This window comes from Piliocolobus tephrosceles, chromosome 6 (assembly GCF_002776525.5).
Source record: "Piliocolobus tephrosceles isolate RC106 chromosome 6, ASM277652v3, whole genome shotgun sequence".
Lineage (NCBI taxonomy): Eukaryota > Metazoa > Chordata > Mammalia > Primates > Cercopithecidae > Piliocolobus > Piliocolobus tephrosceles.
In genome coordinates this window covers 86,375,876-86,520,054 of record NC_045439.1, presented here as the reverse complement: position 1 = coordinate 86,520,054, position 144,179 = coordinate 86,375,876, and the positions used below count along the sequence as shown (strand labels likewise).

The 144,179-nt window shown below is 42.6% G+C and overlaps 2 protein-coding genes and 2 pseudogenes across 2 annotated transcripts; 3 read left to right on the top strand and 1 right to left on the bottom strand.

Annotated features, from left to right (window-relative positions):
- Positions 1 to 5,239: 5,239 nt before the first annotated feature.
- ISL2 (ISL LIM homeobox 2) lies at positions 5,240 to 10,973 on the bottom strand. The gene is made up of 6 exons (XM_023197637.1): positions 10,756 to 10,973; positions 9,740 to 9,929; positions 9,203 to 9,465; positions 7,147 to 7,430; positions 6,410 to 6,577; positions 5,240 to 5,989 (listed from the first exon to the last, which is right to left on the bottom strand). The coding sequence occupies exons 1-6, from the start codon at positions 10,811 to 10,813 to the stop codon at positions 5,873 to 5,875; spliced, it is 1,080 nt and encodes a 359-aa protein (XP_023053405.1). The 5' UTR covers positions 10,814 to 10,973; the 3' UTR covers positions 5,240 to 5,872.
- Positions 10,974 to 35,441: 24,468 nt separating this feature from the next.
- On the top strand, positions 35,442 to 138,328 carry ETFA (electron transfer flavoprotein subunit alpha). The gene is made up of 12 exons (XM_023197634.2): positions 35,442 to 35,586; positions 52,047 to 52,193; positions 55,453 to 55,534; positions 55,639 to 55,721; positions 60,247 to 60,346; positions 61,709 to 61,819; positions 62,445 to 62,546; positions 64,227 to 64,295; positions 73,461 to 73,543; positions 123,765 to 123,830; positions 128,340 to 128,420; positions 138,019 to 138,328. Exons 1-12 carry the CDS (start codon positions 35,548 to 35,550, stop codon positions 138,055 to 138,057), a joined length of 1,002 nt encoding a protein of 333 aa, XP_023053402.1. The 5' UTR covers positions 35,442 to 35,547; the 3' UTR covers positions 138,058 to 138,328.
- LOC116418400 lies at positions 92,904 to 94,075 on the top strand (annotated as a pseudogene).
- Positions 93,995 to 96,339, top strand: LOC111530426 (annotated as a pseudogene).
- Positions 138,329 to 144,179: the final 5,851 nt, after the last annotated feature.

Here is a 144,179-nt window from a genome sequence, read left to right as displayed (position 1 = left end):
GACATCAGTAGTAATTTCTGTCAGATAATGATCAAACATTACCAAGGAAAAAGATCCGGTTGGGAAAAAAAAGATGTGAAAATGTATTCGACTCGGAGACTACGGAGGGGGGAGGGACTAGAAAATACAGAAGTTTTTATGTTTTTCACAATCAAACTTACCCACCTAGTGTTCTGGACCCTTCTTATTTGGAGCCTCACAGAGCTGCCGGGTTACATATTTGCTATATTTTACTTCTTTGAAAACAGAAAATTAAAAGGTCTGTTTTTAAAAAAAAAAAAAAAAAAAAAGCGAGCTCCTCCCTATGCGATCGGCACCCCAGCCGCCCCGGGACTCTGGCGTCTCCGGGGCTCAGCCCAGCCAAGCCCCCACCCCGCGGGTCTCCAGCGCCGCGCTCCGGCTCGAGGGCGGGGACAGGCAGCTCCAAGCCAGAGGGACGGGCTCTAGGGCCACCCCTCCCGCCTCGCGTGGCGACTTCGCCGCCGGGCACCGGGGAGCGGGACCCAGGACTCCAGCCGCCGGCCGCGGGTGCTCAGCAACTCCCGGAGCCGCAGGGCCGGGCTGAGCTCAGCGCCTGCGAGGCCGAGGGGTGGCCCCTGGCGCCCCCAATGCTCCTCCCCGGCGGGGGCTGCCGCGGGCCCAGCGAGCGACCCCGGGGGAAGGAGGCAGGTGTCGGCCGCAGGCTCCTTCCACACCTGGAACAGGAGTTCCCCAAGCTCGCTGGCCCCGCGCTCTCGAGGCGTGGACGCAGCATCCTTGCAGCTGAAAGGAATCATCAAGTATTTATAAGATTTCCTGCAAGATGCTTCACAATAGAATATACTTATCTGGTCGGAAATTTGCCAGAAGCCATAAATAATTGAGACAGCTCTGACTAACCTCCCAGAAAGCATACCAGAATTCGCAATTAAACATTTAATTGAACGATCTCATTGCCCCCTCGTCCCGGAGAGGAGGAGGAGTGAGAAGCAAACCCAGGCCCCACCCAGCCGGGAGCCTGCGCGGCTCCGGCCTGGGAGCGCCCCGGTGCCTCCCGGCGCACGCGGTTCCTGGGAGTCTCGAGTTCGCTGCTTTCGGGCACCCTGGCCCGGCCTGGACAATTTAAGCTCCAGCTCCCTGGGCTTTTCCGGCTTCTAAACTCTCCGGGGGCTCGAGGGAGCGCAACGCCCAGGTGAGCGCGGCCGCGTCTCGTTGCAGCTTGCGGGGACGCAGTGCCGCCACAGGTTGCTTTCTCCTGGGGCGAGGGCCGCCCCGCGGTTCTTCCGAGGCTGAGGGGCCGCAGCGGAGACCGCTGGGCGGAGGCGAAAGGCCTCTGCTGGGTCCAGCCTGTGAAGTTGACGGTGCGACTGGGCGTGTTCGGTGTGAAAGCGACAACTTCGCCCGGGCTTTAAGCCCAGAATTTGAGTCAGGTAGGAGAGGCTGCCCGAGGCCCGGGGGCAGCGACGTTCGAACGCTCAGCGGCGTTGCCCAAGCCAATTCCCCGCAGCGGCAGCGGCTCCCTTCCCCCGGAGCTCTACGGTACACGCCGCCCCAGACGCGCAACTGGACGTCAGAGCCGCAGCTTTGGGCCCGGCCACTCTCCCGCCCTCCAGACTCCAGCAGTCGCGGGGCTGGCACCTCGAACCCTGAACCTGGCCCTGGGAAGCCTCAGTCCGAACCGCGGCCTTCCTGGGTTATTTCTTCCAGGGCTCTTTGCCACTCTCTGGGAAGTCTTGAGTCTCGGTAATCTGGGAAGAAACTACTCCTCACAATCCCCTATTCTTCCACTTCCTCGTCCCCGCTCCCTCCCCCCACGCCCGAACCCGGGGGTCTCCAGTTAGCTACTCTCAAACCACGCCTTAAACACGCTCTTTCCCAACGGGGAACCGGCCTTCCTGAGCTCCTGCCGGCCCCGGCCCCTGGGCTCACGCCTTGACCCACTCCCCCATTGGCTCTGACCTTCTGGACCAGGAGGCACCGAGGCGGAGGGCTGTATTCACCTCGCACTCCCGCCTCTCTGGCAGGATTGTTGCTGGGGCCCCGAATGTGCTTTATACATTGAGCCGCTCCCCACCCAACTCCACATCTGGATCCCAATGGAGTATTTCCTGGTTGTGCCCTTTCTTGCTCTCATTACTACTCTCAATCTAGCTCTATTCATCTGCATCTTTCATGCACAGTCTCCATCAACAAGGTGCCAGTCTGTACTTGGCCACTCAATCCTCATAACTGCACTGAATCCCAGTATTTTCAAGAAAGTTTACTTTTACATCCATCAGACCCCGATTTAAAAGCCTCTAATCTTTCCCGCATCAGCTTCATAAACTCTGAATTTCCTGCTTTTATCACCACTCCACTGGGAGCTTCTCTGCAGATTGTTTCTCTCTCTAGCATGCTGCTATTTGGCTAATTCTCTTGCTCTCTTGGGTGAACACCCATGAGAAAGCACAGCCATCTAGGTCCTCCCCTAGGCAGAAGAGGTAGAACTTCAAGTTTTCTAGAGAACGATCTTAGACAATATTCATTTAAACGCTGTATTTGCAGCTGACAAAATTGAGCTTTGTTATTCCATATTCAAAACATAAAGCCTGATTTCTGTTCCACAATCCATTAAATATTAAAGTTTGTTGGAAATACTGCCACAGGGACTGAATTTCCCAGAATTATGCAGTCTTTCAATATGTATTAAATTTTGTGTAAAAACTTACAGCCATAAATTTTCCATGTCTGGGAATCCCTTTCCTGCCTCAATTGCATAGAGCTATCCAAATTAATAGTTAAGTCTTCTGAGAAAATCATATTCTAAAGTGAATCTAGCTAAATAACTCCCACTTTCCACCTATGGCCTCTTTTATTGAATTGAGTTTTTAACTACACAACTGGGTATCTCATGTTAAAAGTTCAGTAAGCATAAAATACAACACTTGTAATTGTTACAGGTAATTTAATTTATGGGGAAATCCCTACTGTATTACAGAAAATGTTTAAAGATGACCTGGAAACCAGTAAAACTGGTATTTATTAATGTAACTAACCAAGCATAGATGTGACACCTCACTAGGGACCATTGTAATAAGGCTTCAGAGTTGAACCCTTTCCCTGGAAACCCAGAGAGAAAACGATGCACCCCTTTAGGTGGGTAGCAACTATGGGAGAGAAAAGCTTGTAATGTTTTATACAGTGATACAAAGAGATGCAGGAATCTTAACACACAATAACCACTTTTATCTAAGTAACTTCCCAGTATTCAAAAAAAGACCCAATCATATAAATATCAAAAAGAGAAATTTGATTTTTGATTCATGGATGATGAAATAACGAATTAGATGTTAAGAGATAACTAGTGTTAGATGGTTCCATTCACAGCGTTAAAACACTGCAATCTGTCAAAAGCAAAAATTCAGAGCTAACCATTAATGAAATTCTTTATTCAATAACCTGTTATTTCCTTTTTAATAAAAAATAAGAAAACCCAAATATTCTGGATAAATCAGAAGTTTTTGAAAGTGAGATTTATTGGAAGTTTTAGCCCCCTGTCTAATGGCCAGCCAGAAGGTAAAAGAAATCTGTATTTCTGTTTGGGAAGGAATGGTCTACGTTAAAGGAAGGAAGCCTCAAAGAACCCAGACCTGATTATTAAAGCCATTTCTGGGCACTTGAGAGGTAAAGCTGGTCCTCATTAACTCTGCGTATCTCTTGCCTTATCTCTAAGTTTGCAGCACCATTTCCCATATCCCAGAGAAGGGGAATGTTCCCTTTAATATTTGTGCTAGCGTCACCTTGACATTCAGGAAGTAAAATATAAATGCAGCTCCATTTTCCCACCTCCTCCCATTTTCTTTCAGTAATCGCCAGCAAGCCTTCTATCATCTGGAAGTGGGGTGGCGGGAGTGTGAAGGAATTCTGCCAAAAGCGCTGCTGAAAAACCCACAGTGGCCTCTGGCCATCCAAGTAGCCATGGTTAACAGAAGGCACCTACTTCTCTAAAGACTACATTGGCCCCCCAGACACGTTTTCCTTGCCAGCCTCTACCTAAGCTAAGATGGCAACCATCCCCTACCCAGTGAGGGCGTTGCCCACTTTCAAAACAACCTTGGACAAAGGACACGCTTGTGGGTCCCTTAACTCGGGGGCCAGGAAACGGCAACTCAACGCCAGAGGTTCTTACAACAGCGGTGAAGGCTGGTCTTGGAAAAGAACTGTCCCAAGCTGCCAAAGGGTTAAATATCTGTGAAGAGTAAAACCTGAGCCTCCATGGGTTTTTTTTTTCTTCTTCTCTCTTTCTTTCTTTTTGGGTTTTTTGCTTTTGTGTGTGCGCGCTTGCCCGGGGGCCTACTGGAGATTCAGTATCTCTCGGTTATTTCCTGCGATCACTAAAGCCGGTTTTCAAGAAAACAAGTCACAGGGGTTTGAAATGTCACACCAAGTGACCTGGGCACGGCATATCCAGCGGCCATTCCCAGCCCCCCCCCCCCCCCGGGCCACCCCCGACCCCCTCCACTTCGGTCTGGAAAGAAAATAAACCAAGGACACGCCAGACTGGTTCTGGGTGGACTTATTTTCCCGGCAGCCGCCCTCCTAGCGGGGGCTCGTTGCGGCCCCTTGGTGTATCGCTTGCAGGTGATGCCAAACGCAGATAAGCAGCCGCCGCCCGGCCCCGCCTCTGTCTAGACTGGGGAATTAATAAATGCCCCGGATTGATCACGTCGTGCATCCACTCCGGGAACAGCGCGGAGCACGGCCCGTCACGGCCGCCCGGTCTGGCCGAGGTCGGCCTTGCTGCTGGGCCACAGGGCTAGAGGCAGCGCGCGGGGCTTCGAGCCTCACTCAGGGCCGCGGACCGCGGGGGAAGGAAGCGCCGGGAGGGCCGGCAGCGCCGAACGAGAGTGGGGCTAGGAGCTCGGCAGGCGCCAGGCCAAGGCCGGTTCCGGGAGCGGGGCACGCCCTCGCCGGCAGGACCCTAGGCCGGAGTCCGCCGCTCAGCTGCAACGAGCGTTGCAGGTTTCCCGCCTAAATGAGTCCCGCCTCCCGCACGCGGGTCTCCGCCACCAGTTGCCCAGGGGTCTCCAGTGGGGCACGCCTGCTTCTACGAGGGCCTCAGCGCGCATGCGCCCAGCCCACCCCTCGGCCGCGCCCAATCCCCACCTGGCCCGCCCCGCCCGCAGCACGCGGAGCCCCGACAGCCGAAGGCAGCCAGACCGGTGGACATGCCTCCTCCGGCACTCCCGCCGCGCAAAAAGCACACGGGAGCGGCGTCGCACCGGGTTATTATATTTTATTAAGATCAAAATACGAGTCCCACTGTGAACTGGCTGTTCTCACAATAAATAACAATAACTTACGTTTGTTTGTTCGGCAAAGGCTCACACACTCTGTCCTCCGTGGAATAACTTAAAACACTTTCAAGGCAAGTCTGGTTTCTACTGTTTCCCAGCAATCATGCGCTTTGGGAGTTTGAGTGTCTGTTCCTCTGACTTATCCCCTTCCTCTTCTCCGCTAGAGCCCGGGCAAAGACGCCAGGGAGCGTGGAGCGGGGGCAGGGCGGGGGTCCACGTGGGCGAGCTCGGGGCCGGCCGAGGTGGGGATACAGGTGGGGCGTGGAGGGACAGAGCGGCGGCTACGCGGAGAGGAGAGGGCAGAGCTAACTCTGGTAAATCCCAAATTCTGGTTTTGAAAAAGTAGAGTCCTCGGAGCAGAGGTCTGCCGTCTGGTGAAAGCAGGTTGCATCCTGGTGCCTGGGGCTGTCCAGACCGTTTCTCTCGGTCCTCTCTCATAAATAACAATAGAATAATCACGAAGGCGAGAGAGCTTTCGGAACTGGAATGGCCTGAGCATGGGTGAGTCTCATGCAGGGAGCATGCGAGGTCCACAGGCTGGCAGGGAGGGATCCCCCTCACGTCTCCACGGGACTCGGCACCATACTGTTGGGGGTGTCCGGGAGCTGCGAGGACAGGGAGGTCACGTCGCTGCCGGAGGAGTTGCCTAGGGAGCCGGACTCGGAGAAGGAGACCTGGGGCAGCGGAAACACCGGGAAGAGGCAGGTGAAGGGGCACCCGAGCTGGTGCTCCAGGGCCGCGTGCTCCGAGTCGGGGAATGTCCCTTGGGGACCGGTCACTGGCTGAGAGCAAGCCCGGCGGAGGAGGAGGCCAGGTCCCCAGGCGCACGCAGGGGGGGATTAGGGCGGGGGGGAGCGGGTTGGTTAATCCTGCGACCTCTCTTGTGCGCACTTTAATCCAGGGAGACCTGGTTTAGGGTGCGTAATGGGCCGAGGTGAGGTTTCAGAGCCCGCCACTGTTCCCCCTCCCCCACCGCCTAGGGCTGTCCCCAGCCCCTCAGCCCAAGGCTACCCCCTCCCCTCTCTGCCAGGCTAAGTGGCTAAATCCCCAACCCGCAGAGTACCGAGGTCGGGGCGGGTAGGGCAGGGCCTCACCAGCTGCTGGAAGGCGGGTTGGTCCAGGTCGCTCTGGAGGGCAAATTCGCTGAGTGCCTTCCAAGGCGGCTGGTACGTCTGCACCTCCACTGCGCTGCCCTGCACAGCGTTCTCATGGCGGATGGGGCTGCCCGCCACCAGGGGCGTCCCGGTCAGTCCCTGAAGGCTCTGTGGGGCAAGCAGAAGGCCTTGGGTGCTCGAGTTAGGTCTGGCCTTTTGTGCCACCTTTGAGACTGGAGCTCCAGGCCCTCAGTGATTTAGGGTCTGCATTACTTTGCGGGGAGGTGCACACTCGACCGCATCGGAAGAGCCCTCTTTCTCCACTGGGGATCTGCGGGGGCTGCAAACTTACCACGGTAGGTCAGCCTCGGTGCTGGGAGCCAACCACCCGGTGAGGAAAGGCAAGGCCTGCACTCCCACCCTTCTGCAGCTGCCGACAGAGGGACACAACCTACCAGCCCGACTGGCGGGTGCTGCACACAGCCATGCCGCCGCGGGCTCCGCGCAGCGCCCGGGACCCGCAACGCGGGGCTGCAGCTGGGGCAAGGAGAAACCCCGATCCCAGACAAAATAGGAAGCCCCAAATCCAAGGAAAGCCTAGCTCTGAAGGTACAGACCATCTGGAGCGCCCAGTTCTCCCTGGATCTCCCAGGGCTGGCCCAGAAAAGGGCACACAGATACCGCGGTGGAAGCGCAGGCCCCACCCAACTCGAGCCTTCGGCCCCGCGGCCGCTCACCGTCTTGTCGCTGTGCTGCTGCTGCTGCAGCTGCTTCATGAGAATGGATTTCTTCTTGTCCTTGCAGCGCTTGTTCTGGAACCAGACGCGGATGACCCGCGGGCTCAGGCCGGTCATCTCCACCAGCTGCTCCTTCATGAGAGCGTCGGGCCGCGGGTTGGCGGCGTAGCAGGTCCGCAGAGTGTGCAGCTGCTTCTCGTTCAGCACAGTCCGCACGCGAGTCGTCTTCTCCGTCTGCTTGTGCACGTGCGGGCGCAACGCGGGCTGCCTGCCCGACCCAGCGTCTGCCAGGACAGGGTGGGGCCAGAAGTTAGCGAGGGGCCGCCACCCACCCGCCCGGAGCCCAACCTCCGGGCGGCCGGGCCCCCCGGGGCCCGATTTCGTTTCTGTTTTATTTTGTTTATTTCGTTTAATTGTTCGTCTTCCTCTCCATCTGTTCGCCTTACGCGGAGAGAGCTGTGCATTTTCGTTCTTTCTCTCGCTCCCGGGCCGGACTGCCCCGCAGCGATCTCTCGCGAGCTCAAGCAGGGCGAGGGAGCTAGGCGACAGGCCGCTGCGGGGAGGGAGTGGCCGCTCAGGGATGTGCCTCTTCCAGTCACAGGACCCTCGGAATGAGCGAAGCCCTCCGGAAGAAGTCGGAGTTTCAGAGGAAGAGGAAAGAGGCTCGCCCAGAACTCTGGAGAGGGAAAGGGAACGACGTGGACCCGTGGCGAGGTGCTGCTCAGTGGACTGGGTGGGAGGTGCGCATATCCCGGGGTCCTACGAGGGCCCTTCCCTCCTTCAGAGCCCATTTGGACAGGGCACATGTGTAGAAGGGTACATGTGTAGAAGACTTATCCAGGGTTATGGACGGGCCTCCAGGGCCTGCAGCAGTTCTTTCCTGCCCGCCCTTGGGCTTCCGCCCCGGTCTCCTTCCTCAAGGCTCCAGGTTCCCCAGCCCAGAGGCCTCCCACCCACCACGCTGGTGAACAGCCGCTGGCACTCTCCTCGCTTGGCCCCAGGTTCTCTCCATCCCAGGGAAACAGTGACTGATTCCAGAGCCTGCAGCCTGAAGCCCGAAACAAACAAAGGGGAGCCTCTCCGAGATCCCAGATGGGGGTGCACTGAATACCCGCTTCCTCCCATTTCACATCTCCATTCTACATTCCTGACCTACACACCTTGGATCTACACTGCACCATTTAGGTTTATGTTCCCCTCTACGCATTTCTAGGTCTGGACAAATATTTATAAATAGCCCATCCAGCCCAATTTCCTCTTTCTATAGGGAGGAAGTGGAAATCCAGAGAGGGGAGGAGTGGGGCAAGGCCACACAGCACCGAGAGGCCTAGCCTGGTCTGCGGATCTGTGCTGCAGGCCTATGGCTACCTGGGGGAAACTGCCCTGCTTGGGGCGGAGGCACGGCTGTTTCTGTTCAGCCCTACCTGCCCATTATACACTCAGACCCCATCTCTGGGCAACTACTGATTAGGACCCAGAATATTCCAGTGAGAGTCCAATATGCATTGATAACACTCCCCCTTCCCCAGAAGAACCTGGCTAAATTGTTCATCAAACTGGGCCTCAAAACAAGACGGCAAAAACCCCTCTTTGTTGGGTTCTTGGCTCGTGGCCGACCAAGCCCCTGCCCAGCTCCCAGTTGGGAGCTGCATTACTTACACAAATACCCCTGAGCAAACCTTCCCCTCTGACAATAACACATATTCCTCCCAGAAATTCCTAATACAAGCCCCAAGATGGACACCACTCAATATTCCCTGTTGTCATCCACTATTCTGCTCCTAGCACTGTGCCCTGCATGTTCCTGGTCATGGAGAACACGATTCTGCACAATTCCCCGTGCTCATTCATACGCACGCAGTTTCTCCCGGGCACACGAGAACACACACAGCCTTTTTCCCAGCACACAGTTCCGCACTAATACAGAAAAACATCCCGGCAGACCCAACCACACACAACTGACAACTTCTCGTTAGGGACACAAGCACGCAAGCACGCCCCTACACACAGGCACGCACACACACCCCGCTCACCCCGGCACAGGCCCCGCGCTTACCTGGCAGATGCAGGCCGCGGGAGCCGGGGAGCGGGCCGGGGCTGCGCGGGCTGCCAGCAGCGGCGCGCTCGAGCAGGAGGCCGTGGTCTGCGCGGCAGAGCAGCTCGTGCTCCCGCAGCGAGAACTCGTCCCCAGGCAGCAGCTGGCGGCTGCACACGGAGCAGCGGAAGCACTCGATGTGGTACACGCTGTCCCGCGCCCTCATCACCAGGTCGCTGCTGCTGAAGCCCACCTGGCACTTGGCGCACTTGATGCCGAACAGCCTGCGGGCCCAAGGCACAGCGGTGTCAGCGCTGGGCCTGCGGCCGCCCTCATCTCCCCGGCTGTTACCGGCCCCGGCACGCGCCCAGGACAGTTTGTGGCCCACCAGGGGACTGCGGTGACCCGCCTGCGGGCATTCCCGGGCCCGGGGGCACGCTGCGGCACCTATGCGGGATGCGGATGGCCTTCTCACCCGGCAGGGCCGCGGCGCGCGGGCAGGCCGCCATCCCCAGCCCCGGCGCGCGGTGGCCCAGCCCGCGTTCCCGCCGGCCTCACCTGACATAATCCCTCTTGCAATAGGTCTTCCCGTCTCTCACGAAGCACGTGCACGTCTCGTCCAGGTACTGGCTGCACTCGGCGCACTTGAGGCAGGCAGCGTGCCACTCGAGGTCGGGCGACACCCGCAGGATAAACTGGTCGTGGATCTGACTCCCGCAGCCCACGCACATGGCCGTCCCGGGCTTCTCTGCCGGGGAAGGGCGCGGGGCCGCGTCAGGCCTGACTGCCGGGACCCTGGCCGGCCTCTGCCACTCCAGCCCCAACCCAACCCGCTTGCTCTCTCGCTTTCTTTCAAGACTTGCGACCATAAGGAAAGGTGATGAGCTCTCTAAAGGTCCAAAGCATTGGAAACGAAAAACCAGTATCTTCTGGATTGCTGAAGGTTTCTTCTGTCCCCCACCCCCAAATATTTCGCTAGTACATTCATTAATCACAGTCGTTTTGTCGACGTGTCTTGAAACTAAACGCTAACACGAAACTAAGAAGAGAGTAAATACACAGGCACTGCGGTAGCCTGGACATCAACACCTAACGGTGCTGTCCCGGCATTTCCGCTCACACACTCCCACTCACAGCGGCTGACTCCTATCCCAACACAGACACATCGTCTTTCGGCAGTCCCCGCTCATCCTACATTTCTTAGTTTAAATATCCCAGAGCAAGCGAGAGAAAGCTTCCTAGCTTTGAACACCGAAAGGCAAACAAACAACAACCAAAAAAAAAGCCCACATCCCTAAATCAAACCTAATTGCCTTTGCGCAAAACAGAAGCAGATTTCGCAGCCCGAAGTCATCCCAGCCGGCTTGAGAAACAGTGTTTACTTATAAAATAAAACAACAGGATTCCCAAAGATAAGCAGTCCTGCAGAAGATATGCATTCGTTTTTCCTCTCTTAAACTATCCTGACAAACAGAAGCCACTTGTAGAATCCACTAAACATTTTTCTGCATTAGAAATTTTGCATATTAAGCACACACACACACCCCACCCCACACACACACAGAAAGACTTACTCTTGGAATGATCACCCATAGCACCCAGAAAAGGATAATGAAAAATAATATCCACCATGCAGAAAAAGAGATGCGCGCAAAGTGTGCGGCCAGGGGCAGAAGGACGAGGGTCGCGCGTCCGGCCTCGGCTCTTTGCTAACTAACTCCTACTGCCCCGCGGAGTTGAGGGAGCGATTCCGCACCGGCCCGCACGCAGCATGACGTCAACACGCACTAGCCCCGGGCTGGAGCTGGGGGCGGGACCTGTGGCGTCACGAAGCTTCCCCAGAACTGCTGGGGATGCGGGGGAGGTGATGGGGACCGGGGGCTGATGGGCGGGGTGGGTTGGGTGGGAGGCTGGGGGTGAAGGGAGATTGGCTGGGAGGAAGTGGGCCAACCCTGATTGGCCCGGAATGAACAATGGAGTGCAGCCCGCCCCCGCTCCGAAACCTACAAGGATCCTCACTCCCGCCCCGGGTCTGGCAATCTGGACTGGACCTTGCGTCACCGCCTAGCTGTCTCCGCGGCCGTTACAACTCTGAGCTTCCTCTTGGACTTTCGGGGCGGTTTTCCCAGGCGCGCTGGAGCTGAGTGACGGATACCTGAAGGTGGAGGTGGCTCTCCTTTAAGAGCTCCTTCTTATATAAATTAAAAAAAAAAAAAATTAAACCCACTCTCAGGACAAGAGAGCCGAAGACAAGAGGGTCCAATTGGACGTGACCGTCATCGTCCAGCTGGTCACCTTTCTCCTCTCATGTGCCTTTGTTCTTTGGGTCCAAGCTAGAGAGAGAGGGTAGAGAATGACCACCTGGGTTCTGATAAACTCTATTTAAACTTTCCTGTCCGCACAACCTGTAGAAAACTTCCGATTGGGGCATTAAGTGGGTTGAGCCAGAACCCAGATCCAAATGCGCTCACCCGGGACTGGGACGGGTACTGACTCCATCCTTGCTGCTGCTGCCGCTACTGCTGCCCCTCCTCTCTCTCCTCCACCACCACCTCCTCCTCCTCCACCTCCACCTCCTTTTTTTGTTGTTGTTTTGTTTTGCTTTTAATTGTTGTTTTAAATGTAACATGTACTCCCCCGCCCCCTCATTTTTCCCCCACCCAAATGGCATAGCTCCTTCTAGGAACACTGCTGGGGTCGATTGCGTGTCCTATTTCCAAAATAAAAGATTTTTCTAAACTCTTGTGCTTCATTTCGCAAACCCACTGCAATGCAAATAATCAGAAACGAACGTGAGACGCTGGGTAATTTACAATGCTATCTGCGAGGCGGCGGCTCGTTGGTCCTGAGAAAATCTGAGAGTTCTGAGCAGAGTCTAGGCATTCTTTTTTCAAAGAAATCGCTGTGGGTTTTGTTTGAAAGGGTTCAAAGACCGGCCCATTAATTATAAATAACATTTATCCAACCATGGTGTCTGTTCTTGTTTTCCCAGTAAAAGGAGTACCAAGAACTTGGTGTGCGCCTGGGTGGGGCGCGAGGTGAAACGCCTGCGGATAAAGTGTCTCCACCGCCATTCCAGACCCTGGCCCAGATCTTCGGGCTTGTGGGCATGAGGGCGCAGTCGCTACTGCCGTTCTACTAAGAGCATGAGGTTGGTTGGCCTCGAAACGGGTGTAGCCAGATCGCAGGCCCAGGCTTTGCCGAGGGCCAGGGCGAGGCCCCTAGTGCACGCTAACATTATTTGATCATGGTCCACGGTGAACGTTCCTCACCGGCCCTGCGCTGGGCCGAGCGCTTTAAGCCCAGTACAGTAGTGTCAGGCTTTTGACCTCCGCCTCTACTTTTAGAAGGTCTAGTCTTCTCACCGGTCCGGCTCTTTTTTTTTTTTTTTTTTTCTTGTTGCGACAGTGTCTCGCTCTGTCGCCCAGACTGGAGTGTAATGGTGCTATTTCAGCTCACTGCAACCTCCGCCTGCTGGGTTCAAGGGATTCTCCTTCCTCAGCCTCCTGAATAGCTGAGATTACAGGCGAGCACCACCACGCCCAGCTAATTTTTGTATTTTTAGGAGAAACCGGGTTTCACCATGTTGGTCAGACTGGTCTCGAACTCCTGACCTCCTGATCCGCCCGCCTCGGCTTCCCAAAGTGCTGGGATTTACAGGCGTGAGCCACCGCGCCCGGCCACCGGTCCGGCTCTTGTTACAGCTTACCACCCCTTGGCCAATAGGCCATTTCTTGCTTCTTTAGTCAACAGTCCCCCAAAGAGCACTCACCCTGAGTGTGTGCGGGCGGGTCAGGGGTTGGGGGATGCTGCGTTTGAAGGAATGTGTTTATGTAAATGGGGGACAAGAGCGAGGGGGTGGGTATCTCTGCTTGAGGCTGTGCCAGGCCACCAGTGTGACCTCCAGCATCTTATTTTAATTCTCCTTCCCTCAGTTTCCTCATCTGTAAAATGGAGGTATAATAATTGTAGCTATCTCTATTTTGTAATAATTAAATAAACTGTTCTCTGGAAAGGGCTTAGAGGAACACCTAGCACAGAGTAAGTACTCTATGTGTTAATTATGACAATTATGATTGTGGCTGTATCCTTATGTTGGGAGCCTCTGCCCATCCTGCCTGCATGTGTCTGGGTGGGGAGGGGAGTTCTAAGTATGTCTCAGGGTGTGTCATCTGATGATTTCTTTGTGTATTTCGATGTGTGCTTGCTCTGTGTGTGTCTGCTGTGTAGATGGGGTTTGGAGATGTGTAGTCTGTGCATAGACTTTGTGTACAGGTAATATCTGTGAATGTGGGTGTGCAGTCAGAACTGGGAGGGGACTCTTGGTGTTTGTGTGTCTGCATGTAGAGCGAGGAGGCGCATCTGGCCCAGTGGCCCTACCCTCAGGTGACCCTGGAGTAGGCCTGGCTCCCAGTACCTACTAGGTCCTGCTCACCAGGCCAGGAGCAAACAAATCTATAATTCAGAGGTTCAGACAGCTGGCGGGGAGGGGGCAACTCCAGGCAGGAATCGTAGGCCCAGCTTTTAACCCTCTACTGCCCAGAGAAACTCTTCCTTCCCGTTCAGAAAACCCTGTCCTTTGAGACTCCACTAGGGAGGTGGGGTTTGGAGAGGGTTGCCTCTTCTGGGATGCTGGGAAGCCAGGTCAAAACAAATATTTGTTCAGGGCCACCATGTGCAAAGCCCTTGTTGTTAGCCTGTTAGGTCTTAAAAGTAATGTCATGTTGTGGGTAGTACTGGGCCCCTCCAATCCTCAAGGAAACTGAGGCTCAGAGAGGGGAAGTTACTGCCTCAGGTCACAGATTAAATCAGATCTGGCATTGAACCCAGGCTGTCTGGCTCCATCTAGCTTGCTTTTTTCACTGTGCCATTGAAGAGCCACATGAGTGTAGCTCCACCATTCACCCATTTCACATCTCTGGAGCTGTAAAACCAGAGATCCATTTCAAAATCACTCCATGTGTGACTTCTGGTCACAGCCACCCCTGGGAGACCAGCACTGAGATGGGAGAAGAAAATACCTGCACCTGCTAGGCACGGCCATGGGCAACATGGATGTGGCTCTGCCCTGGTTCTCTGCCTCCTGGCTGCTCCCTTCCACATCCCAGGCTGGCACGCAGGAGACCTGGGTGCCTCCTATCCTGGGTCTTAGAGCACTTTCTCCTTATCAGGAATAGCAGCTTGAGCTCCATAGCTTTGCTTTATCCCATAAAACTAGCCTGTACTGGGGAGAGTTCAGAAGCACAGAGAAGTCTCCCTGATTTTTTCTCTCCAAAACCTCTACCACATCACTCACAAAGGCACAGGCCCATGCACAATGTCCAGCCAACACAGAGGAAGCTGTTGCTAGTGTGGGAGCATCAGTCCTCACTGTCAGTCCTCACTTAGAAAGGAAACTGAGGCCTGGTGACCTGTTACCCAGCATGTGATGGAGATGGAGCCAGAAGCCAGGTCCCCTGACCCAGGCCAGACCTCTTCCTGCTGGAGTCCCTGTGGATGAACTTCTGCTGTCCAGGGCTGAGACCTTGCTGCCCAGCTTAAGTCACTGTACCAGGCTTCTCCCCCTGCTCTAGTCTCCACCCCCCTCCATTCTCCTTCTGCCCCACTCCCAAAGGCTTTTACTTTTCTCCAAAGGTAGTTGGAGACGTTGAATACAGCAGGCAAGAGACAGCCTCAGCATCCACATCTTCACCCACCACAGGCGTCTGAGAACTTGCTTTTGGGATGGGGATGGAGCACCATGTTTCAAAGAAGCAACTAAGGCCTGGGGGCAGGGAGGAAACTTGGCAAATCAAGGTCAGGCTTCAGGCTTCCTGACATCTAAGACCCGTGCTTTCTCCCCAGCCTTGCCTGCCTCCCCAGCCCCAGATTCCCTTTGAGCAAACAGGTACCCATAGGCACTGCTGGGCCCCTCTCCCTCCTTCCTGAGCCCCCTTCTCTCTTCCCAAAGTTACTGAGCACGTGCTGGGGCTCTGGGCTAAGCAGCAGTATGAGGTCTCATTAAAGTGCCCACCAATCTCCTGAGCAGGAATGGCCACGTAATTTGCAGATCCCATTGCAAAATAAAAATTCACAACCCTTTGTTAAAAAAATTATTAAGAATTTCAATGGCTAGGGTGGTGGCTCACGCCTGTAATCCCAGCACTTTGGGAGGCCGAGGCAGGTGGATCACTTGAGGTCAGGAGTTTGAGACCAGCTTGGCCAACATGGCAAAACCCTGTCTCCACTAAAAATACAAAATTTAGCCAGGTATGGTGGCACATGCCTGTAGTGCCAGCTACTCGGGAAGCTAAGGCATGAATAACTTGAACCCGGAAGGCAGAAGTTGCAGTGACCCAAGATAGCACCACTGAACTACAGCCTCGGACAGAGACAGACTCTGTCTCAAAAAAATAAAAATAAAAATTCAAGACAGCAATGGCAGAGCATCAAACCAAGTGTGTCCTGCCCCTCCATACACAGGGTTTCTGTGAAGTTGGCCCTGCCTCATGAGGCAGGTCCTAATATCATCTTTCAGCTGCTGAGAAATAAATAAACCAATAACCTTCACAAGTTAACACAACTAGGAAACAGATAGGACTGCGACTGAGACTGAATCCCACACCCTACAGCCATCCATGAGACTCAATCCCACACCCCACAGCTGTCCATGAGACTGGTTATGAACCTGTGGCACTTGAGTGTGTCCAGATGGGAATAGTTTTGTTTGTCACCTGGGTTATCATGGACGTATGCCAAGGTGATTCTGTATTAAAACAAATCAACCCATAATCTATAGTACTCTTGTCCTGAGGGGTTTAATAGGGAGTAGCCACTGGGGAGGAGATAAAAAGACCACATGGGGTCATTACACAAGGAGGAGAAAAATTAACCCTTTTATATATATATATATGGAGCTGGGTGCAGTGGCTCACTCCTGTAATCCCAGCACTTTGGGAGGCCAAGGTGGGTGGATTGCCTGAGCTCAGGAGTTCGAGACCAGCCTGGGCGACATGGTGAAACCCCATCTCTACTAAAATACAAACAATTAGCCAGGTGTGGTGATGCACACCTGTAATCCTAGCTACTTGGGAGGCTCAGGCAGGAGAATTGCTTAAACTCAGGAGGTAGAGGTTGCAGTGAGCCAAGTAGCACCATTTCACTACAGCCTGGGTGACAGACAGAATATATATATGGAGGCTGTCATTTCTTTCTTTCCAAATCACATTCTGAGGGTAGCCCAGGGATACCCTCCCAAGCCCAGATCTTAGGAGGGGATGAGGCCATGGGAAGGAGCTGTGCCCAGTGACTTTGGGGGAAAGCTGCATTTTCCTCATCTTTCCAGAAGGGGGGAACCCAGGCTGGCTAGTGTGACCTGGGAGTGGTTCTGAGCAGTTTGGCCAAAGGCATTGACATTCCCAGCCATGGGGCTTACCTTCTAGTGTTCTGCTTTCTTCTAGAAGTACTTTTCCTCTTGCTGAGATCCAGGTCCTGGGCAAAATGAGAAAGAAAGGGAAGGAAAGAGGGACGGAATGAGCTCCAAAGGGAATGGATTCCCTGAAGCAGGACTGGGCACATTTTTGCAGAGAGGCCAGCCTCTTGCCAAATGGGACAGGTTTGCAGCTGAGGCCCTGGATGGACGAGTGCCCTTCACTGAGACTGGCAGTAGTAGAGACGGGAAAGAGGAGGCAGGAAGGTGCAGGTCAGCACTGAGAAGAGGCTGCAGTAGAGCCATGACCTGGAGCTACCACAGGACACAAAGGGTAGGCGGTGCACAGAGCAAGGTGAGGAGCCTCTGGTGCCTCTTCCAAGCCATTGAGGATGAGCTGGATTCTTCCAGACATGAAAGGAGCAGGAAGGTCTCCTAGGAAGAGGGAATGGTCTGGCAGACAGAAGGGGGCAGTGTATAAGTCAAATGCTTTTGGGGGGAAATGTGGGCAGCTAGGAGAGGCTGGAGCCAGGGGTGACTACGGGCAGTGGCACAAGCAGAGTCATGGAGACTGGGAGAACCCATAGCCACCCAAGGCAGGCCCACATGGCCGGATGGTCAGGGAGGAAGCAGCAGGCGCAAAAGACAGAAAAAGATGTTTGGGTGAGCATGGGAAGCTCAAGTGCCACGCTGAGGAGCTTGGAGGTGATTCTCTTGGAAAAGGGGAAACCTCCCATTGCCTAGCTGAAGAGATTTAAGTGGGGAAATGGTACAAACACAGCTATGCCATGGAAAGAGGAACACTTAGATGTGACAAGAAAGACAAGCAACAAGGACATGCGTTAGGAGGGCCAGGAGGAGACGGGACCCAGGAGGATAGTGTGCATGTTGACTTGATGAGTGGCTCTCCTCTCCTCCCCAGACAGGGGCAGGACAGGGCGAAGGCTGGTTTAGGGGAGGGTGTGAATGGGTGATAAATTAATCTCAACTATTGACATGGGGTGAAGGGAAGAATTTCTGTTTGTAATCCAGAGGATGGTAGAAAAGAATACCCCTCACTTGTAACTTATAGATGTTGTTAAATATATTGAAAAATACATCTGGGTTGAGATCCAGTTAGAAAGATTCCAGGGAACAATCCTGCTTTGTGAATTGTATCATCCCAGAGTGGGAGTTACTTCAGGTTTTCGTTGTGCTTCAATGCTCCAGCACCCGCGAGTCAGTAACTATGAGCATGGCATCAGAACTGTCATGACCCATGTGCACCTTACATTTCTCTTTAGCAGTATTTCTAGATACAAATTTTCCCAGTAGGAAAACTGAAGATTGTAATAAGCTCCTCTGTCCTACACAGATGTGTGTGGATTTAGGTTTTGCAGACTTTGCGGGCTGGTTACATCCCCTTTATCAATCAGAGATGCTTGCCTTTATGATATTAAAACAAATGAAAAACGCCTTATTCTCAAACATGAGATTATCTCTTCATAAAGTTATTGTCCTTCTAAAGGCTTTTAAGGATGCCATTTATTCTCTCCAACATGTACTCTTAAGCTAAATGTATGTGTGTTTTTTTTTTCTTATAACAAGGACCAATCATTCTTGTTCTAGTTTGTCTATTCATCACCTTGCAACAGCTCTAACCAAAGTCCATCAAGCAACCATTTCTCAAAAGAATCTCCAGCAGATCCTCTTTCACTGGGAAACATCTCCTGGAGGTTAGAGTTACCAGTAAATTCCAAAAATAGATAATAAATGAGATAATAGAATCTGGGTTGTCACCTCTTGTCCAATGGGATTATCCGATGTCTAATCATGGACAGATTGTGATTTATGTGATTGTAGACGGGGCATTAATCCGATTCAAGAGGGAATCCAGTCAGATTTTCATCTGCTCCGAATGTGTAATTGGTTTGGAGGCAGGAGAAAAGCAGCTTGTACCAGATTTTGCCACATCACTGTGATGAGGTCTATTTTGATCAGCTTGACTTATGGACAATATAAATTATTTATAGCAGCTTTAGACATGCCTTATACTTGTAAAGACCTTCAGAACAAAGTAATAATGCTCCTCTTGCCGTTGGAGGAATGAATCTTATTCAGCTAAATGCCGGCACCCACAGCTTATAAAAATCAAGAGGGAGAAAAGATTAATGGCCTATAGGTCCATCACCAAATACTGACCAAACATTACAAGAGTCAAGAGGTTGAGCGAGGCCCAGGAGAGGAGGCCAACTGCTGTGTGAAGAATGGTCCTGGCCCTCAAGGAGTTTCACTCTGACTGAGAAGACCCAGATTCAGGAAAGCACAGGCAACCACATAAGGCAGTAAGCGGGGAGAATTCCGCAGGAACTAGACAAGCTTCCTGAAGGACTTGGAGTTGGAATTGGGTCTTAAAAGGTGAGAAGGCTTCAAACGTGGCCTGTGTAGGAAGAGGGAGAGTGCTGGGAGAAAAGGCAGGAATGCAGGCATGCTGTGGACACAGGGAGGTCCCCAGGTTAGAGTGGAGGGTAAGGGAAGGTGCTGTCATTTACTAAGCAACCGCTATGTGCTGGGTGCTGGCTGGGACTGCATTTATCTCATTGGGTCCTCACATACCAGCAGAGTGCTTTTGGCTAAAAGAAAGCCCTGCTAAAAGTGGCATTAGGCTGGAGCAGTGACTCACACCTGTAATCCCAGAACTTTGGGTGGCCAAGACAGGTGGATCACTTAAGGCCAGGAGTGTGAGACCAGCCTGGCCAACATGCAAAACCCTGCCTTTACTTAAAAAAACAAAAAAAAATTAGCAGGGCATGGTGGTACATGCCTGTGGTCCCAACCACTCAGGAGGCAGAGTCAGGAGAATTGCTTGAACCTGGGAGGCAGAGGTTGCAGTGAGCTGAGCTGGCGCCACTGCACTCCAGCCTGGATGACAGAGTGAGACTCTGCCTCCAAAAAAAGAAAAAGAAAAAAGAAAAAAAAAAGTGGCATTAACCAGGAATGAGTTGGCTCAAATAACAAGCAGAGAGGTAGGGCAGACCCCAGAGATGAATGACTCAGTGACTCAGTGATGTCAACAGGTCCTTTTTATTTTTCTGCCCTACTGTCCACAGATGCAGTCTCATTTTAAGGATGGTTCTTGTGGTCATAAAATGGCTGCCAAAATACCCAGGACCATATGCTCCCGTGGAGAAGCTGGCTTCTTTTCAGAATCCCCCAGGAAACCTCTTTTCTGTTCCATTAGCCCAAATTGGCTTAGATGTGCCATTTCTGAACCATCACTGGCAAAGAATTGGGATTATCTTATTGGCTTAGACCAGTCAGCACAGGTACATGTACTCTACCAGTAGGTGCTAATAAATGTTCAAGAACTGGTTCTCTGCGGCCGGGTGCAGTGGCTCATGCCTCTAATCCCAGCCCTTTGGGAGGCTGAGGCAGGTGGATCACTTGAGGTCAGGAGTTTGAGACCAGCCTGACCAACATGGTGAAACCCTGTCTCTACTAAAAATACAAAAATTAGCTGGGCGTTGTGGTGCACGCCTTTAATCACAGCTACTCTGGAGGCTGAAACAGGAGAATTACTTGAACCCTGGAGGCGGAGTTTGCAGTAAGCTGAGATCATGCCACTGCACTTGGCCTGGGCGACAGAGCAAGATTCCGTCTCAGAAAAAAAAAAAAAGAAAAAAAATGCAATGGCTGGTCAGGCATGGTGGCTCACACCTGTAATCCCGGCACTTTACAAGGCCGAGACGGGTGGATCACTTGAGTCCAGGGGTTCAAGACCAGCCTGGGCAACACGGAAAAACCCCATCTCTTAAAAAAATACAAAAATTAGCCACCACAAAAATTAGCCTGGCATGGTGGCACACACCTGTAGTCCCAGCTACTTGGGAAGCTGAGGCAGGAGGTTAGCCTGAGCCCGGGAGGCAGAGGTACAATGAGCTGAGATCACACCACTAAACTCCAGCCTGGGTGACAGAGACTCCGTCTCAAAAACAACAACAACAAAAATGCAATGGCTGTTTATTATTTATGACAAAGGAGTTGATACCCTTACAAGCCTTAATGTGTTAAGAACTCAAATATCAATAGGAAAGTGATAAATGCTAATACTAATGGAAAAATGGGCTAGAAAGAAAAAATATGATCAATTACACATAAAAATCTGTAGTTTCGTTAGTTATATTAATTATCTATGCTGCATAACAATTACCACAAACTCAGCGACTTAAAATAACACCCATTCATTATCTCACAGTTCTATAAATCAGAAGGCTGGGTGGCTTCACCACTTTCTCTGCTCAGGGTGTCACAGGGTAGAAATTGATGTGTTAGCTGGGCTGCATCCTCAGATGGAGGCTTGGCTAGGAAAGGATCTGCCTCCAAGCTCTTTCAGACTGGTGGCAGAATTCATTTTCTTGCAGCTTCATTTCATGACAGCTTGCTTCTTTAAGGTCACAGTGAGTTTCTGCTGCCTTGAGTTCCTAATGCAAGGAGGCCATTGAAAGGACTCGCCTGATTAGGTAAGGCCCACCCAGAATAATATGTTTTTATTAACTCCAAGTCAATTCATTAGGAACTTTTATTACATCTACAAAATCTTTTCACTTTTGGAATATTCTATTCTTGTTTCTAAACAAGTCATAGACATTCCAGTGGGGGTATTACCCAAAGATGTGACATTAGGGGTCACTTCGGGGTGTGTTCACCACATAATAATCAAAGGAAAGCAAATTAAAGCATCATGAACTGCCATTTCCAGTCTCTCACGGTGGCAAGGATTTTTTTTTTAAACCCCAAACCTGAAAATTCCCAATGTTGGTAGACGGTGGGAAAATTGCCCCTTTCATAGCTTGTTACAAGGAGTGTCAAATGACACAACATTCTGAAAAACAGTATGGAAAAATTTGCCAAAGCCTTAAAACTCTAATCTCTTTGACCCAGCAAACCTTCAGCTAAAAATTATCCTATGGAAGTACTTATGAATAATATACACAAACATTTAACCACGGGATTCTACACTGAAACTTTCTTTTTTTTTTTTTTTTTGAGACAGGGTCTCACTTGATCGCCCAGGCTGGAGTGCAGTAGCGTGATATTAGCTCACTGCAACCTCCACCTCCCAGGTGCAAGGAATTCTTATGCACCAGTCTCTGGAGTAGCTGGGACTGCAGGTGCATGCCACTACACATGGTTAATTTTTGTATTTTTCTTTTTTTGAGACAGAGTCTCGCTTTGTCACCCAGGCTGGAGTGCAGTGGTGTGATGTCGACTCACTGCAAGCTCCACCTCCCGGGTTCACATCATTCTCCTGCCTCAGCTTCCCAAGTAGCTGGGATTACAGGCGCTCACCACCATGCCCGGGTAATTTTTTGTATTTTCGGTAGAGACAAGGTTTCACCATGTTAGCCAGGATGGTCTCGATCTCCTGACCTCGTGATCCACCCGCCTCGGCCTCCCAAAGTGCTGGGATTACAGGCGTGAGCCACCGTGCCCGGCCAATTTTTGTATTTTTACAAAATACAAACAACGGGTTTTCGCCATGTTGGCCAGGCTGGTCTTGAACTCTTGGCCTCAAGTGATCCACCTGCCTTGGCCTCCCAAGTGCTGGGATTACAGGTGTGAGCCACTGTGCCCACCGTGAAATCTCTTTTCTAAGCACTGAGAACATAGCCTCGAACAAGAGACATAAATCCCTGCCCTGCCTCATGGAAGAGGAGGGTCTGGGACAATCTGTGAGACCAGGGATGGTATCAATCTCCCCGCCTATCTCTCCACAGAACTAGCAGAGGAGAGCAAGTTCGACCCTGAGCTACTGAACCATAAAGTCTTCAGGTGCCCTGGGAAAAAAGCCATCCAAGGGCATTAGAGGGAAAGACAGACATCCACTGAGACTTCACTTAGTGTCTCTTGGGCACCTGCAGATGCCTCAGCATCAGAGAAAGTTCTGGTGTCCATTTCTATCCCTGGGTATATTGGAAAGATATGCATGTTTTATTAAGCTCAGAATAATACTTCAATATTTGTGTATAAATCCAAAGCTTCACTTCAGCATTATGAAGGCTAGCGAGATGCAAGACTAATTTGATAATGTAGGCAAATTCCTTTGCCATTAATCCCATGAATCATACATGTCTCCTCTAAGAGCCTGAAATATGAATATTTTAGTACAAGTGAAATATCAATAAAGTAAAGTCTCACTAATTGGGACAAACCAGGAGAAGTCAGACTACATTAGAAAATATTTTAAACTCGAGGTCACTCTTTTTATAGTACATACATGTCTATATGTAGATTATATTAAACATCCATAAAATTAACAAAGTGTATGAGTCATTGTCAAATAGCTGCTTTCACACAGGGATAAAGAGCCTGGGAATTTAAAAGCTTATTTGTTAGTACACCTATGGATGCAGCTAATGTCTGAAAGAACAGTTTTGGAATAAAACCACCCATGCAAATTGTGGATACCTTCAATTTACTTAGTATATCCTTTTCTCACAGACGATTATAATGGCTGTCTTCATTCCAGTTGGGATGCTTAATGTAAGTTTTCAGCTTTTAAACTGTGAACTGTAGAGTCCACCAATTTGCAATTGTCACATTTTGCAGGGCAGGGGAATCTCCTACTTTCCCAAGTGTGAATTATTTGGATTATGTCAGTACCTTAAATTAGCAAGCACTCCTTTTGTTATTCAACTTTTGTTTTAGATTTGGGGTAGGTACATGTGCAGTTTTGTTACATGGGTATATTGCTTGATGTTGAGGTTTGGGGTACAACTGATCCCATCACCCAGGTAGTGAGCACAGCACCCAACAGTTGTTCAACCCTTCCGTCCCGCCCTCCCTGCCCCACAGCAGTCCGCACTGTGTATTATTGCCATCTTTATGAAGGACTCCTTTTTAAATTTAATTTTTTTTTTTTGAGACACAATCTCACTCTGTTGCCCAGGCTGGAGTGCAGTAGTGCGATCATAGTTCACTGCAGCCTCGACCTCTCAGGCTCAAGTGGTCCTTCCATCTCTCAGGCTCCCAAGTAGCTGAAACCACAGGTGCACATCACCACACCCGGAGGATTTTTGTATTTTCTGTAGAGACGGGGTTTTGCCCTGTTGCCCAGGCCAGTCTCGAACTCCTGGGTTCAAGTGATCCACCCCCCCTCAGCCTCCTGAGTAGCTGGGACCACAGGTGCTTGCCTCACTGTGTTGCCCAAGCTGGTAACTACTGAGTGAGGTTATGAAAGACTGCAGCTTTGGCCAGCCACAGCGGCTCACGCCTGTAATCCCAGCACTTTGGGAGGCCGAGGTGGGCGGATCACGAGGTCAGGAGATCGAGACCATCTTGGCTAACACGGTGAAACCCCGTCTCTACTAAAAATACAAAAATTAGCTGGGCGTGGTGGCAGGCGCCTGTGGTCGCAGCTGCTCGGGAGGCTGAGGCAGGAGAATGGTGTAAACCTGGGAGGCGGAGCTTGTAGCGGGCCCAGATCAGGCCACTGCACTCCAGCCTGGGCGACTGTAGCCTGGGTGATATAGCAAGACTCCGTGTCAAGAAAGAAAAGAAAGAAAAGAAAAGAAAAGAAAGAAAGAAAGAGAGAGAGAGAGAGAGAGGGAGGGAGGGAGGGAGGGAGGGAGAGAAAAGAAAGTCTGCAGCTTTATCCTGGTCTCCTCACTCCCCATCCCCTCTCTGTCTTTACTCTGAAAGAAGCCGGCCGTATGGAGAGGTCCATGTGGTAAAGAATTAAAGCCTCCTGCCACAGCCACATGAGTGAGCTTGGAATGAGACCTCCTGTCTCACTCGAGTCCTCAGAGACCACAGCCCTGGCCGATGTTTTAAATGCAACCTCATGAGAGCCAGAACTACCCAGCTAAGCCACTCCGTGAATCCTGACCCTCACAAACTGTGTATGATAATAAATGTTTCAAGCTGCTAAATTTGAGGGTAATTTGTTACACAGCAATAGATAACTAATAAAACATACAACCCCACACGTTTCTCACCTAAACCCTGTGAGAGGCCAGGCGCAGTGGCTCTCGCCTATAATCCCAACATTTTGGGAGGCCAAGGCGGGCAGATTGCTTGAGACCAGGAGTTCGAGACCAGCCTTCGCCAATGTGGCGAAACCCTGTCTCTACCAAAAATACAAAAATTAGCTGGGCGTGGTAATATACACCTGTACTCCTAGCTACTTGGGAGGCTGAGCATGAGAATTGCTTGAACCCAGGATACAGAGGTTGCAGTGAATCAAGATCACACCACTGCACCCCAGCCTGGGTGACACAGCAAGACTAGGTCTAAAAAAATAACCAAAAAAACAAAACCCTGTAAAGAAGGTATTAGCCTCACTCTTTCTTTTTTTCTTGTCTTTTTTCTTTTTTTGTTTTTGAGACAGGGTCTGGCTCTGCCACCCAGGCTGGAGAACAGTAGCACAATCATAGCTCAGGGTAGCCTCGACTTCCTGGGCTCAAGTGATTCTCCCACCTCAGGCTCCAGAGTAGCTGAGACTACAGGCACACGCCACCAAGCCCGGTTAATTTTTGTAATTTTTGTAGAGACAGGGTTTCGCCATGTTGCCCAGGCTAGTCTCGAACTCCTGAGCTCAGGCAATCCACCCACCTCTACTTCCCACAGTGCTGCTATTTTAGACATGAGCCACCACACCCAGGCTAGCCTCACTTTTTTCTCAGTGAAGACACAGAAAATCAGTGAGATTAAGGAACTGTTATAAAACTTCTCAGCTTAACACAGAAAAAACTGGATACAAATCCAGGTCAGGCACCTGCTATCTCTGAAAAAACAAAATAATCACACTTCTCTTGCTCAAATAATCTTACCATTAAAGTCTGTCACTCTGTTATCATTTGGGATTTCAACATCTGGTAATAATAAGAGTAGTAATTATTAAAAATATACCATGGGAAGCTGTTTGTGTAACCCATAAATGTTCGAGGTTTCACGGTCATGATTTGCAAATAGAGAAATGACAACATGTGGGAAGGGAAGAGATAACTTGAAAGGAGAATCGAAAATGGGCACAGTCAAAATCATCTATGGTTATTTTTAGCACAAAGAAAGAACTGTTGGCAGACATTGCTGAAAAGGTAGGTCCATTTTCATCTGTGGTGTTTAGAAAGGCACAATATCATTGCAAAATAATTGCTTATTGAGAACACAAACAGGCCTTGAAAATATGAAGCAGGTTTTAGAAATACAGACCCATTTCTACGTGGCCCGTACAGAAATGGCAGAAGGGGTCACCCAGAAGCAGCGCCCTGGGGTCCGATCTCTATCAGCTTCCAAATGGTTAGTAGCAACAGCGGGTCTGCTGTGCACATGCAGCTTCCAAACACATCCCTGCACCTCCCGCCTATTCAGAAGTTCTGGAGCCGCTATAGAAAGCAGTGTAATTCGAGCCATGCAGATGGATAATAGAGAGAACTGCAGGGTGCACGTCAAATTAGGTGTAAAGCAGCAGTTTTCATTCATGGAATCCTGAAACTAGGGTGGGTCAAGGTTGGTGTGTGAGACACATTACAAGGCCTTTGTAATTAATAACAGCTAAGGCACTGCCTTTTCAAATGATTCACCTTTTGTTTTTAAAGACAATGTAAAAGAGAGAATTTATCATAACATCCCTCACCCTCACAGGATACGTGTATCTTGTGTATCTGTTTTATTGAGATAAAATAAATAAATAACATACATCCTATGCAATGTACCCATTTAAAGTGTATAATTCAACGGCTTTTAGCATATTTACAGAGTTGCATCACCATCACCACAATCAATTTTGGGATGTTTTCATCATGTCCAAAAGAAAGCCCGTGCCCATTAGCAGTCACTCCCCATCCCTCCATCCATCCTCCCAGCCCGAAGCACCACTCATCTACTTTCTGTGTCTATAGATTTGCCTATTCCGGATATTTCACAAAAATGGAATACAATATGTTGTCTTTCGTGACTGGATTCTTTCACTTAAATTGTTTTCGGGGTTCATCTATGTGGTAGCATGCATCAGTACTTCATTCCTTCTTATTACTGAATTAAAATATTCTGTTGTATGAATATAACACATTTTGCTTATCTATTCATCAGTTGCTAGACATTTGGGTTATTTTAACTCTTTGGCTATTATGGATAATGTTGCTGTGGATATTTGGGATTTTCATTGTTGTTGTTGTAGTTGTTTTTGAGATGGAGTCGCTCTGTCGCCCAAGCTGGAGTGCGGTGGCGTGATCTTGGCTCACTGGAACCTCCGCCTCCCAAGTTCAAGTGATTCTCCTGCCTCAGCCTCCTGAGTAGCTGGGATTATAGGCATGCACCACCACACCTGGCTAATTTTTGTATTTTTAGTAGAGATGGGGTTCTGCTATGTTGTCCAGGCTGGTCTCGAACTTACGGGTTCAAGTGATCCGCCCACCTTGACCTCCCAAAGTGCTGGGATTACATGCATGAGCCACCACGCCCGGCCTGCTATGGACATTTGTGTGCAAGTTTTAATGGGACATATATTTTCAGTTTTCTTAGATGTATACCTAGGAGTAGAATTGCTGAGTCATATGGTAACTCTATGTTTAACATTTTAAAGAACTGCCAGACTGTTTACCAAACCAGCCGCACCATTTATGTGGGTTCCCCAGCAATGTATCAGGGTACCAATTTCTCTATATCCTTGACAATACTTTGCTGGGAGACATGGGGTGATAGGGGTGTGATGGCTAAAGGGTCAGAGGTTTCTTTCTGAGGTGATGAAAATATTCTCAGACATTGTGATGATGGTCATACAACTCTTCGAATATACTAAAAATCATTGATTTATATACATTAAATGGGTAGCTTGTATGGCTTGTGAATTCTATCTTAATAAAGATTACTTAAAACAATCAATCAAACAAAAGCAGCAAATGCCAGAGGGGTGAGGAATGGGGAGAGAGAAGTGCAGGCCAATCTGAGGTTTTATAAGTGCATCTGCTCATCTGGTCATCCACTCATTCATTTGTTCATTCATGAAGTATGCATTGAGTACCTGCAGGTACCAGACCTTGTTCTAGGTGCCAGGGATACAACAGTGAATAGAAAAAGTCCTGGCTCTGAAAAATTAAACATAGTAAGGGAATGGAAGAAATATGAAAGGTGGTCAGGAAAAGCCTATTCCAGGGGGTATAGTAGTATTGAAGCTAAGACCTGAATGAAGAGTGGCAGCAAATCACGTAGAAGATCTGGAGCAAAAGCATTCTAAACAGAAAGAACAAGTACAAAGGCCCTCAAAGTAAGACCATGCTTTTTTTTTTTTTTTTTTTTTAAAGGCAGGGTCTTACTCTGTTGCCCAAGCTGGAGTACAGTGGCACAATCCTAGCTCACTGTAACCCTGAACTCCTGGGCTCCAGCGATCCTCCCACTTCACCTTCCCAAGTAGCTAGGCCCACAGGTGCACACTACCATGCCCGGCTAACTTTTTGTAGAGATGGGGTTTCGCCATGTTGGCCAGGCTGGTCTCTAACTCCTGGCTTCAAGTGATCCTCCCATCTCAACCTCCCAAAGTGCTGGGATTATAGGCCTGAACCATCACACCTGGCCTAATATTATTTTATTTTTTTGAGCCATAGTCTCGCTATGTCGCTCAGGCTGGAGTGCAGTGGCATGATCTTCGCTTACTACAACCTCTGCCTCCCAGGTTCAAGTGATTTACCTGCCTCAGGCTCCCTAGTAGCTGAGATTACAGGCAAGCAAGCGCCACCACGCCTGGCTAATTTTTGTATTTTTAGCAGAGATGGGATTTTGCCATGTGACCTCAAGTGATCCACCCACCTTGGCCTCCCTAAATGTTGGGATTATAGGCATGAGCCACCATGCCCAGCCTGATATTCTAAATACATCACATAAGAATATATGTTGCTTTTTGGCTGGGGGCGGTCGCTCATGCCTGTAATACTAGCAATTTGGGAGGCTGAGGTGGGTGGATCACTTGAGGTCACATGGCGAAACCCTATCTCTACTAAAAATACAAAAAATTAGCTGGGTGTGTTGGCATGCACCTGTAATCCCAGCTACTCAGGGGACTGAGGCATGAGAATCGCTTGAACCTGGGAGGCAGTGGTTGCAGTGAGCCGAGATTGTGCCACTGCACTCCAGCCTGGGTGAGACAGCGAGACTCTGTCTTAAAAAAAAACAAAAAGAATATATATTCCATTTTAAATTTTCTAATTTTTTGGATGGTTGTTTTCCTATGAGTTGGAAATACTGTGGTGAGTGCTTAGTCTGTCAACAAATACCATATTCTTTTAGCACAGCTATACTGTGATTGCATTAAAAAACACAATTAAAAACAGAATAATTCACATTCCACTGGATTATTGTTCAGGCATGCATATCAGCCCAGCTACTGCTTCTACCCATGCTGCTATCTCATCCCTCACACAAGTGTGGCTCCTAAGGGCACCCCTAACTATCATAACGTATTCTGAACTTGTTTCAATCTTGCATCCAAGAGAAAGCAGGAGTGTGGGAGTGGTTGAGAAAACAGGTTGTAAGATGGGGGTTTGGAGCTGTATTACTCTTTACCAGACTGGCACTGAGGACCCCAACCCTGCTGGTAGCTGGAACAAGCCTTTGGCATAAGCTGGTATCCGATTGTTAAGACTTGCACTAGTGGCGAATTGGGATGGGATGCTTGTGGAAGGGAATATGGGGGAACTAATAAAGACAATGACATCGGGTGGCAATTGCTAAGCTCCATGCCCTTGACAAAAATTTATAAAGGAGTAGGAATGATTAACAGGCAATTGAGAACCATGTATAAAAGCTAGAGGACCCTCTTGACAGCACACAATGAGGCAAACTTCAAGGTTGTAACCTTCAAGGATCATTTTCCTCTTTATCTCACTAGTATTGTCCCTCCAGGAACCAGACAGAACCTGGAAGATGACAGCAGACTATCACAAACCCACAGAAGTAGTAGCCCTGTTGCTGCCACCACACCAGTTTTGGTATCTTTGCTAGAGCAGATTAACACAGCCCCGGGTACATTTTATGTGGACATTGATTTGGTGAATTGGTTCTTTTCTAGCCCTAGGAGAAAAGTGGATCAGAAACAGTATGCATTCACATGGAACGAACAACAGTCTACATTCACAGATTTGCCCCAGGGCTATGTTAACTTTCAGCATCTATCAATCACAATATAGCCTGAAGAGGTCTGGACCATCTGGACATACTGTAGAACACTGCATTGATCTTTTACATCAATGACATTATATTGATTCAGCTGGGTGGAAAAAAGTGGATAGCACATTAGAGGCCTTGGATGACACATGTATTCTACAGGGTAGGAGATTAAAAACTGCAAAGATTCAGGGGCCTCCCACATAAGATGTTTAGGGGTCCAGAGTTCGGGCATGCCAGGATATATCATCCAAAGAAACAGATAAATTATTGCATCTTGCACCTCCCACCATGTAGAAAGAAGCGTTAAAGCCTGATAGGCCTCTTTGGGTTCTGGACACAGTATATTCCACATCTGGAAATACTGCTCCAACCCATGCCATCAATGCAGGTGACATAAAAGGCTCCCAGCATTAACTGGAGCTCAGAGCATAAAAAGGTTATACAGCAAGGTCCAGGCAGTCTGCTACTTGGTCATTTGTGCTTCCATAGATGGTATTAGTGTTAGTGGTAGGAAAAGATGCTGTGTGGAGTTGATGACAAGCTCTACTGGGAGAATGACAACACAAGCCCCTGCAGTATTGGAGCAAGGCCACGCCATCTGCAGTGGAGACTTTACGTGCCTTTTGAGAAAAACTCCTGGTGTGCTACTGGCCTGATCACAGACACCAAGTGACCATATGCCAGGAATTACTCATCATGAGCTGGGTTCTGTCAAACCCACTGAGTCACAACACCAGGCAGTCAGTACCAATGCATCCTAGGGTGGAACTGGTACATCTGGGACTTAACACAAGTAAGAACAGAAGGTACAAGCAAGTTCCATGAGCTGGCAGCCTAGACCCCCATGAACACCACTACTACATTGGCACCCCTCCCCTGGTGCACCCTTCTGGTTGTATGTAGGATCCTTTATGACCAGCTGACAAGAGGAGGAAAAATCCTGTACTTGGTCAATGGAGGGTCTGCTCAGTATGTGAGTTCAAGCTGAAAATAGATGGCAGTTGCATTATAGCCCCACTTAGGGACAGCCTTGAAAGGCAACAGTGGAGGAAAATCCCCATGGGCAGAGCTTCAGGAGGTGCACTTGGCCATCCATTCTTCCTGCACAGAGAGGCATCTCAAGCATAGAATATCTATGTACTCAGTGGCAGTGAGGAATGGCCTATCTGGCTAGCCAGGGCCCTGGAAGAAGAAAGGTTGTAATGGAAGATGGGGATCAGGGAGGTCTGGGGTAGGGACATGAGGATAGATGTCTGGAGTGGGCACCAAGTATGAAGATCTTTGTATTACATGTTAACACCCACCAGAAACCACCCACCATTGAAAAGCCACCATGTAACTAAGAAGACAAAAATATCTTGGCCAGTTGACCTTAGCTGGCCTCTGTCATCAGCCACCTAGTGCTGGTACTAAGGGCACATGCATGAAATGACTACAGTGGCAGAGACAGAGGCAGTAGCAGCCTAATAGCATGGGCTCCCACTTACAAAGGCTGATTGAGCTACTGCTGCTGCTGAATGAGCCCCCAGTATGACACCATTCCTCCAGGAGACTAGCTGGCTCCATGCTGCAAGTTGACCACATGGAACCCTTTCTATCTGGGAAAAGGCAAGATTCATCCTAACCACATGGAACCCCTTTCCTCTGAAAAAAGTCGAGATTCACCATGTCAAGAAAACACATATATTCTGGGTACTATTTACCTTTCCTGTCCTCAGGACCTTAGTCAGCACCACTATTTGAGGGCTTATCGAGTATCTGATTCACTGTCACAGGATCCCACATAACATCCCATCAGGCCAGGGACCCAATTTACTGCAATGGAGGTGCAGAAATGAGTCCGTGATCAGAGGATTCCCTAAGCAATTCACAGGCTGGATCATCCAGATACTGCCAGCTTGACAGGATATCCGAATGGCTGCTGAAGGCCCACTGGAAGCAGCAGCTTGGAGGTAGCACTTGGTAAGGGTGGGTTCATCTTCAAGGATGCTCCTTGAACCAAAGACCTTTATATAATGCTGGGACCTGCAAGGTTAGAGGTCTTTGTCCCCAATGGGGGAATCTTTCACCAGAGGATACAGCAAGAGTCCCACTGAGCTATAAGCTACAGTTGCCACCTGGGCACCTTGTATGCCGGGACCAGAAGACCAGAAGGGGAGTCATCTTGGCTAAGAGTAATCCACTTGGGTGCCTCTGAGTCCTCCATTGCCCAATTATGACAATAAATAGGCTTGGAAAGGGCATGCTGGTCAGGGGTTGAGATTCTCAGTCCACGAGGTAGGACAGAGGCATTAGCCACTCAGACCAGGGAGGTGCTAGCTGGGGGAGGGGGAGATTTAGAATGGGTACTGAGGAAGGAGATGATGAGTACCAGTTGTGACCCCCAGAGACCTGCAGCAGCTGGGGCTATAGTTTGTCCCAGGGACCTTTCTCTTCTAAGTTTTCAGCAGGAATCCTGGAGGAGCCGCTCCTGAAATTGGCCTGTGGAGAAGAAATAGGTGTTGCTCCAAATATGCTGGAATCATCTTCAAGGGTTGACTGTGGCAGTCCTTGAATCCTTCCTCCACCCTCTCTTTTCTGCCTTTTCTTCTTTGGACAAATATTTACTTTCTTTTTTTCTTTTTTTGAGATGGAGTCTTGCTCTGTCATCCAGGCTGGAGTGCAGTGGTGTAATTTTCGCTCACTGCAACCTCTGCCTCCCAGGTTCAAGTGATTCTCATGCCTCAGCCACTCGAGTAGGTAGTATTACAGGAACACACTACCACACTTGGCTAATTTTTGTATTTTTAGTAGTACCAGGGGGTTATCTCGCCATGTTGGCCAGGCTGGTCTTGAACCCCTGACCTTAAGTGATCCGCCCACCTCGGCCTCCCAAAGTGCTAGGATATAGGTGTAAGTCATTGCGCCTAGCCCATTGGACACATATTTCTATAAATGTTCGCTGAACGTCTAAAAATAAGAACCAGATAAATAGGCTGGACACAGTGGCTCACGCCTGTAATTCCAGCACTTTGGGAGGCCACGGCAGGCAGATCACCTGAGGTCAGGGTTTCGAGACCAACCTGACCAACATGGTGAAACGCCATCTCTACTAAAAATACAAAAATTAGCTGGGCGTGGTGGTGGGCACCTGTAATTACAGCTACTTGGGAAGCTAAGGCAGGAGAATCGATTGAACCCAGGACATGGAGGTTGCAGTGAGCTGAGATCGCGACACTTCACTCCAGCCTAGGCGACAGAGCGAGAATCCGTCTCAAAAATAAATAAAATTAAAATAAGTAAATAAAAGGAAATCATAGGTCCTGCCACCAAAGCAGCTCATAACGGAGTGGGAAAGTTCTATACCTCTAGGGAAAATCCTCTAATAGAAATGTCTTAGCACACACATTTCTCTGGTACATAACATGGTTGTGATTGTAGAACTCTGATATCCCTTCATCCCAAAGACTCAGGGGGCATTTCATGTGTGATCAGAACAAGTCCGGTCAGGTGTCACAGACTTTGCCCATTTTCAGCCTCTCCCTCAGCTCTGATCTGCTCTACCAGGAACTCCCAGGGGCAACAAGCCTCTGCCATGCACAGCTGCTGCTGATTTGCCCAAGCCTGGGAGCTGCTGAATCTGCCCAGTGGGGGCGGGGCGGGGCAGATGCTCTCCCCTTGTGTTTTGCTTTGTCATGGGCGGGGAGGCAGGGAAGGAGGTTAGTTTGTAGCCCAGTCTTTTACATGGTTTTTAGTAAAATATCCTTTCCCGTTTTTACCAAAAGTACCCTTCCCTCTTCCTTCCACTCCCATAGGTCTCAGATTCTAGTCCAGTGCGGGACTGGGTTAGGAGGCAAATACAGTGAGACATGGAAAATTAAATTGCACCTCCCACAGGCAGATTGATTAGGGGGCAGGGGTCCACAGCTCTGTCTGTAACATGAGTTCAGATATGTTCCAAGTGGGTGCGACTTAAGTTTAAGATGGGTCCTCACCTCCTTGTTCATAGAGCTAGAAGAGTGAAGAAGAGGAAAGGATTAATTCGTCCTGGAAAACTGAGAAAGAGCTTACAAAAGAAATGTCACTTGGGCCAGGCGTGGTGGCTCATGTCTGTAATCCCAGTACTTTGAGAGGCCAAGGTGGGAGGATCACTTGAGGCCAGGAGTTCGAGACCAGCCCTGGGTAACAGAGTGAGACCCTGCCCCTAAAAAAAAATAGCTGTGCATGGTGGCACATGACTGTAGTCCCAGCTACTTGGGAGGCTGAGGCAGGAAGATTGCTTGATCCCAGGAGTTCGAGACTGCAGTGAGCTGTGATGGCACCACTGCACGCCAGCCTGGGAAACAGAGACCTTGTCTTAAACAAAACAAAACAAAATAATTGTCACTTGATCTGGGTTTTAAAAAGGCCTGTCAGATGGGGAAGGGAATTTCAGACAGAGGGAAGAGCTAAAGCACAGGGCCCTTAGAGAGAGTGTTGGTTCAGACAAAGCTCTTGCTCCAGGGAATTTACACTCCAATGCGGGGAGATCTGCAATAAACAAACAGTCCATCCTGTTAGGCGGTGATAAATGCCAAGAAGAAAAATCAAACACCGTGATAGGGCATTTGGGAGTGGCATGGGTGCTATTTTAGGTAGACAGGCCAAGGTCGGCCTTTCTGCAAGTGTGTTTTTTGAGCAGAGACCTGAATGAAGTGAGGAAGTAATCATGTGGGTAACAAGAGAAGGGCATTCCAGGCAGAGGGAACAGCCAGAGTGCAAAGCTCTGAGAGGAGCAGGCTTGTGTGCTCAAGAAGGCCCGTGTGTCTGGGGCACAGTGAGAGAAGAGGGCAGTGGGAGGAGAGGGAGCCACCCTAGGGCTTTGAGCAGAGGTCATGATCAGTCCATCAGTTTGGAGAAGAGGCTTCTGGAAACATGGGTAGAAACATAAAGACCAGCTAGGAGGCTTTGCAATGATCCAGGCGAGAGATGACAGGGTCCTGAGTGAAGGTGGTACTGGCGGAGGAGCAAAGGGGTGTTGGCGGATATTGCTGGATTCTGGTTATCTTTTGAAGGTAGAGTTAACGGGATTTGTTGATAGACTAGATAACATTGGAAAGGTAGGTTGTTGCTGAATTGGGAATTAAGACAATTTCTGAACATACCACTTCCTTTCTTAAAAATTTCGTGATAAAGTCTAGACTCATTAGCAGTCATTTATTCATTTGCTGATTCATTCAACACATACTGATTGAATGCCTAGTATGGGCCAGGAATTGTGCTAGGTGTTGCAGGTAGACACAAAATTTAAAAGTAGGGCGTACTTTCTGTCCGTACAGATCTTTAGTCAGATGGGTGACACAGACAAGTACTTAGGTCATTACAACCCATGTGACAATTGCTACCATGGGGAAATACAGGGGGAAATAGTGGCATATGGGAAAAGTATCTAATTGGAGTTAGCAAGGCTCCACTCGTACCTTACCCCGAGATCAGCTCAGTTTTTCAGTTCACTCTAGTAATGCTGCCCATTGCGGGGCTGTGAGACAGTACAGTCTGAGCTCGATCATAAGCGGGTGGCCAGTTTTGTCTCTGCAGCTCCGCGGCCCGGGCTTACTCGAAGGTCCCCTGGGAATAGCCTCACCTTTGCCCCACTTCCCAGTCTAGCCCCTAACTTCCCGCCGTCTATTGGCTGCGCAGCCGCCCAATGGGCAGGCGGGAACCGCGGGCTCGCGCTCCCGGCCTAGGGCGTCTGATCTCGTTCGCGCGTCTCGCGAGCATTGGGTGACTGGCTGAGGCGACGCCAGTTGGCCGGGCACTGGGTTGCTGTGAGGCTGAGGTTGCGGCGGAAGCAGAGAACATGTTCCGAGCTGCGGCTCCGGGGCAGCTCCGACGGGCGGTGAGTCCAGACTGGGAAGGCGAACCCAGGGACGGTCCCCCGTCAACCCGCCGTCCCTATAGGGTCTTGCAAACGTCACTGGCCCCTCAGACCAGACCAGCCCACGCGCCCACAGGCCGCTCCCCGCCTGGGACTTGGGTCCAAAGTTCTGGGGCCTGTCCTGGACTCCTTCGGAGCCGCCAGTTCGGGGCAGAAGTCAGAGGTTGGGGGTCAGGGTGACTCCGAATGGTGTGAATTTGAACGTCTGCTGTCCCTTCTCCTGGCCCACTCTCTGCCCTGACGCTTCCCACATTTGTCGTTCACTCTGGACACTTTCGGGCCGCCAGGCCCTCCACACTTGCTCCACACCCGAGGGAGCAAAATGTCGCCGGGGAATGCCCTATTGGGGACAGTTTCAAACCTGGATTCCTCCCGGAGGCCGGCATTTCTGGAAGAATTAAACACTTTGGGCGCCTTGTGGCTGCTCCGACCCACTCACTGTCAAGGGCGGGGGTGGGGGGTGGGGTGGGAGGCGGCGTGGCCAATTATGGAAGCTGGCTCTGCTTTCTGGTTTATGGAGCAGGGCTGAGTTTAGGCGATTGTATTTGTAAAACCTGTGATCCGATTTGACAGCTTTAGCCAGTTTTGAAAGGCAGACGTCTTTTTATATGCTGCAGGCTGACCTGCTTTTAACCAGCAGATTGTAGGTTAAATAGCTTAACTGGTGACACTGATACATTTTCAGTGTTTCATTAGTGACAAACCACGTTTTTCTCTTCTGTTGTGAGAAGGACTGATAGGAAACATATTTTTGTTCTCATGATGTAGGAGAGTAGTATTTGGAAACTGACCAGGCACAAGTCAAGTAACAATAATTTATATTGTGGATTCTGTAGTTTTCCTAGTTTACATTTAGGTGAAATGAGAAACAAGATTGGTAAACCTGGGTCAGAAACTTACCTGATGGTTTGTACCTTTTCTCCTTTTTTTTTTCTTTTTTTTCTGTGCATGAATATTTTCCCATCCACTCCTGGGATTTTTCTCTGAGGCATAGCTGGAGCTTTTTCTAGATGTCTGTAGACAGTAGACTTTTTTTTTTTTTAAAGAGACAAGGTCTGACTCTGTTGCCCATGCTAGAGTGGAGTGCAGTGGCACGATATGGGCTCACTGCAACCTTCGCCTCCCAGGTTCAAGCGATTCTCCCACCTCAGCTTCCCGAGAAGCTGGGACCGCAGGTGTGCGTCATCACTCCTGGCTAAGTTTTTTTTTTTTTTGGTAGAGACGGGGTTTTGCCATATCGCCCAGGCTGGTCTTGAACTCTTGGCCTTAAGTGATCCACTTGCCTAGGCCTCCCAAAGTCCTGGAATGACAGGCCTGAGCTACCGCGCCTGGCTGTAGACATCTTTTTTCTTGTGCGTATTCCTTGTTTGATAAAAAGTCCTGACCCTGCCTTCCCCTAAAGAGTTCAAACCCGGCCGAGTGCGGTGGCTCAAGCCTGTAATCCCAGCACTTTGGGAGGCCGAGACGGGCGGATCATGAGGTCAGGAGATCGAGACCATCCTGGCTAACACGGTGAAACCCCGTCTCTACTAAAACATACAAAAAACTAGCCGGGCGAGGTGGCGGGCGCCTGTAGCCCCAGCTACTCGGGAGGCTGAGGCAGGAGAATGGCATGAACCTGGGAGGCGGAGCTTGCAGTGAGCTGAGATCCAGTCACTGCACTCCAGCCTGGGCAACAGAGCAAGACTCCGTCTCAAAAAAAAAAAAAAAAAAAGTTCAAACCCATGTCTTTCATGTTAGTGTCCTGTCTTCCCCTCAAGACATATTTTCTCCCGTTGGGGGATCTAGACATAAACAAGTGAAAGTCATGAATTTGGGGAAATTCTGGGAACCTGAGCCAGAAGAATGCTGCTCTATGCAGCAGTTGGAAAACAGTTTTGTGGACAGATTACAAGTCTGGCCTAAGTGAAATTATAATTGTGGTGGGGGATGGAATTTAGAACTCAGTAATTTTGTAGCGCTAACAGAAAAAAATGGAATGATTAAGTAATTCTTACTATCCCCATCATTGGCTAATGTGTTAGACATTACTTCCAGATATTCATTATGGTTTGCCAAAGACTTTGACCTTGACTTATTTTTAAAATTTGAAGTCAAGCTAAGTAGAATAGCTGTTTTAAAGTCATTAAGAATGTTGGAGAGATTTGAAATTCTAGCAAAAAAGAAATGGTGGCAACACTTCTAAAGTGGACCTATAAATTAATAGGGACATATACCCGTATTTAACTTTTTAAATTTTGAAATATTTGCACTTACAGAAAAGTTGCAAGAATAGTACAGAGAAATCTCAAAACCCTTCCCCTGGTTTTCCCATCGTGTTAGCAGTTTGACACATGTGCTTTATCTTTCCGCATACATACATAATACTATCTGTCTGAACCATTTGAAAGTATGTTGCAAATGTACCCTTTACTCCTAAATAATTCAGTGATATTTTAAAAGAACAAAGAGGTTCACTTTCTAACTACACTGTAATTGGCAATATCTGGAAGTTTCACCATAAAATACTGTTTTCTAATCTCTGGATGTTCAATTTTGCCAGTTGTCCCATTAGTACAGTTTATAGCAATTTTCCTTATTCTGGTCTAAGATACTCTAGATGTCAAGTGGTTTTCATGTCTCTTTTACTCTGTTAGAAAGGTTCCTCAGCCTTCCTTTGGGTTTGATGACATTGGTGTATTTGAAGAGTACAGGCCTTCTGTTTTCCAGACTGTCACTCAATTTGGGTTTGTCTGGTGTTTCCTCATGATTGGATTCACGTCATATATTCTTGGTGAGAATATCACAAAAGTGGTATTGTGTTCCCCGTGCATCATATTAGGAGGTACTTAATGTTGGTTTATCCCATTAGTGGTAATGCTAACTTTAGTTACTTAGCCAATGTGTTGTTTGCCAGGTTTCTCCACTGTCAAGTTAATACTCCTCCTTTTGTAATTTTTAACTAATTTATGAGGAGATATATTGAGACTATGTGACTCTCCTATTTCTCATCAGACTTTTACCCAGTCTTAGCATCTGTTGATGATTTTTACCTGAGAAATGATTACTGTGATGCAAAATGGTGATTTTCTATTTCCATGATACCTTCTACATTTTTTAGTTATTCTACTATAAGGAAGAACATTATCTTCTTGCATATTTATGGATTTATGGATACATGGATCCTTATTTAGGATAATACATTTCTACCTTATGCTCACGTTCTCTCATATTTGTAAAGTGGGGCCCATTCAATCTGACTCTTGTTTGTTTACATATATATGTTTATGATATCACAAAGTCAAAATAGCTTATCTTAAATCCCTACTCTTGAAATAAAAAAAAATTGTTCTGTAGCTAACCATTAATACATTTAGGAAGAGGATACATTTCCAAAACCATATTAAAAAAAATAAAGTTAGGAATTATAGTTAAAGGTTACCATAAACTGTTAACAATGTGAATATAGTTAACACTGCTAAACCATACACTTAGAAATGGTTAAGATGGGGCCAGCCGTGGTGGCTGACACCTGTAATCCCAGCTCTTTGGGAGGCTGAGGCAGATGGATCACCTGAGCTCAGGAGTTCGAGACCAGCCTAGGCAACATGGCGAAACCCCATCTCTATCAAAAAAAAAAATTAGCCAGGCGCCATGGTGCACACCTGTAGTCCCAGCTGCTTGGAAGGCTGAGGCACGAGAATTGCTTGAACCTGGGCGTTTGAGGCTGCATTGAGCCCAGATAGCACCACTGCCCTCCAGCCTGCGCAACAGAGTGAGACGCTGTCTCAAAAACAAAAAAAGTTGGTAAGTTTTATGTAGTTTTTTAAATCACTTTGTTAAACTGTTAGAATATAAGTTCAATGACTTGCATTTGGTATCTAAGTTCCATTTTTAGTTCTGACTGATTTGTGCCATTGAGTAAAGTCTTTCATCCTTGTGTGTGTGGCAATGGTCCTTAAAGTCATCTGTTAACAAAGATAGTTTTTGTATCTATAATAAAGAGCTAGAGAACACAGTGAGAGGAAAATAGGTAGGCATTTGCAATTAGTTAATATTCTTGCAATGATATTAATCCTAATTATTGTTGTTTTTTTATTGATTTGCTCTTGAAATTGATTTATTAAAGAATAAGAAGATGCAAAAAAATTTATGTGGTGAGTGAAACAACAGTTTCAAGGTCATTTGAGTACTCTTGTTACTGTGTTTATTGTCAGGTGGGAAGGAATATCAGGATTGAAAAGCTATGAAATTGGTGTGAAGCAACATGACACTTTTCTGTCTAGTATTGATGAATAAGATTGAAGTCTAATTTGCATGCAAATTTTAATTTCTACTGAAAGAAGAGAGCCAATTTTGGTGTGATTCTAAAAGAAAATTTATTGCATAAGATGAATTCAGTAAAATTATGATGCCTGCCAATGTGTCTACTAAGAGTCTTGTCTGTTCTTTTTGTTTTGTTTTTTTTTGAAACGGAGCCTCTCTCTGTTGCCCAGGCTGGAGTGCTGTGGTGCGATCTCGGCTCACTGCAAGCTCCGCCTCTCAGGTTCATGCAATTCTCCTGCCTCAGCCTCCCGAGTAGCTGGGACTACAGGTGCCCGCCACCGCGCCCAGCTAATTTTTTGTATTTTTAGTAGAGACGGGGTTTCACTGTGTTAGCCAGGATGGTCTCCATCTCCTGATCTCATGATCTGCTTGCCTTGGCCTTCCGAAGTGCTGGGATTACAGGCGTGAGCCACCGCGCCCAGCCTGTCTGTTTTTAAAGTGAAGTAAATTGACTGTGTTTTCAGTATTACAGTCAATGTTATATAACATTTATGGTTATGATTAAAAACTGCTTTATTTTATTACTAAAAAGATTAAAGGAAGTATTTAAAGTACAGAAATACAATATACATTTTAAAAATTACAAAATGTATGTTAAAATCGGGCTAGGTGACTTTATACATTATTTATCCTTTTGGGTATGACTTGGAAAGATTTTATAGCTTATTCTTGCTGTTTTTCTTTTTTTAATTAAGAAGCAAAAAAACCGGCTGGGAGTGGTGGCTCACGGCTGTAATCCCAGCACTTTGGGAGGCCAAGGTGGGCAAATCACGAGGTCAGGAGTTTGAAACTAGCCTGACCAACACGGTAAAATCCCATCTCTACTAAAAATACAAAAAATAGCTGGGTGTGGTGGTGTGTGCCTGTAATCCCAGCTGCTTAGGAGGCTGAGGCAGGAGAATCGCTTGAACCTGGGAGGTGGAGGTTGGAGTGAGCTGAGATTGCGCCACTGCACTCCATCCTGAGCGACAGAGCAAGACTCTGTCTCAAAAAAAAAAAAAAAAAAAAAAGAAGCAAAAAACCCTCCCCTGCCCTCTATACCCTCATTACACCTAGTTTCCAAAGATGGTTGGGGCGGAGGTATAGGTTAAAATCATTCTTACTACTCTAGGTTATGAGTGGGTTTGTAAGGGTAGAGAGTTAGATTCCAGCTTTTTTTCTTCTTCTGGCATCTGTGGTAGTTTATATGAATATACAGTTCAAGTTACAGGAAGAACTCTAAAAAACTGAAAAGCAAAAACATTGTCAAAAATGAGGCTGACCCTGGGCACAGTGTCATGTGCCTGTAGTCACAGCTACTCAGGTGGCTGAGACAGGATGATCACTTGAGTCCGGGAGACCAGCCTGAGCAGCATGGCAAGCAAGACCCAATCTCTAACACCCACCCCCACAAGGAAAAAAAAAACTATTGAGGTTCAACAAGAGAAGGACCAAACTGTGTTCATTGGACTTAGCCATAAGGAAGTTTTTGGTGATTTTGGAAAGATTGGATTCAGTGTTGTGGAAGTAAAGCCAGTTTGGGTAATTGAAAAAATGGAAGGTGAGGTAATAGAGTAGGTGTCTGTGGAAATTATTTTCACGAAGTTTGGCTTTGAAAGGGTGCAGAGAGGGTGATAATCTCTTTAAATCCTGCCCACAAGAAGTATACTATCTCATAAAGGCCAGTCAACTTTATATGGGTATGTGGCTGGCATGAGAAAGAAAACTTCATATTTTACTATTTGCAACCAAGTCTAAACAGTATAGAGAACTTCTCTAAAAGCATGATGGGGTGTCTGTTTTAGTGATGTAACAGTTTATATACTGTTTAGTTACCCTTATACATGTTTAGATGATTACATTATCAGTGAGGAAACAGTTGCTTTTTAGTTTTTGATAATTTTAAGAAAAGTTTTCATTTAGTTATTACTTATTGAGGAGTTATTATTTATTGAGGTTACAAATGTGTGCCAGAGAAGTAGATACTAAGTTCACAGTGGAGAACAAGACAGACCTAGTCCCTGCTCTTGTGATGCAAACAGATTGAGGAAGAAACACATTATTTTAAGTGTGGTCATTGTTACAGAACATAGAGGGTGTTTGGGAGAGGTTTTATATTGTTAGAGGACTGGAAAACACTGAAAGGATATCTGTGAAATTACATTTGCACACTGAGGTGCCTTTTTTTTTTTTTTTCAGATGTAGTCTCACTCTGTCGCCCAGGCTGGAGTGCAGTGGCGCCATCTTGGCTCACTGCAAGCTCCGCCTCCCGGGTTCATGCCATTCTCCTGCCTCAGCCTCCCAAGTAGCTGGGACCACAGGCGCCCGCCACCATGCCTGGCTAATTTTTTTGTATTTTTAGTAGAGACAGGGTTTCACCGTGTTAGCCAGGATGGTCTCGATCTCCTGACCTCGTGATCTGCCCACCTCGGCCTCTCAAAGTGCTGGGATTACAGGCGTGAGCCACCGTGCCCGGCTCAGGATTTTCTTTAGATAAAAACATCACTTCATTTTTTAGTCTTGTCTAAAATCATTTATCATTGCTGTTTATTTTTTACCCCAACTTTTTTTTTTTTTTTGAGGTAGAGTCTTACTCTCTCGCCTAGGCTGGAGTGCAGTGGTGTGATCTTGACTCACTGCAGCCTCAACCTTCTAGGTTTAAATGATCCTTCCATCTCAGCCTTCCAAGTAGCTGGGACTACAGGAATGCGCCACCACATCCGGCTAATTTTTAAATTTTTATCTTTCATAGAAACAGGGTCTTACTATATTGTCCAGGCTGGTCTCAAACTTCTGGGCCAATTTTAGGTTTGCAGGGTATCTGTGCAGATTTATTATGAGTAAATCGTGTGTCTTGGGGGTTTGGTGTACAGATTATTTTGCTGCCCAGGTAATGAACATAGCACCTAATAGGTATTTTTTTTATTCTCACCCTGCTCCCACCCTCCACCCTCAAATAGGCCCAGGTATCTATTGTTCCCTTCTTTGTATTCATATGTACTCGATATTTGGCTGCCACTTACGAGAGAGAACATTCCATGTTTGGTTTTTCTGTTCCTGCATTAATTCACTTAGGATAATGGCCTCCAGCACCGTCCATGTTGCTCTAAAGGCCATGATCTCATTCTTTTTAATGGCTGTGTAGTTCCATGGTGTGTATATACCACATTTTCTTTACCCAGTCCATCCCCTGCATGGTCATCTAGGTTGATTCCATGTCTTTGCTATTGTGAATAGTGCTGCCATGAACATTTGCATGCATGTATCTTTATGGTGGAATGGTTCATATTCCTTTGGGTATATACCCAATTATGGTATTACTGGGTCGAACTTTCTAAGTTCTTTGAGAAATCGCCACATTGCTTTCCACAGTGGCTGAACTAATTTACATTCTCACCAGCAGTACATAAGCGTTCCCTTTTCTCTGCAACCTCGCCAACATCTGTTGTTTTTTGAGTTTTAAATAATAGCCATTCTGACTGGTGTGAGATGTCTCATTGTGGTTTTTATTTGCATTTCTCTAATGATTAGTTATGTTGAGCATTTTTTTATGTGCTTATTGACCACATATGAGAAGTGTCTGTTGATGTCCATTGCCCATTTTTTAATAGGGTTGTTTTTTACTGTTGATTTAAGTCCCTTATAGATTCTGGTTATTAGAGGTTTGTCAGATGCATAGTTCGCAAATTTTTTTTTACCATTCTGTAGGTTGTCTGTTTACTTTGTTGATAGTTTAGTTTATTTTGCTGTGCAGAAGCTCTTTAGTTTAATTAGGTCTGTCTTGTAAATTTTTATTTTTGTTGCTATTGCTTTTGGAGTGTTCATCATGAAATCTTTGACAGGGCCTATGTCCAGAATGCCATTTCCTACATTTTCTTCTTGGATTTTAATAGTTCGAGGTCTTACATTTAAATTCTTTTTTTTTTTTTTTCTTGAGATGGAGTCTTGCTTTGTCTCCCAGCCTGGAGTGCAAGGGTGCAATCTCGGCTCACTGCAACCTCCGCCTCCTTGGTTCAAGCGATTCTCCTGCCTCAGCCTCCTGAGGAGCTGGGATTACAGGTGCCCGCCACCATGCCCAGCTAATTTTTGTATTTTTAGTAGAGACGATGGGGTTTCACCATGTTGACCACACTGATCTCGAACTCCTGACCTCAGGTGATCCACTTGCCTCGGCCTCCCAAAGTGCTGGGATTACAGTCATGAGCCACCACACCTGGCAGAAGTTTTTTTTTTTTTAAATTAGAGTTTAGCCTGTGTTGTAGTACACATTTGTAGTCCTAGCTACTCAGGAGGCTGAGGCAGGAGGATCCCTTGAGCCCAGGAGTTGGAGGCCAGCCTGGGCAACATAGCAAGACACTGTCTCTAAAAATAACATTTTTTGAAAATAGATTTTGTTTTTTAGAGCAGTTTTAGTTTCACAGCAAAATCCAGTGGAAAGTACAGAGAGTCCTCCTGGTCCACACACCCACAACCTCCTCCACTGTCAATGTACAGCACCAGAGTTGTCCATTTGTTACAATTAATGAATTTACATTGACATCAGCATTGTCAAGAGTCCATAGTTTACATTAGGATTCACTCTTTGTGTTGTACCTTCTATGAGTTTGGACAAATGTATAATGACAGGTATCTACCATTATTATATCATACAGAACAGTTTCACTGCCCCCACTCCTGATCCCCCCAGAAAAAAACAAAAACAAAAGAACTCTATGCTTTGTTCTCCTAATCCCTGGCAGCTGCTGATCTTTTTACTGTTTCTGTAGTTTTGCTTTTAGCAGAATGTCATATAGTTGGGATTAGACAGCATGTAGCCTTTTCAGACTGTTTTTTTTTCATTAAGTAATATGCATTTAAGGTTCCTCCATGTCTTTTTCATTGCTTTTTACTGCTGAATAAGATTCCATTGTATGAATATTTGTTCACCTGCTGAAGGACATTTTGGTTACTTCCAAGTTTTGGCAGTTATGAATAAAGCTGCTGTAGACATCTGGTTTTTGTGTGGACCTAAGTTTCAACTCTTCTGGGTATGTACAAAGGAGTGCAGTCGCTAGATTGTATGGTAAGATTATGTTTAGTTTTGTAAGAAACTGCCAAACTGTCTTCCAAAGTGGCTGTACCAGTTTGCATTTTTACTAGCAATGAATGAGAGTTTGTGTTGTTCCACATCCTTACTAGCATTTGGTATTGTCAGTATTTTGGTTTTTTACCATTCTAATAAGTGTGTAGTGGTATCTCATTTTAATTTGCAATTTCCTAGTGAGCATCTTTATGTTGAGCACCTTTTCATATGCTTTTTGGCCATCTTCTTTGGTGAGGTATCTGTTCAGATCCTTTCCCCTTGTTTAAATCGGGTTGTTCGTTTCTTATGTTGAATTTTAAGGGTTCTTTATATATTTTAGATAAGTCTTTTATCAGATATGTCTTTTGCACATATTTTGTTCCAGTCTATGGCTTGTCTTCTCATTCTTTTGATGAAGAGTGTTTTCTTGTTTTGTTTTTTTTGTTTGGTTTGAGATGGAGTGTCTGTCACCTAGGCTGGAGTGCAGTGGTGCGATCTCAGCTCACTGCAACATCTGCCTCCAGGGTTCAAATGATTCTTGTGCCTGAGCCTCCAGAGTAGCTGGGACTATGGCGTGTGCCACCATGCCCAGCTAATTTTCGTATTTTTAGGAGAAATGCGGTTTCACTCTGCTAGCCAGGCTGGTCTGGAACTCCTGACCTCAGGTAATCCACCAGCCTTGGCCTCCCAAATTGCTGGGATTACAGGCGTGAGCCACTGCTCCTGGCCAATGAAGAGTTCTATAAAAACAATATTCAGTTCACTTATTGGGAGTCAGCTCTGTGCTGGTTACTAGAGTCAAGGGTTATAGAGGTAAGAAATATCAGACATTGCGGCCAGGCGTGGTGGCTAACGCCTGTAATCCCAGCACTTTGGGAGGCCGAGGCCGGTGGATCATGAAGTGAGGAGGTCGAGACCATCCTGGCTAACATTGTGAAACCCCGTCTCTACTAAAAATACAAAAAAATTAGCCGGGCATGGTGGCGGGCGCTTGTAATCCCAGCTTCTCGGGAGGCTAAAGCAGGAGAATGGCGTGAACCTGGGAGGCAGAGCTTGCAGTGAGCCAAGATGGCGCCACTGCACTCCAGCCTGGGCGACAGACCCAGACTCTGCCTCAAAAAGAAAAAAAAAAGAAATATCAGACGTTACTCCTGTACTCAGTATCAAAGGAGGACGACAAGACAATCAGGTGAATATAATCAGGTGTGATAAGTGCTGTAATAAAGGCAATTACAGGGTACCATGTTGGTGCTAGCAAAGCTAACTAGTCCGAGATGGTCCAAAGAAAGCTTTTATGTGTAGCTAACATTTATTGAAGATTTAATATGTTCCAGGCATCATTCCAAGAGCTTTACATTTATTAATTTTACCCTCACGACAACTCTATGAGATATTAATATTATCATCATCTCCATTTTACAGTCAGAGAACTGAGGTACTGAGAAGTTATGGTGGATGTGGGATTCAAACCTGGGCAACGTGGCTGGCTCCAGAGCCTGTACCCTTTACCACTGCAACTGTACTAATGCTTTTTGGAGGAATTGACCTTCCAGCAGAAAACCTAAGGATGATTAATTGGAATTCAGTAGGGTAACAGGGAAAGAGGTCCACTAGGCAGTGGGAGCAATGTGTGGGAAGGCTGGAAGTCTGAGAGAGCAGGGCAAGTTCAAGTATCTGAAAATTAGGAATAAATGGAGTGAGGGATATATGGTTAGAGAGGTAGATCAGGCCATAAAATAAACACATGGTAAACCAACCTAAGGAGTCTAGTTTACCATATCCAGAGGAGGCAGGAAGCAACAGTCGTGTTTTAAGCGGGGGAGAATAACATGTTATATTTGTGTCATGGAAAGATCACTGGGAGAAATGGATTGGTAGGAAGCAGAATTGTAGGTTAGAAAAGCTGGGGTGGGAGACTGTGTGGGATAATAGAGGAGAAGGATAATGGCCTGCACCAGAATATTGGCATTGACGATGGAGAGAAGTGAATGGATTTATGAGTAGCTCTCTTTAAAAGGAAGAATTGTTATGACTTGAGTGGTTGGTTGGATGTAAAGTTGAGAGAAAACCCAGAGATGATTCTCTGATCACGGTTTGGGCAGCTTGAAGTCTGGAGAAGTAACAGTATAGGGGCTGGAGGAACAGAGGGAAAACATGAGTTAAGGTTTAAATTTGCTGAGATGGAAAGTGTTTGATGAGACAGGCAAGTTAAGCACTCAGATACACAGATGTAACCTTATTATAAGTCTAGCACTTAGGAAAGAGATTTGAACCCCATTTGAGATTTATATATATATAATATTTGAGCCATTCTTATATAGGGGTGAAGTTAAGCCATGGAAGGCAGAAGGGAGTAGTCAGTAACTTCAAACATTGCTGAGATAACAAGTAAGGTGAAGCCTGAAAAGAGTTTGTTGGTAATTTGGGTGAGGGCAGAAACCAGATGCAAGTAATTGAGGAGTGAACGAGAATGAGGAATTAGAGAAGTCAGAGTGGAATGTGGGGTTGTGGCTTTTTAGCAGAATTGTTGTGAATGGGGAGAGGCTCAATCATGTTTAAGTGTTGATGAGAAGGAACCAGGGTAAAGGGAGAAGCTGGAGACATGACTGGGAAGTGCAGATTACAGAAAGTCTCTGAGTAGATGCGAGAGAGTGGAATCTAGATCCCAGATGAAGAGATTAGACCCAGGAGAAAGGATCCACAGCGGCTTCCATTGTGATAGGGCAAGGACAGGAATTTCTGTGTTGAGTATCAGGAAAGGAAATCAGGTCCACCCTGATGGCTTCAGCTGTCATTGTGAAGTAGGAAGTGAGGCTGCCTTCTAAGATTAGGGGGCAGAATGTGTTGGCTGTTTAAGAAACATCAGGAGGCAGGCATGGTGGCTCATGCCTGTAATCCCAGCACTTTGGGAGGCCAAGGTGGGAGGATCGTTTGAGCCAAGGAGTTCAAGACCAGCCCGGGCAACATAACAAGACCCTGTCTCTACAAAAAATAAATAATTGACTGGACATGGTGGCATGTACCTGTGGTCCCAGTGACTTGGGAGGCTGAAATGGGAGGAACGCTTGAGCCTGGGAGTTTGAAGCCATAGAGAGCTATGATTGTGCCACTGTACTCAAGACTGGGTAACAGAGGGAGACCTTGTTTCTAAAAAAGAAAAAGAGAAAGAAGAGAAACATCAGGAGAGGATATTTAAAATCATTGCTGTGGAGGGTGAGAGTGCCAACAAGGAAGTTGTGGTAGCATTGCCAGGCAGTTTTGAGAGCGCAGGTGAGGCTGGTGGCTAAGAATTTATGGGTGGCATGGGCCTGCATAGTTAATTTTTATTTAAATAGCAGTGTTTGAAGAGGTTGAGATTCCTTTTGAGGCAATTACCTCATTAAGTATTTCAATAGTTATCTTTAAATGTTTTAAGAATTTGGCTCCTTTTCCTCTCATAACTATTGTTAAAAGAGGATCGATCCTAAAGTGTAGAGAGGCAATGGGTTATAAAATAATAAAATGAAAATGTGTTCCCTTTGAAACCTTTTCAATACTGGACATGCATTTTTTTTTTTTACTCTTTAGTCACATTCTATACTACTCTTCTACTTAAAATAGGATTTTAGAGTTATAGAATTTTTAAAGTAGGGAAAGAGGTCTTTTGAGATCATATTTTTCTTTCTGACAATGCTATTTTTTTCTTTTTTAAGCACGAGAATGTTTGCCAAGTAAAATCTTACAGGAATGACCCATGTATAAAATAGCTAAAAATGGTGGTGCTTTGATGTGTGCTGGTAATTAGGAACTCAAACTCTGGAGTCAGACTACCTGGACTTAGAATAACCTGACTCTGCTTCCTACCTGTGTAGCTGCTAAGCTCCAGTTTTCTCATCTGTGAAGTTGGAGTAATACTAGTGCCTCCATCATAGACTTTGTAGGAATTTTAAATAAGATACTATGTATAAAACTGCTTAGTACAGTGCTCCATCAATGTTAGTTTGGTTAATCTGGTTAAAGCAAAGTTGGGTAGGGGGTCATTCTAGCAGCTGTAGATGCCTAGTCCCTACCTTATCCCATGTGGTGGCTCCTGAGATGGCTTCCTAGAACCTTATATAGATGCAGTTTGAAAATCTCTAACCTTGGCTGGGCGCGGTGGCTCAATCTGTAATCCCTGGACTTTGGGAGGCTGAGGCAGGCAGATCATTTGAGGTCAGGAGTTCAAGGCCAGCCTGGCTAACATGGTGAAACCCCACTCTCTACTAAAAATGCAAAAATTAGCTGGGGGTCATAGTGCATGCCTGTAATCCCAGCTACCTGGCAGGCTGAAGCAGGAGAAACACTCGAACGCTGGAGGGAGAGGTTGCAGTGAGTCAAGAGCATGCCACTGCACTCAGGCCTGGGCAACAGAGCGAGAATCTCTCAAAAAAAAAAAAAAAAAAAATCTCTAATCTGATTCATCTTCCTAAATTTGCAGATGGGCTTTAGATTGTAGAATAACATTTTAAAGGTTCTGGCCAATTTCTTCTGCTCTAGTTCCACACAACCATTATTGCTGAATTAGCCACATAACCATGCCTAGAGGCTGTAGCTTCTCTCTAGTTGGTATCTGAGAAATGGAATGTAAAACATTGAATTAGAAGGAAGTTTAATATTTTAAAAATTATAAAGGAGTCAATAAAATAGAGTACGTTTATGATGTATATAATGCTTAGTAAAAATTGATCAGATAGATGGACTGAGTGTGTTCTTAAATACATTCTTTTGTTTATGCTTATAAATCTAATTTTGATAAATCTTTTAAAAAGCATATAATCTCCAGTTGGAAGTTCTAAAAGCTTGATAGTTCCTTAGAATAACTACTTAATTTATCTTATGATAGAACTATAATTTACAGCAAGTGTGGGCCTTCTGCCACCAAATCTTAGATTTATTCTTCAAATGGTGATGGAAATCTCAATTTTTATAGCAAATGATGTGTGAAACATAATCAAAAATATGATGTTGGATATATATTGGTAATAAATAGCTTGTTACTGGCAATTCCTGTGAAATGTGATTTAAATAATAATTTAAATTTATTATTTTTTATTTTTAATTAATTTTATTTAATTATTTAATTATTTATTTATTACCCCCAAGTAATGACTTACTTTGGGTCTTAATTACAAAATCCTTTCCAAAATATGGTGCTCTTCCAGTGAAAAAAGAAAAGGTACCATATAATTAATTCTGCAGATATTCATTGGAAAAGAAATATTGTATTTGATTCTGGGGATGCAAAATACAAACAGGTATGGTATTTACTTTCTTTTTTTTTTGAGACAGAGTCTCGCTCTGTGGCCCAGGCTGGAGTACAGTGGCCGGATCTCATCTCACTGCAAGCTCTGCCTCCTGGGTTTACGCCATTCTCCTGCCTCTGCCTCCCAGGTAGCTGGGACTACAGGCGCCTGCCACCTCGCCCGGCTAGTTTTTTGTATTTTTTAGTAGAGACGGGGTTTCACTGTATTAGCCAGCATGGTCTCGATCTCCTGACCTCGTGATCCACCCGTCTCAGCCTCCCAAAGTGCTGGGATTACAGGCTTGAGCCACCGCACCTGTCCGGTATTTGCTTTCTAAGAACTTTCATTTCATTCCAGGAATTGTCCTGACGTCCCTTCAATTCATACCCTCCTTTTAAGTTTCCAACTCTGGGTAAATTTCATGCTATGCTTTCTTCACTCCAACTCCAGAGCTTAAGGTTATTGCTGAATTAAGCCACACAACCACGCCATTTGATCCACAGTTCCTCTTTTTCTCACTTTTCTTTGCCATTTTCCACAAGAATAGTTCCAGTATTTTATTTTTTCCTCATGCCTATGGTGCCATTCCTCATCTTTTCACATGATAGGAACACCTGAACTTCCTTCCTTTCTTCCCCACTTGACTCTGCTTCATGATCTGTAGCCTTCAACATTTTGGATCTCTTCATTATTTGAAAAACTGTTCTATTTTATAATTGTATGTGAGCAAGTCTAATTTCCTGTGAAATATTTGAGCACAGGGACCATTCTTGTTCATCTCTGTGTTCCTTGTGTTTGAAATTATTTCACATGACCATGAGTGATTGGTGGTTTCTTGATCGTCTGCATTAGATAGGGCTGGATATTGGTTGGTTCCAGTATACTGTCTGCAAGCTTCCTTTTTTGAATCCAGAGCATATTTGAACAGTCAAAACCTGGCAAAATTGCTGTTTAGTGTCATTTTTTAAAAACACATTTCCATTATCAATTATTTTGGTACTGAATGCATTTTGACTGAAGCAATAGGGATCAACTTTTGTGACTGATTTCAAACTCATTATTTCTGATTATACTGTACTCCTGTACTGTAGGAGTACAGTATGTATGTAACCGAATGTAATTGGTAGTAGAATTTAACCAGTTCCTAGTTAGGTAGTTAATATGTTCTGTCTAAGAAATTTACATTTAGTTATATAGTAGTTTCTTATCAGATGTAGATTAGTGGGAAAGTTGTTTTGAAGTAATTAAACATTTTTCCTAACGATAGAAGGCTAATTTGCGTTTTATTTTTATTAGATAAGAATATTAGTAGGCCGTGTGCGATGGCTTACGCCTGTAATTCCAGCACTTTGGGAGGCTGAGGCAGGCGGATCACGAGGTCAGGAGATGGAGACCATCCTGGCTAACACAGTGAAACCATGTCTCTACTGAAAGTACAAAAACAAAATTAGCTGATGTGTTGGTGGGTGCCTGTAGTCCCAGCTACTCGGGAGGCTGAAGCAGGAAAATGACATGAACCTGGGAGGCGGAGCTTGCAGTGAGCCATCATCGCGCCACTGCACTCCAGCCTGGGCGACAGAGCAAGACTCCGTCTCAAAAAAAAAAAAGAAAAGAAAAAAAGAATATTAGTAGTACAGTGGTAGACACAAATAGCTAGATTTTCAATATTGAACAAGTATTTTATAAATAAATTTATAGAACAGTATTGTGTACAGAATAGTTTTCTTTAAAGCTTACATGCTTAACAATTAGAGTAAAAAAACACCTGTGATAACATTCTTCACCTTCTTTTTTTTCCTTTTTTCTCTTTTTAGGCCTCATTGCTACGATTTCAGAGTACCCTGGTAATAGCTGAGCATGCAAATGATTCCCTAGCACCCATTACTTTAAATACGATTACTGCAGCCACACGCCTTGGAGGTGAAGTGTCCTGCTTAGTAGCTGGAACGAAATGTGACAAGGTGAGAAATTTTTAAGGTCAGCCATAGCAAATATAATTTCCATCAAGACACAGGAAGAGATGGCAACAGAGAATTATGTTGAGGACTGTAACCCAAACTGGTCTCTAATCCTCATTAAATGGCCAGTGTCACAACCATTACTATGTGTGAAAAAGGAACTAAAAGATTTCCTCACTAAGTATTTTATCTTTTGAAATGAGGTAGAATACTTGATTTAGTTCCACTGGCACCATCATGTGCCATCAGGTACCAAGTAGAATGATAATATTTGAGTCCCCTTAGAGGTTAATAGCTGATCTCTTTTTTGTGTTGATGAATATACTTGCTAATTGCTTCTAATTCCTGAAAGTGGTAAATCTGGACAATGTATTATGGATGTTAATTTTTAATTGGTAGAAGAATTTGAATGTTAAGTACTATTCTTTCCAAACTCTAGCTGGTACTAAAAGATGTTCTTGGTTTTTGTTGTTGTTGTTGTTGTTGTTATTGTTGAAATCAGATGATAACAGCTTGGGACACTAACCCTCTAGAAAGGTGCTAGGATATGATTTGCAGGGTCTGTGCCACTGAGCTGCAATGTAGATGAGTGCTTCAATTAAGCTTACATAGCTTGAGCCACCAGTTCCCTCTCACATGGTATAGGAGTTGCTGAGCGTGTAGTTGGGGGCTTAAACTTCACAGAGGAATAAATCTGAAGGGAGTGTGTTTTGAGGATTTTATGTTTTATTAAATAAATGATGCTGGCTGGGCATGGTGGCTTATGCCTGTAATCTCAGGACTTTGGGAGGCTGAGGTGGGTGGATCACTTGAGGTCAGGTGTTTGAGACCAGCCTGGGCAACATGGTGAAACCCTGTCTCTACTAAAAATATGAAAATTAGCCGGTGTGGTACATGCCTGTAGTCCCAGCTACTTGGAAGGCTGAGGCACGAGAACCACTTGAACCTGGGTGGCAGAGGTTGCAGTAAGCAGAGATTGTACCACTGCACTCCAGCCTGGGTGACAAAGTGAGACTGTCAAAAAAAAAAAAAAAATATTAAAAATAACAGTAATTCAGAGCATATGAGAATGCAGGTTCATACTGCTGGTGTTGCTTCTAATTTTTTACGTGAAATTGATATCTTAAAAGAACATATTATGGTGGGTTTATGTTTAGTTATGTGGGTTTCTTTACCCAATTCCTGCTAACAACTATAAAATCTTACATAGTTGATTCAGCCACAATGTGTGATGTGTGATGGCTAAGCTATCTATTTGTATGTATGTATTAGCCACAGTATATGATGGCTAAGCCATCTTTTTGGTTTCCCTGTTTTTGGATGTGTAGGAATTTGTGATTTGTTGTTTGTTTTGCTGTGATTTAAAATAATTGTTGTAATGTTACTGTAAAAATACTTTGATACTTTATACTACTTTGAGAAGAATCAAAATAGAAATCATCTTCTGTACTCAGTTACAGTCCTAACCTGTCACGTTCTAATTTTAAAGAAAACAACCAGTACCTGTATGAAGAGATCATTAATAGAGTTCAGCTTTATAGCATTTTATTCAGCTCTTTGTCATAAACAACCAGTACCTGTATGAAGAGATCATTAATAGAGTTCAGCTTTATAGCATTTTATTCAGCTCTTTGTCATAAACAGCAAGTTATTCTTCTGTATAATGCCAGCAGTTTTTTCCAGTAAAAACAAGAGAGTTTCAATGGGAAAATTCTGCCCCATTTTCTATCCCATGGTGCTATGCAGCTACATTGCAATTAACTGAGTTTCTTAATTGAGAATTCTCTTAAAGTTTGAGAAGCTAAATTCTGCTGCATCCATAATAAAGGGCCTCTGTAGTACAAAATGGTATGCCGGTGAATACTTGGTTTAGCAGAGGTATTTTTGCAGTGCGTCCTTTCTTCAGTGAATATTGTTGCAAGCTAACAGTTCATATGAGGGTAGCAGAAGGCACAGCCTTTTAATCCTACTCATCAGTGAATCAGTGAATCAGTTTGGAGGTAAACAAGGGGACAGAAGACGATAGTGTGACTGATATGACTTAGCTAAAGTGGAAACCAGCCATGATGTAATAAAGATACTTAAAAACGGGAAATCTAATTGCCTTCTGAATATAGAAAATCTGAATGATCACAAAGCTTTCTCAGAACCCCATTCTGATTCCAAACAGGAAAAATGAAGAATTAAAATAGGAAATATTTTGCTTTGTCATAGATAAATATGTGTATGTGGGCAGGAACTCAGAGGTTGACAATGGGATGTTACTGAGAGAACTTCATTTTCACCATTTCCAGGATATTGAACTTACACTTGGATTGAACCAAAAGTAAAAAGCACAATTTATAACTAAATTTGAATAAAGAGCCATGTTGATTTTGGTTTGTCAATTAGCACTTTTCTTTTTCAAGGCAGGAATTTTTGTTGAAGTGCTTGGTAGTTGGACAGTGTAAGGTCAGTCAGTAGTAAGATCTATTGGCATTAGATTTTCTTTGTTAAGGAATGTATTTTAATTTTTTTTTTGAGATGGAGTCTCGCTCTGTCACCCAGGCTGGAGTGCAGTGGCCGGATCTCAGCTCACTGCAAGCTCCACCTCCCGGGTTTACGCCATTCTCCTGCCTCAGCCTCCCGAGTAGCTGGGACTACAGGCGCCCGCCACCTTACCCAGCTAGCTTTTTGTATTTTTTAGTAGAGATGGGGTTTCACTGTATTAGCCAGGATGGTCTCGATCTCCTGACCTCATGATCCGCCCGTCTCGGCCTCCCAAAGTGCTGGGATTACAGGCTTGAGCCACCGCGCCCGGCCCTTAATATTTTAATTCTTTTTTTTTGTTTGTTTGTTTGAGACTGAGTTTCACTCTTTTGCCCAGTCTGGAGTAAAGTGGTGTGATCTTGGCTCACTGTAACCTCCGCCTCCTGGGTTCAAGTGATTCTTTTGCCTCAGCCGACCAAGTAGCTGGGATTACAGGCACCCGCCACCATGCCTAGCTAATTTTTGTATTTTTAGTAGAGATGAGGTTTCACCATGTTGGCCAGGCTGGTCTCAAACTCCTGACTCCAGTGATCCGCCTGCCTCAGCCTCTCAAAGTGCTGGGTTTACAGGCTTGAGCCAGAATATATTTTAATTCTTAACTGGCCCTTTTGCTAATAAGAATAATTTTTACATTTGGCCATTAAGATTTTATGATCTGTTGATATTTATAATGATGGCTTTATTTGTATATTTCTGATAGATGGATAATTAGGAACTTATCTTTTAATCACAGGTGGCGCAAGATCTCTGTAAAGTAGCAGGCATAGCAAAAGTTCTGGTGGCTCAGCATGATGCGTACAGAGGCCTACTTCCAGGTGAGGTTTTCCAGTGGAAAAAAATGTCATGTGTAAATTATGCTTGAATATATGATTATGAAAGTATTCCAAAATATTTTTTATCAAATGTGTTTAATTCTCAGAGGAACTGACACCATTGATTTTGGCAACTCAGAAGCAGTTCAATTACACACACATCTGTGCTGGAGCATCTGCCTTCGGAAAGGTGAGAAGGTTGAGAATGTGGAATCTGATGTCACTGCTTGAAGGGGTTAGATTTCATTGTGCTGAAAGTGCGCAACAGACTGTTTATATAGCCAATCTGGATTTATCTGAATTGATGTGGTCGTTTTGCTAAAATTTATTCTTTCAAGATTTTGTCATAATTTTCTGTTAAAAAACTACCATTTCCAGGTTTTCAAATTAATTTGTGGAGAACACTCTAATTAGGCTATTATTTTAAAATTTTCTGCATTTAAAAGTAATGATGAATTCTGCTTGCATGTGAGAGAGCGAGTGAGCAAACAAACAAGAGTCATTTGTATTAGTAGCCCATTTTAAGAGATGGTTTATTTGGGTGGCGATGGATATCTAGAAAAGCTAAATTTTATCTACATGGGGAATTTGGAAAGGGCTGTGTGATGGTTGAAGACATCCTTAAGGTAAAGAAAGCTGTAATCTGATCATGTGCATTGTGATGTGTCTGAAGAATGAGTGTGTTACCAGATGGGCAGCAGTCTACATAAAGTTAAAAATGGGGGGAGGAGTGTAATGGGAGCCTAAGACAAGGAATTTGTCGTGGATTTTTCTTGCTCTCTGTGGCCGTGAGTGTTATCTTAGCTCTCTTTTCTTTTATTCCATTCTTAATAAGGTGTCATTTTTAGTCTTTATTTTTACTTTTTTTTTTTTTTTTTGAGTTGGTGTCTTACTTTTGTCGCCCAGGCTGGAGTGCAGCAGCATGATCTCGGCTCACTGCAACCTCCACCTCCTGGATTCAAGCCATTCTCCTGCCTCAGCCTCCCGTAGCTGGGATTATGGATGTGTGCCACCATACCTGGCTAATTTTTGTATGTTTAGTAGAGATGGGGTTTCGCCGTGTTGAACAGGCTGGTCTGACCTCACATGATCTGCCTGTCTCAGCCTCGCTCTGTTGCCCAGACTGGAGTGCAGTGGCACGATTGTAGCTCAACATACCCTCCAGCTTGTGGGCTGAAACGATCCTCCTATCCTAGCCTTCTGAGTAGCTAGGACTACAGGTACATGCCACCATGCCCGGCTAATTTTTAAACTTTTTGTATAAATGTAGTCTCCCTATGTTGTTCGGGCTGGTGTTAAACTCCTGGCCTCAAGTCATCCTCTCATTTCAACCTCCCAAAGTGCTAGGATTATAGACATGAGCCCCTGTGCTTGGCCTATTTTTACTTTTAAAAATTGTGAAATAAGTTATACACAAATACATCCTTATTAGGAAGAATGCATGTAGTACAGCAGTGTGCAGAGCAAGGTGTCAAAGTCCTGCTTTCTTATTCCCAACTCACCCTCCGCTCTTTAGGAGTATAGCTGTTAACAATTGTACATTGTTTTAGGCCTCCTTCTGTGGATTTTTAAATTACGGTACATATAGAGCTATATATTTTTTACTTCTAAAATGGAATAATATGGCATGAATTGTTTTGTGACTAGTAGCTTTTACTTGAGAGTATGACTTGGGCAGGATGCGGTGGCTGACGCCTGTAATCCCAGCACTTTGGGAGGATCGTCTGAGCCCAGGAGTTCTAGACCAATCTGGGCAATACAGTGAGACCTCATCTCTACAAAAAAAAAAAAAAAAAAAAAAAAAGAAAGAAAGAAGGAAAGAAAAATAAATAAATAAATAAATAAATAAATAAATAAGCTGAGTATGGTGGTGCATGCCTATGGTCCCAGCTGCTTGGGAGGCTAAGGTGGGAGAACTGCTTGAGCCCAGAAGGTTGAGGCTGCAATAAGCTGAGATCACACTGCTGCACTCTAGCCTGTGCTCCAGGGTGACAGAGCAACACCATCTCAAAAGAAAAAAAAAAAAAGAGTATGACTTTGGCTCAAAATGTTTCTCTCTTTTTCATGGCTGCATAAGATTCCATATTTAGCTAAGGACAGTTAACTTGTTTCCAGTTTTTTGCATTTATATACTTTGCTGCAAGAAAACATGCTCATGCATGTATCTGTGTACACGTCGGCTGGAATTTATTTACATTAGAGTTCTAGAAGTGAAATCACTGAGTCAAATGCTATGTGGTTTAAAAAATTTGATACCTATTCCTTAATTGCCAACACTTGGTAGTGTACATTTTAACATTTTTCCCCCAGTCTGATGGGTGAAAAAATCTTTGTGGACCATTCTGTCTCTGAGAGTTGTGATTGTATATTGGATGATTTAAATAATTTCATGAGCCTTGAGTTTCCTTCTATGATGACAGTTCACCTAACAGATTGTTAGACGATGAAAGGGTGTTTGTCATTAGCTAGATTTTAGTACTCTGGCCATGATTGCTATGTTGTGACAGATGGGAGTTTTGAGAATAAGGGTCACATAATAGTAGCTGGTCGTGCGGCCTGTAAATGGGTTTCGAATGAGAAACGTCTATCAGAAGAAGTCAAACAATTTGCCGTATGATAGTCCTTCACCAGCTGTGGTTTTGAGATAACACACTTTTATACTTGTCTACTAGAATTTTAAAATGTCATTTGTATGCACAAAAAGAACTCAATTATTGCTTCTCCTTCCCAGAAACCATGCAGGCAGCCTGTTGGATGGGATATATTTTTAATAGGATAGATATTTGTGTACCATCCATCCTCAGAACATTTAGATGGAAGACCAGATTCAGGAAAACATACTTTTAAGTACCATGGTAAAATTTCTTGAAGATATGTTAAGACAAGAGATAATGAAAATACAAAAGACATTAAATTTTGAGCAATTTAGAAATTTCTAAAACTTTAAAAAGAGGCAAAGTCTGCATAACATAAAATTTGTAAGATAATCTGTTCAGCCAAGTAACTATTCCAGTAATAATTCCTGAACAGTTAAAGAAGGTGGTTCAGGAGGAGGATTACATACTGAAGCTAACTTTAAATACTGACAAATCTGGTTTTTAAACCAGATTAAGTAGGTGCTTCAGGATGGGCATGGTGGCTCATGCCTGTAATCCCAGCACTTTGGGAGGCCAAGGCAGGAGGATCAGTTGAGGCCAGGAATTCGAGACCAGCCTACAACAAAGCAAGACCCCGTCTCTACAGAAAAAAACCAAAACATAAACAAAAAAAATGAGCTGGGTGTGGTAGCATGCGCCTGTAGTCCCAGCTACTCAGGAGGCCGAGGCAGAATAATTTCTTGAACCCAGGAGTTCAAGGTTACAGTGAGCTATGATCACACCACTGCAACTTCAGCCTGGGTGACAAAATGAGACCCTGTTTCCAAAAAAAAAAAAAAAAGAAGAAGAAGTAACTGGGACTTGGGGAACTGTGACTTTCCCAAGGGTTCCTGCTACTAAGGACAAAGTTAGCACATGCATCTATTTCAGTACAAGCACAAGAACACACCTTTAATTTGTTTTTGTTGCTTTTTAAATACGTACTACACAGACTGTTCTTCAGGTTAGTGTTATTTTTCTTTTTTTCTTTTTCTTTTGAGGCAGAGTCTCGCTCTGTCACCCAGGCTGGAGTGCAGTGGTACGATCTCAGCTCACTGCAACCTCCGTCTCCCAGGTTCAAGCAATTCTCATTCTCATGCCTCAGTCTCCTGAGTGGCTGGGACTACAGGCATACACCACCATCCCCAGCTAATTTTTTGTATTTTTAGTAGAGATGGTGTTTCACCATGTTGGCTACATTGGTCTCAAACTCCTGGCCTCCTGGTCTCAAACTCAGCCTCCCAAAGTGCTGGGGTTACAGCCTGGCCTTACTCTTTTTTTGTGCAATATCAGTTTAAACAAAAGGTAAAATGTCTGCTTTGAATGTTTTTATATACATTAAGTTAATATATACGAGCATAATCTTTTTCAGTATTTGAGAATTTTACCACCCTTCTAAATTTGTTCTATCTTTTCTTATCTAAATTCAGTAGTCCACAACTGTCACACTTGGTAATTGATGTTTATTAAAGTAAATTTCATATGTCATAATTCAATATGTTGCATTAAGGTGGCTTAATACTGTGAAACTCATATGACTCTTAATGTAGTTAGAGTCATGGTAGGTACTCAATCTCAAAGCCTATTTAAAAAGCTGTACTTGGGCTGGGCGCGGTGGCTCAAGCCTGTAATCCCAGCACTTTGGGAGGCCGAGATGGGTGGATCACGAGGTCAGGAGATCGAGACCATCCTGGCTAACACGATGAAACCCCATCTCTACTAAAAAAAATACAAAAAACTAGCCGGGCGTGGTGGCAGGCGCCTGTAGTCCCAGCTACTTGGGAGGCTGAGGCAGGAGAATGGCGTAAACCTGGGAGGCGGAGCTTGCAGTGAGCTGAGATCCGGCCACTGCACTCCAGCCTGGGCGACAGAGCGAGACTCCATCTCAAACCAAAACAAAAACAAACAAACAAACAAAAAAAGCTGTACTTGAAGTTGTATATCCAAAGGTGCACATGAAATATAAAATATTTGAATTAAAATTTCTACAGAATATGCATTTAGAATATGTCATTACTGATCATGTATAGTCATCTATCACTGTGTATGTGTGTAACTCACTGCTTATTTTGCTTTTAGAACCTTTTGCCCAGAGTAGCAGCCAAACTTGAGGTTGCCCCAATTTCTGACATCATTGCAATCAAGTCACCTGACACATTTGTGAGAACTATTTATGCAGGTGAGTACTCAAGGAAGATAATTAATCAACATGTTAAATTTTAGTGAAAAGCATAAATTAATCTTGAAGGTAAATTTTAAATCAAGCCATACAATTGCTTTAAGTGGACCATCTTAAAGGTTTCTGAGGAAAATTTTAGTCTAGAATTGCTGGTGGCCCTTGACATGGCATTCTCTTTGATGGATCTCAAGCACAGTGATTTCCTGCCTGTTTATTGAGTTTGTAGAGTGATATTTTCCTAGTGGTCAATAAAAATTAGATTCACTATTTAATATATTTTGTAAGTGGTACCTGGAAAAGCAAAACTTTAAAAAAATAGTATTCTCAATCTTTGCTGCTTCTACTTCATTTCCATCAGCATTAAGAAATTCATTTTAGCCAGCTGCAGTGGCTCGTGCCTATAATCCCAGCACTTTGGCAGGCTGAGGTGGGAGGATTACTTGAACTCAGGAGTTCAAGGCTATCCTGGGCAACATAATAAGACCCCATCTCAAAAAATAAATAAATAAAAAAAAAATTAGCTAGCATGGTGGCATGTGCCCGTAGTCATAGATACTTGGGAGGCTGAGGTGGGAGGATTGCTTGAGCCAGAAGGTCAGGGCCATAGTGAGTTGTAATCTTGCCACAGCACTCCAGGCTGGGCAACAGAGCAAGACCCTGTCTCAAGAAAAAAAGAAAATAAATTCATTTCAGTGTCTCTTCAGTCGATTGATCTTTTGCTTAGCAAACTGTTCTCTAGTGGGGTTGGAGAAGGCAGTGAACTCTTCGTTTTTTTCTGATTAAAGTTATGTATTTCACTATAAATGGCTAATTCTCAAATTAGACTTTTCATCTTCCATAATGTTTTTGGGAAAAAATTTTGTCATGGTTTAGGTTACTGTTAATGTGATAGCTAATCCAGAGTGTCTCAAATCCTCTTATAATCTTGGCACATCCATACCTGTTCTTTATGACCTGTTGTGTTTTCAAGATATTCCTCCTTCAGCATGCATAGTAGCTACATTCTTATTAAGTTGTTGCAGCTCATAGTTACTGATTATATTGTTTTTGGAGAAGGAAGCTTTGTTCATATTCCTTTTAGGGGTGTAATGTACCTTCTTAGTGTGGATGCCTGTTCCAGTTTCTTCCTTCTAGGCATGGTAGTACCTGTCCTGCTTTTAAAGACATCCAGGGTTATACAAATGTCTACTGATATGTTTCTTCACTGTTACGGTCCACTTTTTCCTATACTTAATAGAGTTAGAAGACAACTGGTCAAGAGTTATTTCTTGCCTTGTCTATGAAGTAAATTCCAAGCATCAAAGGAATGCTAGTTTTGTTGCCTTTTGTTGTTGCTTTTAAGAAATAGATTTTATGTTTCAGGAAATGCTCTATGTACAGTGAAGTGTGATGAGAAAGTGAAAGTGTTTTCTGTCCGTGGAACATCTTTTGAAGCTGCAGCAACAAGTGGCGGTAGTGCCAGTTCAGAAAAGGGTGAGTGTTCATTTGGAGTTTTTTGGTTTTTCTTATTTTTTTAATTCATAGACTGTATTATAATGAGAGATTACCTCTGCTTACATTTCTAATGCATAGTATTTGAAAGTTCAATTTAAATGATATTCCCAAGCTTATATAAAAATAATAAATATATATAATTTGCATCTTTTTTCACATTATCTTTGGTACTAGGATAGTTGCTTTGGTAGATCAAGGGAGTGGGAGACAGGATCTATTAAGATTAAGCTTTTTTACTCTTGTCACTGTTTCCTATTATATTTGGGTGATTCAATATAACAGAAGAATGTAACAGTAAACATGTGGAGGGTGTTACACTTTAACATATATAGTGTCTCATTTGAACCTCATAGAAATAAAGTTATTCCATATTCAGACTCAGAGAATTAAATGATTTCTCGAGTCATACAACTAATGTGGCAAAGACTGGAATCTGGTCTCCTTAAGTCTTTCCATTATCAGAGAGAATTAATTAGGAGCACCGAAAATTCACATTAATTAAATTTCATGGAATTATATACTTGTGTGTTTCTCTTGAAAATAATTATTGTTATAGAACTTGAAATCATAGTCGTTGTTTTATTATATGTGTTAATGTATGCAGCATCAAGTACTTCACCAGTGGAAATATCAGAGTGGCTTGACCAGAAATTAACAAAAAGTGATCGACCAGAGCTAACAGGTGCCAAAGTGGTGGTATCTGGTGGTAAGTGAAATATTAATCTTAAAAGATGTAAACTTAAAGTACTTTGATTTTTTTTTTTTTTAGTATTTATTTTAGAGGTACACAAATCTTTTTCATATATAAGAAGTTGGGAAGTTTTGGGTATTATTCCCATTTAACCAATTAGGAAAATGAAATTATGAGCATAATACACAGTTTGGGGTTTCTCTTGCACACCTAGTCTCTGGCACCAGGGGGAGCATGGTGTAAATCTCATCTCCATAGCTTTGCCACTTGGTACCCGTCTTACTGATGCACTTCCATGTATTCTGCAGAGTGTGGTTGGCTTCTGAATTATAGATAGAACTGGCTTGAATTTCAGGGCCATCTTATGTGTAATTCCCACCCTTCTTTCCACTTGGAAAGATTTCCAGAGTTGTCCATGTCTTTGTGTATAACTCTTTAAAAGTTTCTTAACATTTAATATCAAAACTGTTAATATTGCATAAGACATGCTTATTTTTGTACATCATGCTCCTTGTCTTTAAGAACAATGATCTTTTTTATGGCCCACTGACTAATTTTTTGAAAAAATAAGGACTGCTATGCTTTTTAAATCCTTGCAAATTAAACATTCCACAAAATAAGCTTTCAGACAGCCTTCTATTGCAAGTGGCATTGAGAAAAAATCATTTAATATTTTGAAGTGACATATCTGACTTGTTTTTTCTTTTTGAGATGGAGTTTTGCTCCTGTTGCCTAGGCTGGAGTGCAGTGGCACAATTTCAGCTCACCGCCACCTCCTGGGTTCAAGCGATTCTCCTGTCTCACCCTCCCGAGTAGTTGGGATTACAGGCATGCGCCACTACGCCTGGCATGGTGACTCACACCTGTAATCTCAGCACTTCAGAGGCCTAGGTGGGTGGATCACCTGAGGTCAGGAGTTCGAGACCAGCCTGGCCAACATAGTGAAACCTCGTCTGTACTAAAAATACAAAAAATTAGCTGGGCATGGTGGTGGATGCCTGTAGTCCCAGCTACTTGGGAGGGTGAGGCAGGAGAATTGCTTGAACCTGGGAGGCTGAGATTGCAGTGAGCCGAGATCGTGCCATTGCATTCCAGCCTGGGCAACAAGAGTGAAACTCCATCTAAATAATAATAATAATAATTTTGTATTTTATACAACAAAAAGCACCAGGCCCTGATTTGTTTATTCACTTATTTATTCAATAAATGTATATTGGTTATCTGTTCTATGACAAGCTTATTGCCAAGTGCTGGAGAAACAGATGAAAAGGCAGAATGCTCTTCCTCTCGAGTTTAAAGTCCTTGAGATGACTCCCATTCAAATAATAACTTTATGCAGTCATTCAGAGAAATTTATTGAGCATCTATTATATGTAGAGTTTTGCTAAATATTGCACATATGGCAGTGACCAAGATAGATATAGATCCTGAAATTATAGAGTTTTTATTCTAGTGGGAAAAAAACTCATATTAATTATATAATTAGTTAACTAGTTAATTATAGTAGTGTTGAATCCTTTATAGAAGTGTAGGAGTGTGATAGGAGAGGTCAGAAAAGGTTTTATAGAGGAGGTGACATGCTTAATATGGCAGTTACGTAATATGAAAATTTACTCCAGTATATAACATAGCAAAATTATTCTAGAATGAATTTGATGTTTGCCTAATTTTTTTGTTTTGTTCTTTTTAAATGAGGTCGAGGCTTGAAGAGTGGCGAGAACTTTAAGTTGTTATATGACTTAGCAGATCAACTACATGCTGCAGGTAAAGTTATTTTCCTTAGTAGAAAGATATTCCTTCTTTGTTGGAAATATTTTTTCTTCATTATTTCCTTTTTGTATAAGTCTTTCAACCCTACAAATTATTTTACTTTCCGGATTTTTCAGTTTTTGTCTTTGAACCAGTTTTTCTTAAGCCTCCAAGTAAATGGTATATAACATTCAGTGAGGAGAAGGCCTCTTTCTATCCCTTATATTTGCCTGATCTTAGTAGGTTTTTTTCTTCACTTTAAAAATAATGAAATGGGCCAGGCACAGTAATGCTCATCTGGAATCCTAGCACTTTAGGAGGCTGAGGCAGGAGGATTACTTGAACCCAGGAATTTGAGACCAGCCCTAGCAATGTAGTGAGACCCCATCTCTACAAAATTTAAAAATTAGCCAGGCATATTGGTGTGTGCTTGTAGTCCCAGGTACTTGGGAGGCTAAGGTGGGAGGATTGCTTGAGCTTGAGAGGTAGAGGCAGCAGTGCACTGTGGTTGTGCCACTACATTCCAGCCTGGGCAACAGAGTGAGATCCTGTCTCAAAAATAATAATAAAAGACAAAATAATGAAATGTTAGTTTCAGTGCCAACTTCAGATTCAGGAACACCCTGGTTTTTCATCTTTTTTTGGTGGTCTTAATCTTATACAAATAGAAATACGTTTAAAGCTTTTAAGTTCGTAGTTAAAAATTTAAAACTGGAGTTAACCATTTATAGGTAAGGTAGAACTTATTGCTAAAAGTGCATTGATGAGAAGAGAGTGATTTTTTTGAAAAACCAAAAAAATTTAAGCCAGGCGTGGTAGCATGTGTCTGTAATCCCAGATACTTGGGAGGCTAAGTTAGGAGGATTGCTTGAGCCTAAGAGTTTGAGACCAGCCTAGGCAACATAATTGAGACTCTGTTTCGAAAAAAAATCTTTTTAAAGACATTTGATTATTTTTGAATTATACAGTCACTACGATGAATATATATTAAAATGTCCCAATTCTATCATCTCACTCTCCTTTTAAGAGTTTTACATAGAACTTTCCAGGGTTTTCCTGTAACTTTCTGTGGTTTTCTGTGCATTTCTATTACATAACATGTGTACCCATAGAAACAGTAATAGTTTTGTCAGAATAAAGGCATTATATAGACACTGTATAATCAGCTGGTGGTATTTCAGGGTTTATTTTCATTCATTCTTTCTTTCAACAAGTATTTATCAAGTGTCTGCCATATTCCAGGTACTATTTTAGGTGCTATTAGTTTATTTTGGCTACAGTAATAAGTTACTGCAAACTTGGTAGCTTAAAGCAACAAAGTTTTTCTCTCACAGCTTTGGAGGCCAGGGGTGTGTTGAAGTGTTAGCAGGGGCCATACTCCCTCTTGGGGGCTCTAGGAGATAATCTGTTATTTTCCTCTTCCAGCTTCTGGTGGGTACTCTGATATTCCTGGGCTTGTGGCCACATCACTACAACTTCTGCCTCTGTCTTCATATCATATTCTCTGTGGGACTGCATTCAGTCTCCTTCTGTGTCCCTCTTATAAGGATACATGCCGGGTGCAATGCCTCATGCCTATAATCCCAGCACTTTGGGAGGCCAAGGTGGGCAGATCACCTGAGGTCCAGAGTTCGAGATTAGCCTGGCCAACATGGTGAAACCCCGTCTGTACCAAAAATATAAAAATTAGTTTGGTGTGGCGGCACACACCTGTAATCCCAGCTACTTGTGAGGCTGAGGCAGGAGAATTCCTTGAACCCAGAAGGCGGAGGTTGCAGTGAGCTGAGATTGTGCCACTGTACTCCAGCCTGGGTAACAGAGCGGGACTCCGTCTCAAAAACAAAAAAGATACGTGTAATGGCATTTAGGGCCCACGTAGATAATCCAGGATAAACTCCCTCTCAAGATCCTTAGCTTTTTATCTGCTGCCACGTAGGTAATATTCACAGGTTCTGGGGATTAGGATGTGAATATATCTTTGGAGGGGCCATTTTCTTGCCTATTACAGACACTTAACACAGTAAATTAGTAAATAATATAATATGGGCCAGGTGTGGTGGCTTGCTCCTGTAGTCACCTGAGGTCAGGAGTTTGAGACCAGCCTGGCCAACATGGAGAAACCCCGTCTCTACTAAAAGATACAAAACTTAGCTGGGCATGATGGTGCATGCCTATAGTCCCAGCTACTTGGAAGATTAAGGCAGGAGAAACGCTTGAACCTGGGAGGCAGAGGTTGCAGTGAGCAGAAATCATGTCGCTGCACCCCAGCCTGGGCAACAGGGCGAGACTCTGTCTCAAAAGAAAAAAAAGAAGGTCGTGTTAGAGAGACTAATAGAATGGGTAATGGGGGTGAGAATTGGAGGGCAAGATTGAAGTTTAAAATAAGGTAGCCAGATTTGGCCTTAATGAGAAAGAGACATTTGGCTGGGTGTGGTGGCCTCGTGCCTGGAATCCCAGCAGTTTGGGAGGCCAAGATGGGTGGATCAGTTGAGACCAGGAGTTCAAGACCAGTCTGGCCCACATGGTGAAACCCCACCTCTACTAAAAATACAAAAATTAGCTAGGTGAGCAGATTACTTGAGGTAAGGAGTTCAAGACCAGCCTGGCCCACATGTTGAAACCCCACCTCTACTAAATACAAAAATTAGCTGGGTGTGGTGGCACACACCTGTAGTCTTGGCTACTGAGGTGGCTGAGGTGGGAGGATCGCTTGAACTGTGAGGTGGAGGTTGCAGTGAGCTAAGATTGTGCCACTGCACTCTGGCCTGGGTGACAAAGACACTCTAAAAAAAAAAAAAGGAGACACCTGAACAAAGGTTTGAAGGAGGTGAGGAAGCGACCCATGAGGAGATCTAGGGGAGAGTGCTCCAGACCAGAACAACCAGTAAAGTGCAGAGAGCCTGTCTAAGGCAGGAACACATCTGGCCTATTTGACGAATAGGAAGAAGGCCAGTGTTGGAATGGAAAGTGCAAAAGAGAAAGTAGTAAGAGATAAAACTGGGAGGCAACACGAGACAGATCACACAGGGCCTTATAGGACATTATAAAGAGATTACTTTTCTCTGAATGAAATGGGGAGCCATTTCAAGGTTTGAGCAGAAGAATGACATGATCTAACACATTTTTAAAGGATCGCTTTGGCTGCAGTTTTAAGAATAAGCTGTAGGGGTTAAGTACAGTAATGGGGAGATCATTTAGCAAGCCATATCAGGTGAGAGATACTCATGGTTTGGACCAGGGTAGCTGCAGTTGATGTGGGGAGAAATTGTCAGTTTTGAGATATATATTTGAAGGTAGAGACAAAGGATTTCCTGACAGATTGGATGTGGATTATGAGAGAAAGTATTTGTCCTGGCCAGTGGTAGGATGGAGTTACAGTTAGCTGAGATAAGGAATATCTCGAGTGAGAAGCAGTTTCCATGGAGAGATCAGGAGTTCAGTTTTGGGCATGTTAATTTTTGAGATGTCTAATAACAGACACTGAGTAGACATGTCAATTAAGTAGTTGGTATAGGAGTGTGGAGTTCTGTGGAGAAGTTTGGGCTAGAGATATGTATTTGGGAATCAGTTCATTTGGATGATATTGAAAGCCATGAGACTGGATGAAATTACCAAGGGAAGGGAGTATAGATAAAAAAGAGGTCCCAGGCTAGGTGCAGTGGTATGAGCCTGTAGTCCCCACTACTTAGGAGGCTAAGGCAGGAGGATCTCTTGAGCCCAGGAGTTTGAGGCTGTATTGTGTTATGACTGTGCCTGTGAATAGCTACTGCATTACAGCCTGGGCAACAGAATGAGACTTTGTCTCTTAAGGAAAAAAAAAAAAAAAAAAAGTCTCAGGACTGAGACTGAGCCATAAACACTGTATGATTAAGAGCTAAGAGAGAAAAGGAGAAAGAAGACCAAAAAGGAGTAGTAAGTTAGTCTAGACAACCAGGGCAGAGGCTATGTTTTGGAACCCATGTGGAGTGTTTCATTGAGGGGGGAAAAAATTGATCAACTATGACACACACTTCTAACAGGTCAAGGATGGTAAAGACTGAAGAGTGACTATTGGATTGAACTACTTAGACATCATTGGCCACTTTAAGCAGTTTCAGTGGAGTGTTGGAAGCAAAAGTCTCATTAGAGTGGGTTTAAAAGAATAGTCCTGCCAGGTGCAGTGACTTGTACCTGTAATCCCAATACTTTGGGAGGCCAAAGTGGGAGGATTACTTAAGCCTAGGAGTTTGCGACCAGCCTGGGCAACATGGCAAAACCCCGTCTCTACAAACACTATCAAAATTAGCCAGGCATGGTGGTATGCACCTGTGGTCCCAGCTGCTTGGGAAGCTGAAGCAGGAGAAATCACTTAAGTCCAGGAGGTTAAGGCTGCAGCAAGCTATGATTGTGCCACTGCACTCCAGCCTGGGTGACAGAACAAGACCCTGTCTAAGAAAAGAAAATAAAAAATAAAAGGCTAGTCATAGGTAGTGGTTACATGGTTGTGTTCACTGTATGATAATGCTCTGGAGCAGCACGTTTGTCTTTTTCTGTATGTAGGTTATATTTTAATGAAAAGGTTTTTAGAGATAGAATGGGAGGCCTGGAGTTGGAGACAGTGAATACAGATAACTTTTTTGAGGGATTTTGCTATATAGGGAAGCAGGGAAATGGATGGTAGCTAGAAGAGGAGTCTGGCCAACAGAGGGACTTCGTAAAGCTGGGACAGGTAATAACATGCTTCTGTGCTGATGGGAATGCTCCAGGAGAGGGAAAAGTAGTCATACTTTTTCCCCTTCACATACTTTTTCATTTCACTCAAGGACATCACTCCAGTAATTCTCCCCTGAGGGAAAAGTCAGAATTACTGGAGTGATGTCCTTGAGTAGACAAAAGAGAGAATGTGGACATAGCTGCAGGTGGTGGGTAGATGTGTTACTCGGTGCATGTGGAAATTCTCTTTTGATCCTTTCAATTTTTTTTTAGTGAATTAGAAGCAAAGTCATCAGCTGAGAATGAGGATGTTGTAGAGGTATAGGAAGTTTGAAGAGAGAAGAAAATATATGAAATTATGGTTTAGAAAACAGTGGGCTAATGAAAGGACTAGGGGAACTTAGTATAACTGCCAGGAATTAAGGCTTATTTATTTAGAGGAAAATATACTTCACATGGTTGGATATTTGATGTTTTTCTCCAGTAATGCTGAACTGCAGGAGAAGAGATATGGAAAAAGTGGAAAGGTTGCTTAATCAGCCAGAGATGGAGGTTCTTCTGAGTGTGTGGTCATATAAGAGGAGAGTAAGGAAGTTGAAGGCATAGCAAAGGAATGATTAGAATGATTGATCATAGAATTTAAAGTGGGCAAAAACAACAGGACAATGGGGGAGAGTGAATAGAATTGTAGATTACTGTGGGATCAGAGGAATGTTGGAGGTGAACGTCAGCTAGAAAGAGGAGGTCAGAAAGAGGCTGAAAATTGAGAGTATTGAGCAATCTTGGTAAAGAAAATGTCTAGGATATTATGGGTGTGGCTGAGGTAGAGTGGTGGGCAAGCTCACTGGAGGAGAGTTGTTCAAATCTCCAAGTGTTGAAATCTCCAGGAATTAAGATAAGACTAATGTAGGTCTTTTGGTTTCCAGTCTGGCATATAAGAAGCTTGGAAGTCACCATTCTGTCCTAACAACAAGTGAAAAACTGAACAAACCGAAGAATCAAAACTCATCTTACATCCATAGGAGAAGTGAGGTTGCATTGCAAACTGCTGTCCCCCAAACTGGAGAAACCAACAAGCAAACACAGATAATCACAACTTCCCAGAGCAGAAATCCAAAAGTGGCAACCTCCACAGGAGCTGGTGGTGGGGTAAGGGAACCTGAAGTCTTGTTGATGAATTGCTGGAGGTTCCATGTTAAAAACTCCAGGTGGGCCGGGCACGGTGGCTCATGTCTGTAATCCCAGCACTTTGGGAGGCCGAGGTGGGCAGATCACTTGAGGCCAGGAGTTCGAGACCAGCCTGGCCAACGTGGTGAAACCCCATCTCTACTAAAAATACAAAAATTAGTCGGGCGTGGCAGCATGCACCTGTAGTCTCAGTTACTTGGGAGGCTGGGGCAGAAGAATCACTTGAACCCTGGAGATGGAGGTTGCAGTGAGCCAAGATCGTACCAATATTCTCCAGCGTGGGCAACAGAGTGAGACTCTGGAGTTTTGTTTTTTTGACAAAAAACTCTAGGGGTATCCAGTGTGGGCTCCCAACATTTTTGTGAGTTTTACCTTCAGGAGCTCTTCCTCATGGTGAAAATTAGAGAAAAAAAAATCACCTCATGCTTCCAATAAGGGGAGGGGAAAGGGAACCACTTTAAAATATGCCAGAACATTCTGCTCTTCTTAACAAGGTCTGACCTCCTTCAGGAGGAACTGTTTAACCAGAGATTAATTTCCTGGGGCTTTATCAGAGCCTAACTGACCTGAGGAAAAGTAAATACTCAACTTCAGCCATTCTAGCCATCCTGTCCCACCTAAGAGAGAGAGAGGAACTGAGAAGCATGTGTAAAGTTCAGTCTCAATATGGTCTTATTGAGGTATGGTCTTAGTAAAAGACCAAGACCTCAACATAGGACTGTAGAACGCTTCCTTTCCCCCAGCACCTTACCACCATGTAATAAAGGCTTAATGATAGCTCTTCCTTTTACCCGTGTATCTCATGTTGGGCTATCAAGAAAATATTGCGAGATATACTAAAACGTAAAAGACAGTTTGAAGAGACAGAGAAAGCATCAGAACCAGACTCAGCTAGAATAATCAGACTGGAAATTTAAAACTGGGATTAGTATGCTAAGGTCTCTAATGAATAAAGAGCAAGTAAGATGTGCAATATAAGCAGAGGGCTAGAAATCCAAGAAAGAAACAGAAATGCTGGAGATAAAAAACACTGTAGCAGAAATGAAGAATACCTTTTAAGGACTTCTTAGTAGACTGGATATGGCTGAGGAAAGAATCTCTGAGCTCTAGGATCTCAGTAGAAACCTCCAGAACTGAAAAACGAAGAGAAAAAGAACCAGAAGAAGAAGAAAAAAAAACAAAAAACCTGAACTGTAGTATCTAACAATTGTGGAACAGCTACTAAGAGTATAATGTGTAATGGGAATACTAGAAGAGGAGAGAAAGGAGCAGAAGCAATATCTGACTGAGGATTTCCCCACATTAATGTCAGATACCAATCCACAGATCTAGGAAGCTCAGAGAACACCAAATATAAATGCCAGAAGAACTTCACCTATGCCTATCATTTGCAAACTACAGAAAATCAAAAATAAAGAACAAATACTGAAAGAAGCCAGAGGGAAAAATCCACCATACCTATAAATAGCAAAGATAATAATTACATCCAATCTCTTTTCAGAAACCATGCAAGCAAGAAGAGAGTGTAGTAAAATGTTTACAGTGCTGAGAGAAAACACCCACCAACATAGGATTTTATACCTTGTGAAATTATCTTTTAACAATGAAAGAGAAATAAAGACTTTCTCAGACAAAAATTGGCAGAATATGTCGTAGACTTGCAAGAAATGTTAAAAGTTCTTCTAGAGAGAAGGACATGGTAGAGGTCAAAAACTCTGATGTATATAAAGCAAGTGAGAGCATTGAAGAGGGAATGAGTGAAGGTAAAATAAGTTTTATTTTTCTTAATTGATCTAATAGGTAACAGTTTGTTTAAAATAATAACGTTGTATTCAATTACATATGCTCGTGTATTACAATTACTTATGTGCTCATATATAAGTGAAATGAATCACAATGTAAGAAACAGGAGATAGGGATTAGGATTATCTTGTTATTTAATGGTATTTGTACCACCTGTGAAGTAGTAAAGTGTTATTTGAAAGTGGACTTGGATTAGTTGTAAATGAATATTGCAAACTCTAGGACCACCACTAAAGTAAAACAAAAATACAACTAATAGCTAAGAAAAGAGATAAAATGGAATTATTTAAAATGCTCAGTTGGTGGAAGACAAAAATAGGAAAAAAGAAGAAGGGCAACAAATAGCCGTTACAAATATGGTAGATATTAATCCAACTATGTCAATCATTACTTTCAACATCAGTAGTGTAAATGCACCAATTAATGATAAAGATTGTCATAGTGGATGAAAAAGTAAGACCCAACTATATGGTGTCTACAAGAAACCCACTTTAAATATAAAAATACATATACATATAAAGTAAATGAGTGTAGAGAGATATACCATGGTGGTGCTAATTGAAAGAAAGCAGGAATAGCTATATTAATTTCAGATGGAGCCAATTTAAAGTTAAGTTTTATTAGGTAAATAAAACCTGAGTTTTAATAAACTTAAAGTTTTAAGTTCTAAAACTTACATTTCAATAAAACTTAATATAACTTAAGTTTTGCTGATATTGGGCTCTGTATTGCAGAAATCACAGTGTAAGGGTCAGGAATATGGGAGGTGGGTGCAGGTTAGGGAGCATGCAGAGCATTATGGGGATCAGTGTATAGGTTATGAAGGATAACCTTTGAGTTTGGGACTTGTGGGGATAGACATAAATGAAGGGCAGGGTGTAATTAGTCCTGGCTGACTCAAGATAGTGGTGGTGAGGCTGTGCGTGTTTGGAGGTGGTCAGTTGTATTGTCTGTGGCTCCCTCTGTCCTTTTCAGCTTGAGATGATGAGGCCTGAGGCTCATTCTTGACTCCTGCTGGGGAAGGGGTTGTTTTACTCCAAGTATAAGGCTCATTGTTGACTCCTGTTGAATGAAAATAGAAAGCCAGTTAAATTTTATTTATTAATTTGATAGCAAATATTGGTTAAACCTTCATCTTGTTATTTGTAACTCTTTATCCAGTATCTTCTCTTTATAGTATTACAAGAGGTAATATTGTAAGACCTTTCTTCAAAACTTGTGAAGTTGTTACTTAAAGGAGCATTATATAATGACATTCTAAACATTATAGTGTAAAGTTTATGAATGCCTTTTTGATAAAGCATGCAGAAGAGTTAAGCCCAAATTAAAATCTGAAATACTTGGGTATAAAAAGAAGTTTTTCCTTGAAGTTTTCTGTATAAAATATACTAGTACTTAGAATTCTAAATCAGTGTCTTTGTTTACAGTTATTAGGGAATATCCTAACTAGCTGAATAGTAGAGCTTGAAAAAAATGACAAATATTTTTTCCCCTTAGTTGGTGCTTCCCGTGCTGCTGTTGATGCTGGCTTTGTTCCCAATGACATGCAAGTTGGACAGACAGGAAAAATAGTAGCACCGGTAAGTGTTGCAATAAAATATGCTGTGCCAAATATTATAGGGATAAGTACTGTATGTATTTGTTGAACAGTGATCTCAGTGATTTATCTTACTCAGTGTTCCTGAGCAGTTAGCCAGTATCATGGTGAATATGTCATTTTCACAAGGTCTGTGTAGTTCTTGGTCTCGGTAAAATGCCTAGAGTTCTTAAATCCAGCTTATTTTTCAAGTATTTTAAAGCAGTGGAACATTTTATCAAATTAAGTCATATTATATCAAATAAAACATTGATAAAAGCAGCATTTTATCAACTCAGATTTGTAAGTTCACATTGATAGCATTTATTTGCCACAAAGCCTTTAGAGATTATAAATTTGGTGAGAACAATGAACCTATTTTAGTGAACACAGAATTTTGAAATTGGGAGCTGTGAATGACAGTTTTAGTCTTACATCTTCCTGAACACCAAGTTTATTTCTGTATTTTGTCTTATAGTATGAATTCCAGAAAATTCTGTTTTACATAGATAAGTGATACTAGAATATTCTTCAGTTAAGCCTATCTAAAAAAGGAAGAGCAGGAAATTTTGGTCTCAAAGTTGAATCACTAACAGTTGATAATGACTGTTTATATTTCTTAGGTGATACAGATTTTCAGTGAATGGGAGTCTCAGCCAGTTTAAACTTGTATAGAATGCACAAAAACATGTTTTTTATATATTTCAAAACAATATGTAGTCTTGTCCATTAAAAAAAATCTTACATCCCAGTGCTTTATTCTATGAGATATTCATTCACAATTTTAAGATACTGTAGTCAACATTTTCAGGGCTTATTTTTGAAGCTTGTTTTGAAGTATTTGTTCAAGTCTTTTGCCTGTTTAAAACATGAGTTCTTTTTATCTTCTCTTTGTAGGAGTTTTTTATATAACCTACATAAAAATTCTTTGTCAGATGTGTGTTGTATTTTTCCCATGCTAGAGCTTCCCATTCATTTTCTTTTGATGAGTGGAGATTTCTAATTTTGATAGTCTAATGTACCAGTCTTTCTTCTTATGGTTAATACGTTTTGTGTTATTCAACTTACTTGAAGTCAGAAAAGAAGATTTAAAGCTTTAAATACATACTAGAACTACTCATAAATTAAGTCACATGATCATGTGGCCTGTTTGCTTGTCATACTGAATTAGGCTGTGAGAATGGATTTATTGAGCGGATGAGCTTGAGCCTTCCTTGACATTTAATGAGCTCTAGCACACATGCATATGCATATATATTTTAAGAGACAAGGTGTTGCTGTGTTACCTGGGCTGGAGTGCAGGGGTTGGTCACAGGCATTATCATAACACACCACAGCCTCTTAACTCCTAGCCTCAATTAATCCTCCCACCTCAGCCTCTTGAGTGGCTGGGACTACAGGTATGTGCCACCATGCCCGACTGGCACACACATTATTTGTGGAAATCTTTCAATTTTACATGAGTAGACATCTGTAGGCCTGATTTCATAAAAGATCAGCAGATTCACAACCTTCTTAACCAAAAATATGTCTACAAGAAATTCAGGCTGGGCTCGGTGGCTCATGCCTGTAATCCCAGCACTTTGGGAGGCTGAGGTGGGCGGATCATGAGGTCAGGAGATTGAGATCATCCTGGCTAACATGGTGAAACCCTGTCTGTACTAAAACTACAAAAAAATTAGCCGGGCGTGGTCGCATGTGCCTGTACTCCCAACTACTGGGGGGGTTGAAGCAGGAGAGTTGTTTGAATTCAGGAGGCGGAGGAGGTTGCAGTGAGCCGAGATTGTGCCACTGCACTCCAGCCTGGGCGACAAGAGCAAGACTGTGCCCCCCCCCCAAAAAAGAGGAAATTCAAAGATATACACTGAAGTGACAGAGACTTATTTTGACTGACAGAGAGCGTTTGTAGTTATCAAATAGAAGAGTGGCAGGGAGTGGCTGGTGGTATCCTTTCCTATATTGAAAATAAATGGCATACAATCAGCATTATTCAGTATTACTCTTACGGATATAGAACCATTGCAATTTTTTTCCGTAAGGAAATGTATTAAATGCTTTGAAGACTTTGACATAAACTATACAGCCTCCGAGAGAATTTTGATTCATTAACTCGGGTGTGTGTGTATATATATACACACATATATACACACACACATATACACATACGTGTTTGCATATATATGTGCATACATATATACACACATGTGTGTAAATATATACATATACACACATAATTTATGTACATTTTGTTAAGGATCTGAAACTGTTTTTGGAAACTGTATCTCAAATTTGCAGAAAACTTACAGAACAAAAAACCTTTATTTTTATGGGCCATTTGAGTAAGTTGCTGTGACCATCCCCAGATATGTTATATAGCACATTCTCCTAATAACCACAATACAACTTTTTAAATTAGCATATCAACATTGATACATAATACCATCTAAGCATCAGACCCTGACATTCAGGTTTTGCCTATTATTCCAAAAATGTCCTTTATAGCAAAAGGATATAGTGCAGAGTCACATGTTACATTTTAACTGTCATGTGTCCTTCAATCTTAAATATTAATGGTTCCACAGTCTTACCTTCACTTCATGAGGGAACTGTGAAGATTACCAGACAGCTGTGTTATAGAATGTCCCTCAATTTGGATTTGTCTAATGTCTTCAATTTACGTTATATATCTTGAACAGGAATATCACAGAAGTGATACCTCATCCTATCAGATGGTATACAATTTCATTTGATCTTTCATTAATGGTTTTCACTTTAAGGTAGTATGTGCCAACTTCTCCATGGTAAAGTTACTTTTCCTATTGTAATACATATTTTATATGGAGGTACTTTGAAATGATGTAAATATCCCAGTTTTCCTCAAACTTTTCTTTTTTTTTTTTTTTTTTTTTTTGAGACAGTCTCTCTCTGTCGCCAAGGCTGGAGTGCAGTGGTGTGATCTCGACTCACTGGAACCTCTGCCTCCAGGGTGCAAATGATTCTCATGTCTCAGCCTCCTGTGTACCTTGAATTACAGGCATGCACCAACCCACCCAACTAATTTTTGTATTTTTAGTAGAGACTGGGTTTTGCCATGTTGGCCAGACTCGTCTGGAACCCCTGGCCTCAAGTGATCCACCCACCTCAGCTTCCCAAAGTGCTAGGATTACAGGCGTGAGCCACCATGCCCGGCCATAAACTTTTGATTTATTCATTTATTTATATCAGTATGGACTTACGGTACCTATTTTATTCAATGGGCAAAAATCTGTGGTTGTCATTATTATTGATGTATGAATTGTCCCATGTTTGGCTAGTGAGAGGCCCTCTGTGTCTTTTTGACGTGTTCTCATCATTCTTTGAATCCTTTTTTACTTCCTGAAGACAAGATGTTCCAGGCTCATTTTGTATTTTTCCTATCCCATCTCTGGAACCAGTCATTTCTCCAAGGAATCCTGGATCCTTTTGCTGAAGAAAAGTATTTAGAAGCCAATGTCTCAATGCTAGATGCTCCCATGACATCTCAGTGAAAAAAGCTAGAGAATGTGTGTGGGCATGTGTATGTCTAGGCAAATATATGCATATATATATTTATATACATATACAAACACATTTACATTTTATTTCTATATGAGTTGTATATGTTGGAAACTGTAAGTGTCCACTGATATCTCCAATTCTGGTCTCATACCACAGGGTTAATTCTAATTTTCTCCCTTTTCCTATTTGTATATGCCTTTCTCCTATGGTGAGAAACCTAGACCCTGCCAGTACTCTACCCTGCACAGACACCCTCTTTGCCTCACTTCAGCTCCAGCACCTGGAACCGAACAGTCTTCCTGTATAGATACCCTCCCCACCCTACTTGGACTCTGGCATATCTGTCTAGGTAGCTGTTTCCCAAGGTGGCTGCACAATTTTACACTCGTACCAACTATGTATGTGGGTTCTAGTTGCTCCTCATTTTCACCATTTGGTGTTTTATACATTTTGATGGATGTTATTGGTTCTAATTTGCATTTCCCTGCAATTAATCTAATGTTCATCTAATGATGATGAGCACTGTTGTATTATTGGCCCTTTAAACATCTTCCTTATGAAGTGCCTGTTCAAATCTTTTGCCCCTTTTTTTAATTGAATTGCTTGTTTTCATTATTGAGTTGACACATTTTATATATTCCTTTACAAGTTTCTTGTTAGATATGGGTTTTACAAATATTTTTTCCCAGTCCATGGCTTACCTATTTATTTTCTTAATGGTATCAAATTGAGGAAATTCCTTTGTTTCTAATTTGCTGAGAGTTTTATGAATGTGTGTTGAATTTTGTCAGATGTTTTCTGCATCTGTTGAGATGATTGGATAGCTTTTTGTTGGGGTGATCAGACCCAACACCAGGCCGTGGGGGCTATGAAGTCTGGCAGAGTCAAAGGAATGAGAAAAGACAGGTTAAGAGAGAACGTGGGAACAGGGGGCCAGTGCTAGTATGGAGGCTGCCAAGGCCCCAAGCTCTGGGAGCCCATGCTATTTATTGGTGATCGAACAACAAAACAGGTGGTGAAGATGTAGGGGTTGAAAGGAAGCGATGTATCAAGCGAATGAGCTATAGCTCTGATGGTTTAGCATTTTCTTTGAAACATATGGCTACTTGAGATAATGGGTGTGCTAGAAGCAAGGAGCCAGCAAGTTTAGACACGTTCCCAAGGCCACAAGGTATTTCAGACCCTGGACCCCAGACATATTCCAAGACTTTTTTATATTATGTCAGACATGCAAGCCCTGCCTCAGCTTCTCTCCCAACACTCAGCTTTTCTCCCAACATGCCCCCCTTTTCTTTTATGTAAAACCACCACAGCTATCATTGCTTGTTCTCGAGGGCAGCTTTCTTTCCAGTGTTGGCTTCCGTGTCTGCAGACTAAAAGGAGACAGCACAAGCACATAATTATTGGAACAAAATCTGCAAGTGTAGAGCTTCCAATGGCCTTAATCCATTTAAGAGGATTGATTGTAGACAACCCATCAGCTATCTTGTTGAAAATATCAGTTGTAGGGAGCAGATTCAAGTGAGCCTGAAAGGCTTCAAAAACCTGGTCTTATAGTTTTACAGTATCGAGGGTGAGATTTTCATCTCTGTCCTCCAGATGGCATTTAAGAGTAACATAACACAACTTTGAATCCAAAAGGTCCTCTTTTTGTTTTTGAATTAATTGAGCAAGGCAGTTGCAGGCTGTGCAGCCCTTAATTGCCAGTTGGTGATCCAGCTTCATTTTTTTAGCCCTTACTCAAAATGGAGTTGCTCTGGTTTGAATGCTTCTTACATATTTCCCCTTTCCCTTTTACAAGGGGACCCTTAATCCTGAGGGTTGCAGAAGGATGGAGGTCTGTCTTCTGTAACTTCTTCATGTTGAATAGGGGCAATGATATTCCTGCCTACCTATTAGGGTCTTTTGTATTTAGGGTAGAGAGGAATTCAGTCAGAAAACATTGGTCCGTTAAGCATCTATTGTACCTCTGAATCCCAGCAAAAGGTAAAACCCTGGCACTCCAGCACTTTGACAGCTTCCTGTGTGGTTTTCTTGATCTGTCCCATGTTATGGGGGTTGATGTCAGCATGACTCTGGTTGGTCCTTGTTCCATCTTTGTATTCAGATTCAACTGGCTTATGGCTCATACTGGGGGAACCTGGTCCATGGTTGGGATCCATGGGTCCCTCTAGTCTCCTGTTCCATGGTCATACACATCTTGAGGGTACCCACATGGTGTGTTCATCTCCTGCAAAAATACAAACATGCCCTTACCTCTACATTAGTAAATCTACTGAAACAGAAACAAAGGCTTTTTTATTTTTATTTTTATTTTGCTGTAGCTGGGAGGCATGCCATTGCTGAAGCATTTGTAACAGCTTCTGCCTCTTTGGTTAATTACTGTGGGGTAAATGTTACCATTGATAATGAGAAGAAGGCTTTTTCTGATTAACAAAAGGCATAGAGAAAGCAAATCAAGGCTTATCCTTCTTGTGCAATAGTATAGCAGAAAAAAGCAATCCTTAAACCTTCAATTTGCACTGTACAGGTGGGTCCACTAGATGCTGTGGCTCATGATAGATCTTCAGATGTTTGGTAGGCACCTGATTGTCACCTGGAGAGATACAAGCAAATCCTCTTCCCCATATAATTATCTTTCCTTTTTCCCAACTCTTTGTATGTGCATCCCTCCATCCTATATCTTGTCCAGCCTTTTTATTTTCCTTTTGTCCTGTCAGGTGTTGTTCAGCTGCAGTCATGGGTTGAACTTTTTGTAAATTTAAAAACTTTAAAGTTAATAAAGCTAAATGCAATTGCATATGCAGTGTCTTATATTCCTGGTCCCTTCCCTTTTACTTTTGTATTTGAGTTTTTTAAAGTTGGATTAGCTCTTTAAGCAATGTCAGTTTGAAAAACTTGTTGAGGTCCTGCAAATGAAGATTTTTCCATTACTAGATTCATCAGTAAAAACAGTAATGGCCACTCCAATAGGGGCTTTTTGAGTAATAGAAGGCAGTATCCAATGTTAATTATAGAAATTGAAATATCTTAGATTTAGGGTAATGATTATCAAGAATGCCAACTGGCCAAATTAACTTGCCATTCTTGGGAATTAATATAGGCTTGTTGAATTTGTTGTTTTGTTAATGAAACCATAATCTGATTTAGATCATATCCCCTTGGCTTTGTTGTGGGCAGCCTCGCTTGTCCTACTAGCAAAGCAATTTGTTCTAAGTACAGAGTGAGCGTTTTGGTTGTATTGTGAGGTAGAAAAAGCCACTCAACCAGATCATCCTGTTGAACTATAAACTCCTGTAGGCAAATGCTTAGTAGGAAAAACTAAAAACTGTAATGGCTGTATCAGATTAATTTGTTCTACTTGTGCTTGCTGAATTTTTTTCCTCAATTAATGGAAGTTCCTCCAGTGCTTCTTTGGACAGGGAGCATTTACTGTTAAGGTTAGAATCACCTTGTAAAGTAGAAAAGAGATGAAACATAGCATAGGTAGGAATGCCTAAAGTTGCATGAATCCAATTAATGTCTCCTAATAATTTTTGGAAATCATTTAAGGTTTTTAAATTGTCTCTTCAAATTTGAACTTTTTTTTTTTTTTTTGAGATGGAGTCTCGCTTTGTCGCCCAGGCTGGAGTGCAGTGGCGTGATCTCGGCTCACTGCAAGCTCCACCTTCCGGTTTCACACCATTCTCCTGCCTCAGCCTCCTGAGTTGCTGGGACTACAGGCGCCCACCCCCATGCCTGGCTAATTTTTTTGTATTTTTAGTAGAGATGGGATTTCACTGTGTTAGCCAGGATGGTCTTGATCTCCTGACCTCGTGATCTGCCCGCCTCAGCCTCCCAAACTGCTGGGATTATAGGCGTGAGCCACCGCGCCCGGCCAAATTTGAACTTTTTGAGGCTTAATAGCACTTTGTTCTGCCTTCATTCCTAGATATTGAAAGGCAGTAGAAGTTTGGATTTTATCAGGGGCTATAATTAACCCTGCTACATTTACGGCCTTTTCTGTTTGTAGCACAACATCAATTCTTCCCTAGTTTCAGCTGCACACAAAATATCATCCATGAAATGGATACTATACCATTTTTTAAACTGTTCTCTAACTCGCTTAATAGCTTTGCCAACTTAAGTTTGACAAACAGTCGGGCTATTTAACATGCCTTGTGGCAGTACTTCCCAATGGTATCAGTCTGCTGGTTCATTATTATTTATGGCGGGAACAGTAAAAGCAAATTTTTCATAATCTTGGGCAGCTAAAGGAATGGTAAAAAAGCAATCCTTTAGATCTATTGCTATAAGAAGCCAGTATTTTAGAATCATTATTGGGGAGGGCAGCCCTGGTTGTAGCATGCCCATGGGTTGAATTACAGCATTTAACAGCCCTCAAATCTGTTAGCGTTCTCCATTTACCAGATGTTTTCTTAATGACAAATACAAGAGAATTACGAGGGGAGAAAGTAGTCACTGTATATCCCTTTTGCAATTGTTCCTGCACCAGTTCTTTTAAAGCCTCCAGTTTTTCCTGTTTCAGCCACCATTGCTCCACCCAAACTGGTTTGGCAATTAGCCAAACAAGAGGAATGGGAGCCAGAGGCTCAACAATGGCTGCTCCTAAAAATGATACCCCAATCCAGTCTGACCTGTTTATCCTTCTGAAGGTTCTGATTGGCTGTTTTAATTTTTTCCTAGCCCTTCTCCCCAGCAATATCCCGCATTTTTCATCATTTGTCCACTATTATTACTATATTGATCCATAGGAATAGATATTTCAGCACTGCATTGTTGCAATAAGTCTCTACCCCATAAATTGACAGGAATAGGTGTAATAATAGGTTGGATGGTCCCTGGCCATCCTGCCCTTGACATGGTGAAATCAAGGAACTTTGAAAAACTTCTGAGGCAGTCCCTACACCAGTGATACCCATGGAAGTCTTTTGTTTAGGCCAGTGTCAGGGCCATTGATTTAAAGCAATAATAGAGACATCAGCTCCAGTATCTACTAGTCCTTCAAAATCCTTTCCTGAATAATTACTATATGAATAGGTCTTTTGTCAGACATTTGATTAACCCAATATAAAGCTTTTCCTGCTGGATTAGTACTACCAAAGCTTCCTATTCTTTTCACTGTGCTGCTGCTTAGTTTTATGTAGGGTAGCAGCAACAACTGAGCAATTCATTCTCCTGGGGAGGCAGACCATGGAGTTGAGGAACTAATAACTAGTTGTATCTCTCTGATATAATCAGAGTCAGTTGTTCCCATATGCACAGTGATACCTTCTAAATTTAGACTAGACTTTCCAAATGATAGACTGTTCCTGAGGGTAAGGGTCTCCTAACTCCCATGGGGACCTTCTTTGGTGGCTCCCCAGGAAGTAAAGAGACAGGAATTGCGTTGCAGAGGTCTACAGGGGACCTGCTGTGGCGGGGGACAATTGTTGTATGGTTTGTAAGGGCGCTGGCTGTGCCAGATATGCCTTGGTTTGTTTGGGCCCCTCTTCTTGTTTCACAAAAGAGTTTGTCCATCTTTGCTAAGTTTAGAATGACACTGATTTGCCCAGTGGTTGCCTTTCTTACACTGGGGACATACACTGGGACTTTTCTGTTGATTGATGGTAGTGGTTTTTCCTTTTGATTTCCTTTTCTACGTTCCTGTTTTGTGTGTCCAAATTGCTCACAATTAAACCAAGAGCCTGAGAAATGGGGCATATTCTTTCCTACTTTCAATTCAGCCATAGCCTGAGCTAAAAGAGTAGCCTTATGTAAGTTACCTCCAATGCCATCACAAGCCTTAATATATTCAGCTAAATGAGCCTTCCCTCTCAGGTGTCTAATAACTGTTTGACACTCTGCATTAGCATTATCATATGCAAGAAGCTGTATTATAACATCCTGAGCTGTTTTATCAATTATGGCTTTATACACAGCCTCTTGGAGCCAAGCAATAAAATCAATATATGGTTCTTTAGGTCCTTGTCAGACAGAACTGAAAGAAGGATATTTTTCTCCTGTAACATTTATCCTTTCCCATGCCCGTAATTATGCACACAGAGCACAGCTGAACAATGGCAACATCCTCCATTACTGCTTGATTCTCTAATCTACACCAATTAGGGCCAACTCCAATTAACTGTTCAAGGGAAACAGGCACAGGTGGCTGCACTTGTGTGTTTTCCCTTGAGTTTGAGCTTAGTTAGCCCACCAGGTTTTAAACTGCAAGTACTGGGACGAAGTGAGAACAGATTTTGTTAAAGTATCCCAATCATATGGTATTAACCTATTATCAAGAGCCACATTTTTCAACAAAGTTTGCACAAAAAGAGAGTTCAGTTCATATTGACTAATGGCTTGCTTAAATTCCTTTAAAACTTAAAGGAAGAGTGGCCCAATTAGCTATATTCTGTCCTCCTTGTTGGGTTATAGTAACTGGAAATTGCCATGCTTCAGGGTCTCCCTCAGCTCTAGCTTTTTAAATAGAATTTCATATAGCACCACCAATTGCTCCAGGTTTTAATGTTGCAACTATAGGAGCAGTAAGTTTTTCAGCTAATTCATTTTCTCGCCCAGTAAGGGGGAGAGAGGAAGTGGCCATTCACTTAATTCAGCAGGTGGCGCTGACGTGCTAGTAAAACATACTTTTTTAAGTTTTCTTTTCTTTTCTTTAATTCCTCCGGTTAGCTGTTCCTCACACTCAGAATCTGAAGTTTTTTACACTCGTCGTCCTCTTCCCCATCTGAATCCACCTCATCATCTGTTTGAAATGGCTCAAGAACTGCCTTTATTAGCACCCACTTTGACCAAACGGAAACTGGAGTTTTTGCTCCATCTTTATATGCTTTTTTAAAATCTCTTCCAGTTCTCTCCCATTCATCCAATTCCATAGTCCCTTGTTCCGGAAACCATGGGCAAAACTGCTTTACTGTACTAAAGAGTGATACATTCTGAGTACTAACTTTCACTCTTCTTCATAATAAATGCCTTAAGAAATTCAAATAAGCAGAATGTTTGCTTTTACTTTGTCCTATTACTCTGGTTCTTCTGAGCACTCAGCTTCCCCACCAAGCTTCTTTCAGTCGTCCTCAGGTGTCCTCTGACGATGCATCCTCTGCTTTGACGTACTCTAGTGTTCCTTCACTGGGGTCTTCGTTGCCCCATGTTGGTGCCACAAATGTTAGGGTGATCAGACCCAACACCAGGCCGTGGGGGCTGTGAAGTCCAGCGGAGTCAAATGAATGAGAAAAGACGAGAAGGTGGGACCAGGGCGCCAACGCTAGTATGGAGGCTGTGAAGGCCCCAACCTCTGGGAGCCCACACTATTTATTGGTGCTCAAACAAAGAAACAGGTGGTAAGGATGTGGGGGTTGAAAGGAAGTGGTTTATCAAGCAAATGAGCTACAGCTGTGATGATGTAGCTTTTTTTTTTCTTTGAAACATATAGCTACTTGAGATAATGGGAGTGCTAGAAGCCAGGAGCCAGCAAGTCTAGACATGTTCCAAAGGCCAGGAGGGGTTTTAGACTCTGGACCCTGGACATGTTCCAAGACTCTTTTTTTTTTTTAAGACTCTGGATCCTGGACATGTTCCAAGACTTTTTTTTTTTTTTTTGAGACGGAGGAGTCTGGTTCTGTCGCCCAGGCTGGAGTGCAGTGTCCGGATCTGAGCTCACTGCAAGCTCCGCCTCCTGGGTTTACGCCATTCTCCCGCCTCAGCCTCCCGAGTAGCTGGGACTACAGGCGCCCGCCACCTCGCCCGGCTAGTTTTTTTGTATTTTTTAGTAGAGACGGGGTTTCGCCGTGTTCGCCAGGATGGTCTCGATCTCCTGACCTCGTGATCCGCCCATCTCAGCCTCCCAAAGTGCTGGGATTACAGGCTTGAGCCACCGCGCCCGGCCAAGACTCTTTTATATTATGTCACACATGCAAGCCCTACCTCAGCTTCTCTCCCAACACTCAGCTTTTCTCCCAACACTTTTCTTTATTCTGTTAATATGGTGAATTATATTGTTTGATTTTCATATGTTAAACTACCTTGAATTACTGTGATAAACTGTAGTTGATCATGTTATCCTTTTAATATATAGCTGATTTTGATTTGCTGATACTGTGTTAAGAATTTTTGAATCTGTCTTTATCAGGATGTGCTGTAATTGTCTTTTTAAAAAAAATAACTGGAGTTTTGGTGTCAGCATTATGCTAACGTCATAAAATGGTTGGAAGATGTTTCTTCCTGCTTTATTTTATGAATGAGTTTGTGTAAGGTTGGTGTTTTGTTTTTTTCTTAAATGTTTGTTATAATTCATTAGTGCAGCCATATGGGCCTGGCATTTTCTTTCTTGGACTATTTGACAAAGAATGCAGTTCCTTTAATAGATTTGGGGCTATTTAGATTTTCCATTGTATTTTGTGTCAGTTTTGCTAATTGATCCATTTCTTCTAAATTGTCAAATGTGTTAGATGAAGTTGTTTATGTTGCCTTTTTTCTTTTATTGTATATAAGATCTGGAGTGATACTTCCTCTTTCATTTCTTAGTAGTTTGTATTTTTTCCTTTTTTGTTCTCCCCTCTTCATTAGTCTAGCTAGGAGTTTATAAAAATTTTAAAAAATGTTTTCAGTGATCCAACTTTCAAAAATAATAGCTTTGGCTGGGGCACAGTGGCTCATGCCTATAGTCCCAGCACTTTGGGAGGTGGAGTTTTATTGAAATATAATTTACATACCATATAATGCATAGTGTTTGAAGTGTTTAACTCAATGGCTTTTAGGGTGTTCACAGAGTTGTACAATCTTTACCTCAATCAGTTTTAGAATATTTTTTTCATCACCCGTGAAAGGAACCCCATACTTATTTTCTTCCCAACTCCCCTAGTCCTAGGCAATTGCTAATCTTTGTCTCTATAGATTTGCCTATTCTAGACATTTTATATAAATGGAATCATATAATATTTGGTCTTTTGTGACTAATTTATTTCATTAGCATGATGTTTTCAAGGTTCATTTATGTCAAAGCACTTCTTTTTATTGTTGAATAGTATTCCATTGTATACCACATTTTATTTATCCATTCATCATTTGATGGACATTTGGGTGTTTTTACTTCTTAACTATTATGAATAATGCTGCTATGAACTCTTGCATACAAATTTTTGTGTGGACTTACGTTTTCATTTCTCTTATGTATATACCTAGGAGTGAAATTGCTGGGTCACATGGTAACTCTGTGTTCAACCTTTAGAGCAACTTGTCCAAACCACAGTCCAGGATGGCTTTGAATGTAGCCCAACACAAATTCATAAACTTTCTTAAAACATTATGAGTTTTTTTCTGTTTTTTGTTTTTTTTTTGCTCATCAGTTATCGTTAGTGTTAGTGTATTTTACGTATTCCAAGACTACTTCTTCCATGTGGCCCAGGAAAGCCAAAAGATTGGACACCCTGGTTTAGAGGAACTGCCAAACTGTTTTCCAGAGCAACTGCACCAACAATGAACGAACTTTTAGCTTTATTTTTTCTGTTGTCTCTTTTTCATTTTATTGATTTTTGCTCTTTATTTTCTTTCTTCTAATTACTTTGGGCTTACCTGGCTTTTAAGGTAGAACTTTACTAATTTTGTATTTGTCATATTTTAAAATATAAATATTAAAGCTATAAATTTTCCTCACAGTACTTTAGCTGCAGCCCATAGCTTTTGATACAGTTTCATCTTTCTTTTCAAAATGTTTTCTAATTTAGAAATGTTTTATTTCTAGATATTTGTGTGTTTTTTTTCCCAGATGTCTTTCTGTTACTGGTTTCTAATTTAATTTCATTGTGGTCAGAGAACATATTTTATAATAGTTCGCTCTTAAAATTTATTGAGACTTATTTTATGATCCAGCATATGCTCTATCTTGGTGAACATACCTTTTGCATTTGAAAAGAACATGTATTCTGTAGTTGTTGGATGTAATGTTCTGTAAGTGTTAGGTAACAGGACGAGTCTGGATTGCAGCTTGTTGTACTTAAAGTTTTATTGGAATACAGCCATACTCATTAATACACTAACTTTTTTTTTCTTTTTCTTTTTCTTTTTTTTTTGAGATGGAGTCTCGTGCCCAGGCTGGAGTGCAGAGGCCTGATCTCAGCTCACTGCAAGCTCCGCCTCCTGGGTTTATGCCATTCTCCTGCCTCAGCCTCCCGAGTAGCTGGGACTACAGGCACCCGCCAAATCGCCTGGCTAGTTTTTTGTATTATTTAGTAGAGACGGGGTTTCACCGTGTTAGCCAGGATGGTCTTGATCTCCTGACCTCATGATCCGCCCGTCTCAACCTCCCAAAGTGCTGGGATTACAGGCTTGAGCCACCGTGCCCGGCCTTTTTTCTTTTTTTGAGATGGAGTCTCGCTGTGTCATCCATGCTGGAGTGCAGTGCTGCGATCTCGGCTCACTGCAACCTCTGCCTCCTGGGTTCAAGCAATTCTCGTGTCTCAGCCTCCTGAGTAGCTGGGACTACGGGTGCACACTACCATGACCGGCTAATTTTTTGTATTTTAGTAGAGACAGGGTTTCACCATGTTGACCAGGCTGGTCTCAAACTCCTGAACTCAGGCAATCTGGCCACCTCGGCCTCCCAAAGTGCTGGGATTACAGGCATGAGCCACCACGCCCACCCTCCTTCATATACTTTGTCTATGTCTGCTTTTGCTTTACAAAAGAAAAATTGAGTGGTTAACAACAGAGACTTTATAGCTGACAAAACCAAAAATATTTATTATCTAACCCTGTAGAGATAAAGTTTGCTAACTCCTACTTTGCATCTTTTATGCCCTTACCAAATTTTTTGATCTAGTTGTTCTGTCACTTACTGGGAAAAGGTATTAAAAACTATGATTGTGGTTTTATCGGTTTCTCACTTTAGTTTTGTCAATTTTGGCTTGATATATTTTGAAACTCTCATATTGGGACATTCATGATTGATTGATCTGTCTTCCTGATAAATTGACTATTTCTATTTTCCTATTATCTAATTTTCCTCTTTATGTTTGGTAGTAATCTGTCTTGAAGTCTACTTTGATATTAATAAAGACACTTCAGATTTCTTATGCTTACTCGTATAGTGTATCTTTTTCTGTCCTTTTCAGTGTATATCTTTCTTTATATTTAAAATGTGTTTCTTACAAGTATGTATAGTTGATTCTTGCTTTTTTAATCCATTCTGACCAGCTCTGATTTTTTTTGTTTGTTTGAGAGGGAGTTGCGCTCTTGTTGCCCAGGCTGGAGTGCAATGGCATGATCTCGGCTCACCGTAACCTCTGCCTCCTGGATTCAAGTGATTCTCCTGCTTCACCCCCCTGAGTAGCTGGGATTACAGGCATGCACCACCACACCCGGTTAATTTTGAATTTTCAGTAGAGATGGGGTTTCTCCATTTTGGTCAGGCTGGTCTCAAACTCCCGACCTGAGGTGATCCACCCGCCTCGGCCTCCAAAAGTGCTGGAATTACAGGCATGAGCCACCACACACAGCCTCAGCTCTGATTTTTCTGCTGGAGCTTTAAGGTCATTTATGTTTTTCTCTGACTGCTTTTAAGAATTTCTCTTTATCACTTGTTAAGCAATTGACTTATGATACATCTTGTAGTTTCCTTCTTATTTCCTGTTCTGTAGGGTTTTAATTTTATCAAATTTGTAATTTTTTGATTATTATTTAATTTAAAAAAATCCAAATAGCTTTTCTGCTCCAATTGCACATATATTAGGTCTCGTAAAGTTGTTCCACAGCTTACCAATGGTCTATTTTTTTCTTATTTTTTTCTCTTTGTATTTCACTTTGAATAGTTTATTTTGCTGTATTTTCAAGTCACAAATTTTTTTTTTCTGCAGTGTCTAATTCCTTCCAGTATATTTTTATCACAGCCATTATAACTTTTATCTCCAGAAGTTTGATTTGGACCATTTTATATCTTCCATTTTGCTACCTAACATTTATAATCTTTTCTCTACCTTCTTGGACATTTGGGACATACTTAAAATAACTGTTAATACCCCTCTTTACAAATTCTTTCATCCTTGTCATTTGGGGATTTATATCAATTAGCTTTTCTTCTCATTATGGATCATCTTTAACTGTATCTTTGCATGCATTGGTAATTTTTTATTAGATGCCAGACATTGCAAATTCTCCCTTGCTGAATGCTAGATATTTTTGTATTCCCATTATATTTCTTTAAATTTTTAAAATTTCAGATTTTAAAAATTTGTACAAATTTATGGAGTACCTGTGAAATTTTATTACATGTATATAATGTGTCATGATAAAGTCAGGGTATTTAGGATGTCCATCACCTGAGTGCAGTATATTTTTGTCAACTAACATCACCCTACTCTGCTGTCAAACACTGGATTTATTCCTTGTGTCTAAACGTATATTTGTACCCTTTAACCCATCTCTCTTCATCCTCCCCCATGCTCCCACTCACCCTTCCCCATCTCTGTTATTTGGCCTTCTACTCTACCTCCACACGACCTAATTTTTTAGTTTCCACATATACGTGAGAAGGTGTGATATTTGTCTTTTTGTGCCTGGCTTATTTCACTTAAGATAATGACCTCCAGTTCTATCCCTGTTGCTGCAGCTAACGTGATTTTATTCTTTTTTATGGCTTTGTCCTAGGATGCAGTGGAAGTTATTTAGAAACAGTTTGATCCTTTCAGATTGTGCTTTTAAATATGAACTGTATCCTGGAAACTTGCTTAAGTTGGTAGGCCGGGGCGGTCACTGGGCTCATCTTGTTTGTTTCGCCTGGTTTTCGGATCTGTGCTGCCTGATATCCAATGTCAGCAATTGTTTCTTAAGTTTTGTCCAGTGTTTTAGTTATTTCAGGCAAAGGGTACATTCAATTCCTGTTACTACATCTTGGTGGGAAGTGATCATTCATAATAATTTTTACAGTTGGGTTTAGTTGTCATTTTGCTGTTTGTATCCTGTTAGTCCCATCTGTTTTTGTTTGTATACTCACTTTGTTTTGTTCTGTTTCTCTGCTTCTCCTGTTCTGCCCTATTTTGGACTACTTGAATATTTTAAATTCTTTTATTGGATTTTTAACTATACCTCTTTGCATTATTTTGTTTTTTAGTTATTTCTATTGGGATTACAACACATTTAACTTCATGGTCTACAGAGAGTTAATATTGTACTAATTCATGTAAAATGTTGGAACCATATGCAATTGACCCTTGAACAACATGGGGGTTAGGGCCAATGACCCACTATGCAGTTGAAAATCTGTGTATAACTTTTGACTGCCCCTAAATTTAACAACTAATAGCTGTTGACCAGAAGCCTTGCCAATAACATGAACAGTTGATTATAACACACATTTTGTATGTTATGTATATTATATATTATGTTTTTATATTAAAGTAAGCTAGAGAAAAGAAAATGTTACTAAGAAGATTATAAGGAAGAGAAAATATATTTACTGTTCATTAAGTGGATGTGGATCATCATAAAGGTCTTCATCCTCATTGTCTTTATGTTGAGTAAGCTGAGGAGGAAGAGGAGTGCTTGGTCTTGCTGTCTCAGGGGTGGCAGAGACAGAAGAAAAGCTGCAGATAAGTGGACCTGCCCATTTCAAATCCATGGTCAACTGTGGTTCCATTTATTTCTCACCTTCATGCTCTACTTGTCATCTGTATTATACCTCACAGTACAACGCCATAATTTTTATGTTAGGCATTCATGTATATTTTAAAGAAATTAAAATATGAAAAAAGATACACTTTAATAAAACTTTACTCTCTGCTGGGCATGATGGCTCATGCCTGTAATCCCAGTGCTTTAGAAGGCTGAGGCAGGTAGACTGTTTGAGCCCAAGAGTTAGAGACCAGCCTGGGCAACACAGGGAAACCCTGTCTCTACCAAAAAAATACAAAAATTAGCCAGCCATAGTGGTGTGCACCTGTAGTCCCAGCTACTTGGGAGGCTGAGGTGGAGGAATCGCTTAAGCTTGAGAAGCAGAGGTTGCAGTGAGCCAAGATTGAGCCACTGCACTCCAGCCTAGGTGCCAGAGTGAGGCTCTGTCCCCACCCTCTACCCCCCAAAAAATTACCCCCATATATTTACCATTTCTGGTAGCCTTCGTTCCATCTGAAGACTTGAGTTTCCTTCTTAGGTCATTTATGTCCCTTATGTTTTGTAGTACTGGTATCATGGTAATGAAGTCTGTTTTCATCAGTCTGAAAATATATTTATTATACTTTCATATATATATATATGTGTGTGTGTGTATATATATATATATATATTTTTTTTTTTTTTTTTTTTTGAGTTGAGGTCTTGCTCTGTCACCCAGGTTGGAGCACTATCTTGGCTTACTGCAACCTCCACCTCTCAAGCTCAAGCAGCCCTCCCACCTCATTTACCATGTTGTCTAGGCTGGTCTCAAACTCCTGAGCTGAAGTGATCCACTCTCCTTGACCTCCCAAAAGTGCTGGGATTATAGGTGTGAGCCACTGCACCTGGCTACACTTGCATTCTTGAAAGTTTTTTTTTGTTTTTTTTTTTATATAGCTTGAGTCTCGTGCCTACTGGGCCATCCTGACACATCTATTCTTAGGTATAGAATTTCAGGTAGAGTTCCCCCCGGCACTTTGAGTTCCATCGTCTTCTGGTCTTCGTTGTTTCTAATGAGAGCTCAACCATTGTTTGTATTGTTGCTCTGTGTGTTTTTTTGTTGTTGCTTTCAAGATTTTATCTTTATCGTAGATCTTTATAAGTTTGATTATGGTAGGACGGGTGTGGTACCTCACGCCTGTAATCCCAGCACTTTGGGAGGCCGAGGCAGGCAGATCACGAGGTCAGGAGATCGAGACCATACTGGCTAACATGGTGAAACCCCGTCTGTACTAAAAATACAAAAAATTAGCTGGGCATGGTGGCAGGCGCCTGTAGTCCCAGCTATTCAGGAGGCTGAGGCAGGAGAATGGCGTGAACCTGGGAGGTGGAGCTTGCAGTGAGCTGAGATTGCACCACTGCACTCCAGCCTGGGCGATAGAGTGAGACTCCATCCCCCCCGCAAAAAGAAAAAAAAAAAGTTTAATTATTGTATACCTAGGAGTGTGTCTTTTTGTATTTATCCTGCTTCAGATAGCAAGCTTCTTAAATCTATAAATCTATGCCTTTTACCACATTTGGGATGTTTTATGTTACTGTTTTTTCTGCTTAATTTTTTTTTTCTCAGTTTTGTTCTGGGACTCTAGTTACACACATTTTAGATATCCTGATGTTCTTTCCCCAATTGCTGGAGTTCTGTTGATTCTATTTCCTGTTTTTTCTCTCTACCCTATAGCTTGGATCATTTCTTTTGGTCCATTTTCAGGGCCACTGACTCTTGTATAATTTTAATATGCTTTTAAACCTATCCAGGGACTTTCTTATTCTAGGCTTTATATTTGTTAGTTTGAGATTTGCATTTGGTTGTTTTTAAAATTTTTATTTCTCTAATTTCTTATCTATTTGACCATTACAGGTATTTCACTTTACATCCTTGAGTGTAGGTTATAATACCTACTTTAAAATCCTTGTGTACTAATTTCAAAATCTGTATCATTTCAGGACTGGTCTTCTAGGCTCAAGTGATCCATCTGTCTTGGTCTCTCACAGTTCTAGGGTTACAGGTGTGAACCACTGCACCTGGCCTGAGTGAATATTTTACCACTTTGTAATATTATGCATTGTTCATTTAGAAAATAATGGTTTACTGAGTTATGAAGATCTTCCAAATGTTGACATATTTGTCAATATAAAAAGTCACATTCAGCCCTCCTCCCTGCTCTCTCGCAGGCCAGGCCTGGCGTGGTGTGGCGTCACCATAGATGGCGCTGAGGCGGAGCATGGGCCGGCCAGGGCTCCCGCTGCTGCTGCCGCCGCTGGGGCTGCCATTGGCAGCTCTGGCTTCTCTGCTGCTGCAGGTCTGCGGCTGCAGTTCCAAAGCTCAAGAGAGCCCTGGTGAAGCTGACAGTGGCTCAGGAGCAGCTGGTGAAGCTCAACTGCAGCGTGGAGGGGATGGAGGAGCCTGACATCCAGCTGGTGAAGGATGGGCCTGTGATCCAGAACTTGGACCAGTTGTACATCCCTGTCAGCAAGCAGCACTGGATTGGCTTCCTCAGCCTGAAGTCAGTGGAGCGCTCTGACGCGGGCCAGTACTGGTGCCAGGTGGAGAATGGGGGCGAAACCAAGATCTCCCAGCCAGTGTGGCTCATGGTAGAAGGTGTGCCACTTTTCACAGTGGAACCAAAAGATCTGGCAGTGCCACCCAATGCCCCTTTCCAACTGTCTTGCAAGGCTGTGGGTCCCCCTGAACCTGTTACCATTGTCTGGTGGAGAGAAACTATGAAGATCGGGGGACCTGCTCCCTCTCTATCTGTTTTAAATGTAACAGGGGTGACCCAGAGCACCCATGTTTTCCTGTGAAGCTCACAACCTAAAATGCCTGGCCTCTTCTCGCATAACCACTGTTCACCTTCAAGCACTGCCTGCAGCCCCCGTCATCATCATTGTGACAAAGCTTTCCAGCAGCAACATTAGTGTGGCCTGGATGCCAGGTGCTGATGTCTGAGCCCTGCTATAGTCCTGTACAGTTCAGGTAACACAGGCCCCAGGAGGCTGGGAAAGTCCTGGCTGTTGTGGTCCCTGTGGCCCCCTTTACCTGCCTGCTCCGGGACCTGGTGCCTGCCACCAGCTACAGCCTCAGGGTGCGGTATGCCAGTGCCTTGGGGCCCTCTCCCTATGCTGACTGGGTGCCCTTTCAGACCAAGGGTCTGGCCGCAGCCAGTGCACCCCAAAACCCCCATGCCATCCACACAGATTCAGGCCTCATCTTGGAGTGGGAAGAAGTGATCCCTGAGGGCCTTTTGGAAGGCCCCCTGGGACCCTGTAAACTTTCCGGGCAGCTCAGTCCTTCAATGGAGAAAGGCCCGAGTGCATCGAGGCCACATTGGACAGCTTGAGCATCAACAGTGAACTAAAGGAAATGCTGAAGGATGTGCTCCGCCCAGAGCAGCAGTTCACCCTGGCCAGATGTTGGGCAAAGGAGAGTGTGGTTCCGTGCGGTAGGCACAGCTGAAGCAGGAGGATGGCTCCTTTGTGAAAGATGCTGAAAGCTGACATCATTGCCTGAAGCGACATTGAAGAGTTCATCAGGGAAGCAGCCTGCATGAAGGAGTTTGACCATCCACACGTGGCCAAACTTGTTGCGGTGAGCCTCTGGAGCAGGGCTAAAGGCTGTCACCCCATCCCCATGGTCATCTTGCCGTTCATGAAGCATGGGGACCTGCACACCTTCCTGCTCACCTCCCAGATTGGGGAGAACCCATTTACCCTGATCCGGTTCATGGTGGACATTGCCTGCGGCATGGAGTACCTGAGCTGTCGGAACTTCATCCGCCGAGACCTGGCCGCTCGGAATTGCATGCTGGCAGTGGACATGACAGAGTGTGTGGCTGACTTTGGACTCTCCTGGAAGATCTACAGCGGGGACTACTATCGTCAGGGCTGTGCCTCCAAATTGCCTGTCAAGTGGCTGGCCCTGGAGAGCCTGGCTGACAACCTGTATACTGTGCACAGTGATGTGTGGGCCTTCAGGGTGACCATGTGGGAGATATGACACGTGGGCAGACGCCATACACTGGCATCAAAAACGCTGAGATTTACAACTACCTCATTGGCGGGAACCGCCTGAAACAGCTTCCAGAGTGTATGGAGGACTTCTTACATTCCCACTCCATCCAAGCCAAGGGCTGCTTAGGCCTTCAGATGACCTTTTGTGTGATCTCATGTGCCAGTGCTGGAGTGCTGACCCCAAGCAGCGCCCAAGCTTTACTTGTCTGCGAATGAAACTGGAGAGCATTCTGGGCCAGCTGTCTGTGCTATCCGCCAGCCAGGACCACTTATACATCAACATCGAGAGAGCCAAGGAGCCCACTGCAGGAGGCAGCCTGGAGCTGCCTGGCAGGGATTAGCCTTACAGTGGAGCTGGGGATGGCAGTGGCATGGGAGCAGTGGGTGGCACTCCCAGTGACTATTGATACATCCTAACCCCTGGAGGGCTGGCTGAACAGCCAGGGCAGGCAGACCACCAGCCAGAGTCCCCTCAATGAGACACAGAGGCTTTTGCTGCTGCAGCAAGGGCAGCAGCCACACAGTAGCTGTTAGCTCACAGGCAGAGGGCATCGGGACCATTTGGCCAGCTCTGATGGCCACTATGCTGGCTGCCTAAGCCCTGTCTGACCCCAGCCCAGACATCAAGGTGTGGAAGCTCCTGTGGTAGTCCTCCCAAGCTGTGCTGGGAAGCCTGGACTGACCAAATCACCCAATCCCAGTTCTTCCTGCAACCACTCTGTGGCCAGCCTGGCATCAGTTTAGGATTTGGCTTGATGGAAGTGGGCCAGTCCTGGTTGTCTGAACCCAGGCAGCTGGCAGGAGCAGGGTGGTTATGTTTCCATGGTTACCATGGGTGTGGATGGCAGTGGGCGGTCCAGGTCCAGCCCTGTGGGCCCTACCGTCCTGCTGAGCTGCCCCTGCTGCTTAAGTACATGCATTGAGCTGCCTCCAGCCTGGAGGCCCAGCTGTTACTGTCTTTGGGTTTAAATACCCAGGTTTGCCCCTCCAAGTCACAAAATGATGTCCTTGTAATATTCACTTTTAGGTGAGGGTTGGTAAGGGGTGGGTATCTCAGGTCTGAATCTTCATCACCTTTCTGATTCCACACCCTGCCTAGGACAGGAGAAGTTGAGGGGAGCATGCTTCTCTGCAACTGACCGGGTCACACAAAGGCATGCTGGAGCACCCAGACTATCAGGTGCTGCTCTTCCAAAGGCAGCATGTTGAGCCAGCAAGAGGAAGGAGTGAGTGAGGCTGGAGAGGAGTTCAGGAGCCCCTCTCCATGCCCACAATCTGAGCACACTACCAAATCTCAGAATATCCTAAGACTAGCAAAGGCAGCTGTGTCTGAGCCCAACTCTTCTAAACGGTGACCTTTAGTGCCAACTTCCCCTCTAACTGCACAGGCTTTTTTATCCCAAGTCTTCAGAGAGGAATCAGGCCTGATGAGGAGGAGTTCCTGGAATCTGGACCACAGCCTTGGTGGGGGAACCTCTGGAATGCATGGGGTGGGTCCTAGCTGTTAGGGACATTTCCAAGCTGTTAGTTGCTGTTTAAAACAAATAAAATTGAAGACTTAAAAAAAAAAAAGTCACATTCATTAATATAGGCAGGCATCACTTAACAATAGGGATATATTCTGAGAAATGTGTCATTAGATGATTTTGTTATTGTGTGAGCATCACAGAGTGTACTTACACAAACCTAGATGTCATAGTCTACTGAACACCTAGGCTATATGGGGTAGCCTATTGCTGCTAGGCTACAAACCTGTATAGTATGTTACTGTACTGAATACTGTAGGCAATTGTAAAATGGTATTTGTGTATCTAAACATAGAAAAGTTAATACGTTGTGCTATGATGTTACAACGTCTATGACATCACTAAGGCGATAGGAATGTTTCAGATTCTTTATAATTTTATGGGACCACCCTTATATATGCAGTCTACTGTTGACCAAAAAAACGTTGTTATGTGGTGCATCACTCATCTTGTTAGAAGAATCTTCAAAGCTCGTAGTCATCGGTACAAGTGTTTTAGAATTCTGATTTTCACTTAAAAGTTCAAATTTTGTCCTTGATAAGAAATACTTTGAGTTGTTGTCTCAGAATTGATGAGGTCACTTTATTCACAGTAAGATACCTGCGAAAAATGCAAATGTCTGTCAGATTTTCTTTGAAGTAAAAATTGTGTTTCATGAAAAAAGTACCCGGTTCAGCTTGCAACTCAAACTATTAAACAGGTGCTTTCCCTCGAGACATCCCATTGTGCTTTGGTATGAAGTGGAAGTGTTTTCTACATTCTACACAGTTTGTCACACAGAATATTAAAGATACATGTACTCCAAGGTCAAGATTTAATAACGTTAATAATTCTTTTTTTTTTTCTTGAGATGGAGTCTCACTCTTATTGCCCAGGCTAGAGTGCAGTGGCACCATCTCGGCTCACTGCAGCCTCCATCTCCCGGGTTCAAGTGATTCTGGTGCCTCAGCCTCCTGAGTAGCTGGGATTACAGGTGTGAACCACTATGCCAGGCTAATTTTTGTAGTTTTAGTGGAGACAAGGTTTCACCATGTTGGCCAGGCTGATCTTAAACTCCTGACCTTATGTGATCCACCTGTCTTGGCCTTCCAGAGTGCTGGCATTACAGGTGTGAGCCACCGTGCTTGGCCAAGGTTAATAATTCTTACTGCTTTATCAAGGACCTTAGGTGAAAGTGGCTTTAAAAAAACAAAACAAAACAAAAAACTGTGAGTATGTGGCCATGAAGAACGCAGTGAGTTTAGTGCTACTGCCTTGAAACTACCACTAAGGCAGTGTTACCCACTGTCATTTTCAGATCATCAGTGCAAATGTCAATTCGGTTTTTCCAAAATAAACCATGGGATTCCAAAAAGCTATTTAACACTTTGAGTATTTCATCACCACTTGTGTTCATTGCCAAGGATTCATGTAAAAATATTCTTCAATGATTACTTGATATCAATACTAGACAACAGAAGTAAAGCAGGAAACGCAGTCATGTCTATAGACTTGTCAGGCAAAAGTACAGTTTTGCAGATGAGATGCTGTCTTCATGTTTACAGCTAAATATTTTATTCAGCAAGTTACTGTACCACTGGAATGTGACAGTGCCATAGTTTGTTTTCCTGAGTTTTCAAAGCAGGAATTCAGCAATGTCACCTCTATTAGTCTCTTAGCAACTATACTTCTCTAACCAATGAAATATGATAGCTTAAGATGCTTCAGTGACCTTTTTCTTTTCTTGCTTGAAAAGCTAAAATAATAGCTTTTGGCTCTTAAACTCATGACATTTATGTTAAAATAAAATCCAATTTAGTTTTCTCTGAACTCTGTTTGTTTTCAAAATAGTCATCACTTCCTTTGCATAAGATAGAGTAAGGTAAATTATTAGCATCTGTAAAGCTAAGAGAAAGATAACTTTTATCATATTTTCATTTATTTTACACAGTATTTTTTAGAGTATATTTCTCTTTTCCATAAGTTAGAAAACTCTGTTATTGGTTTCATCTTTTTCAGTATCTTTAGACATGGTTGTTGCAGCTGTGGGTTGAGAAAGTTAGTCTTCTCTATTTCAGTATAAATATTATAAAAATAGAATAGTTTTAGAGAAATTTAAAAATGAATAAAAATTTTAAAAAATGTAAATGTTATTGCCATGTAAGACAACAGAGTGTATTTCTTATGTTTCCTTGCAGGCACAAGGAAACCTTTGGTATTTCAAACATTGGTTTATTGAACAATAATGAAATTGTAGAAATTATAGCAGTTATAACTGTAAGAACACACACTGCTGTACTGTCCTGAGAACAAACTAAGTTAATCCCTATATACACACAAATTTATACCTAAAACCAACTATACCGTAAAAACTTTTAGGAAACATAAAAATACAGATGCATACATTCTGTTAGCTAGCAGAGTGGTGGTTTCTTTAAAAGTCCTGGCACCTCTGGGAAACTCCACTGTACACTGTGAGAGAATGAAAGAAAAAAGTGGTAAATAACATCTTAGTATTGCTATGAAAATAGGTTTGACTTTGCAGAATCCCTGAAAGGGTCTTGAGGCTCTCAGGGTTATCCTGACCATATTTGGAGAATTGCTGGTTGTCTAATAGTTTTGTAATATATTGTAGAGACACTGAATATGTTGTAAAGATTATGGATTCTGTTATATTCCTATTAAGAATATTAACTTTGTGTTTTAGCAGGCAGTTAACTTGGCTGAACTCAAATTCCAGACTCAATCTCCTTATATTCAGTTCTTTTAGTCTTAGCCTGACAGTGTAGAGCTCACCTCATACATGCATAATGCGCGGGGGTCAGCCAGAGTTTTGAGTGGAGTGTATGTGCAGAGTTTGTCATTCTCTCCCTGTGGTTCTCTTCTTCTGGAATGTTTCCCTCACTTTCCAGCTGGTTTGGCAGTCACGAATACTGTCTTGTGTGTGTTTACTCAACCAGTAAGACTGCAGATTTCTATCCAAAGTATCTCCTTTTTGGATTGGCTTTTATCCCTGTGGGGAATCTACAAATGCCCCAAGGGAGGAAATAGAGATATATGCTGGGCTCATTTCAGTGTGCCTCCCTCCCTTACAGAATCATGGCTCCTTCAATGCTGCCTGTCTAAGTTGATCTCCATTGTACTTAAACAGTTGCTATCTGTGTTTTAACCAGGTTTTGTAGTTGTTCTCAGCAGGAGAATTGGTCTGATACAAGCTATTCCCTCAGGGCTGTAAGCCAGGAGTCCTGAGGCCCAGAATTGAATGCATTGCTTCACTTGTGCTCTGACTAGTGCAGAGTTGGATTATTATCTCCCTAAATAATATCTTAATTAATGCTACTTAATAATGCATTAGGTTTTTGGCTGCTGTATCCCACTGTTGGCAAGAATTACACTTGTGGCAATCCAGAATCTCTCCCCTCCCCCACTTGAATTGCCTGCCATTAAACCGCATCTCCTTTGTCTAGTAATAATTCAGTATTTCTTTGTTTTTAAAGCTGAATGCAGTACTTTCATTTATCCTTATTTAATTTGGGTCTACTTTCCCTACCATTGAAACTTCTTGAATCTCTTAAAGCTTGATTTCATTTTCTACTTTCCTTTCAACTTATATTGTTTGAAGATCCTCTCGTTTTTTTGCCACTTTGTAATAGCTGTGGAAAGCATCATCAGCACTGCTGTTTCTGATTATCAGTAGTAAAAAGTTCCCTACTTCATAAAGTAAGGGCACATAAAGTCAGATTTGGTTATCCTCACAAAATAATATTTTAATAATTTGAAAAACATATGTAATACTCAAAGGATGCTGTGAATTTTGTTATTTTTTTAAATGCTTTTTTGGGTCATTCACAATAATTTACATGTGAATATGAAAGATTATGGAACAATTCCTGGTATGCTTATGGATTCATGCTCCCTGCAAGAATTCAGACCCAGTGATGGGAAAACACTAGTGAATTCATAGCTTACTATTGTAACAAAGATTTCTCTTTATTTTTTATTTTGAAATGATTTCAGACTTATAAAAAGTTGAAAATTAAAAGCAGTATAGCTGAGCACCGTGATGTATGTCTATGTCTATAGTCCCGGCTGTTTAGGAGACTGAGGTGGGAGGATTGCTTGAGGCCAGCAGTTAGAGACTGTAGTACACTATGATCATACCTATGAACAGCCACTGCACTCCAGCTTGCATAATGCAGCAAGACCTCATCTCTTTAAAAAAAAAGTACTCTGTGTGTGTGTGTGTGTGTGTGTACGTACATTTTTTCTGAACTAGTTGATAGTAACATTTATAGCCCTTTACCCTTAAAGACCTCAGTATGTATTTCCTAAGAATAGAAATATTCTCTTATATAACCAAAACACATTTATATGCCATATCCCAATTTTGTCAGTTCATATTCTGATTCCGATTTTTTATTTTCTAATGGAATACTCCAGTTTTATCAGTTAGCCTAATACAGAATCCACTTTAGGGCCAAGTATTGTGTTTAGTTGTCATCTCTTAAGTTATATGGTTGTGGTAAGGGATGGTTCTTGGTTCTTATTTAGTCTCAGTCTTAGGCAGATCCTCTGCACTTGGGCCTCAGAATGAGGCTTTCTCAGTGTTCTTGTCCCTGCCCCCTGTGTTTCTACCTGTGGCAGCCAAACTCTGCCTTATCTGTAGTGATGGTGGGTAGCAGTTTGAGTCATCCTGAGAAAATTCAGGTGAAAGATAAAGGCTAGAAAGATAGGTTGAAATGAGGTCAGAGAGTGTAAATAAAAATTCTGGCTGTGTGAGGTGGCTCATGCCTATAATCCCAGCACTGGTGGCTGAGTTGTAGAATGTACAATAAGTTTACTAGTGAAGTAGAAGGAAACCCAGGAGTTCAAGGGTGCAGTAGCTGTAGTTGTGCCACTACACTCCAGCCTGGGTGACAAAGCAAGATCCTGTCTCTAATTACATAAAAATAAAGTCACCTTAATAAAAAAGGTTCTATATGGTCCTGTTTGTTTGCTAGATGTGGGCTGCAAATTTGGTTTTTAGAAGCCAATTCATATTGGACAACAGGATCAGTGCCCTGATTTACAGTGTCCTAATGTAAAAGCAAACTAAATGGCACATGGGAAGTATCATTTGGCCTGGTATCAAGATCAGAGAGAGAGAGATATATCCCTTGAGTCCTTATAAAGAAGGCTCTATTGATTGACATCCTCAACAATACCTTTACTGTAAATAAGACAGTGGTTTCATAGGACTACGTTTTTAATAATGTCCCTTAGTGTAGGCAAATTGCCTAATATTAAGCACATTTTCGTGAGAGGCAGAAATTATGTGATTTTGTATCTGCTGTTCAGGCTTATTCTAGGGTAGTGACTAGTGATCTAGGAAATTTTATCAGGAAGCCCCATATATAATATGGGAAAAAGTGGAGTTGAAGTGGGGTGGTATATCTAGAGTGCTACTAGCTGAGCTCTCACCCTTTCCCATTTTCCTGAGAGTCTGTACTACACCTCTGCAGAATGACTAGAGCCCTGAGCACATTATCAGAACTCTGTCCAGAGAAAATTGTTGAATTGCATAGCCTCAGATAGTTCTCTACAAATGTGTCTGTGGCAACTGAATTCTGATTTTTGTCGTCTGTTAGTATTTCAACTACTTTATTTTAAATTGTCACCCCTTTTAAAACCCCTTACTTGATATCATTATCTTATTCTCAGAAACTGACCATTCCTTCTACTTCACAAGTAAACTTACTGTACTTTCTACATAAGCAAAGCAATACAAAAATCCAGCGTATCTACATGTAGATAAAAAAGAGGGCCTCCCTTTTTAATTTTGCTAATATGTCTTCTTATCCTCTGGGCCCCATCATTTTGTACCTTCTTTGAGACAGTGTTCTATTAGTTACTCCATCCTCCGGGTCAGAGTCTCTCCTTCTCTATTGGCCCCTTTTCTATAGTCTTAAAAAGAAAACCCTTTATCTGCCCAGCAGCTTCTTTTCCCCATTACCTATTGCCCCTTTCACCTCTCTTGCTGGGCTAAGCTTGAAAATGTAGCTTAGGTTTGCTGTATTCCTTTTCCTTCCCATTCTTTTCTTTTTATTTAAAAGTTTATATATAAATTTATGAAAATATAAATATATAATTTATATAGAAATAATAAACACTAATGTTTTCGTCCCTGAATTTAAGAAACAGTATTACAGTACTGTTGAAAACCCTTGTGTACTCTTCCTTTAATACACATTTTTTCCTCCCCTCAAAAGTAACCATTACTGGCTGGGCACAGTGGGTGGCTCACACCTGTAATCCCAGCACATTGGGAGGCTGCGGCAGGAAGATCATGTGAGCTCAGGAGTTTGAGACCAGCCTGGGCAACATAGCGAGACCTCCTCTCTACTTAAAAAATTTAGCTGGGTGTGGTGGCATGTACCTGTAGTCCCAACTACTTGGGAGACTGAATGAAGTGGGAGGATCACTTCAGCCAGGGAGATGAAGGCTGCACTTAGCTATGATTGTGCCACTGCACTCCAGCCTGATCAACAGAGCAAGAAAAAAAAGAAAAAAAGTAGCCATTAGCCTAAATTTGATTATTATTGTTTCAAGATATTTCATTTTTACTTTTACTACGTATCTACAGATCTCTAAGCAGTATATAGCTGAGATTTTCAATATGAGTATGATGAATGATTTAGAGGCATGCCAGATGTTGATCCTCTCAGCCTTTGGAACAGTGGATTTTATGACCAGCCTTGTTTGTGTATGATACAAATGTTATTTTCTGTGTGCCATGGTATAAAAAAGTTGGGGAGCACTGATATATAATGTTATTGTGTATATTTTTGAAATTATCAATAGTAATGTCCTATATATGTTCTTTCTTTTTTCAATTCATCTTGTATTTGTGAGACTCATCTGTGTTAATGCAGGTAGCATTTTTTTCATTTGTATTTCATTTATGTATGGTATTCTATTATATGAATTTATCACACTTTACCTATTTTCTTACTAATGGTTGTTTATTTAAGTAGTCAATAATTTCTTACAAATAATGTTACCATGAAGATTATTAATAATGTTTCCTTGTATGTTAGTGTTTTATTAAAGAAATATGCCTTGGGGTGACATTGCTAATTGTAGAGAATCTAGCTTTACCAGATTTTGACAAATTGTTTTCCAAAATGGTTATTCCAGCTTATATTTACTAACAGTTTTAACAGCTCTCTAACTTTGGTTATTTACAATTTAAAAACAAACTTTTGCAGTTCTTGAGATAGACGGCAATTCTGAAGATGGGTGGTGATGGTTGCATAACAAGGTAGCTGTACGTGTCCCAGAACTATATATTTAAAAATGATTACCATGGACCGGGCACAGTGGTTCATGCCTGTAATCCCAGCACTTTCGGAGGCCAAGGCGGGTGGATCACCTGAGGTCGAGAGTTAAAGAGCAACCTGACCAACACGGAGAAACCCCGTCTCTACTAAAACTACAAAATTAGCTGGGCGTGGTGGCACATGCCTGTAATCTCAGCTACTCCAGAGGCTAAGGCAGAAGAATCGCTTGAACCTGGGAGGTGGAGGTTGTAGCAAGCCAAGATCACACCGTTGCACTCCAGCCTGGGCAACAAGAATTAAACTCTGTCTCAAAAAAAAAAAAAGATTACTGTGGTAGCACAATTTAAAAAAAGTTTTGCTGGCCTGATGGGCATGAAATCTCACTGTGTTTTTTATCTGCTTTTCTGTGATTACTAGTGAGATATCTTTTCATATGCGAAATATCCATTTATGGTTTTTTTCCCCTTTGAATATTTAATGTTAATACCATTTGCTCATTTTTCTATTAAATTATCTTTTTTCTTTTTTTCTTTCTGTTTTTTTGAGACGGAGTCTCGCTTAGTCGCCCAGGCTGGAGTGCAGTGGCTGGATCTCAGCTCACTGCAAGCTCCACCTCCCGGATTTACGCTATTCTCCTGCCTTAGCCTCCTGAGTAGCTGGGACTACAGGCGCCTGCCACCTTGCCTGGCTAGTTTTTTTTGTATTTTTTAGTAGAGACGGGGTTTCACCGGGTTAGCCAGGATGGTCTCGATCTCCTGACTTTGCGATCCGTCGGTCTCGGCCTCCCAAAGTGCTGGGATTACAGGCTTGAGCCACCGCACCCGGCCTAAATTATCTTTTATTGATTCTTGGAAGTTCTTTTTTTTTTTTTTTTTTTGAGACAGGGTCTTACTCTGTTGCCTAGGCTGGAGTGCAGTGGCGCGATCTCAGCTCTCAGCTCACTGCAGCCTCTGCTTCCTGGGTTTAAGCAATTCTCCCACCTCAGCCTCCTGAGTAGCTGGGACTACAGGCGCCCTCCACCATACCTGGCTAATTTTTGTATATTTTTTTGTGGAAATGGGGTTTCACCATGTTGGCCAGGCTGATTCTTGGAAGTTCTTTATGTATTCTGGATACACATCTTTTATTGGTTATGTGTGTTGCATACATTTTCTTTCATTTATGTCTTTCCCATTTTAAAAAATAATACCTTTTGATAGAGCATTAATTTTAATGTGGTTCAACTTATTTTTTTTTTCCTTTTTGGTATGTACTTTTTGTGTCTTGTTTAAGAAATCATTCCTAAGATAGGGTTGTGGAGATATTCACCTGTATTTTTTTCTAAAAGTTTTTAAAATTTTGTCCTTCTTCACATTTTGGTTTATAATTATAATCTACTTGATTTGATTTTTATGTTTAATGTGAAGTGAGTATTCCATTTCTCCCCATATAGTTAATCAGGTACCTCAGCACCATTTAATACACATTCCCTCTCTCCTCCACTGATGTGCAGCAGCATCTCTTACATATCAAGTTTATATGTATGCAGGGGTCTGTTTCTGGGCCATCTATTCTGTCCCATTGGCCAGTTGTTTATTACTGTACCCATACTACATTTAAGCTTTATAATAAAGTTATCTGGTTGGGCAGTATCTCCCTTCTCAGTTCTCCAAAATGTTTTTAGCTATTGGTTCCCTGCGTTTCTTTACAGTTTTAGAATTCATTTGTCAAGCTTCACAGTTGAAATATTGATCAGAAATGTAGGTATAACTCATTATCCAGATTTAGACTATTACAAAAATTGTATAGCTACTAAAATTTCAGAGAACTCAGACCTATGTTTTATTATCTTAACAGGGAGAATTAATAACTGGTTCACAGTCTAATCGAAACCTCAAATAATTTTCCCTCAGTTACAAAATCTTAAAACACTTTTATAAGAATCCCAGTTCATGTAAAAATCTGCATTATGAATGTAAAACACCAGTTGCTTAACACTTACTACACTCATTATTTGGTATGTTTTTGGACAGAATAGTGTGGAAACTACGGTATCAGATATTTCTTCTATACTGCCCCATACGTACCATAATGTAATTAAGCAATGAGAAAATATGTTAAAGATACATGATGAACTGCAAATAACTCTTAGCTAATAACCAAGACCATGTAAAAAAAATAATGTACTGATTAAAGTGTTGCCTGAGTTAGATTTGCTGGTGAGAAGTGGGAGAAGGGGCTGTTACCATGGTTGCCGTTCAGTCGTGAATGAAATGTGTGGGAAGGATCTAGCAAAGGGCTCACTATTGGATCCGAAGAAGTGATGGACAGTTTTCTCCACTCCTGAGGTCCAGAAATAGATGGCTGTGAACCATTGTCTGCAGTCTTAGATAAAACAATTAGATGAAAAATATCTTTAAAAATGTATGTCTTTTTGTGTTCCTTTTGCTCATGGTTATAGAATGTGAGCATAAGATATGCTCTTGTCAGGAAAATAGCTGAGATACAGCTGTTGAGTAGACTGGACGGTCTCTCTTAGATTCATAAGCACCTTAAATGTGCACTCATGCAAATCTCTTGATAGTTGTTTTTTAAAATTTGAATAGTGACTCCTGGGTTTAAAAAGTACATATTGTAACATATATTCAGATAGTGAAAATTCCTCAAGTGAGGAACATTGGATGTATAGATTAATTTGGAAAGAGTCTAAATCTTTGCAACATTTGGTCTTCTGTGACCATGATTTTATTTCTCCACTTGTTTAGACAGTTTTATAATTTTTGTTATAAAAGTATGTAGATATATAGGAATGCAATTGATACTTACATATTATTCTTACTAATGTATCTGTAGATTCTCTTGGATGTTGTACATAGCCATATCTTCTGGGAATAATGAATAATGAAATTTTGCTTCATCTTTTTATTCAATTTCCTTTTCTTTTTTTTTTTTTTGAGACTGAGTCTTGGCTCTATAGCCCAGGCTGGAGTGCAGTGGCGTGCTCGGCTCACTGCAAGCTCCACCTTCTGGGTTCACACCATTCTCCTCCCTCAGCCTCCCAGGTAGCTGGGACTACAGGCGCCTGCCACCTCGCCCGGCTAATTTTTTGTGTGTTTTTAGTAGAGACGGGGTTTCACTGTGTTAGCCAGGATGGTCTCGATCTCCTGACCTCGTGATCCACCTGCCTCAGCCTCCCAAAGTGCTGGAATTACAGGCGTGAGCCACCGTGCCCGGCCAATTTTCTTTTCTTACTAGGTTAGCTGTCGCATTGTTGAACAGAAGTGGTGAGGATAAACATCCTTGTCCTTCATTTCGAGGAAATTCTTCCATTGTTTCACCATAGGTATTATGTTGGCTGTCTGTTTTTAGTGGATACCCTTTATCAGATTTAAAAAGTTCCCTATAATAGACAGTGTCATAGAATGGTTAAGAATCCAGACTTTCTAGCCAGGTTGTCAGGATTCAGCTCTTGGTGTTGCCACTTGCTGGCTGTGTGACTTTGGACAAATCACTTAACTGCTCTGTAGCACAGTTTTCTCTACTATATAATGGTGATAATAATTCATACTTCATACTGCAGTATTAAAGATTGAATGATTTTAAAGATTAATATGTAAAACAGGATTAAATGAATTAATATTTGTATAACACTTAAAAACTGCCTGGTATATAGTAAGTGCTGTATATTAGCCATTTTTACAGTACTGTTATAAATCCTTGTTTTCTAAGAGATTTTGTTTTATTTTGTTTTGAAATTATGAACAGGCATTGAATTCTTATTTCTTTACCTGAGGTTTGACACACTTACTGGATTTTGTTAGCACATTAATATTTCTTGAACTTTATAGAGTCTCAGATTTACGCTACAACTAGCATTTAATTTCTATGGCCTTTTAAGGATTGGCATATTTGGTGGTAGTTTCCATTTAATACTTATTTCTAGATTGCCTTCTATTAGCTTTTTTGATGGTGCTCACCTTACCTTCCTAACCATCTGAACATATAAGCATATTGCAATTATTAAAGAATCTGTTATCTAATGCCAGGAAAATGCGTTCTTACGCTTAGTGCAACTTCTTAGTGGGAGTAGATTATTTTGTGTATATTTTGGTATTTTACTAACAGACCAACTGTCCATTCATAATGGTGAGACTAAGTGAATAGAAGTCAGTTTAAAGTTACCAGATGAATAAGCAGTTTTTGAAAAATGTATCAAGATAATAAATTTTGTTTCTGGATTCTCTTTTGAAAATTCACTATTGTTGAAAAGTCTGTGTAGGAACAAACTTCATAGACTTACTTGTATACAGCTGGGACTGAATTTATGGGCTGCCCTTCTAACTTGCTAAAAAGCTGAAGACTGACAGCTGCTTTCATACTGCATTATCTAGCTTGGCTTTTAACTCCAGGAGAATTGTGTTCACAAATTGATGCTCTGTTCCTTTGGGGTTGGTATAGAAGCATTAAATTGTACTGAAATATTCATATGTGAGTGCATTTAGCTGAAAGCAATTGATGTTTTGTTCCCAAGAGGACAGAGAGAAATGCTGTATGGACCTGTAGTTCAGAAAACACCCTAAGCATGCTTCTTAAAGGTAATTACATGGCCTGGATGATTAAAGCCCACATAGTCAAGTTTAAAATGACAAAGAAGTTGTAGAATTTATAAACTGTGGTTTGTATATATAAACTATTTGGTTGTATAATAGTTAAAAACTGAATTGCCAAAAAACTAGGAGTTTTAATTATATCTTTGGTTTGTCTTCTCAGCTAATTTTTACTAGACTGATTTCTCTAAACATTTATTCCAGAGGTTCAATATCAGTGAAGTTCTTTATCCATTATCATTTTATTATATCAAGTTAAAAATTGTAAGTTTCAGAGAGAGTATTGAATTCTTTTTTACATATATATGGTAACTGTTTAAAAGCATGCCACTAATAATGATAAATTGACATGTCTTGTAGATAGTGAATCTAATTTAACAGCTGACATGAAAATCAATGAGAGTAGAGAGCAGATCTTTGTTGTAGCTGTGTTGGTGTGGTAACTTGAAAGAAATAAAACTATTCTAAATTTCTGTTCTTATTCTGTGTAGTTTTTTATATTTTTTTCCTATAAAAACCAATATATTTTCTCATATAGTTTCAGGTATGATGGGCACTTGAATGTCAAAGAACATGAGACACTGTATTAGAAAATGTTGATTCAGTGGATAATTGGTCATTTAGCATATGTAATTCAGTACTGTGTTCACTTCAAGGCCAAAGATACAAGCACTAAGGTATAGAGAAGAAGAGTTTAATAACATCATTTAACTATATATTAATATTAACCAAATTTAGTCTGAAAGGAAATTTGGGAAATAGTATTTGGGGCAGGAGGGTATACTCCACTTCCTTAAAGTGAGATTATTTTAGAGGATCTTAGATTGCATAGTAAATTTATTTTTAGCTGGCATTACTGTTTTCCATATTACAAGTTCTACTCCAATTCTTATAATTTTAGAAGGTGCTTCAATGAGTTTTTCATAAGTCTTTGGTCTGAACTTCACAACTCAGATAGCTTTCTCTTAAATAAACATTTTGAGGGCTGGGTGCGGTGGCTCACGCCTGTAATCTCAGCACTTTGGGAGGCTGAGGCAGGCGGATCACCTGAGGTTGGGAGTTCGAGACCAGCATGCCCAACATGGAGAAACCCCGTTTCTACTAAAAATACAAAATTAGCTGGGAGTGGTGGCACATGCCTGTAATCCCAGCTACTCGGGAGGCTGAGGCACGAGAATTGCTTGAACCTGGGAGGCGGAGGTTGCAGTGAGCTGAGATTGTGCCATTGCACTCCTGCCTGGGCAACAAGAGTGAAACTCTATCTCAAAAAAGCTAATAATAATAATAATTTTGAGAACGATTTTGGATTTCAAGAAAAAAACTTTGTTTTTTTTTTGTTCTTTTTTTTTTTTTGAGATAGAGTCTTGCTCTGTCGCTCAGGCTGGAGTGCAGTGGCGCGATCTGGGCTCACTGCAACCTCTGCCTCCCGAGTTCAAGTGATTCCCCTGCCTTAGCCTACCTAGTAGCTGGGATTACAGGTGTGCACCACCACACCTGGCTAATTCTTGTATTTTTTGTAGAGACGGGGTTTCACCATGTTGGCCAGGCTGGTCTCAAACTCCTGACCTCGTAGTGATCCGCCTGCCTCAGCCTCCCAAAGTGCTAGGATTACTGGCGTGAGCTACCGTGCCCAGCCTGGATTTAAAGAAAAACTTTGAAGACAGTATAGTGAGTTTCTATAAATTTTGTACCTGGTTTTCCTTATCATTTTAAAATGTATGTTAATAATTTTTAATAATTACCACAAGATTCTAGAATGAAGTTTTTTTGAACATGGGAAATTCTGTGATGGTTTCTGTCAGGATTTCTAGTGGTTTTTTATTGTGGTAAAATACAAAATTTTCCGTTTTAACGATTTTTATTTATTTATTTATTTTGAGATGGAGTCTCACTCTACTGCCCAGGCCGGAGTGCAGTGGTGCCATCTCGGCTCACTGCAATCTCCGCCTCCTGGGTTCAAGCAATTCTCCTGCCTCAGCCTCCCAAGTAGCTGAGACTACAGGCATGTGCCACCACGCCTAGCTAATTTTTGAATTTTCAGTAGAAACAGTGTTTCACCATGTTGCCAGGCTGGTCTCAAACTCCTGGCCTGAAGTGATCCACCCACCTTGTCTTCCCAAAGTGCTGGGATTACAAGTGTGATCCACCACACCCAATTGTTTTAACGATTTTTAAGTGTACAATTTAATGACTTTAATTACATTCACAGTGTGCAACCATCACTACTCTATTTCTGAAAGTTTTAATCACCCCAAATAGAAATCCTATACCCATTAAACAATAACTCCTTATTACGTTCTACCTTGGCCCCTTGTAATTGCTTATCTGTCTCTATGAATTTGCTTATTCTAGATATTTCATAAAGTTGAATCAAACAATTTGTCCTTTTGTGATGACTTTTTTCATTTAGCACATTTTCACATTTCATCATGTTGTATCATGTATCAGAACTTAATTCCTTTTTATGGTCCAGTCATCTGTAAACATTTTGCTTATCCATTCATCTGTCAGTGGACACTTAGATTGTTTTATTTCACCTTTTAGCTGTAGTGAATAATGCTGCTGTGAACATTCACATACAAGTATCTGTTTGAGTCCCTGTTGTCAGTTGTTTTGAATATATACTTAGGATTGGAATTGTTGAGACATATGGTAGTTCCATGTATTACTTTTTGAGGAACCTTCAAATTGGTTTCTTCTGGTCACTTTGTAGCTCTCATAAACTTCTTGACATAGAAGTTACGATTAAATGTCAAGAAAGGCTATGTGTAAGCAATGGCCAGCTCTTAGTGATTTGGGAAAAGAGGCAGTTTGGTGAGTGGAAAGAATACTACTTGGAAGTCAGGAGACCTAGGTTCAAGCGGCAGTTCTGTTTCCCAGGGCCTTGATTTTTATCATTGATGGAATAAAGAGATAGCATAGATAATTTCAAAGGTTCCTTACAATTCCAAAATTCTACTTAGAAATGTATAATTTAGCATGTTTTGACCTGAATCAATTAAATAACTTTGCTCTCTGGGCACAGTGGCTCACGTCTGTAATCCCAGTACTTTGGGAGGCCAAGGTGGGTGGATCACGAGGTCAGGAGATCGAGACCATCCTGGCCAACACGGTGAAACCCTGTCTCTACTAAAAATACAAAAAATTAGTTGGGCATGGTGGCAGGCACCTGTAGTCCCAGCTACCCGGGAGGCTGAGGCAGGAGAATGGCATGTATGTGGGGGGCGGAGCTTGCTGTGAGCAGATATCACACCACTGCGCTCCAGTCTGGGTGACAGAGCAAGACTCTGTCTCAAAAAGAAAAATAACTTCGCTGATAAAAAATTTTGATAGTTGACTGGGCGAAGTGGCTCCCACCTGTAATCCCAGCACTTTGGGAGGCCGATGTGGGGGGATCCCGAGGTCAAGAGGTCGAGACCATCCTGAGCAACATGGTGAAACCTTGTCTCTACTAAAAATACAAAAATTAGCTGGGCGTGGTGGCACACTGCTGTAGTCCCAGCTACTGGGCAGGCTGAGGCAGGAGAATCGCTTGAACCCAGGAAACGGGGGTTGCAGTGAGCTGAGATTGCGCCATTGCACTCCAGCCTGGGTGACAGAGCGAGACTTCATCTCAAAAAAAAAAAAATTTAATAGTCAAACTTTTTTTTTTTTTTTGAGGCAGAGTCTCACTCTGTCGCCCAGGCTGGAGTGCAGTGGCACGATCTTGGCTCACTGCAAGCTCTGCCTCCCAGGTTCATGCCATTCTCCTGCCTCAGCCTCCCAAGTAGCTGGGACTACAGGGGCCCGCCACCACACCCAGCTAATTTCTTGTATTTTTTTTTAGTAGAGACGGGGTTTCACCGTGTTGGCCAGGATGGTCTCAATCTCCTAACCTCGTGATCCGCCCGCCTCAGCCTCCCAAAGTGTTGGGATTGCAGGTGTGAGCCATTGTGCCCGGCCAAATAAACTTTTTTTGAGACAGGGTCTCACTCTGTTACCCAAGCTGGAGTAACAGCTCTACAACTGTAGCTTCAACCTCCTGGTGTGTCCAGAATTGGTGGGTTCTTGGTCTCACTGACTTCAAGAATGAAGCCGCAGACCCTTGCGGTGAGTGTTACAGTTCTTAAAGATGGTGTGTCCGGAGTTTGTTCCTTCAGACATTCAGATGTGTCTGGAGCTTCTTCCTTCTGGTGGGTTCGTGGTCTCGCTGTCAGGAGGAAAGCTGCAGATCTTCCTAGTACTGGTGTTAGAGCTCTTAAAGGCAGCGCATGTGGAGTTCGTTCGTTCTTCCCGGTGGGTTCGTGGTCTCGAAGCTGCAGACCTTCGTGGTGAGTGTTACAGCTCATAATGGCAGCATGGACCCAAAGAGTGAGCAGCAGCAAGATTTATTGCAAAGAGCAAAAGAATAAAGCTTCCACAGTGAGGAAGGGGACCCAAGTGGGTTGCTGCTGGCTGGCTAGGGCAGCCTGCTTTTATTCCCTTATCTGGCCCCACCCACATCCTGCTGATTGGTCCATTTTACAGAGAGCTGATTGGTCCGATTTGACAGAGAGCTGATTGGTACATTTACAGTCCTTGAGCTAGACACAGAGTCACAGAGTGCTAGTTAGCTACAGAGTTATCTAAATATAGAGTACCAATTGGTGCGTTTATAAACCTTGAGCTAGACACAGAGTGCTGATAGGTGCATTTACAATCTTTGAGCTAGACGGAGTCACAGTGCTAGTCCTCCAAGTCTCCACTAGGTTAGCTAGATACAGAGTACCATTTGGTGCATTTACAAACCTTGAGCTCGACACAGAGTGCTGATTGGTGTATTTACAAACCCTGAGCTACACACAGAGTGCTGATTGGTGCATTTACAATCCTTGAGCTAGACACAGAGTGCTAGTCCTCCAAGTCTCCACTAGGTTAGCTAGATACAGAGTACCCTGAGGTAGACACAGAGTGCTGATTGGTGCACATATGATTCTTCCTAGATATAAAGGTTCTCCAAGTCCCCATCCAGTTCAGGAGCCCAGCTGGCTTCACCCAGTGGATCCTGCACCAGGGCTGCAGGCAGAGCTGCCCACCAGTCCAGAGCTACGCCTGCACTCCTCAGTCCTTGGGCTGTAGATGGGACCTGGCACCACAGGGCAGGGGGCGGCGCCCATAGGGGAGGCTCAGGCTGCCCGCGGGAGCCCACTGCAGCAGGAGGAGCTCAGACATGGCGGGCTGCAGGTCCTGAGCCCTGCCTTGCCAGGAGGCAGCCAAACCCTGCGAGAATTTGAGAGCAGCGCAGGTAGGCCCGCACTGCTGGGGGACCGGGCACAACCGCCGCAGCTGCTGGCCCGGGTGCTAAGCCCCTCACTGCCCTGGGCCAGCGGTGCTGGCTGGCCACTCCGTGTGTAGGGGCCGCTGAGTGGGCGCCCCACACAAACTCACACTGGCCCTCCAGCGCAGCGCGCAGCCCCGGTTCCCGTCCAAGCCTTTCCCTCCACACCTCCCGGCCAGCAGAGGGAGGGGGCTCCGGCCTCAGCCAGCCCAGAGAGGGGCTCCCATGGTGCTGCGGCAGGCTGAAGGGCCCCTCAAGCACCACCAGAGTGGACGCTGAGGCCGAGGAGGTGCTGAGAGTGAGGGCTGCTAGCACTGTGTCACCTATCACTGGGCTCAAGTGATCCTCCTGCTTCAGCCTCCCAAGTAGCTGGGATCACAGGTGTGTCCGACCACGCCCAGCTAATTTGTTTTTTTGTAGAGATGGGGTCTTGCTGTGTTGTCTAGGCTGGTCTCAAACTCCTGGCCTCAAGCGACTCTCCCACCTCCACCTCCCAAAGTGCTAGGATTATAGGCATGAGCCACTGCACCCAGCCTTCAAATAAAGTTTTTATTTGACCTGCTAAAATGCAAAGCTTTGTAATAGACTTGATTACATGTTCAAGTATTTTGATGTCATATACACAAATATTTCAATGTAAATTAACTGAATAGTTTTAGGTAAGCATATAATACTATACTTTTCATAATTTCAGGTACACTTAAAGTATATTTTCCCACAATGGAAAAGCTCTGAACTGGTATAGAAGCAAATTAGATAAATGCAAAGCATTTAATTATAAAATAGTTAAATATCAAAATTATATTTAATTTATTATTAGTAATATTTTTAGAGATGGGGTCTATCCTGTTGCTCAGGCTGGAGTATGGCAGCATGAACATAGTTCACTGCAGCCTCAAATTTCTGATCTCAAGAAATCCTCCTGCTTCAGCTTCCCAAGTAGTTGGGATTATAGGCGTGAGCCTCTGAGCACAGCTGAAGTTATATTTTAATGTGAAACTGTTCTCTTAAGGAAAAAAAAAAAAAAACTTGTTTCAGATCCTGTACATCTTGCATAATTGAAATCTGCAATTAAAAAACATTACTAAGAGGCCAAAGGTTGAAATTTCACTTTTTTTCTGGTTTACATTTACATTTTTGAATTGCATTTAACAATATAGTTAATGTCCTTGTTTTTAAAAAATTCTTTTAACCTTGTAATTGAGCAACTGGGTTATTAAATTTATATTTTGAACAAAAAATATGAAGTACATAATGAAGTGTATGCTAGTGATATACATCCCACCTGCTTTGGACATGTTAGACTAGACATGAAGAAGACATTAGTTCCCTATACCTCCTGGGAGAAAAGATAGACTGGTTAAAAGAATATGGAGGACCTTATATCTAAGAATTAATTTGAATTTAAGATTTCAAAGAATCTTTGGCTACATATTATCTTACTAAAAAGAACCAAGTCCATCTACTGAGCCATGGAACCTCCATTCATGTGAAAAATCTTCTTCAGAGGCTAGATGAGGGCCCCTGCTTTTCTTCCAAATGCATTTTCTGGCTTTGCCTCTAGACATTTCCCTTTAGCAGTTATTTTGAACCAGATATTGACTTCATTGAAAGCCAAAATCTTTAGCTGAAAAGTATTAGTTTTCAGTGCAGGTTACATGAATTAAAGAAACAACAACAACAACAAAAATAATTCCAGTGCCTTGCCTCTTTTGTGAGTCAGTCTCCTTGAAGGGCTTCCAGCTGGTGCATATGTGTGGTAGGTATGCATTAGAGGCTTTCTAATTGACGTGCAAGTGGTTGATAGAGCAATAAATCTAAACAGTGTAGCTTGTCATTATTCATGATAAGGAGACCCAGAGCTAACGTACAAACTGATACTTTTAGTAACATGGAGTAAAAGCTAATGTTAGCTAAAATTGACAATACTTTATATATATATTTATATATACGAACTTCAGTTGGCTCTTCACCAGGTCTCATCTTGTTTTAGGGATTTTTCTTTAAGATAAATATACTTCATGGAGTTTTAACAGATTGGTGACTTCAGCTAAAGCATATTACCAATACAGTAATAATACTGAGTCATATGTGGTAGAGAAAAAGTGCTGAATTTAGAATCAACCTAGGTTAAGAAGCCTGCCTTTTGAGAGTAGAATGGTGGCTTCCAGGGGCTGGGAGGTGGGGGAAATGGGGAGATGTTGGTCAAAGGATACAAAATTTCAGTTATGCTGGATGAATAAATTCTGGGGATCTATTGTACAGAATGGTGACTATAGTTAATAAGAGTGGATTATATACTTAAGATTTGCTAAGAGAGTAAATCTTAAGTGTTCTCACCACAAAAAGTAACTGATATGATAGATATGTTAATTAGCCTGATTGTGGTAATTATTTCATAATGGCTACCTATATCAAAACATCACATTGTATACTTTAAATATACATAATTTTTATGTGTCAAATACACCTCAGTAAAGCTGGGGAGGGAGAACCTGCCTTTTACTAGGTGTGTATACTTTTGGACAACTCAGCAAGCCTGCCTGAGCCTCTGCCTTCTCTTCTATAAAATAGGAATCATTTCTACCCTATAGAGTTGTTACAGTTAAGTGAGGTCATGTATATAAAGTACAGCATAGTTACTGGTGTAACATAGACAGTACATGTAGCTGTGATGACTAGTGTGCTGTCTTGAATTCTAATAAAACAGGAGCTAATCTTAGTACAGGGGCATTGTCTGATGGATGGGATATAATTTGAGCTTTAAACCAAGAGTATGGGTAAAATCTTCCCTTCATGTGAAACTCAGTTTAGCCAGAATCCTACCTGATAATTTCATAATACAGGCAGAGAGCTGTTTGAGAAAAGAGCCACAGATAGTTGTGCTTTGAATTTTGGGGCCTCTTCCAAAAAGCGAAGAGACTTAAACAGGATTTGGCAAACAAAGGAAATAGTTTGGCCCTTTAAGTGAGCAGCAGGATGAAATATAGCAATATTAATGCATAGGAGGCTCCAATAATTAGAAAATATAGTTTGGTTAATCTACTTCCCAAAGACACATTCATTATTTGCTATGATAAATTCATTTAACTCCTAACCTGGCATTTGTTATATATATGTATGTGTGTATTACGTTTTAGCTATAACAGTTGCTGTTTAAGGTTATGGCTGTGTAGTGTATTGAGAAAAGAAGGTTAAGAAAGCATTTGCCATACTGTAAAACTCTTGTCCTGGTTGAGGAAGTCTTAGGGGTATTGTTTTTTTGAGTACACATAACATTGGATCTCTGAACTCTAGATAGAACCACTTACATGATGTGTTTAAATTTTTATTTATTTAAGGAAATGTAATTTTTCATGTTCCTTCCCTACCTCTATCTAGAAAGGAACACTTTTGGCAGAAAAGAAGTTTAAAACCTGATTTTTTAAGAGAGGGAACAATATTGACATGGTATTTGTGCTCTTAATGCTCCAGATTTAACCACCCTACTCATATTCATATTTCATATAAACAAAAAGTAAACGTGTAAATCTCTCCATTCTGCTTTGTTTAAAGTAAAGCAGATCTGAAGTTGCTGCAGGCAGAATACTGTTCCAATTCCAGAAAAACATGAATTTATGAGTTTATATCATAAACTCACATAATTTCAACTTCATGTGTATTGCATTTTTAGTATGATCAACTTGATATGTCTTAGTACCTGCATCTGGGATATGTATCCTTGCACAAAGATTGTGTTAGAAATCTGTAAAGAAATCACCCCAACTTCCTAGGCAAGCACTGACTAGGAAGCTGGGCAGAAATTCTAACTTTATGGTCAGTACTAAATTCTAAGAAGAAACTAACAGCTATCAAAGAAAATTTTCCCCAGTACACTCCCCTGGAAGAATTGTATCAAGTTAGTAACAACTTTCTTTACTATACGTATATAGATAGTAATAGTTACCATTTTAAAGTGAAATTTATGACAGTTGGCTGTCTCCTTTTCTGTTTAGAACTATAACATTAAAAATGCCTTCTAGTTTAGAGATTTGGTGATAATTTTAGAAATAATAGTATTATACAAATATTTTGAGTGCTTTATGTGCATCTCATTTTCATCATCACAACAATCCTATTAGGTGCAGGTATTTGTCTCTATTTTACACATAACAGCAATTGAGCCTTTGAGAGATTGAATAACTTGCTCAAGAATGCAGATTGGTAAGTGGGAGAGTCAGGATCTGAACTCAGCTCTTACTTATTTAACTGTAACAATCAAATAACATAGTGGTTTATTTTACCTTCTCATTTTCAACTTTCTTGAGTTGAGATCTGAGCTTACTAATTTTCCATCATCCTTGTTTTCTAATATGCATTTGAGGTTATAAATCTTTCTAAGTAATGGCCAGGCATAGTGGCTCATGCCTATAATCCCAGCACTTTGGGAGGCCGAGGTGGGTGGATCACCTGAGGTCACGAGTTTGAGACCAGCCTGGCCAACATGGCAAAACCCCATCTCTACTAAAAATACAAAAGTTAGCCAGGCGAGGTGGCACGTTCCTGTAATCCCAGCTACTCGGGAGGCTAAGGCACAAAAATTGAATCCAGGAGGGTGGAGGTTGCAGTGAGCCGAGATCGTGCCACTGCACTCCAGCCTGGGCAGCAGAGTGAGACTCCGTCTCAAAATCAGTCACTCTTTCTAAATACCACTCTAGCTGCATCCCACATGTTCTGATATACCCTCCCTTTTTTGGTGTTTTGTTCCATGTATTTTTAAATTTCCATTTAAATTTTTTTGACTCACATAATTTAGATACTTTTTACATCTTTTTTAGAATTGTGAGTTTTTGAGGAAATATTTTTCAGGTCTGTCTAGAGTTTTAAGAGATAAATATAAGTTACTGGAGAACAAAATTTGATAGAGAGTTGCTTTTTCAGAGTATAAACTCATCATATTAAACCAGTAGTTTTAATCCGCTTTTGGTTTTCCTATAATGGGCCACACCACCTGAAATTTGATAGATTTTTGTCATCTATTTGTGACTCTCTATATTGGCTACTCTCTTGTTTAATCTTGCTGCCTCTAATGCTAGTCTTCAGCTCTGCCACACTGCTGACTTTTCTTTTTGGTTCATGTTCTCATTGAGCATAAAAGAACCTGTAAATGGTCTTGTTCTGAGCCAATAGAAGCAACACAAACACATAAGACAATGCCATTCTATCTTTAGATGTGTTGCCAGACCATGGTCCACAGTTCCCTAGTGGAGTTTACAAGAAGGCTTTTTAGTTTGTTCTATGATTATTTTGGATTTGTGCTGCACACATGATAACCACTAAGCCACATGTGATTATTGGGTACTTAAGATATAGTTAGTCTGACCTGAGATTACATTACTAAAATTAATTTTACCTGTTTCTTTTTACTTTAATGTGGTCACTAGAAAATTTAACATTAAATATATGGCTTACAAGATATATAAGTATAGATATATCGAATAACTCTGTTTGGGGCTTAACAGTGATGAGCGAAAATGCAGTGTAACAGAGGACAGTTTTCCCCTTAGCTTCTACACGAAATTCTGGAAAAGCAGAGCTCAGATAATACATCTTAGAATTCCAGGTTTGGGCATGTGTTTTGGGTAAAGCAGGAATGATGTTCGTATATACTTACTTTATGAAGAAAGCAGCCAAAAACCCAATCATCCACCAGAGAACACTAGCCATGTTGAATCCACAGGTTGGTCAAATTTCTATAAAAGTCTGAAGATTTCATTCCAATCATCCCTCTAATTCTCAGACATGCAGTTTTATCATTAAGCCAGGACCATTAAAACCTGCTTTAAAAGCTTCTTTTGTCTGAAGGACTAAGGGAGCAGGAACAGATGGGGATAGATGGCAAAAGTGGGCCCCTGTTTGGCAGAAGGTTAGGGTTAGAGTTAGGGTTAGGGTTATACTGTCCCCTAATCTGCTTTCTGCTCCTAATGGCTTTTCCATTTCTCAGTGGCAGGTAGGAAAGTGAGCGGCTGATGAGGGACTGTAGCTCTATCACACCTCTTTTCCATTTTCCTTTATTGGATTACAGATTTTTGTGACCTTGCCATAGCCTGTAATTGTTAGACTGTGAGCTTCTTGAGGACAGGACACAGAATTAGTCATCTTTATATTACCTGTAAGATACAGTAAGAATATCAACAACAGTAAAATCAGTTACCCAATGCTGCTCAACTCTTTCCTGTTATGGTACACTTAGACAGTTATAGTATTTGTACCACGGGATTCTGGCCACCCAGTACTTCTAGTCCACACAACTCTTTTGTAAGTACTCCTGTCTCAAGTTACTTTACTGCCATCTGTTGGAAAGTTACTGTAATAAAAATGCAGGGCTATAGTGACTTTTATGAGTGGTGCCCTCCTGATTTATTCAGTGTGCAGCCTGCTCAGCTGTACATGGTAGTCCTGAGACTATCCCCAGGAGCCCACCTGGCCACCTAGTGGCTGAGAAAACAAATATTTGAACAAACCTCAATCCGTGAGTGACACATCAGTGTGTCTTGGGGAAATCTGATACTATGCTAAGGACTGGAGCCTCAACAGTAACCCTATAAAGCAGGAGTTCTTATAATTCCAGTGTTTTAGATGAGCAATCTGAGGCATAGAGAGGTTAAATGAATGGCCCATGGTCATGTAGCTATCAGATGGCAGAACTGGGATCTGAATGGAAGCAATGAGGCTACAAGAACCTAGGTTCTTAACCACAGTGATACGGTAAACCTGTTAAACCGCATCAGATGCAGCAGTTTCTCAGTCCTGCTGCCCTTTCTATCTTAGCCCACTGTAACTAGTTTAGACCTCAGCCCCTGAGTTCTTTGAGTGAGTCTATAGGTTTTGGCAAAGGAAGAGGTATTTGTGGGTTTTTTCTGCCAGTCATTGTTTGTGTTAAGGTTAAGTGCTATCCTTTCTCTATATTTCAGAATAAGCTCTGGTCCTCTTCCCATCCTGTGGCTTTACTTCTCCGCACAGTCCCTGTTCTTGGCATCACAGAGTGATCAACCCAGACTGCTATCAGCCACCTGGGTTGATCCATTCTCTTCAAAATTCTCACTCTTCTAGATTCTAAAGCCACGAGGCCTATCTTTAGGACTATCCCTCCTTCTTTCTGTTTCTGTTCGTTCCTTTAATCCCCTCCATCCCCCGCCACACCTTGTATAACCCTTAATTGCTGTACTCTCTGGCAACATCTCTCACTTTCTCTCCAAATTATCTTACTATCTGATTTAGAAGGAAAGTGCCTCAGGGAAGGGATTGTCTTGTTAGGTTGTGAAGCAGTATCTGATGTGCCCCATAAATTAGCATCTGTAGAGAGTTTCGTATATAGTAATTATTATTATTATTGAAATACAAAAATGCTTTCTGAACCATGAGGAATTAGACTAAGATTTTAGTCTAATTGCCTGTAGATGTTTTTTAAAAAGAAGGAAAAAAGCCTCTCTTCCTGCCTGAGAGAGCTATCAGCCTCAGAGCAGCAGCCAAAATCCCTGGACTTGTTCTGGGTTATAGTCTCAGTGCTGTTACATTTATTCAGAGGACCATGTTTGCAAGACAGTAAAATAAAGCCCTGTTGGTCATGTGGATCCATTTGGACCATTTATTGTGATCAGAAAGGTAGAAATGGCCCTGGAGCACCTGTCTTCAGCGTGTTTTGGCCCAGTATCTCTTATTTCCTTAGTGACATTTACAGGTAAAGTCAATGGAGTTCATTTTTGGGGACACAGTGGGTTTTAAGTAATTTTCATTTGTATTATATGTATGTTTACTGCCAGAGTGAATCAACATTTTCATTAGCATTTTATAATGCACATGGAGCTTTTAAGAGTTGAATTTACTGTAGACGTGTATGACAGAAAGACTCATTTACAGGACGATTGGTCTTTTCCAGCGCTTACTTTGAGAATATACCTAGAAGAATGGTATCTAGCTAAATAGCTTGCTTTAAAAATCTTTATGTTAGAATTTGTTTGCTGGGTTTTTCTGAATATGAACGTTAGTATATTTTGATTAACAATTTAACAAATGTCCCTTCATGAATGAAATGCTAGTCAGAATAAACTGAGGTGACCTTAAAATTATCTATCGAAGGCTGGGCGCGGTGGCTCATGCTGGTAATCCCAGCACTTTGGGAGGCTGAGGTGGGTGGATCACAAGGTCAGGAGTTCGAGACCAGCCTGGCCAACATAGTGAAAACCCATCTCTACTAAAAATACAAAAATCAGCCGGGTGGGGTGGCATACACCTGTAGTCCCAGCTGCTTGGGAGGCTGAGGTGGGAGAATCGCTTGAACCTAGGAGGTGGAGGTTGCAGTGAGCCAAGACTACACCATTGCACTCCAGCCTGGGCGACAGAGTGAGACTCCGTCTCAAAAAAAAAAAAAAAAAAAAAAAAAAAAAACTATTGAATTACTTGTAAATCTTAAATAGAAAGTAGTAGAAGAAATTTACTACTTATGCTAGTGTCCATGTGTGAGAGACAGTATGATGTCAGGGCCTTATTGCATTGTGTAGGATCACAGTTGACACATCCAAGGTAGAATCACAGAGCATGCAATTGCTTTTTGATCCTCATCCATACTTTCTGCAGCATTCCTCCCCACCCTAAGACACAGTCTTATTACCCCAAATTATTCTTGTCTTCAGGCTTTTGGTAACTATAGTACAAGTTGATTAAAAAACAAGCTCATCTCATTTTTAGATAATTAACTCACTTTGGGGACTAGATTGATTCCTTTTCCAGGTTACATGGTGCAGCTCTAGGAGCAGTTGGACACTTTATGCTTGAAAAGATCAGGCCTAGGGAGTACTGCAGGGGGCTGGACAGTTCTAAGATTCAGGCTGCCAAAGAGCTGAGGGATTACCTATTATAGTGGTTCTCCAGCTCTGGCTATACATCAGAGTATCCTGGGGAGCTTTCTTCACAAGCACCAGTGCTGGAGCTGTACCTCTTCTGTTTACAACTGGAAAAAGTGAGGCCCTGAATTGACTTGTATGTGGTCATATACACTTAGGTGCTATGAAAAATCATAACATTTGGAGGCAATAACATTATTTCCAGATCCTAGTTGAAATGCTCTCTTATTTTGGATTGAGCAATTGTTAAATGAGATCATAAGCAGTGCAGAAAACAAGGTGGGACCACCTTGACACTGTCATTGGCTTTTGCAGTATCTGCTCTATAAGAAAACTAAGTATAACAGAACCACCTTCAGTGCCTTCCACATATTATTCATATCGAGGAGAGACTTTACTGTCAGTTGTGACAAAACCTTAGTGTTAGTCTGGTTACATGTTAGTTATACCTCCTACCCAGGCCAGGACTTGTTTGTTCATTTTTTGTGTGGGAAAAAGTTTTCAATTGAAGCTTTAATTATACCTGGTAAACAAAATGAAGCAGGTAAGCTCTTCTAATTAAACACTTATTAAAGTGCTTAAAATTTTTCATAATGGAAGTGTGTTTTTATTTTCAAACATAGGTACTATAAAAATTTTAGATAAGGAGACAGAACAGTGTCAGTCATTCCCTTTGTTGAGGGCAGAGGGGCAGGAAGAGGTACAAATATCATCAACATTTACCGAAAAACTATGGTATGGAGGCCTTTTTGTTAGGCTCTGGAAACACAAAGGTTCAGCTCATGCCTTTGAGAAGTTTGTTATTTTTTATTCAGAGAGAACGTGTGTGTGTGTGTGTGTGTGTGTGTGTGTGTGTGTGTGTGTGTGTGTTTAAAATCTCTTGATAGTGATTTGTATTTCTGGTTTTTCTAAATACAAAGTTTAGTAAACATATCCTTATTACCATTTTAACAAATACCCTTTTGTGATAAGGCAAACAACTAAGCCAAACAACTAAGTCCAAATTTACTTTAATATATTTGAGTATATGTGTTTATATGTTAATATACAATGTGTGTATGTTGTTAATTGTTAATGGGTATGTACAGCATGTATGAGTTGTAAAGTGATTTTCAAGTGAGTGCCACAGATGAAAAATGCTACCTCACAGGTAATTGTGAGATTGAGACACTTGATGTAAAATGCTTAACACTGTGTCTGGCCATAGTAAATGTTCAGTAATCCTCATTATCCACATATTTATTATACCACCACTGCTATAGAAATTCACAGGAAAAAGAGAACTGTAGGTTAAGGAGATCAGAGAAAAAGGAAAGCATAATTTAAGCAATACATTTTGCCTCTGTTTTATTTAACATATCTTTTGCCTAAGACTTAAACTGCTAATAGCAAACACTTTGGAAAGTATTATATAATATAAATATGTATCAATAACATGACCTCTTTTATTTCAGGAACTTTATATTGCTGTTGGAATATCTGGAGCCATCCAACATTTAGCTGGGATGAAAGACAGCAAGGTAATTGTACATCAGTGATGCTAAAAGAAAACGTTTCCACATTTTGGGATTTGGCTTACCTTGTATGTTTCCATGTAGTTACAGTGCATGTAGTCTAGCCATTCACACTAATATAGATCTGGGAACCGAAAGAAATAAAAGCTACTGTTCACTGCCTTAAAAATTATTGGTCACAGAGGCAGTGCTGTGTCATGGAAAGAGGCCTGAACCTGAGTTATTAGCTCCACTGCTAACTTAATGCATGATGAGTGCTGTCTGCAAACTGTTTCTTTGTCTACTAAATGTGGGTATTGAATGACGATCACTAAGGTGCCCTTCAGCTATGACAATCTGTGGATAGAAAATGTGAGGCTTAAACAATTTGATGAGGTTCTGAACGTCTAACTTATTTTTGAGGTTTTGGTCCCTGATTCTCTCTCTGTCTGCTTCACTTTGGTCCTCTAACCGTCACAATCTCATATATCAGCAGGGCCCTCTTCTTGGGTTGTTATCAAAGTATAACCAACACATTTTGGGTTGGAGCATCAGGCCATCTTAATATCTCAGTATCTCAGTAATTATCAAAAGTGTAGTAAGTATGGGGACGGGCGTGGTAGCTCATGCCTGTAATCCTAGCACTTTGGGAGACCGAGGTGGGCAGATCATGAGGTCAGGAGATCAAGACCATCTTGGCTAACATGGTGAAACCCCGTCTCTACTAAAAATGCAAAAAAAAAAAAAAATTAGCCAGGTGTGGTGGCGGGCACCTGTAGTCCCAGCTACTCGGGAGGCTGAGGCAGGAGAATGGCGTGAACCCAGGAGGCAGAGCTTGCAGTGAGCCGAGATTGCACCACTGCACTCCAGCCTGGGCAACAGAGCGAGACTCCGTCTCAAAAAAAAAAAAAGTCAAGTGTTTCCTTCCTCTACTTATTGCCCTTTTTTTTTTGACACGGAGTCTTGCTGTGTTGCCTAGGCTGAAGTCGCCCAGGCTGGAGTGCAGTGGCCTGATCTTGGCTCACTGCTAGCTCTGCCTCCTGGGTTCATGCCATTCTCCTGCCTCAGCCTCCCAAGTAGCTGGGACTACAGGCGCCCACCACCACGCCTGGCTAAATTTCTTGTATTTTTGGTAGAGACAGGGTTTCACCGTGTTAGCCAGGATGGTCTCAATCCCCTGACCTCGTGATCCACCCACTTCAGCCTCCCAAAGTGCTGGGATTACAGGCGTTAGCCACTGTGCCCGGCCAGGAAACACTTGATTTTAACTTGCTACTTGGACTACTCTGGAAGTCCTGTGTAATGACTCTGAACATATATTTCAGAATATGACACATTAATTCATGCATAATAATGTATGGTTTGAATTATGAACTTGTCTTTCATGAAGTCAGAGATGCCTCTGACATTCCTGCATTTATCCATTCAGATGGAAGCTTGATATAAAAGATAATAAAACTTTTAACAGGCTTAACTTCTTCTAACTTGAAATGCATGCACTACCTCTTTGTAGCTTCTAAATGAACTGGCCCAAAACCAGTCAGATTTTATAGTTGGATGGTAGGTTTCTTTACTGAGCTATGAAAACAGCAGTGCCAATGGGGAAAATGTGATTGCTGCATTAAGAAAAAATAAATAAAAAGAAAGAAACTCCAGCACCAGTAGCCTTAAAGTATATTTTTAGCCAGACCAGTTCGGACATAGCTAGAATTCTGCTTCTCTTAAAAGTAAAAGATTCTGCCTGTCAAGAAGATACCAGTGAAAATTCTCACACCACGCCAACAGGGCTGGATTGTGGGAAAGACACTAGGTAGTGTACGTCAGAGCAAATAGGGAACAGTTGAAGTAAAGAGACTGGTGTTGGGGGTCAGCCAAGACTGTATCTCCAACTAGTCAACAAATGTTTATTAAGATCGTTCCTTATACTAGAAGCTGGGAGTGCTTAAATGAAAAAGGCATAGCCCTTGTTGTCACTGTCTCGTCCTGTTGTCTTTGTCGTCCTCTGTTGTCATAACCCCATTATCTGCATAGGAGATAGTCTTTAGTTGTATTGGTTTTAAGTTCTAAAATGGGATATTAGAATGGTTTAAATCTGACAGTTGCATTCCCTACAAGCTGCAATTTTAATTAGAATCCTGGTTTAGTTGAAGGAATTCAAGATTTGATTGTTAAATCAAATGAATCTAATGAAAGCAATTTCTGAACTAATATATAGTAATATGGTTGAGGCCACGTGCGGTGGCTCACGCCTGTAATCCCAGCACTTTGGGAGGCCGAGGTGGGCAGATCACCTGAGGTCAGGAGATTGAGACCATCCTGGCTAACATGGTGAAAACCCGTTTCTACTAAAAATACAAAAAATTAGCTGGGCGTGGTGGCGGGCACCTGTAGTCCCAGCTACTCGGGAGGCTGAAGCAGCAGAATGGTGTGAACCCCAGAGGCGGAGCTTGCAGTGAGCTGAGATTGCGCCACTGCACTCCAGCCTGGGCGACAGAGCAGGACTCCGTTTAAAAAAAAAAAAAAAAAAAGGTAATAATAATAATATGGTTGAATACAATCTATGCATTTCAAAGCTCTGTAAGAAGGAAGAACTTGAGCTTGCAAGGAGCTATTGAGAGAGCTTTGGATACGAGCAAGACTTTAGCATAGTTCTTTACAATTGATTATTTAGAAATATTATTTTAATAATCCGAAGAACAATAACCAGCCCACATCTTTTTTGTTAAATACTGTAGTGGTTCCTTGCCCACAGTTATATGCTCTCTCTCTAAAAGTAACTTTTAAGGCAGGCATGGTGGCTCACTGTCATTCCAGCACTTTGGGAGGCCAAGGCAGGAGGATCATTTGACCCCAGGAGTTGGAGACTGGCCTAGGCAACATAGTGAGAACCCCATCTCTCCAAAAAATAAAAGAATTATCTGAGCATGGTGGTACACTCCTGTGGTCCCAGCTACTCGGGAGGTTGAGGTGGGAGGATCACTTGACCCCAGGAGATCAAGGCTTCTGTGAGCTGATTATACAACTGCACTCCAGCCTGAGCAACACAATGAGACTCTGTCTCAAAGTAATAATGATAATAACAATTGTTATATAGTACAATGAAAAAAGCTTATGGATGATTAAACTCCCAGATATCTAAGTGGCCTCTAGGAGAATAATTTACCATCAATAACTAAACAAATCTCTGCTTATCGCCGTGAAGCAGGTTACACATTCCCAAAAGACAAACACGTCAATGCAAATCAACATCTGCTATTCAAAATGTTTGTTCTTGTGCCTTTGAATTTGAGGCTCATGTTTGAAACTTGTTTATTGTCTCTGACCATGCATCTTAATGTGTGTAGCATGTTTCTCTGGATTAGCAGTTACCTGGACTATATAACCATGTTCCAATCTTAGACATTCTGGCATATTCTGCACATCTCTCTGAGGAACCCCTCTAAGGGAAATACACAGATGTTCGATATCATGTAGCCTGTATTTTGAGTCAGGCTACATCAAAATACTTAATGTGTTTTTTAATACCAGCTGTTTTCACAACATACAATGCCAGGTAGGTAGAAACTTAATTTTACTTCTAGAGATTTGAATTATTTTTAGTCCACAGTCTTATCCTCCCGCCTCCACCTCCCAAAGTGCTGGAATTATAGGTATGAGTTACCACGCCTGGCCTGCATTTAAGAATATTTTTATAGCAAATAAGAGAAATGTTTGATAGCTTTTATAAGAGATATAAGTAATTTGCTTGTTTTATTAGTCTATTTGCTATGTACATAAGGACTTAAAGCTGTTTAACGTCCCTTAATAACAGGCTGACAAGATAGTTTAGCTTTCATATTGTTAGAATATCCCAGAATAATTTTATTTATTTTTATTTTTGTTGAGACAGAGTCTCGCTGCTGGAGTGCAGTGGCACGATCTCTGCTCACTGCAACCTCTGCCTCCCGGGTTCAAACGAGTCTCCTGCCTCAGTCTTGCAAGCAATTGGGATTACAGGCACACGCCAGCATGCCTGGCTAATGTTTGTATTTTTAGTAGAGACGGGTTTTACCATGTTGGCCAGGCTAGTTTCGAACTCCTGACCTCAGGTGATTCGCCCATCTTGGCCTCCCAAAGTGCTGGGATTACAGGCGTGAGCCACTGTGCCTGTCCTACAGAATAATAATTTTTAAATAATAAGGACAAAATAGTTTGCACTACAAAGGCTGTGGATTTGGGTATAGATTTATTACTTTTTCACCTAAAATCAGTTTTTTTTTTTTGGTAAGTCAAAAGAAGAACTTTAAAAAAAAATGATTTTAAACTCTTTAGTACTGAGATGGGCTAGTTGTGGGTAAGAGAGAATTTTATTGCATTCCAACCCAGAAATTTCTAATAAATTTACAATATTGACACAGATGCATACAGATGCATCAAATCTTATTTTTAGACATTTTAAGAATGTTAATATATCGTAAGGGAAGTTAAAATGGAACTGTCAGTCTGTGTGGAATGTTTTCTTGGTAAAAGTCAAAACTCTTTGTTTTTATTTCACAGACAATTGTGGCTATTAATAAAGACCCAGAAGCTCCAATTTTCCAAGTGGCAGATTATGGAATAGTTGCAGATTTATTTAAGGTAAGCTGGCCTTGAGAGAAATTGCTATTATCTAGATTGTCATCCGAGAAACTCTTAGAATTGGTCAGGGATGAAGCTATTAAAAGAAAACATCATGTGTTTGTGTGTCTATGTTTGTATATATACTGTTAATATATGTACACAATTTTGACCTACTTAAAGGTTAAGTTGCTCTAAGATTAGATATGTGTTGTTTATATAGAGCATTATAACTTTGCTTTTAAGAAAGAGTCCAAATTGTCTTTACAATATCCACATGGCGGCCGGGCGCCGTGGCTCACACATGTAATCCCAGCACTTTGGGAGGCCAAGGCAGGCGGATCACGAGGTCAGGAGATCGAGACCATCCTGGCTAACACGGTGAAACCCCATCTCTACTAAAAAAATACAAAAATTTAGCCAGGCGTGGTGACGGGCACCTGTAGTCCCAGCTACTCGGGAGGCTGAGGCAGGAGAATGGCGTAAACCCAGTGAGCATAGATTGTGCCACTGCACTCCAGCCTGGGTGACAGAGTGAGACTCTGTCTCAAAAAAAAAAAAAATACTCACATGGTTTTTGGCATCTCATGTGCTAAGTTAATGCACAATGTAAAGTGATTGAAGTAATTTATAACCTAGAATCATATTTGGCAAGAACCCTAAAGAAATTAACATCAAACCCCCTTATTCAGGAATTTGCCAAGAATGCTAGAGCTTTTCAGGGGAGAGTAGGCACTCATATCCAGCTTATCTGACTCAATAAGAATGCTCTGCTTGCTGTGTTTGTGGGTTAATGGCCTTCCTTAGCTGATGAGTGTAGGGAGAACACTTATTTCTCACTCCTCACACTCCACTTTTGAGTGTTCCTTCTCTCTTGCCGTCACCTCCATATTTGACCTTCCCATGAGAAAAATTACTTTCATGATATTAATTAGTGAATTACAGATGATGAGCACTTGATACTCATTTGGCCACATTTAAAGTTCATGGCCTGGTCTCTTCTTTTCCCTGGGTCTGCCTACACATTTCTAGGTTATCTTATGCAGAAATCACTCATGCAGGAATTGACACTCTGAAAATATAATCCAACCCTAGGAGAAGTGGCTTTGCTGGGGTGAGGAACCCCTCACGTAGAACCACAGCGAGGGGCTATAGGCCTCATGGAGAGGCTGTAGCCTGAGAACAGAGCTACAGGTGGTCCCCTCAGCAAGAGGATTGGCCTATTTCCGTGACTTCACCAGCACTGCACATATCTAGAGGAACTAGTGAGAGTGCTTGGAGAGCACATTTGTATTTTGAAGTATATGTTCATGCTCAGTGAAGGATGGAAATAGGACCCTTGAGCCAATTACTCCGTGATGGCTCAGACTGCATGCCAAAGACTAGGATGGGGCTCTTGCTCTGGCTCAGTGTTGGGCATACTTCCCCTCAGAAGGCCCCTGCTGTAGAGCTTAGATCTTGTCTTGGGAAAAACATTACCCCTCTTCAGTAACCCTGAAGCTCTGTATCTGGTATTTGGGGTTCAGATAGGTCATCTGCTCGTGTTGCCTGGCCCAAGTGTGTAAGAACAAACAGTAAGGTCAGTCATTTTCCCACTAAGATGTTCCAGTGGGAAGGGGAGCTGATATGAAAAAGAGAATTTTTTTTTCTCTGTATAATGATAACTCTGTTCAAGTAGTAAGAATTCAGTTCCTTACTATTGGTATGAGTAGAGGGGTAAATATTCTTTTTATTTAAAAGCAAAATTAAATACTTTCTGAACCTCATCCATGTTTGCAAGTAGATGTCTAGTGTAGTTGCCTTTTTTCCTCAAGAGAATATTTTAATAAACTTATAAATAATTTTGTTTAAGTTACATTCTTCTGTCTGCCTGTGTACTATGTGTTAAAACTCACATGGCAGCTTTCATGATAAGATAAACTGTTAAACAGTTGGAAATTTTCAGTGTTCTTCCAATGGACACCTGCCTTAGGGCAGGAGCTTCTTTGTAGTCATTGTTGATGGAATGGGGTCACACACATTGTGGTCCTGCATTAAGGGCAGCTCCCAGGTTTGGCATGAGAGTGTGTGTGTGTGTGTGTGTGTGTGTGTGTGTGTGTGTGTGTGTGGACACAGAGGTATCTCAGTGAGAAAGAGTCCTAAGACAGTGAAGTGGAACGAGGCCTTAAAAATCATCTAGTCAGCTGACTTCCAGTTTCAGGTTCTCAGGCTCCTTTTGTATTTTAGGAAGCCCGCTTTGGACTAGAGAGAGACTTCAGACAAAGATACTGTGTTTATTTGCTTTTAGCTAAAATTGTATTAAGGCAATGACTATCTCATACAGCTTAGAAGTTCTGAAGTACATGGCCAGGAGCGGTGGCTCACACCTGCAATCCCAGCACTTTGGGAGGCTGAGGTGGGCGGATCACCGGAGCTCAGGAGTTTGAGACCAGCCTGGGCAAGATGGTGAAACCCTGTCTCTACTAAAAATGTGAAAAACAAATTAGCCAAGCATGGTGATGCATGCTTGTGATTCCAGCTACTCGAGAGGCTAGGGCACAAGAATCACTTGAGCCTGGGAGGCAGAGGTTGCAGTGAGCCAAGATGGTGCCACTGGACTCCAGCCTGGGCAACAGAGCAAGAATCTGTCTCAAAAAAATAAAAATAGGCCAGGCGCGGTGGCTCACGCCTGTAATGCCAGCACTTTGGGAGGCCGAGACGGGCGGATCACGAGGTCAGGAGATCGAGACCATCCTGACTAACACGGTGAAACCCCATCTCTACGAAAAATACAAAAATTAGCCGGGTGTGGTGGCAGGCGCCTGTAGTCTCAGTTCACAGGAGGCTGAGGCAGGAGAATGGCGTGAACCTGGGAGGCGGAGCTTGCAGTGAGTGGAGATCGTGCCACTGCACTCCAGCCTGGGCGGCAGAGCAAGACTCCATCTCAAAAATAAATAAATAAATAAAATTAAAAAAAATAAAAATAAAGTTCTGAAGTACAGTTACATATGTATTTGATTAATACGAAAGTAGAGAAGTTAATCAGTCCTTTAAAAGTGCAGTTTGGGAGGCCAGGCACAATGGCTTATGCCTGTAATCCCAGCACTTTGGAAGGCCGAGGAAAGGTGGATCACTTCAGTCCAGAAGTAGGACATCAGCCTGGGCAACATGGTGAAACCCCATCTCTACAAAAAATACAAAAATTAGCCAGGTCTGGTGACATGTGCCTGTGGTCCCAGCTACTTGGGAGACTGAGGTAGGAGGATCACGTGAGCCCAGGAGATTGAGACTGCAGTGAGCCATGATTATACCACTGCACTTTGGCCTGGGCAACAGAGTAAGACACTGTCTCAAAAAAAAAAAAAAAAAAAAATTCAGTTTGGGGGAAAAAAACTACAGATTATAAAAATACTAAACATATGGCAGACTCCTGTTTTTTACTGTGTAAGTAACACAAGCCAGGTACATTCTTTTTAAGTTGCCTGTCCCAGAGAGATGTGATTTGGGACAATCAGCAGGTTATGGGCACAACTAAGCCAGGGTCCTGCTTCTGTTCCCCCCCTCTCTCATCTCTCTGCCTCTCTGGCTCAGCAGGTACTACAGCTGGGTGGCTCACCACTACTATTGTACCTTGGATAAAGTGCAGTAAAAAGAATTGCACCTTTGACAGACTCTAGGAACCTACAGAGTACGCATCAAGTCGTTTTCTCAGCTGAAATCAGAATGAGCACATTGTAGGTGAATACTGTAGTAATTCTGACAGAAGAGTGCAGACAAAGTGGTTTGGTGAATATACTCCTCACTGGGGCGACCCCATTTTTAAAAAATCAAATATTTAAAGAAAATATTTTAAAAATCAAATATTTAATACTTTTGATTTTAAAAAATCAAAAATACAATATTTGTATAATCATATTTCTTGATGTTATATATTTTTATATTTTTAATATAATTTTTGTTATTTTTTGTATTTTATGTATTCTAATTATATTTAAAAAAATTTTTAAATTATAATTTTAAAATATTTATATAACATTAAGAAATATATAAGATAATTATATAACGTTAAGAAATACAATTATACAAATTATGGGTGAGAATTAGCATTATCTATTTTGGATTATGATCTAAAGAAAATGGAAGTCAAATTATAGTGTACGAAAAGGACTTTTTTAGCCTAATTTTCGTGTGAAAAATTTAAATTGCAAATTGCATCGTGTAGCATGTATATACAGCTGTTAGACTAATAATTCCCTAGGTGATATTTTGCTCACCAAGTAGAACCGTATCTGGAGTAAAAATGTCACCAAGTAGAACCGTATCTGGAGTAAAAATGTATACGCATAACATTTTATTCTCTTACATTCATTGTTTTGCTTGACCCTTCAACAACCATTAGTTATAAAGGACAAGTTGTTTTTTTTTTTTTTTGCCTCAGAAATAATATGTTATAGTAATTAAGAGCTTTAATTCCAATTCTGCCTTGGCCACATACTAGTTAAATTGTCCTGGCTAAGATATTTAATCTCTGGATGTCAGCTTCCTTGTAAGTAATGTAAATATTACACTACCTCTTTAACGGTTGTAATGAAGATGAAATTAAATTATACTGCACCTAATACTAATAGAGTCTGTGATAAATATTAGCCTGCCTGTTCTGTCCAGGTACATAGTAGGTACTCAATAAATGGTAAATATTATAATTGTAGTTACTGTGATAGGGCATAGGGCACCACCTATTTTTTGTTTAATATTAAACAGCTTTACTGAGATATAATTCACGTACCATAAAACTCACCACTTAAAAATGTACAATTCAGTGGGTTTTAGTATTTTCACAGTTACACAACCACTATCACACATTTCATCACACCAAAAAGAACTCCATACCTATCAGCATTCATTCCCTGTTTTATGTTCTGCATCCTCAGACCCCAGCCCCAGCTCCTGGCAACCACTAATCTACTTTCTGTTTCTATAGATTTGCCAGTCCTGTATGTTTCATATAAATGGGATTATGTAATATGTGATCTTTGTGATTGGCTTCTTTCAGTTAGCATAAGGTTTTCAAAGTTCATCCATGTTATAGCCTGTGTTAGTACTTTCTTTTTCTTGCCAAATGATATCCATTATAGGGGTATGTTAACATTTTGTTTATTCATTTATCATTTGATGGATATGTTGGGTTTTTCCCCTTTTTGGCTATTAAGAATAATGCTGCTATGAACATTCACGTATGAGGTTTTGTGCAGACCTATGTTTTCATTTCTTTTGGATAGATGTCTAGAAATGGAATTGCTAGGTCACCTGGTAACTCTGAGTTTAACATTTTGAATAACCGTCAGGTTGTTTTCAGAGTGGCTGCCCCCTTTTACATTCCCACCAAAAATGTGTGAGGGCTCTGGTTTTTCTTTATACTCATTAATGTATGTTATTGTCTGTCTTTTTTTAAATCTAGCCCTTCTAATGAGTGTGAGGTGGTATCTCATTGTGGTTTTGATTTGCATTTCTCTGATGGCAAATGACTTTTAGTATCTTTTCATCTGCTTATTGGCCATTTGTATATTTTCTTTGGAGGAAGTTTATTCAGATCCTTTGTAATTTTTAAATTACATTATCTTTTTGTTCTTGAGTTGTTAGTGTTCTTTATATATCATGGATATAAGTCCCTTATTGAATATTTGATTTGCATATATTTTCTCCCATTGTGTGGGTTGTCTTTTCACTTTCCTAATGGTGTCCTTTAAAGCATGAAAGTTTTAAATTTTGTCAATGCCTATGAAAAAGGGGAAGAAAAAGTTTTAAAATAAAGTTTTAAATTTTGATGAAATCCAGCTTACCAATTTTTTCTTTGTTGCTTATGCTTGAAGTCTCATATCTAAAAACCCATTGCCAGCCAGGCACGGTGACTTCACACCTGTAATCCCAGCACTGGGAGGTCAAGGTGATTGGATCACTCGATTTCACGAGTTTGAGACCAGCCTGGCCAACATGGTGAAACCCCATCTCTACCAAAAAAATACAAAAATTAGCTAGGCATGGTGGCCAGCTATTCGGGAGGCTGAGGTGGAAGAATCACTTGAACTTGGGAGGAGGCAGAAGTTGCAGTGAGCCAAGATCATGCCACTGCACTCCAGCCTAGGCAAATGAGAACCCATCTCAAAAAAAAAACAAAAAAACAAAAAAAAAACAAAAAAACACAAACCCATTGCCTAATCCATAGTGTAGTGAACATTGGCCTACAAGTATCTGCTCAAGTCCCTGCTTTCAGTTCTTTTGGGTTTATAAGTAGGAGTAGAATTGCTGGGTCATATAAATTCCATGTTTAGCTTTTTGAAGAACCTTCAAACTGCTTTCCATAGAAGTTGCATGATTTTACGTTCCCACCAGCAGTGCACAAGGGTTCCAGTTTTTCTGCATCCTCAGTAACACTTGTTATTTTCTGTTTTTTAATTCTAGTCATTCTAGTAGGTGTGAAGTAGTATCTCATAGTGACTTTGATTGGCGTTTTCCTAATAACTAGTGATGTTAAGCACGTAAGCATATGAAAAGATATTCACTGGCCATTCGTATATCTCCTTTAGAGAAATGTTTATCCACCTTTTTTGCCCATTTTCAGTTGGGCTGTTTCTCTTTTTGTTGACTTGTGTGAATTCTTTACATATAATGGATACTAAACACTTATCAGAGATATGATTTCCAAACATTTTCTCTCATTCTATAGGTTAGCTTTTCACCTTCTTGAGAATATCCTTTGATGTGCAAGTTTTAGATTTTGATGAAGTCCAATTTATCTTTATTTTGTTGCTTGTGCTTTTGGCATCATATCTGAGAATCCATTGCCAAATCTTGGCTCATGAAGATTCACCCCTGTTTTCTTATAAGAGTTTTATGGTTTTAGCTCATATATTTAGGTTGTTGATCCATTTTGAGTTAATTTTTATATATAGTATGAGGTAGGAGTCCATCTTCATTCTTTGGCATGTGATTATCCAGTTGTCCCAGCACCACCTATCTGTTCAAAGAGACTATTCTGTTCGCATTGAATGACCTCAGCAAACCACTTATCTTTCTAAACCTTCTTTTCTTTCCTCTTCTCCCCTATAGTCACTATAATCTCTTTACTATCTCGGGAACCTGCAGTTGTTTATCTCTGTCTGTGCCTCATTTTTTTGCCTAGAATCCTTTTTTTCTTTAGTTTGATGTTCTGAATTTTCCTAATCCACACTGATCTTCCTCAGAACTCGAATTTGGAGCTTTTAATGCTATTCTCTTCTCCTTCTCCTACATTCCAGTATAAGATGAACACACTTCTGATTGGGTGATTCATAGGCCTCTGTCTGTTCTTGCCAACTAGGAGGCAGAACTCCTCTGTTACTCCCACAGTGACAGAGAGCTTCTCTGTTTCCCTTAGTACTTCCTGGAGGAAGTACTAATGAATGAGTGAAACATACTTTACTGTGATTTATATCAGTAGGTTGTCTTTTTTTAAAAAAACTTAGGTGACTTTTATTGGGTCTTACTGAGTAGGGAGTTGCCTCTGCAATATCTAAAAGAGAATAGACATAAGAAGATCTTTCAGTGTGCTCAGGCCATCAGACACTCAATGAACCTGAGTTAGCATTTCCTTTTTCCTAAATAAGGCATCATGTGGTATGCTTGAAAAGTGTACAGTTGGGCTGGCTGCAGTGGCTCACACCTGTAATCCCAGCACTTTGGGAGCCCGAGGTGGGTGGATCACCTCTGAGGTCAGGAGGTCGAGACCAACCTGGTCAACTTGGTGAAACCCCATCTCTACTAAAAATACAAAAAAAAATTAGCTGGGTATGGTGGCAAATGCCTGTAATCGCAGCTACTTAGGAGGCTAAGGCAGGAGAATTGCTTGAACCTGGGAGGCAGAGGTTGCAGTGAGCTGAGACGGCCCCATTGCACTCCAGCCTGGGTGACAAGAGCGAAACTCTGTCTCAAAAAAAAAAGTGTGTGGTTGATCTAATAAAAAAAGATATAGATGGTAGAGAAAATCCTCTCAAACCTTTCGTGGGGAGGGTGGTAAGGATATATTTGGTAAAATTTTGAAAAGTTATATATTCTAAACCAAATTAGTGTTTCACTTCGTGGTAAGAGAAGTTGGGCTTTATCCTATTTTTCATGAAATATACAGGTCCTGTGTGAAGCTCAGTTAGCATGTCATCCATGTGACTGGCATGAGCTCATGGTCTTTCCACTGAGGAAAGCTGGGAGAAGTGGTGCCAGCACTTAATGCCACCCCTGAGCAAATGCCTGCTGGCTCCATGGTAAACATGGGCCTTTTAATAGGCTGGAGACAAAGTGACATTCGGAAGAAACAACATGTCGACAATTTCCTTAATAAATTTTGTACGAACACATTATTTCCACCTAATGGAAATGTAGCTCTCTTAAATAATTGAGAGGCTATATTCATCAGTGGTGAGTTCAGCTGGGATCTTTGTGAGCTAAGGCAGCCGAAAGCCCCTTGGAAGACTGGGTAATTGATATTTTGCACAAGTGGCTGGACCAGTTTTCAGAGTGTCTGTCTGACATTCCCTGCAGCTCCCTCAGATAGCTCTCCTCTATCCAAGCAGTTACAAAGCAGCTCTACACTGGAGGCTCCAGTTGCAGCCACTGTACTGCCACGACTAAGGGTTAGTAATTAATCCTTTTTAAAGTGGGAGCCAACTCAGGCCATTTCCCCTTGCTGTGGTTTCTTACTGTCTGCTGACCAGCCACTGTATTAGCACACAAGGTCTTGATTTTAATAAAGCATGATGATATTGAATGTTCAGCACGTAGCACATTTCTGTGTGCCAGATGATAGTAGTATGCTGCTGAAAAAGCAACCAATATGTTTGTGACATGAATGATGGATGAATGAATGAACAGTGAGAGAACAAGTACTAGAGGAGGTTAGCAGGGGTCATAATTGCAGCAAGCTAGAGACTTTGGTGTGGACTTCGAAGGGAAGTCAGGAATGCAGTTAAGGGTGGGAAGAATGCCAAGGAAAATACAAAGGTAAATACACAGTACTTTTCGCCCAGACAAGAAAAATTGGGCTTCCTGTTTCTAGGGTGCCTTCTTGAAATTTGTGGTTGGGTCAAAAAGCCGAAAGGTAGCAGTGTGTGCAGTCGTTCACACCTGTAATCTCAACACTTTGGGAGGCTGAGGCAGGCAGATCACCGGAGCCCAGGAGTTCGAGTCTAGCCTGGGCAACATGACGAAACCCTGTCTCTACAAAAATTAGCCAGATTGGTGGCTGCTGAGGTGGGAGGATTGATTGACCCCAGGAAGTGCATGCTGCACTGAGCTATGATTGCACCACTGCACTGCAACCTGGGTGACAGAGTGAGAGCCTGTCTCAAAAAAGGAAAAAAAAAAAAAAAAAAAAAGGCACCTAGGCAATGAGTGAGCTGTAGGCCCTGCCAGCCCTGGGTCCTGGGTAGTCTCCCTGGGTGAGAAGAGAGACTACTGGAGAACAGGGGGTTCCTGGTGGAGAGGAGGGGGCCCTCGTGCCTCAACAGTGATTCGTGTTGTTCCTTTTGGCCTCCCTGTACTGCTTACGGAGCTGTGACCGTATCACAGTGAAAGCTCTAGTTGCTTAATTACTTTTTGTTTTTATTTGCAGGTAGTTCCTGAAATGACTGAGATATTGAAGAAAAAATGAATCAGGATCATGCCTTAAAAAGAAAAATTACATTAAAGTATTCCACTGAAATCACAGATATTTGTGGGTACTATAACAATCATTGGAAAGCATGGAGAGCTACATTTCATAATTTGAGGAAAATTTTCTAACAGATGCCAGAATGCTTGTTTATGGGATTACTATGTTTCCTTTTAATTATTTGTGGTTCCAAGCAATTATTTTTTGAAATTTTTAATTCTATAATAAAATCTATAATAAAACTTTTCCATAGCTTTAAAACTATCAGAAATATGCCTAGCCTCTAGAGAAAATTGAAGAAAAGGAGTAAAAAAATTTTGTTTATTTATTCATTGTTTTTGCCTTTCTTGTTCATGGAGAGCTCTATGTTTTAGGAAGATTGTAAACATGATTGTCTCCACCAGCCTAATCAACCTAACTAATCTCACTGTTGAAGGGCAAACCTCATAGGAGAAGGTAACTGAATTGGCAAGTACAGAGTTTAAAAAGCATGGCTATAAAGCACGAATATTACCTTAAACATACTCCAGTCTTCAAAAAACCATAGCTAATGTGACAAAAGCAGACCTGACTAAAACCTGACCCAGCTCCATGTATTTAGTTGGCTTAAGGTAAATTTCATTTTCCATTTCATTTTAAGGTTTTGTCAGTTTATAGGACTTTTTTGTCTGTAAAGGAGGGAGAGTGGAGGAGGAGCTGCTTTGAGACAGCATGGCCTCTGATGCAAACAGATAGTTTGATGTTATTATAAACGTTCAAAATTCTGTGCAGAACAGAATGCTCTATGCTTTCTTTTGCCTTCTGTTGGCTTCTTTTGGGCTCTCTTAGGAAGTACCCAGGCCTGTGTAGTCACCTCTGGCACTCTCATTCTGCTGCCCAGGGCACAGCTGAGGTCCAAGAGTGTCACCAGGGCTGCAGCTGGTGTGGATGCAGGCCTAAGAGCAGAGGCTGGTGAGGCTTTGAACAGGCCTGCAGGAAGGCGTGGGTAGGTAAGTGAATAGAACAAAGAGGGCTGCCCTCCTGAATCAAATCTGCAGAAGTGGGAGTAGTGACCTGGATCAAGCAGACAGTAGGGAAGAGAAGGGAAGTGGTAAGTGATGGAGGTGGCTAGAGTGCCTTTGTGTGGCCAGCCTAGGGCCCTTCCCCAGCTGACCAGTGAACCCTTTCTGATTTGTGTCACAATCAGTTGCTATAAAACACTTTTAAAAGTTGTATCTTTGGCATTTCAGTCTTCTTTTAATGAGAGGAGAGCAGTAGAATGATGCCTCTTTGCAAGTAATGTCTGTTAGAATCGAAGAATCCCAGAATCTCTGAACCCAGTGATCATCTGGTCAGACCCCTTGTTGTATAGATGGGGATACTGAAGCACAGAGAAGTGAAGAAGATAAAGTGACTTGGCCAAGACCACATGGCTTGAATCACCTTTGGGAGAGTAATTCCTGTGTCTTGTTTTTATCTTTGAGGCTCTTCCTAAGAGGGCTAACCTTGCTCAGGATTTTCTCCATTTACCCCTCATCCCTATTGGATGCTATAACTGGGGGGCATGAGAGATGGCAAAGGTGATGGCTGCAGAGGCACCCCCAGTAGAAGGTGTGCTGGCTCAGGGAGGGACATCCCAGGTGGTGCCTTGGCATGGTTCCTTGACTCAGAGTTGAACTGGTTGGTCTTTTTCTCTTTGCTCCCTCCTGTCATGGCTGCACTGCCTCAGCCTCAAGCAGCTGTTCACTGGACTAGTATTTACAGCTCATCATCCTCATAGCATTAAGTATAATGCTTACTATATACCAGGCACTGTTCTAGCACTTTATACATATTAAGCCCCTTCAGTTATCACAGCACCCTGTAAGTTAGATGCTATTATTATCCCTCTTTTACAGATGGGGAAGCTGAGGCTCAAAGAGGTCATATAACTTGCCTTAATTTGGACAGCTTATAAATGACAGTCAGGATTTGAAACCAGGCAGACTGGCTTCAGAGTGGTAACTTCACTAAGGACATGATTCTCCCTCACCTCAGCTCAAGGGACAGTGCGACTGCATAGCACCCTCAGGTAAAGAGCACTAAGTACTTCATGCTGGGTGGGAGGGGCACATTTAGGACCCTGGTTGAAGAGGGATGGGCGTTCTGGAATAGTCCCTCCAGTGGGATTTTATTCAACTCAAAAGTCCCTCTGAGTGCTTACTTAGAGCTTACCATAAAAAGGCAGCCATGTGACGTGGAGGCAAGTTGTTAAAACTATTATACATGCAAGAGGCACATATATATAATGTGCCCTTTTAATGTGTTTTTTGATAAACCAAATAGTTCCTGTTGGCTCTGCCCCTGTGTCCAGCCTTAGCACCCAGAGCAATAGCTCTAGAAATAGTATGGGGGAAAGGTGTTAGGGGTAGCTTTCTTTAATGCTTGCATATAGGTTTCCTGCCTTTCTCCCTAGTTTCTTTGAGGTCTTTGGTTAACCTCACACAGCCTCTGGGAATTTGGTGGCCTGGTTATTTTGGCAGAACAGAGTTCCTGGGAGGGCAGAAATAGGCCTGTTAGAAAGGTAGCCCTCTGAGGGCAGAGCCAAGCAGGTCCGTGAGCTAATGGCCTATTCACTTGCAGAAGGCCTAAGGCCTAGTAATGGCCCTGGGCCCAGCTTCTTAGTAGTTGAGACAGCATCAGCTTTCCCCCAGGTCCCACTCGCTCTCAGCAATTCTGTGGGGACATGTTCCCTACTGGGTTCTCTGGCTCACCAGCTGTGCTGTTTGGGACTCTGAAGAAAATACCTAGAAGAGTGTGGCCTAGCCATTGCCCCAAAGTAGCTTGTGGTCTTGACAGAGAGGACAGTATCCTTCCAGACTCTGAGAGTACAGGCTGTTGGAGCCACAGCCCCCGCCCTGAAGGATTTTACAGCTACCAGGAAAGATGAGATGAGACGAGACATCAGTAAAAGCAGAAAGTAGGTCTCAGGATGGACAGCATATACAGAGAAGGCTCCTCAGGAGGCTGGCATGGCCATTCCTCAGCGGGCAGGGGCTGTTCAATTGGTGTATGGGAGCAGAAGTGGCAAATGATACCAGAGCTCAGGTGCATGAGGCAGTGAGGGGCAGAAACACTGGGGTCAGGGAGGGGATTGAGGGTGGTAGGTAGTTGAAGCCAGGTTGGAGAGGACATTGGCTCACAGGCTGAGGAGGCCTTTTTCCTTAGAGATCAATGGTTCTCCCCTTAAGGAACACTGTCATTTCCATTGGACTTGTGATGGTACTGTGAAAGTTACACCATACAGGACTTTTCCTGATTTGCAGGAAAAATTTATCAACAGCAGTTTCCCAGTCTTAAGTCTTTCTTGCATACTTCTTTGTAAACCTTTGGTAGCTGCTACCCCTTTTCTTATGAATGTGAGCAGACAGTGAAATAAAAGAGGACACAAACAAATGGAAGAACATACCATGGTCATGGATAGGAAGAATCAATATCGTGAACATGGCCATACTGCCCAAGGTTATTTATAGATTCAATGCCATCCCCATCAAGCTACCAATGTGTTTCTTCACAGAATTGGAAAAAACGGCTTTAAAGTTCATATAGAACCAAAAAAGAGCCCGCATTGCCAAGACAATCCTAAGTCAAAAGGACAAAGCTGGAGGCGTCACGCTACCTGACTTCAAACTATACTACAAGGCTACAGTAACCAAAACAGCATGGTACTGGTACCAAGACAGAAATATAGACCAATGGAACAGAACAGAGTCCTCAGAAATAATACCACACATCTACAGCCATCTGATCTTTGACAAACCTGACAAAAACAAGAAATGGGGAAAGGATTCCCTATTTAATAAATGGTGCTGGGAAAATTGGCTAGCCATAAGTAGAAAGCTGAAACTGGATCCTTTCCTTACTCCTTATACGAAGATTAATTCAAGATGGATTAGAGACTTAAATGTTAGACCTAATACCATAAAAACCCTAGAAGAAAATCTAGGTAGTACCATTCAGGACATAGGCATGGGCAAGGACTTCATGTCTAAAACACCAAAAGCAATGGCAGCAAAAGCCAAAATTGACAAATGGGATCTAATTAAACTAAAGAGCTTCTGCACAGCAAAAGAAACTACCATCAGAGTGAACAGGCAACCTACAGAATGGGAGGAAATTTTTGCAATGTACTCATCTGACAAAGGGCTAATATCCAGAATCTACAAAGAACTCAAACAAATATACAAGAAAAAAACAACCCCATCAAAAAGTGGGCAAAGGATATGAACAGACATTTCTCAAAAGAAGACATTCATACAGCCAACAGACACATGAAAAAATGCTCATCATCACTGGCCATCAGAGAAATGCAAATCAAAAATACAATGAGATACCATCTCACACCAGTTAGAATGGCAATCATTAAAAAATCAGGGAACAACAGGTGTTGGAGAGGATGTGGAGAAATAGGAACACTTTTACACTGTTGGTGGGACTGTAAACTAGTTCAACCATTATGGAAAACAGTATGGCAATTCCTCAAGGATCTAGAACTAGATGTACCATATGACCCAGCCATTCCACTACTGGGTATATACCCAAAGGATTATAAATCATGCTGCTATAAAGACACATGTACACGTATGTTTATTGCGGCACTATTCACAATAGCAAAGACTTGGAATCAACCCAAATGTCCATCTGTGACAGACTGGATTAAGAAAATGTGGCACATACACACCATGGAATACTATGCAGCCATAAAAAAGGATGAGTTTGTGTCCTTTGTAGGGACATGGATGCAGCTGGAGACCATCATTCTTAGCAAACTATCACAGGAACAGAAAACCAAACACCGCATGTTCTCACTCGTGGGTGGGAACTGAACAATGAGATCACTTGGACTCGGGAAGGGGAACATCACACACCGGGGCCTGTCATGGGGAGGGGGGAGGGGGGAGGGATTGCATTGGGAGTTATACCTGATATAAATGATGAATTGACGGGTGCTGACGAGTTGATGGGTGCAGCACACCAACATGGCACAAGTATACATATGTAACAAACCTGCACATTATGCACATGTACCCTAGAACTTAAAGTATTAAAAAAAAAATGTGAGCAGATTCTAAGGTGACTGGACAGTACCAAGTGGATCTGAACAAAGCAGCCACTGACCCACCACAGCTTTTGTTTTTGTCTTGGGACATAACAGGGATTTTGTTGAATATTTAAAATACTTTCTGCTAGTTGGTAATTGTTCCTTGTTTGTTAGATATGTCAGTGTATTAAGCGTGTCCCATAAAAACTGTATGACTTCCTGTGCCACCTGAACAAGTCTTAAGAAACACCACTGGCAACAGGGAGCCATTTACCGTTTTTGAGGAAGGCCTGTAACTTGGTGGTATATGCAGGACAGAGGGAGGGAGGAGAAGATGGAAGCCATTAGGGGCTGAATCCTCTGGCTTCAGATGGATTTGGCTGGGGATGGACTCCTGGAGATTGTGAAAATGGGTCCAGTGCTGTGGGCAAGGCTGGCATTGGGCAGGGCTCTTCCTCCCAGGATAGCAGTGGGAGCCCTGCTGCCTCCAGAGCCCGAGCATGTCTGCTGGGCTGGAGGGCTGGAAACCCCAGCCCTAGGTGCACTTTCTGCTCTGTTACTGAAAGGGAGGGTCAGCTTGATTGCATTTCACGCTGTCTTTCGCTAAGGGTTTTTGTTTGAGTTTACATAAAAGTGGACTGAAGAGGCTGGGAAACCCAGAGAACACCATTGATTTTAACAGATGGATTTGGTTAGCTGTTGCTGAGCTAAAGGAGGCTTGACTGATAACCTTGTGAAAAGTCCATGTAGGATGATACACTGCCACAATTTCTTATAGCTCTGGGGTTTTAAAAACATCTTTGTGGGGAGCAAATGAAGAAGAGTTGCTGATAATCCTTGGCTTTTAAAGCACTTTCATGTATGTCACCCCATCAGTTGGGGAAAGAGCAGAAAACGTTCAAGAAATCAGACTCTCAGGAGAGGAGGCAGTTTGCCCCAGGTCACAACACATGTGATAGAACTGGAACACAAACCAGAACTTTGGGTAAATACTACTTATTAAGAACTCCCTGTGTGTTGGGTACATTATATACTCTTCTAATACAACCACCTCTAAAGTGTG

Coding starts and splice junctions, on each gene's coding strand:
- ISL2 (XM_023197637.1), bottom strand. CDS start 10,813: ATGGTGGATATTATTTTTCATTATCCTTTTCTGGGTGCTATGGGTGAT. Junction 7,431..9,202: donor CCGCGGCCTGCATCTGCCAG/GTAAGCGCGGGG, acceptor CTGTCCTGGCAG/ACGCTGGGTCGGGCAGGCAG. Junction 6,578..7,146: donor AGCAGCACAGCGACAAGACG/GTGAGCGGCCGC, acceptor CTTGCCCCACAG/AGCCTTCAGGGACTGACCGG.
- ETFA (XM_023197634.2), top strand. CDS start 35,548: ATGTTCCGAGCTGCGGCTCCGGGGCAGCTCCGACGGGCG. Junction 55,722..60,246: donor GAGCATCTGCCTTCGGAAAG/GTGAGAAGGTTG, acceptor TTTTGCTTTTAG/AACCTTTTGCCCAGAGTAGC. Junction 61,820..62,444: donor TAGTGCCAGTTCAGAAAAGG/GTGAGTGTTCAT, acceptor TAATGTATGCAG/CATCAAGTACTTCACCAGTG.